The sequence below is a fragment of the Megalops cyprinoides genome, chromosome 10 (assembly GCF_013368585.1).
Source record: "Megalops cyprinoides isolate fMegCyp1 chromosome 10, fMegCyp1.pri, whole genome shotgun sequence".
NCBI lineage: Eukaryota > Metazoa > Chordata > Actinopteri > Elopiformes > Megalopidae > Megalops > Megalops cyprinoides.
This window is the reverse complement of record NC_050592.1, coordinates 18,095,746-18,222,962: the sequence shown is the minus strand read 5'-3', so window position 1 is coordinate 18,222,962 and position 127,217 is coordinate 18,095,746. Positions and strand designations below refer to the sequence as shown.

General features: G+C 40.9%; 7 protein-coding genes across 9 annotated transcripts in view; 6 read left to right on the top strand and 1 right to left on the bottom strand.

Moving 5' to 3' along the window:
* Window positions 1-17,776: 17,776 nt before the first annotated feature.
* zgc:158766 (uncharacterized protein LOC100009641 homolog) lies at window positions 17,777-50,359 on the top strand. 2 transcript variants are annotated; one of them, XM_036539313.1, is made up of 24 exons: window positions 17,777-17,866; window positions 26,139-26,336; window positions 28,711-29,974; window positions 34,603-34,788; window positions 35,262-35,385; window positions 35,629-35,722; window positions 36,894-36,980; window positions 38,020-38,136; window positions 38,245-38,343; window positions 38,874-39,016; window positions 39,721-39,859; window positions 40,093-40,215; window positions 40,739-40,900; window positions 41,178-42,061; window positions 42,625-42,874; window positions 43,337-43,426; window positions 43,716-43,940; window positions 44,960-45,130; window positions 45,616-45,793; window positions 46,528-46,644; window positions 47,432-47,692; window positions 48,407-48,639; window positions 48,965-49,027; window positions 49,934-50,359. In XM_036539313.1, the coding sequence occupies exons 1-23, from the start codon at window positions 17,798-17,800 to the stop codon at window positions 49,007-49,009; spliced, it is 5,259 nt and encodes a 1,752-aa protein (XP_036395206.1). In that variant the 5' UTR covers window positions 17,777-17,797; the 3' UTR covers window positions 49,010-49,027; window positions 49,934-50,359. The 2 variants fall into 2 exon arrangements, with proteins under 2 accessions (XP_036395206.1, XP_036395207.1); XM_036539314.1 differs by lacking the exon at window positions 48,965-49,027.
* A 2,052-nt stretch (window positions 50,360-52,411) lies between these two features.
* Window positions 52,412-56,137, bottom strand: si:ch211-269k10.4 (uncharacterized protein LOC100150242 homolog). Its single transcript, XM_036537853.1, has 5 exons — window positions 55,930-56,137; window positions 54,697-54,810; window positions 53,614-53,670; window positions 53,120-53,227; window positions 52,412-52,585 (listed from the first exon to the last, which is right to left on the bottom strand). Exons 1-5 carry the CDS (start codon window positions 56,080-56,082, stop codon window positions 52,481-52,483), a joined length of 537 nt encoding a protein of 178 aa, XP_036393746.1. The 5' UTR covers window positions 56,083-56,137; the 3' UTR covers window positions 52,412-52,480.
* A 2,411-nt stretch (window positions 56,138-58,548) lies between these two features.
* On the top strand, window positions 58,549-63,311 carry LOC118784005. Its single transcript, XM_036537970.1, has 7 exons — window positions 58,549-58,611; window positions 60,585-60,740; window positions 61,204-61,302; window positions 61,590-61,646; window positions 61,906-61,987; window positions 62,711-62,826; window positions 63,150-63,311. The coding sequence occupies exons 2-7, from the start codon at window positions 60,588-60,590 to the stop codon at window positions 63,177-63,179; spliced, it is 537 nt and encodes a 178-aa protein (XP_036393863.1). The 5' UTR covers window positions 58,549-58,611; window positions 60,585-60,587; the 3' UTR covers window positions 63,180-63,311.
* A 5,272-nt stretch (window positions 63,312-68,583) lies between these two features.
* On the top strand, window positions 68,584-84,222 carry ptdss1a (phosphatidylserine synthase 1a). Of its 2 annotated transcripts, none has more exons than XM_036539302.1 (13): window positions 68,584-68,825; window positions 70,229-70,320; window positions 70,803-70,847; window positions 71,105-71,229; window positions 72,627-72,785; window positions 74,722-74,873; window positions 76,558-76,699; window positions 78,688-78,800; window positions 79,910-79,975; window positions 81,793-81,892; window positions 82,262-82,330; window positions 82,658-82,724; window positions 83,430-84,222. In XM_036539302.1, the coding sequence occupies exons 1-13, from the start codon at window positions 68,647-68,649 to the stop codon at window positions 83,522-83,524; spliced, it is 1,404 nt and encodes a 467-aa protein (XP_036395195.1). In that variant the 5' UTR covers window positions 68,584-68,646; the 3' UTR covers window positions 83,525-84,222. The 2 variants fall into 2 exon arrangements, with proteins under 2 accessions (XP_036395195.1, XP_036395194.1); XM_036539301.1 differs by having other exon boundaries at window positions 83,427-84,222.
* A 4,270-nt stretch (window positions 84,223-88,492) lies between these two features.
* LOC118785246 (E3 ubiquitin-protein ligase NHLRC1-like) lies at window positions 88,493-90,049 on the top strand. Its single transcript, XM_036539851.1, has one exon. The coding sequence runs from the start codon at window positions 88,668-88,670 to the stop codon at window positions 89,910-89,912; it is 1,245 nt and encodes a 414-aa protein (XP_036395744.1). The 5' UTR covers window positions 88,493-88,667; the 3' UTR covers window positions 89,913-90,049.
* Window positions 90,050-91,477: 1,428 nt separating this feature from the next.
* Window positions 91,478-92,078, top strand: LOC118784493 (kinesin-like protein KIF13A). The gene is made up of 2 exons (XM_036538740.1): window positions 91,478-91,819; window positions 91,984-92,078. The coding sequence occupies exons 1-2, from the start codon at window positions 91,765-91,767 to the stop codon at window positions 92,076-92,078; spliced, it is 150 nt and encodes a 49-aa protein (XP_036394633.1). The 5' UTR covers window positions 91,478-91,764.
* A 27,833-nt stretch (window positions 92,079-119,911) lies between these two features.
* The window catches only part of kif13a (kinesin family member 13A), a 46,199-nt gene continuing 38,893 nt past the window's right edge, over window positions 119,912-127,217 (top strand). The window contains exon 1 of the mRNA XM_036538334.1: window positions 119,912-119,921. The gene's annotated coding sequence lies outside the window, so the exon portion shown is untranslated. The remainder of the gene's footprint in view (window positions 119,922-127,217) is intronic.

The window sequence follows — 127,217 nt, the reverse complement described above, 5'->3', positions numbered from 1 at the left end:
TCCTGGACCAGGAAGTCTCAATTAGGTTACTAACTCTTACTTTGAAAAAGGATCTGTTCCTGTGTTTGTTTTATTAACCCCAGAGATGGGGTGTGTAGCACTTTTAGGGGGACTGGGTAAGAGTGGATGGGTCCCCTGCTCCAAGGATGGGCTTTTTCCCTCCTGTTTTGCACGTGACCTGGGTCAGGTCAATGCTCTGGCCTTAGATGAGTGGCCATGGCCCTACGTAAATGTCAGGGTCTGAAGAGCAGTGGGGCCCCTTGTTAATTAGCAGGACTTTTGTTATAGTAGCATTCAGTGGAACAGTGGACCTGTTCTGGTCTGTGATAAAGTGTGATCTGATCAGAAAAGGTAATTTGACTCAAATTAACTAATTTGAGGTCTTTGTGGAGTGGAAGGGGGTCAGTGCATTGGTGAGAATAACTATGAAATTCCAAACAGTACTGAGTTTAGGATGGTTCATACGTGTTAGTAGGCTGCAGTAGTGCTCTGTTGATGATGAGCAAAGTTTGGGCTATATCTTTCAAAAGCCTATAATCCTTCTCCCCCCTCTGTCTAATGCATGTGTCCAATTCTGTCCTATCTGCGCTATTGGTGTATCCAAAAGGGAGTCTGGAATTGATTCAGGTTTTAGCCCGTCTTTTTAAGACGTGTGTTATTTGGGCAGTGTAGCATAGTGGTTAAGGAGCAGGACTTGTAACCGAAAGGTTGCCGGTTTAATTCCCTGCTGGGGCACTGCTGCTGTACCCTTGGGCAAGGTACTTAATCCACAATTGCCTCAGTAAACATCCAGCTGTATAAATGGATAAATGTATATGTATAAATGTAAAAAAAATGTAACTGATATAAGTCACTCTGGATAAGAGTGTCTGCTAAATGCCAGTAATGTAATGTTATTTATTAAATCATATAGTGTTCCCAGTTAGACAGGCATTAATCATCAGTTGAATTTTTTTTTTTTTTTTTGAGGCTGAAATATATCATGTCATGAGATATCACTCTGCCACTGGGGATTCTACTGGGTAGCCTAATACATAACAAACTAAATAATACTATAATGTATACAGTTTGACCGTATGATTTACAAATATTTGTGCTCCATGTACTGCATATAGATATTGGAAAGAGATTTTAAAAAAATATATGAATAATGGGGTAAAGCAAAAATATTTAGTTTGAATAATGTTTTTAATGAGTCTGCAAAATAACCAGTGCTCACATCCATATTAAAAAATATACTATTTCCTTAAAATTGTTCCTCAGAGCTAAGGGCTAAGCACCACAGCCGTCAGTGGTTACTTTAGTGGTTTTTTGGATAGCTGTGTGTACCAGCAGTGAGTAGATTGTGATGAGATTGTGATTGTGAAGGTATGTGCAAAATCAGTATTGTAACAGTACAGTGATTACAGGGGGTTTAAATTTGAATGGGTAACAATGAAAGATTGTAGCTGTTACACGCAGTTGTGACCTGACCTTTAAATAGAAAACTAACATTGAACTAGAAAATTTTAAATAAAAACTATTTGCACACATGAATTTTATTGACAAGGGATCAGTGCATTCAGAACACATCAGCTAAAATTAAAACTCTTAACTGTATTCTTAAAAATGGATAAAATACCAAAGTTTATTTTTTTTAATCCCAACAGATGGTAGCTTTTTGGTGTGAACAGTTTTTGAGACACAAAGTAAGGAAAAGACACAGGAAAAAAAAGACAAAAACAAAAATAGTCCCCTGAACACTGTACAAATTCTCTGCCTCTTGCTCTGGTTGCCTAGCAATGCGCAACTGGTGGGGATGAGGACGGGCCGGTCAGCGAGACGATGGGCTCTCTTTTTTCCCCCAAATCCCCACTCTCACACCCCCCCCCCCTTCCCCCCTTTAGTACCCCACATACTAAAGGGAAAAGACTTAAACTTGATTCAAACTATGGAGCGTCAAAGTGCTCTGTAACTTGCAGTTCCCTCGCTGCGTCTGCCTCTCTGCTTATGCAGGGGGCTGACAAGGGTCGCGACGAGTGTGCTACAGGGGCGATCTCTGCTCTTTCATAGGGGGCAGACAAAACGGCCAGATACAAAAGCAGCTCTTCACTATGAGCTTATTAATTAAGCGAGACAAATGGTTAGAAGGCATTTCTTAGTTCCGTTCTGAACAACATATCTTGAGCCCCACAATGTGACATCAGACGCAATTTGCATGAGAGAGAAGCGAAAGAAAACTTGTACTGTGCTCATTTTTTTTTTAATCCGAATCTGCCTAGTCTTCCTTGACCACTAGAGGTGGTCCTCAGTCTGGTTTGCTGAGCAGCTTGCGCTAACTCTGAGTGCTTGTCTGGCTGCTGTGCTGTGCATTTCCATAAGCTGCTGGGGTCTGTTTGTGTACCCACTATGGAATTGTCAGGGGACATCATGTATTTTGTGAGGAATGCATTTGGTCACAGAAAAGAGGTTTGTTCCAGACTCAACAGCTTTGATAATTCCAGGAATCTGCCTCAAAAGCATCTTTAAACAGGAAGGAATCATTATGCTGATAACAACTGCACTAGTTTATGTAAGACCAGTGTCTTCCTATCTGGAAAATGTAATCCTGATTTCCAAGGTAACTTAAAATATCCAGCTGTACAATAGCGTGCCTATGTAGAGTCTTCACCAAATCATGCATTTTATTGGAACAGTATGTTAACACTTGATTGAATGTAGTGATGAAATGTAGTGCAGCTGTTTCAGTTCATTATATGTCATATGTGTATGGTGATCCTAGTATGCGTACTTCAGGATAACCACGAGGTATTGTGTTTATATTTAATATGATTTTTGTAACAGAACCTTTCTGTTTGATGCCTAATTACTGAAATTTGGATTGGTGATCTTGTTGCTCATGTGAAATGCATTTGTGAGATTAGTTATTAAAAGGCAGTTTTGCTGCCCTTCTGAAGGCTGGTTTAAAACAATTCAATGTATGTGGGTTGTTGGAGGCAGCTGAGAGATGGCAGAAATCTTGACTAGATGCTGCATGTGTAATCCTGAAAACTTTACAGGCATCTCAGAGCGAATCGGAAATGCAACGGACACATCGGATAGAGCATTGAAATATATTTGGTGGAGGGGATATTCTCAGTAATGGGAAGTACATATATTAGAAACAGAGTGTACCACATAACTGCACTGAGTGATTCATTTCACCAAGTCCATATATTGACTCAGCTGTTTTGTTAATGTAACAGCTGGACAGATGATAGGAGAGAAAAGCAGGTGGAAATGACTGAATCCCTCATGTGAAACTGATTGTTGTGCAAAAGATTATCTCATACAGAATCATGGCAGAGACTGAACAACGAATTAGTGCTAACATCTTAGTATTAAAAGATTAGTCTTTGTCTACCATCAAAAAATGAAGTTAAGCAATTAATATTTAAAAGTCAGCCCTTCGGTTCTGTGTTCATTTTGTTCTTCTTGTGCAGACACAGAGGAGGGATCTCTTAGGACTGTGCAGGTAGATGTAAACTGTCTGCACTGAGAGCTTAAACATGCTAGTTTGTTCCAACCAGCTGGCAGACCATATAGACTTCATTACTTAGGAGTCATCGGCTCGATGTAAACTGGCTCCCGCTCTGTATGGCAGTGTCCTGTGGCTTCAGCTTTTAGAAGGGCCTATTCTGCTCTGCTCGCTGTGTCCATTATACCTGAAGCAGAACTATTAAAAGGTCAAACTGCAGAGACATTGAGTGCAGTGATGGCAAACATTGATAAAGTGCATTTTACACCAGCTGTAAATGTACAGAATTTTTTACATGAGGAATCCCGTTGATCAAGTGTAATTCAGCCAAGCGAGATTATGTGAAATGAATGTTGTGTGTTAATCATGTTTCCCCATCATCATGTGCAGTGCTGTTATTCTTTGCTTGACTCCCACAAAGAAATTAGACTAAAATACAGGGTATCTTTCTACTGGTGACTTATTTTTCTGTCTGTGGGGCTGGTGTTGTTGCACTGGTCTGTCACTGTCCTGTGTGGTTTCTCATGAGTGAGATATGGGCCGTCCTCTGGAGAGGTATGTAATTAACAGGATGGAAACAGGAAGAGCCTCGCCCACTCTCTCCCTGTACAGATGTGCGTTAAGGGGTCCAGTCAGTGCACGAGAGATATGTGACTTGGTTCAGAAGGGCGTGCGGTGTCCCATGATGCATCACTCAGACATCTGACGTCTGGAGCATGTTCTACAACCGTAATGGAACTGTTAAGATTTCCTGTGTTCTGCTCAATTACAATTTCACGTAAATGGGGGGAAAATGTGCTTTGTTAGTTTGTTTGCTCTGTAATTTTCTAAAATTAGAATGCCACTTGAAAAGGCACCTGGGGTAAATCTTTGGAAAAAAAAATACATTTATTATCTCACTGTTATCATTTACGGTGTATCTGTACCATTATTTACCAAGCCCTCTGTGAATAGATTCTGAGTCAGTTAAATTAAACCCAAAGGACATTTCTGGATTGATGTACCAAATGCATACCATGTACATGTACATGTAACAGAACATTTTATTAATGCTAACATGGTGATGGGGCATACATTTTTTAAAAAAAAAACATTCTAGCTGCTGTTTAAAAGATTCAGTGACTCATCAAAATTCATATGGTACAAATTGCTTACATGATTACATGAAGTGCCACAACTAATTGCAATTACACTGTAGTCTTGGATTTAATTAAAGAGCTACCACACCCTCCAGGAGCATGCCAAGTGGTATCAGAGCTATCAAGACTGATTTAGTCTTCAGTTGTGTCCGTGAATTAACTTTCTCTCAATAGATATTTAACTCATGGCAAGATACCAGGACAGACATATGTGATCAAGAGAGGCATAGCGGTCATCCAAGCTTGAGGAGATTGTGCTTGAATCATTTTTTTTTCTGCAGCGTTTAATTGGAGGTTTTAGATGTGTGTTTCAAAGGAGAGATTTGGGTCAATTATTACCCCAAGATAAGGGGTTAGAATGGAAAGTATTGAAATGGCACTTACTGTACATGCAAAGGCTGTGATTTCCTCAGACCCAGAGCTTTCCTCTTCCCTTTCCTACTCACAAATTTTATTCTGTGTCAACAGCTACTGTATGTTTCAGGCCTGACATGTTTTGCGACAAATATGCACTAAATTGAGGGAATGTATACACAGAGGTCAAGTAATCGAATGCAGCGGGTGCGTGTTTATTGTCACATAAGGAACAAGTGGGTGAGAAGCAGTGCTCTTCCCTGCAGTCTCTTCATACTTACTTCAGCCAAGTGTACAGGTTTCACTAGATGTATTTAAGACTGGCCAAAAGAGACAGGCCGGGCACATGGCCAGTACACAAGGGTAGCACAAATGACAGACTCTCTGCTGATGGTCCCTTGTTCACTACTCGCAGCACTTAGGCTGTCAATTGATTGACCAATTCTAGGAGATGATGCCCTTAGAAAGAATATCTAAACATTGTTTCCTAATTTTTCACAGCTGGATTAATTGTCGTCATATGTAAAAGTAAGAAACGATACAAAAAATAGCAAATACATACAAGAGAAGAATATAAAATTGTTTTTGTACGTTTTGTAGTTTTCTATATCATTATATGAGCACTTATATCTAGCCCAGATAAACACAAACAAATTGGATAACTTTGGAACAGTTTATCAGAATGATCTAGTATGCCCAAAGGTCATACAGCATATGAATATGTTGTATTTTCCAGTTGGTGATTTATTTGCAGCAAATGTTTATATGCCCCTGGCAATTTGTCAAACATGATTAATTGTGGTGAGGGCCTCTAATTTGCTTCCCTTCCTACACAAATGAAAGGACTTGGCAGGACCAGGTGTGTGGCAGAGGCCTGCGATTAGGCCCTCTTCCTGTTCTCCTCAGTCTTTACCATTTAAATTACACAAGCAGGACCCTTCTCCACAGCTTACCATATAAAGCAGCACTGAATCATGGGTAAAAACAGAGTAACCTGCCAGAAAAGTGAGGCTTTGGATCCTTATGAGGCAAATCAGAGAGGTGATCCCCTGGATTCAGTCGCAACCAGTGAGTTGTGTTAAGGCGAATTGCTATTAAATAAAAAAGGAAAAAAGGACTTTCCAAATTAAGCAAGTGCTGCATTACAACTATGTGACTCTTTCCCTTTACATGGTTTATTTGATAGATTGTTTTTGATTGAATGTCTCCCCTCCTCATTTTCCCCTCCTGCAGTCAGAGTATACGGGGAAGTAGTATTCGTCAAAGAGAAGCAGTGATCCCCAGCCTGGCTTGAGGTGAAGTGCACATCTGAAGGGTACCTGTGGTCTATGTGACTCTGCAGCCTGGCCTGACACCTGGCCCTGTCAAGGGGAGTGAAGGCTCTTTGTGTGAGAGTGTAGCATTTACAGTGTCAGTAGTGTTAGAACCAAAGGAAAGCAATAGCTGCTGTATTATTGTGGGAGAGGTGCTGGGTCCGGCTGTTCATTATTAATCAAATACGTTCCGGGAGATCAACATGTCTTGTTCAGTTTATGGTTTATGTACATACTTTTGTACTTCTTAACTCTAAATTGGTATTTTTCAAGAAGGTTGGCAGGTTTATCAACTTGTTTTTTGAATGGACAACACAACACTCTTGGAGTAAATTTGTTTTCCATTCATTCATGTGTTTATATTCCCCTGTGGAAAGCCAGTGTGATCACATTGTGAAGTTTTGTATATCTTTAAAAAGCGAGAGAGAAAAGGAATGCTGCATGACATGGAGCCAAAGAAAGAATTCCTTGAGAAACAAAACACAGTTATACTAATACAGCCTTGAAACCCATAAGACTTGAGATAAAGGCTGATATGAAGAATACAACATAAGATTATGCACCCATACACTGAACACTGTAAGGTCAGACACTTGGCTGTTGAATCATTCAGAACCTTTTGAGAAGAGTTTTGAACCTTGAAAGTATAATACTTCTGTAGTCTAACAGACTCCTGTAGCCTGTATATCAACTAAACAACAGTGAAATTAAGTATATTGTTTTGCTGTCACGTCCTCTGAAAATTTGAAGAAATGATTGAGCACTCATTACCATATGTCGGCCGTGTGGAGTTGCCACTGACTGTGGCTCTTGTTTTCTGTGATGAGATCCTCTCTCTAAGGCACAGAGAGTGTGTGTGTGTGGGGAGTAGTGAGAGGGAAGAGTCCCGCTGTGGAGAATTGTGCTGTTAACGGAAGTTGTTGCTGTGCATTACAGTGTCATACCCCCTTTCCAGTGTTTAGCTGGACCCAGGCTGTCTTGAACAGGAGCAAACGCTGACTGACCCAGTGCAGCGTGACTGCTCTTCCCTTACATCATCCACAACCAGAACTGCAGTGCACATCACTCTGAATGTTGACATGTGCTTGGATCAGGTCTACCCTCTTCACTTCAGATACAGTCTGTGACCTTTTCGAACATTTGTTGCATCTGCCTCTGTTCATTTGCTGTGATCAGCATCCACAGTTTCATTTTAGTAGGCCAGTATCAGGAATGGTCGTGGATTGAGCTGATACAGCACAACAAAATCGATGTGAAACCCATCTGAAACCTTCACTAACAGTGAGCGGGCCTTGTTGTGGCCTTGAAAAAAGTTTTTTTAGGGGTCCTATTTGGCAATGAGACAGAGAAGCCACCATTAGGGAGGGGGACTGAAGGGTCCGAGCCCAGATGACAGTGCCACCTAGGACAGGAGAAAGGAAGAGAGGGAGAAGAGCCACCCCCACTCCCAGCACCACAGGGAAGTTACCAGGCCTGGAGAGGGCTGGGGGATTTTTTTACTCTGTCTGGGCTTAATATTGCTCTCCTCTGAAAACAAAGCTGTTAGACTGATGAAACATGTTGAGATCCTGACTCCAGGGCTGGTCCTCTCTGGTTAGACAGCTGTCAGGAGAACAGAGGAAGCCAAATCACTCTTTCTCTCTGTGTTTATTCTCCAGAGGCATCAAAGGTGTGCAGAGACTACTTTCAGGTGGGTAACTCTTTACCAGGAAAGCTGCAGTTTTAAGGATTGATCTGTTCTGGACAGACAGATTAGTCTGGTCTGTGTGCTGTGTGTGGCTGAATACACTGCTGACATTATCGTTCCTCACAGTTTCATTTTTGTCTTAATCCATTGTCTCATTGTCTTTTCTGACATCATTTGAAGATAATGCTCAGCATTTAAAGTTCAAAGTGATTACACTGAGCATTTTAGTTCAATATGACCATAATAAAAATTGTGTATAGGTAAAATGTATGCATACATTTATAATTGGGGATCTTTTTTCATGTTGTAGTGAAGACACATAGGGATGTATAAGTTAATTAGGAAGTGAAACCTGGCAGAAATGCAGGTATCGATGTTTAGCAATGCATTAAAGTATATAGTGTACAAGGGGTTTTTCTGGTTGATTTAGCATTTGTTGTTAAAGTTAACTCCAGGAAGCAGTCAGATAAGCACATAATTAAAGCAAGGCGTAAATGTCATAGTATTGCTGTTAAAATATCACTCTTGGCCATGTCTGATTTATAAATTAAACCAGGGTCTTTACTGCTTGGAATGGTTGGTGCTACCAGTGGTGGTTTTCAATTCTATGTGCTGTGCTGTGCAGCTGACATTTTAGTAGAATTATGGACAGCAATTCCCAGATGAACAGCTACTTCCAAAAGATCTACAGCTTTTCCTTTCAAATTTAATTTTGTAAAATAACAGAGGACTAACACTTTTTGATATAGTGCCTTGACTAGTTTTTCTTTTTTAAAAGTTATAAGGCCGTAAATATTGATTGATCAATTGAAATGTTGATCACAATGAAAGCCTATGCTCATTTTCCAACAAACGTCAAACCTGAACAGATTGTACACAACATGTCATTATCCATTTCATTGTGTAAAATGTACTGCCCCCCCCCCCCACACCCAAAAAAAAACATAATACAACAACAAGCAAAGGCTTGCATGATTGATGTCATAATGTCTTCCTGGGGTTTCAGGAGTAACGTGTATCTTTCTAGCCTTCATTGTAAGGATTACCATCTATTTACACTGCCTGTAAACCATTTCCTCAGAAATGTAGAGTTTGACCCATCTTGACCTCAGGCGATGGGTTGGTATAATTTATTGCACATGCCATCATCCTATGTTTATGAAAAGCATCTGAGATACCTGCAGTTCTTCAAGCTGTCTGATGTGGGTTGTGTTTTGTGCTTCATGCGCTGTTGCCACAACACTCCATCAGCTGGCATTAATTAATTAAATCAGTGAGAATGAGAACTTGAAACTGTAAGATTACACCCTGTAATGGACTGGATTGTGGGACAGACATTTTTCAGGGGTTTCTCTCATTTGCTCTGTCATCTATGCACGTACAAAGCATTGAGGCATTGCCCGTTCATTCATAGGCTGCTTGTGGTGTCATTTCTGCACCCCCCACAGATGAACCGTTGTTGTGAGAGCTGCTGTAACAGAACCCTCCTGCTCACAGCCACCTGTGCTGGCATTCTTGGGGAGGACACTGTCCTTTGTGTTCCCAGGCCTGGGGTCTTAGACGTCCTCACATCAGGGGGTGGAGGTACGTCTTTCGGGGGGGAGGGGGGTGTAGGACAGGTGTCACATTTCCTTCCATTTCTGAGTTTCACACAGGGAAACCCCTTTCAGTATAAACCACAGTGAGGCTGGTCTGGAAAGCAGCTGTTGTTCTCCTTGAGGTTTTGCACGAGGGGGTTAATACAGAATGTGTGAGAATGGAAAAAATGTGTTATTTGCTTCAATTTGTAACTAAAAGTTGGGGAGATGCAGTTCAGCAGTTAAACTGAATAACTACTGCTGTTTTGGTGAGAATAATTCTGGCTGTCACAGCCTGTAGGCTTCCAGAAGTCCTCACTTATGTAAATGTAAGTAGTTATACGTGCAAAATAGATATTTATATCATTTTTTTAATAAAATAATGAATAGGTGTTATTCTGTATATTTACACAATATTGTACTTTCAAAGGTGGGTGTTTTGTGCTGTGTGGGCCACAACACAGCAGGTGAGGTAATCCAAATTTGGAACAACATGAAAAGCATGTCTGCTTGGGGCAACATGATGAGTAAGTTCCCCTTAGTGAAGATAGGTGATGAAGGACACTGTGTTAAACAGCGTAATGTGGCAGAGAGATTCACCAGAGAAATGGAGGGACAGTTGAACCTCTTCAGGGGAGTTTACTGTTTCTCTCATCCCGGGAATCTGTCCCATCACCAAACATTGAAAGTAGAGTTAAATAGAAACCAAGCTGGAGCACTCAGGGCCCGACTCATTATCAACATGTGTTTTTTTAGTGCTGTTTGTCTGACAGGTCTTGCTGTTCCTGAAGAGGGGGGAGGGTACGGATGTGTGTGTATGTGTCTGTGGGAAAGGGGTTCTCATCTCATTATCCCAGTGATGACCTGTCACGGGGGCTAAGACAGTTGCAGAGTACCTCCAAAAACACTGTACAGATACTGTATACAACCACTGACCACAGCCAGAGACACCATGAGGACTGTGCACTCGGCATTAATGCTGGTTTGGTTAAGGCTAACCAAACCAAAATTAGTTAAAATTGTTAAAATTGTTAACTACAGTAATTCAAGGGATGGATCTTTCAGTTTAGCAATGACGGGGACAGAAGTCCCGATGTATCAATCTGGAACATGAAAGTTTATAACTATTAAGGATTTTCGCCTGAGGTTCAACAGTTCGAAAAGCAACTGAAAGAAAGAGCAAGTGAAATCTCAGAAGTGATAAATAGTCTCTGGCAGTTTCTGTGAGTCTTCGAGTGAAACAGCATTTATTCTCTGGTCCCTTACCAGTGGCTATGTTGTGTGCACTGCCATCCGTTGTGTGTGTGTGTGTGTGATTATGTATGTGTGTCTGATGACTGGATTTCCAAGTGGGAGGGGTCAGTGCAGCAAGCCCTGGAAAGATTCTTCAGTCCTGCACTGTGTGTTGTCAGGGCTGTGTTAGGTGGACAGAGCAGCATGATGTGGAACTGTAACCCTCCAGATTCTGCAGGCTGTGGGACCATTAGAATCCAGTAGGAATCTGTAAGTAAATTCATCTGCATTTATACTGGCATGTTGCTTATGATACTGACATGGCTGAGTGTTATTCACATGAATTTAGTTTATATTTTTAGTTCTTGCTTTCTGGTAATTCTAGGTTATCTGGAGAGAATACTTTAAGACTTTAGGGGGAACATGGTTTACTTTTACTCATTTTTAGAAAGCGTATTTCTGGATTTGTTGTTAAATTTGCTGCCAATTTTTAGGAGGCATTGCTAGCATGCTTGAAACTGTTGTTACTTCTGTTGTTTGTGTGGTATATTTGTGTTTCTTTATTTGTCAGTACCTTCATAAACATCTGAATATTAGTCTAACTATTTATTTATGAAATGCAGCGCCAAGTTAGAAATTAATTATAGTTTAAAACATCATGTACTTCAACTCATGTTATCATGATCACCGCTCCTATAGGTTGAAGCTGTTTCAGTTAAGATGTTTAAATAATTTCCTGATTATTGAATCATATTGGACAAATAAGGATTAAGGCAATGTTCATGTAGCAGACCAATGCTTCTGTCACAGCTTTTGCTTCAGGAAGTCTGGACAGATGGAGTCAGAGACAGGACTTTTCCTTGGGAGATTATACCCACGGGGTGAATGTTAGAAATGAATTAGCACCCAATAATGACAAGACAAAGCAGGAAGGTCAGAGCACTTGTAGGGGAAGATCCATGATTTATAGTGTGTAATCCAATCAATATGTCCAAAAGAAAAAGGTTCAAGGGTCCTTTTGAACAAGACGGGGGGGAAAAAATAGATAAAAGAAAGCATAGATAATGACATGGTGAGTTGTTAGAGGTTAGAGCAGAGTTAGGGTGGCCTGCCTGCCATTCTGTGTCATTGTTAATTGCGATGGGACCAAGGTGTCACATTCCACAGCTGGGTGAAGATGTGTGAGGGGGAGACCCCACTGAGAGCTCTCTGTTATGTAAACACTAATGGTTCTCACCAGTGGCCAACCCCCGGGTAGCCACACAGCGCTGTGTCCATTCTCTTTCTCCATATATATGTACATATGTGTATTCCTATATGGGTGTATCTGTACATGTATTTACAAATGCCTCTATGTGCCATTCATATTTCCCATCCCTGAATCAGTCATACACCCCTAAAAAATCTTAATTGTTCAAATTTGCTTGCATTAAATAGCACTCTTGCAATATTAACTAGTTAGAAAATGTATCCTCGCCTAGTTCTAGTAGAGAGAAAGCATATGAATAACAGTTCACATTGGCACATTCAAATGCAGATAAAATATTAACTAACTACTCAACTGGTAAATTGGACTATGTGCTGGCAGGCTAACTGCTGTAATAATGTTCACAAATGACTTTTTGCAGAAATGTCTTCAAAACTTAAGCAATACATGCAAATAAAAAAAAATGTATGTATAGTTTACAAGTATTTTAAGCTTGCTTTAATCCTTGACCTTTCTTGTTGAGAATAATGTGTTGTACCAGGTTGTAATGTCCTCCAAGCTTATTTTTACCCAACACATTCTCAGCCCAACAGGCCATGTGTGCTTTGCTGAATCCACAGCCAGGTGTTGCCCAGGTCTGTGTGTGGCCAGCAGAAACGCCGTTGCAGGGGAGTGTTAGCGCAGGTGCAGGTACTGTAGACTCTGTTGAGTGGAAACTTATCTCTCATTCTCCATTACAGGGGGAATCCAACTCACAATGTGCTAAGCACAGAAAAGACTTTTGGCAGACAGATCGTTGACTCCTTTGCTCGAGACTGATTGTGCAGCTGACTCCTGTAGCTTGTCTCGAAAATCAGCATGCTGAATTTATTGAGAGCTGTCTGCAAATAGTTTTGTTTAACGTTCCCGTTTGTTGTGAATAAACCCTTAAAGGCCATTGTAAGTGAAACATAACCAGAATGGCTTCGGTGAATATTCACTGTAAAAGCTGGCGTGGATAAGGGTGCCCATCAAGCCAATCATTGTCACAGTGTCAGTTAGACTTCTCAGTGCTGTGAGGATGGAGGGAAATTGCCTTTTAATGACCCATAGAACTGAAGAACATCCACAAAGAGGGGACAGAACTACTATTGCAAGTGTCAGTGTTAATAATTCCCCAGCTTGGACTGCTATTGGCTTTGCAATGTCTGAAAGGCCTTTGAAGAGCAGCACAACTGACGAGGAGCCACTGTAACCAGATTATACTTTCATTTTACTCATGGGGGGAGATAGCGAGGTCAATTAAGAGCACTTACTGGAAAATGTGTAGGTCTTGGTTTGTAAAATCCCAGACTGCCTAAATCCTAGCTAGATAAATGCTGAAACCAGAATCTCCAGATCTCTGACCTATATGGCATGTTCTTCCATTACGTTAAACTAATATGGGAAACGATCAAGGACTGCAACTTTCAGCTTTCTTGTCATCTGACAAAATCTGCCTAATGGCCTTATCAGAGCCTGCACCTCTCAAGGGAGGGCACTATCTGTGATTTAGGGCCTCCTAAGTGGAATTTACCAGAAGGCTGCGTACAGTAAATTGTGTTATTGTAAGCAGCCCCTTTTGGAAAAACAACAGGCTCTGATTGACATTTGTAAATATTTTTTTTTCCTGTTGCAACAAAACCAGGGCAAATATTTAGATGTATTTCTCTGTCTCTCACACTCCGATTACAGTTGCACAATTACTGCCAATGATCTGCACAATGCTACCATTCGAGAGCAGATGGCAGTGGCCTTTGTTCTGAAATCATTTCTGTGTGCTAATACTGTCGTTGTGTGACTCACTGACATCTGAGTGCTCTGTTTTAAACTTGTAGTGATATCACCTGTAGTGATACCTTCAAAAAATCCCACCGGATTTGATTTATGAAATGTGCATTATAACAAAAACATTTTGTTGTTTCTAATGAATACATTAATTTGCCCTAGCTTCAGTTGGCTGTGGCCCTTTAAATTACTTGGTTTTTTTTTTTAGCGAAGACAAAACCATTTGTGTCTTTAAATGAGAAAATGCTTAAGTGGACATTCCAAACACACACCAATTCAATGGTTCTTACAACACAAATAGATAGATAAATGTATTGTAGATAGAATGTGGATGCAGCTATGCCTAACTTAACACTTTTGGTGTGTTTTCATTCACTGTAAGTCCACTGTAAATATTACATGACATGGGTATTTATGTCTGAGCTGGTGGGTTGATGTCTGCTAGCAGTGAGAACATTAACACTTACACTAACATTAACTCATTACTTAACAGTGAGATCTCACTGTGTGTTCAGTTGCTGATTAATCAACCACTGCTGTTTGGTGAATTGCAATGGAAACACCTGTTCAAGCCATGCTTTTGGCGCTAGTGAGTTCTTATCTTTGCTATAGAAGCTTAAAATTACTTCTCATCAACCACAAGATGAATCTTCTTTTCCTGTGTAGCCAGTGCACCATTTGCATGGAGGTTTTCAAGAAATTGGTAATTTGGTAATGTTATGAGCACATCAGAGAGAGGGAAGAGCCAACGAATTGATATGTTGTTCAGCAGTTCTTGACTAAGGGTAAGATTTTTGGAACATGATTTTTGCTAATGAATGAGCAAAAAATAAAAACAACAAAATAAAAAGGTAAAACAACTCCAGGTCAACAGAAAACCTAAAAATAAATACAAACAAAACAACCTGTTGGATATTTGGTGGTCAGTGAGTATCCTCAATTCCTCGACTCTATGGGTGGAGATTCTGAGGTCACGGTTTGTTGTTGTGAGTTCTAAACACTTTTATCTGATGAAAGAATAAGAACTATTTTGTTCCTGTCTGAGACCAGACATGTAGCCATGTTGTTGGTGCTGTTACATGTTGCAGCCATGGAATCATTCTACAACATGTCTGTGCATCTTAAGTTTACACTTGCATCGACTTATTTAAGGTTTAGCGCTAGACCAAATGTGATTGTTGTGATTGCTATAGTAATCTTTAAAAGTGAGGAGGGAATTTCCAGGGAGTTTTTCCCCATCTGTCTTACTCCCTTGAGAGAGCATGCATCCTGTTGCATACTTTTTCATTATTTTCAAATATAGTAAGGGCACATTTTAAATCAAACGTCTTGACATTAATGGAAAAGTTACAAATGATCAGCATGCATTTGAAATGAATGAAAATTAACCATCTAGTAGATGTCACAGTTTCAATTCAGTCAGGGTTTTTTTTTTTGTTTACTATATTTACAAAGTCTTTCACCAATGAAACCACTGCTATCAGTAGTGGGCGGTGGGCACAGTATTCAGCTGTCCAGTGAAAGGATCTGCTTTAGAATATTAACATGCAGAATGTCATGGAGGAGAGAGCTGTGAGTCATGAAGCATGCAGCTGTGGCAAAACATGCAGCTGCAGTAGTTCATACCATCAAGATAAGGGTAATTAAATCATATTTAGATTGCGTACAGATTCTGTTCTTTCCAGCCACACCTTATGGCATGAATATCCTAACATTTTTTATAAGGAGGACACATGGTGTTCTCCTTGAATGTAGCACTATTTAAATCTGTTACCGTCAGCTAACTGATACACTCCCAAACCAAAGTTAGCGGGTGGCAGTTCGTTTAAGATAATTGTGATTGTTGCATTGAGTGTCTGTACCAGCCTGATTTGGGTGTATGTCCATGATTTGGTCCATAGAGTACTGAATAGATTTCTACGCCTTGAGTGGTATAAATTGCTAGGAAATGTAACAGAAATTAAATAAAACAGTGGGCCTGCTGCTGAGCACACTATGCTCTATAATGACATGCAGCTTTATATTTTGTACCCATCAAATGTCACCCTTTGGCGTGGAAGGTGCAACAGCCAGCATTTCTTTTATCAGCTCAGTAAAAGCTATCTGTTCGTGCAGATAGCTCAAGAGCCACAAACGTAGCCTTAACATGTAAGAAGTCATTCAGCCCTGGAGACACAAATACATTTGTACTGTGAGGCTGCATGATTGGCTATTACATCAAAGGTGCAGGTGCAGTAAATCACTGTCTGATTATTACCTCTGATTGGTCCTTCTTTGGAAGAGGGGTGGGGGCAGGCTTTTAAGAGAGGCGTGTACTTGATTTTACTATTCTAAGGCCTGCATTCCAGAATTACCTCAAAAGTGAGATATTTGTGGATGTGGGGATGTGTTAGCTTAGTTTTTCAATCGAATTATTGTTATTACTGTAAGGAAATTTAAATGGGTAAGTCAACATATTTGAGATTAGTTTTGTGTCTTGATATGACACGTTATTCAGTTTTATACAAATGGAATTATATAGGTACTGTGATGTGCTTTACAGTAGCTTTGGCTTAACATAGGTGGTGTGAACACTGCCCCAGTGCTACCACAGATGACACACAGTAGACTGCTTCCTCAGGGTCACAGCAGTGTCTGTGACTAATGCTGTCTGAAAAGAATGTGGGGCTTTTTCTAAATTTAACCCAACCTAATTACCAGCCCTCACTAAGTTCACTGTTTACATATGATTGTTTAATATAATCGGGGGCGCTTTGCAAACAAAGTGCACATTCTCACCGTACCGGTTTTCCTCTGCAAGGATTTCCTATGTTTTCTATTCAGGATCAGGTTGGAGTGGATTCTGGCGTGTATCGAGCGTCTGTGTGACACAGTGGCAGTTACAGACTGAAACAGTGAAGCAAACAGTGAACATATTGACTCTGTTCCTCTGATTCCTGAGTTCCTTTCCCTGTAGAACTTAGTTGCAGGAGGGTATTTTAAGAACAAAAGAACAAACGCAAATGACAAAGCACAATTATCATGAAGGATTAGAAAGAATTAAGACTTTCTGTGTCTAATTTCTTGTCTAGACTTTAGACCAAATCAAAAAAAAACAAAAGCATGCACTGGAATTCAGTTACTTTGTATTCTTTTTCACAGGCCAAGTTTTAGGATTATTCAACAAAATCAGAAGATTTCAGTTTTGAAAAATGAACGTCTATGGCCTGGCTGTTTCAAGAGCACGAAATTCAACATGTCTGAGTGCTGTTTGAGTCCCCAGTGTGAAAATTAGATTCACTCCTGTGAAGATTTAAGGGGGACACCATTGTGACAGGGGGTGACCTGCACCACCGATGGTATGCTGATGTCTTCTTTTTCTTTTTTTCTTTTTTCCTTTTCAAAACCAGCAGAATAAGCTGAAACCCAAGTCCATTTGTTTTGTCAGGACAAAGAGCAGCCGTCGGGGGGCGGGGAGGCCGGGGGGGTCGGGGAGGGGGTCAGTCAGAGCAGTACCCCTGCAGGGCAGGGAAGGGGGTGGAAGGGAGGGGGGTATTGTTGTGTGTGTGGGTCAGGTAGTGTTTTTTCTGAATGGTGAAGGAAGTTGCATCTGTATGCATTATCCAGCTGGGAGAAGCTTCTGTAGCAACAGAGCGGGAGGAGGGAGAGGCAAGTGGAGAGGAGGGAGGGGGGCTGAGAGAGAGAGAGAGAGAGAGAGACAGAGAGGGAGAGAGCTTGAGTGCTGCCTCTCTCACGCTCTAGCAGGACTTCAGTCCAACATTTGCAGCTCAGCACAACTGCAGGAGTACAGGGAAGGATAGCCAGGAGAGACCCTCGTGGCTATGGACAGAGAGGGGGGGAACAGCACAGTTAAAGTGCTGAAGAAATGACAGAGCTACTGGACATGAAGGGACTGCCTGGCACTTGAATGTCGACGCTGCCAGCTTTTTCAGGGATTTTTTTTTTTTTTGGTTGATTGATTGATTTGGTCCCTCTACTCTTGTAAATGTTGTCACTTCACAACATGCATTCCAGAGCCAAGTCCCGGAGCTGTGACAACTACCTGAGTATAAAGGTAAGACCAGGAGAGCCAAGCGGCAAGCTGCAGTTTAAAGGGGAGTCAAAGTGCCTTTAGGGGGGTTTTATACTGTCAGGCTCACAGTGTAGTCAGAATACCTACTGAGCATCTTTCTTAAGTTAAGTTTAAGAGAAATCCTATGAACTGAGTACAGTTTGAGAGCTGAGGACATTGTTGGTGGTGGAATGTGTGTTTCTTTTTTTTTTTTAATGAAGCATACCAAATTTTTGTTACGAGTCTACATACGTTTCCAAAAGTGGTATAGCACAGTCAAATGCAAATGGTGTTTCTCAGAGACTTTGTGTACTCTGCCACTGTGAGGAAAAGCTTTTCTCCTCTATTTCACAGAGGATAAGCAGCTGGTATTTCTGTCTTTGTGTGGAAGGTTTTCTTGTTCGTGGCGTTTAGCCCTGGGTTGAAGTCGAAATCATGCCCACAGGAAAGGAACCTGGGGAATTGGCTCTTTTTTAAGTGCTAAACTCCAGCTGTCCTGGATTCTGTTAGGACAAGTCCAGTCTGAGGATGGTGGAAAACATTTGGAAACAGGAATTTTGTGTTCAAAGACACTCATCATTGGAAAGGCGAGCGCTGGAGTTTGAATTCCTCGCTTTGTTCCCCTGCGTGGAGGATTGTTTACCTGTCTGGAGTGCCCATCTCCACCTTCTCACATGTTATCTCAGAGTGCCCCATTCCTACTTCAGCTTCCTCCCTCTCTCATCTTCAGGAAAAGCAGTTGGTGACGCTAAGTTTTTACATTTTAGATATATAAAAATTTAACATTTTCTATTGTAATACAATTGTTTTTTATGTGCAGAATTTATTTAAAGAAATCATAACTAACAAGTTCATAAAAGGCATTTACAATGACATTTTTGGAAAAAATTAAGCCTGGGAAAGGTGCTTGATTTAACTTGCCAGACAGTTTTAACACTGTGGTAAAATTCAATATGCCTCATGTTTTCATTTTACCAGCAGTACAAACTTTCCCTGACTTTTCTTCAGATGCTTCTTGTCTTTGTATGGACAGTTTTTTAAAATCATGCCTGTTAGACAAATAAGTTCTTTGATATTAATAAATTCACATATTTGAAGTTTATTAGAGGATGACCATTGGGGCTTTTTAAAAAGCAGATGTTATACATTCATCCATCAGATTTGATTTTTTTAGTCTAGACAATGCAACTCTTGACTGGTGTAAATCCACAGCTGTATCAGTCTTGCTGGCCTTTTCCTCCTTAACCTGATTTGCATGCAATGCTGATTTAACCAGACTACACAGACACTATTTCCAATCACACTGCTCTCACAAAGCTCTTTCACGTTTCTGTCCCCATTCAATGGCTGCCATTTCTTTCCCTCCTGCCCTCACATTTTCTGTCCCACAAGCCACGCTGCTATAATGAACATATACGAAAACATTTAAGAGGATAGTTTTGTGTCGCCTGTTGTGGGAAGCGATCATGGAAAAAGATTTTTGTTTTTTCTAAAGAGAGGAGTTCCAGTTATATGAAGAATGGGGAAAGAAAATGCTAAAAATGTTGTGTGAATAAGTGCCCTGTGGGCAACAGGTCCGCCTATCTCACCACAACATCACTTCTCTCTGTCTTTAAAAGAAAGCTGGTGCCCAAATTATGTCCTCTCCCTTTTTGTTTCTATTGTGGGTTACAGGTCAAACTGGTGAAAAACCCTGTTGTTCACCACTTGTTGTGGGTGACTGTACTGCCATTCATCGTGTGTTTATTGTGTACTCAATGCAAGCGTCAGTAATGTAACTTCCTATAGGGTCAATGGGGGATGTCTCCAGTTGCTGGCTATATGTTTATTTCCTCCTGTCCCACGGTGTTTACATCCTGTAGAACAAAGGGTGGAGCTGCCTTATGATGGGAATCATATCTTTTGAAGGGGAAGGGCTGGGACATGGAGACCATGTACAGCTGATAACTCTGGATGTTTTGTGTCTGAATTCATAAATCATGGATGAGTCCTCAAACCTGTGTGAGACCTAGTGATACAAAATGAAATGCTGGGAATTTTTTTTTATGTGCTTAGTTTGCTAGTGCTATATATTCCAATACCCAGCAGATAAGGGCTACACACACTCCTAAGAATGTCAGGAGATGGGCTGTGGCTTGTAGCTGGCCATTTCAGATCACGTTCATTGTCCACGTTGTTTTGTCGCTGATACATTTTTTTGCTAAGGCCTTTATTATTCAATATAGCTGCGATTGACCATGAAATGGATTTGAGTGATTGCTAATTTTTTTTTGTCACTTATACAACGAGATATTACGAGTTTGGCAGTCATCTAAAAGAATGTGTAACATTGTGTAATGATGAAAAAATGTAAATGTTTTTAAAAAAAGTTTGTTCAGACTTAATGACAAAGGGCTTTGTGGTTAAAATGAATAGGAGCGTAGGTCTCTGAGGGTTAAGCGCATTAGGGAGGTGATTTTAAATCTGGCTTTCCCACCACCTTTGTGAAGTTGTCCCTTATTTATAGCTTGCAAAATTCTCATCCCTACAGAGATGGAAAACTCTTAGAATCTTAGACTTTTAGAACTGAGTTAATTGCGATTATAAGGTGACCATATGGAGATCTTGTCTTAGTGATATTTTCCTGTTATTCTTTTTGTTGCAGTACATTTCAGATTACATGAATTTAGTACCTGACTGACCCACTTATGAAACAGAAGTATCAAACCTGGGACTGTCTGTGTTTGTTTGTTTGTTTTTTTTTTCAGCACAGTGCCGTTGATCCCTAATGAAAGCTTTCCTGTTGATTTGGTCGCAAATGACTGCACATTGTACACAACTTGTTAAATTGCAAACTTGTTGCATTATTGGGTGTTTGTGAGTGTGTGTGAGTTGTAGAGTCGGTTGAATAGAGTGAATAGAGTGAATGGGAGTAGTCAGTGCTTCAGCAGAGTGAGAGTGCTGTGATTTTCAGTAAATGCTGTGATACAATGTCCCTGCTCCCTGATGTAGGTGAGGTGACTGGGAAAGGGTCAGCTTCCTCTCACATGTGCTCACAAACAGGCTGTTGCTGGCTCCTCACTGTCAGCGTGGTCATGTTCACTGTATTATATGTACTTAAGGTACTTATATGTACTTTATAGATCATGCTAGCAGCTAGATAGCTAACTAACACAACTAAAATGAGAAGATTAATGTTGTCAAAAGATCTCTGTATGAAATCACATTAGCATGTACAGAGTTGTGGGATTTTCTGTGTTATTGTGCATTGCGTGAAACATTTTGTTAGTCATCAAAGATTAGGATGTGTGACAGACGTCAGTGTCAATTTAAGCAACTGGTCTTCCCTGGATCCACTCCAAAGCCACAGCAACATGCCACATTCAGTAAGCCTCCAAACACTGTGTACCCTGAGACCTCACAGGCAGTGGGTCTGAGACAGTCCCTCTCCCCAGCACCATCGCTGCCCTTCTGCGCTTTCATTCTCTCTTTTCCTCGTCATTGGTAAGAGCACACTTACTCAGCTGGTCACACCTGTTTGCAGTGGCAGGTGTGTGCATACTGCGCTGTGGATTCGCCTGCGCGGTTGTGGAGATTTAGTAGTGCAGTGGTGTGTCTGTACGTGTGTCTCTGTGTGCGTATGTGCGTGTCCTCACAGCCGCGTGTATGTGTGTGTATGTGTGCGTGCTACAACTGTGTGTCTGTGTGTGTGCATGTCTGCACCCCTCTGTGTGTGTGTATGCTCTCACATTACTCTCTCCCCTGGTCACTTCATGCTCCACTGGAGACCTGGTGCGCAACTCCTTTGTGTTCCTGACCCACTAAATGTGTCTGGTGCTCTCCCTCTGTCTGTGTGTGTTTCTCTCTGTCTCTTCCTTTCTCGAACTATCTCTCTTCCTCTCTGACTCTTTCTCTCACTCTTTCTTTTGCTCTTTCTGTATTTCTCTTCCTCTCTATGTCTGCTCCTCCCCCTCTCTCTCTTTCTCACTGTGGCTCTCTTTCCAGAGTCACTGAGATTTGCAGTGTGTAGGACAGAGCTATTCCAGAATTGCAGGGGCTGTTTGGGACTGTACTGCAAAAAAAAGGTCCTCTTTTTGTGTGGGCTGACCACTGATACTGTGTGGCAATTAAACTTGCTGCAATTCACTTCCAACTTGTCCACTCTATAAAACAGACAGGCATTTCATGCATGGTTGGAAGCTGAGACAAGTCCTATGGTATGTACTGCCTCTGATGTGTAAGAGAAAACAGCTGAAAATCCCTAACACCATACAATTCTGCTCATAGCATTCAGCAACGCCAGATTCCTGCTACGCTGTGAAACGCAAGTGTTCTTTTGAGGCCCGTTGCTAATGAAAGCTCTCAAATTAAACCATTTGTTCCTGTTAGTAATGATTGTTTTTCAGTGCCGCAAGGCACAACATGCCACAATGGGTAGTCCTGCCATATTCTCTGCTGATTATCAGAGGAAAACTCTTGAATGAAACCTCTTGTAATGCTGTATTTGAAAATATTTTGACATTTTTAACTTAAACCTCAGAAAATAAGTTTCACCTTTAAGAATACCATCATTCATTAATTTAGCTTAGTGTAGTTTTTGTAATGCAGTCCCCATAGTACTTGGAAGTGCGTCTGATTCTTTTATAACATTTTCATCACATTGCGTGGTAAATCTGCTTGTGTGGTAGATGTCCTTGTACGTCTGTCAAGCTTGTAAGTGCAGTGCCCCACCTGGAATTCAAACCGTCAGCCCACTAATTATGAGTCTGGTGCCCTGCCACCGCTACTTCACTGCTGCTGCTGCTGCTGCTAAGACCTACCATCAAAAAGAGCGAGAGACTTCACTCACCGCAAGACTCCTGCTTATTATAGCACCGCAGACATTACAGTAACTTGGGTCCAGGCGATAACCTGTGCCTGCGGCTGGAAAAAGCAGTCTGAGGAACGCTGCCCTTACTCCCATTCAAACTCAAAACTACAAAATTCTACCTCTATAGGTGCCATAGGGCAAGATGGCCTGCAAAGCAGTCATAGCCAACATGAACAGGAACCTACCTGCTCTTATAATTTTTTTTTTTACCTTGTTTCACCAGTTCATGTTATGATTTAAAGTACTTTTTCAGGAACACACAAGCTGAAATAACTAATGTGAGGGTGTTGTTACTAAGGAGGGTATAGTTACAAAATCCAGAGTCACAGTTATGCCCCATGCCCTTCTGTTTCCCTTCAGATGATGTGTTTCAGTACCCTTCACCATGTATCCTGGAGCATTGCCCTGTAGTAGAGTAGAGGTGGAAGGGTTGACCTATTCAGATTTAATAGCCAGTTGTGTGGAAGGTGGGCCCCGTAGTTGGATTTATTGCCTAGCTCCCAGTATAACCGCTGTAATAAGTCACTGATTTACGGCCCGATCTAACAAAGTCTTTCCTCTTTTTGTCTACCTCGCTGACACCACCTTAGGATATCGTAATGCTTTTCTTTGTTGCGTGCAAAACATGCTGTGTGATGACATCGCTTCCATTGTTATCTTTTTTTTTTGAACAAAAACAATGTTATTCTTCTCCTCCTTGGTACAATAGTGACCACGGCCCTGTAACATACTTGTTGTGCCAGTGCAAGAGCTTGACTGTTAATGCAGGTGGGCGTGTTGTGTGGGACGGCACCAGCACACAGCTGCTGGAAAAAGGCGTCTAACAATGGCTGCCTTTCAGAGGCGCTGCTCAGCGTAGATGCCAGTGCACCCCTGTCAGTCTGGCGATAAGGGGGCCGAAAAACGATCAAAACACACAGGATGAAAAGTGAGACTCCGATGAGACGGGCGGACAGGAAGCCCCCCGCGCCCCTTTGTGTCAGACGTTTTTAGGCAGCTGATTTTAAAAGCCGTGCCCGGCGCTCAGACTGTGCCCTCCCTGCACTCCTGCTCACTCCCGTCACTGAAATCCTGCCAGTCCTTTGTGACTGCAGCACAACGGCCGGCTCCCGGGGTTGGCTTTCCACAGGAAATGACATCGGCCGGCTAAAAAAGCCCGACGCAGAAGGGGAAAGTGACTTCCTGTCCCTGCATCTTTGCCAGAGTTTCAGTTTTCACAGCGCATTTTCTTTTGTTGTGCTTACACGCTGTCTTAGTGTTAAGTGAGTAACGGGTGTACTGGCTCCATGTCTCCACAGACAGACCTCCATTTTTAAGAACAGTCATATTTGTCTCTAAATTGAGTACTATGGCTGGATGTTACCTATGAGAACAGTGTATGGATGGCAACCAAAATGTTACAATTGTTTGATGAATAGTTCAAGGGAGACTGATTCCACACAACGTTTTTCTTGTGAAATTGGAGTTATACTACATAGTAATCACAGTCACGCCCCTTCCTGCTGGTACTATGACACCATAATGTGTAACAAGTGTCATGTATCATTAGTATTGTCATTTTTGCTGGGGGGAGTCATGGTACAACATCCTCAATGGCGACAGAGCCAGATCTCCCTCACAGACACAATGAGGTGCTGGCCTAAAGACGCACACAGGATTTTCCAGCCTGTGTGTTTGTGTCCGCAGTCCGTGACGTCATTCTCACAGGTGTTTCCCCTCTCTCCAATGGAAAGGCAAGCGTTGAGCACATTTCCTGCGAGACCCTGACTTCCTGTTGTGTGGCGAAAGGCTGGGGCGAGTGTCTGACTGCATCCCCTTGCCAGTGCTGGCCCACGGTGCTGTCATGGTGGGCTGGGAAATGGGAGCCACAAGGTCCTCTCAGCCAAAACAAAAACACCACAGTGACACTGGGCCCGCAGGCCAGCTAATTAGACTCAACTGTGAACTTTGGGTTTGCTCTAAATGGCATCTCAGGGCTGAGGTGATATACTGATATGTTGCTGATAAAATAAAACAAAGGGAAAGACACACCAAACACAAATCTGCCTTCATGAGTGCAGTCGATTTGATGTGTTCTTGATGGGTCCAAAAGAGGAAACACCTTCCACTGGGTTCATTTCCAACTACTTATTTAAATTGCTTTCAAGCTCCAAGTAGATATACACGTAAAATGATGATTGTATTGTGATTGTGTGTTTTATATTTCTAAAAACAGCTGCAGGTGTGTACACTTCATAGATGAGCAAATGCGGATGGCATCATAGATGTGCAGTGCTGAAAAAGTGACTGTACGTGTTTATCACTGACGGCATTCATTATGAGTCATTAAAAATGCTGTCAGCACTATTTCTCCTGCACCATGGACATACCTGTTGTTTTATTTGAAGTAGGTTGCCAATTTAGAATGCACTGACACTGCTGTGATTTCACTAGAACAGTCCGGCGCGCAGACAGCCTGATTTACTGGGTCAAATGACCGCTGCTGCCTCGTGGATTTGAATATATCTAGAGTTTACAGCAGCCAGTGAAGTCTAGTGTGCGTAGGAGTAGCGCAGTGAGTAAAGGACTGTAAGCTTCATTGTTCAGGTCTGTTAGTACGTGCTTTTGCTCAGAGATTCTGTGAGTAGCCTCCCTTGTCTACTTGTTCATGTGAGTGTTGTGTGCGTGTGTGTGTGTGTGTGTGTGTGTGTGTGTGTGTGTGTGTGTGTGTGTGCGCACAGGCAGCAGGAAGGGAATAAGGTGAAAGAATGTAAACATGGTAATGAATGTGATTAAGCGTGTCTCTTTATAACCACACTACTGTGTAGGAAGCCTTGCAGTGGAATTTGGATGGCAGAAAAAGGCTTCTCTGTACCATGAACAATGAGTGGATCAATTTTCTTACTTCCTTGTTTTCTCTCCTTAAATCCAACATAAAGGGGAAGTACAACTGTCAGTAATTTAAACTGTCATAAACTGGAAGAATTAAAATCACTTAAAACATTCTTAATCAATGTAATGTATATATGTACTGTGTATATTCTTGAAATACACATAATAAAGGCTTTATCTGCACATTTTTGATCAGTGTTGAGAAATCTGAGGCTCATACACTAGCTTCTGGTTCAGTCTGACCACTCTAAAATCATAAATATGCTGTGGAGTTGGCTATGGTTTTTAATTTATTACACAAAATTTGAAAACGTTTTGCAATAAATTAACAAACGTAAAGTTTTTTTAAACCCAGCTCTTAATTTTAACGACAAAGTGCATTATGCTTAGCTGGAATAGAGTCCGCTGTCTTTCTAGTGTATGGTACCTTCCTCTCATCAATGGCCTGTTTGTACCTTATTACTTTACTTATGCTCGTACCCTGTGATAAGTCTTCAGAATAGTGTACTCCACCTGATCTATACTGTGCCTCCCCCTCCTCTCTCTCTGTCTCAGGATTCAGAGTCCTTGGACAGCTGCATTCAGAGCACCCTGTCGGCTCTGTACCCTCCCTTCAGCGCCACCGCGGCCACCGTCCTCTGGCAGCTGTTCAGCGTGGTGGAGCGGCAGTACCGGGGCGACGGCCTCCGCTGCCTCATCGACTTCCTGCTCCCGGCCAAGAGGATCCTACAGACCATCCAGCAGGAGACATGTGTGAGTGGAGAGAGATGGGATTTTTCACCCTGTTATACTCAATTGCTTCGATTACGTCCTTGCCCAAGGCAGCTCACTTGCATTACATTTTACTTGCCTTCAGTAACACCATTTAAGCAGTTCTGGTTAAGCGGAGTAATACAGCAGTACATCACCCAGGATTCAAACCTGTAGCCTACAGATTAAACGTCCAATCCCCTGGCTATTACATCATAGTACTGAAATGGACAGAAGCATGAAGGTGGGGGGTAGAGATGGAGAGCGCTATGAGAAAGAGAATAAAAACTGCAGTGGTGGTAGTTTGGTGAAGTGACCTGTGTCCCAAATATTTTAGGGTCAGACCTAGGCTGTTTGTACACAGAGATGGGCTGCTTCATATAAAATGCATCAGTGAATGTCTAGGTCTGTAAATGTGCAATGTTTAAAATGTACAGGCCCCAGTTAAGCAAAGAATAGCGTTCTCAATAATGTTATAGTGCAGACTATGACAGGGAAGGGCAAATAGAGAGGGCAGGAGTATGCAGGCTCAGAGAAGGAAAGAGCACAGGGGAAAGAGGAAAATACTTGAAAGAGACACAGATTCGGTGCAATCTCTATAGGAAACACAACACTGGAATGTGTTCCAATTCATTTCCTCCCAACAGGGAGAACAAATAATGTCCCCACCACATAAACAAGGTCAGCCTGTTTTCCTGTGCAAACAGACACATTTTTACACTCCAACTCAGATCATTCATAAGTGAATACAAGAATTCACTCTGTCCTTGCAGCCTGGGAGCACAGCAGTTAAGACAGGCAAAAGAGCGAAATGAGAGAGCAGGGACATCAGGTGAAAAATAATAATTTATTATTTTTAATATAATTTCATAATTTCACTTGTTTCATTAGATTTATTCTTGTATTAAATGATTGTCATTAATTGCAATTATGTATGAATTATTAATTAAATATTTTTTTTATCTAAAACGCTTTGGTTGTCCATGCAAAGAATGCATTTGATTTGGAGAAGGACAGAGAGAGAGAGAGAGAGAGAGAGAATGAATATCTATGCAGAGAAACAGAGGGAGAGACAGAGTTCATCATTGTTCAGAAACCAGCCTGAAAACTAATACCCCTGATCTACAAAGGACAAGGCAGGGGGGGTTCAGAAAATAGTAAGCAGGTTAGATTGAGTCAGTGGTCCAGAGGCTGAAATGGAACACAGATTCACAGGAGCTCTGGTTGCTGTGCTACAGAGCTCTGTTAGCAAAGTCCTTACCCTGACCTCCCCTCCCCTGTTGTGTAGAGTGGGGGGGTTCTTATGAAGAGGGCAATAGAGAGGATAGATTTGCCTGAGCCCCATGGCATCCGAGCAGTCTCGCTACCAGCCTTTGTGTTTCCACCAATCCTTTTCATATCACAACAAATCAAACCCAGTATCTGTAGCCTATTTGGTGCAGCACATTTTTGAAACAACTGAAAGGTATTTGGGTAACCTATACAGTGTTAATGAACATTCAGTTTGTTTTTAATAATGAAAATTGACATCATGAGTCCCAACATAATTAAGCATGAAAGGTATATCATTATTATTATAAGAAATTTTATAGTGTTGCTGACTCACTTGAAAGTGAAAATCATAGCTGTACACACGCTTTTAAGAACAAAGTAATGGCTTACAGATCAGATGTCAGATGTTATTGTCTGTGTCCCTTATGATGCTTAAAGGGAATTTAACAAATCACTGTCACAGAATGGAAAAAGTTGTGATTATTTTTTAGTTTCTTACAAATGGCCTTTCTTGTGTGAATGAAAGTGCTTTTGGTATGAGGTGTTCACAGTGCATGCTGGGAATGGCAACAGGATAAGGCAGGTTCGTTGTGTTTGTGAAAGCAGATGTTTCAGTCTACAGCTGGTCCTAAAACTCTGCCTTCAGAGCCAAGAGTCTGCAAGTCAGTCCCTATGATTCACCAGTTGTAACAACTACCTTCAGCAGTGAGGTGCCAATTTTTACTATCACCCATTGAGAGAGGGACTGTGTGGATGAGTCAGTCGAAAACAATAAAAGCAGGCTGCGTGTTTCATATGCATATATATATATATATATATATAAATATGACTGTAGGCAAGGTGTACATATATATATTTGAGACAATAAGATGCAGCTTTCATACAAAATCAGTCTAAATTTGACCATAACCTCTGTTGTTTCACATATTAAATATTAATAGGTCATATCAGCCACCAACATACTCATGATGCCGTGGAAGAAATTCAAAAGTAATCAGGACGTCAGTAAACAGGTCACAAAGCAAGTACAGTCCTCAGGTTAGAGAACGTGACCCTGCCAAGTGGGTGTTTGTGAGTAACTCACAGAATACTCTGTTTCTCTCAGGTGCGGTTCAAAGGGCTGCTGTTCTATCACGAGGGGTGGCCGCTGTGCATTCATGAGAAGGTGGTCCTGCAGCTCGCGCCCTTGCACAAAGTCCGACTGAAACAGGGAGACTTCTACCTACAGGTGGTTCCTCTGGGCCGGAAGTCGGCCAAGCTGGTGATAAAATGCCTGTCGGGCAGCGGGCAGGCCATCGCCGAGATCCCCGTGGAGGAGAGCATGTACGGCAGCGTCTTCACGGCTGACTTCCTGCAGAATGTGACGCGCGACCGCAACCTGCACCCTCTGCAAAACTGCCTGCTGACCACCGGAGCGGTGGTGTACCGCACGCCGTGGAAGAACATCGTCAACCCTCTGTTTGTCACCAGCACTGCCGACGCCATCATGCAGGCGCGCCGGGGCGGGGCCTTCCGCGCCCAGCTCACCACCTGCAGCACCAGCGGCTCCACGGGGACCCTGGACAGCCACCGCAGCTCCCGCGAGTCGCTCCACTCTCAGGGCGCCGACTCTGCTGTGTTTGAGCCCGCGACGCCCAGGGAGCAGGGAACGGTCCGTAAAGAGCCGGGTGCCACCGAGGACTCCCTGGTCCCCACCGTGGGCCACCAGGCCCCAGGCCCAGATTCTAAAGCGCTCAGCACTGAGGTGTCATCGCCCTCATCTGCTGTGACAGAGGAGGGAGGAGGGCTTAAAGAGAGGATGGGAGGCGGGCCCAGGGCCCTCTCCTTCAGCACTGACCTTAGCAATCCGGGCCTCCGCCGGCGCCACCCTCGCGACTCGGCGGCTTTCGAGGCCCGAAGACTTTTCCGGAAGTCCTATATGGAGGCCCTGCAGAACCCCATGAATCTGGGCTCCAGTTCAGAGTCTATCCTGGAGGAGGCAACAGAGCAGGGAGCCCCCGTCCCACCGCGGGAGGATGGCCCATTGCTGACGGGCAATAGCTCAGACACCCGCACCCCCCTGAGGGACCTCTTGCCCAGGAGGATAGGCACAAAGGCCTTGCTTGGGGGAGAGGAGACTCGATCCAATACGCCCCTCCTTCCACTGCAAAGGGGACTTAAAATCCCTGACCTGAGCAGATCAGAGAGGCGCTCCAAATCTCTAGAACGGACAAGTAAGACCTCACAGGTCAAAGGTCACAGGGCCCGCTCCTCTTCTGGGGGCTCTGCCAGTGGGTCCCCTAAGAAAAGCCTGAATGGATACTCTCTCAGGTTTGGGAGGCTGGAGGTGGAGGCAGAATTAACAAGCACAGAGAGGAAAGAAGACTCAGGTGAGTGTCATTCTGATGGTCTAAAAGAGTTTTCAATACTGTCTGTTGGTCTCATTCAGGTCAGGATCTGAATTATACACTTTTTCTTATGGAGAATTATCCAATGGATTTGTGTGCAAGTTAAGGCTGTCTGGTGTTAACAAAAGCATTGACCTCAATCATCAGAGGTTTATTTGGGCCAAAGGTCTTGTTGTGAAATAATACAGAAAAGCAAAAAATAAAAAAAATAAAAAACCCACAGTGAATTTATTCAATGATGGAACTGTGTAATTTCACTCTTTTATTTCAGATAGTGGAGTCCCACTTTACATGAGTCAGTCATGTTACCTATTAAATGTTACAGCCGCAGGGTTTCAAAACAAATTTTGTTTCAGGCAGGTTTTCTGTGTTGCTCTAGCTTGTAATTATAAGGAGGGGTGAGGGGAAGGCCAGCTGCAGGAGAGGATTTGTACTTGGGGCAGCTATTAGGACATGCCTCATAATTCTGGATTGGTGGATTTTACGGGCTCTTGCTGGGTGTCTCTGTGAGGATGCAGTGTTTGTTTTGGCCTGTTGTGGCGATACTCTGGGTACTTCCCTGCCCTGGAAACTGTACATCATTCTGATTTGTCAGACCAGGCGTGGTGTAGGAGGGAATCCCACCGCTTATCTTTCTAGAAAGTCTCAGCCAGAGCATACAGTATCACAGTGTGGGTTTGACAGAGTTAAGGATTCCCTGCTGTTTTATTCAGTTCACTTTTTCCGGCTATTCGAAATTTTTAAAGCAGCGAAGGAGTTTATTTAACAAATTATAAACTGACAAACTCAGCAGTTCCGCCCTGGGGCTTCAATGTATGAGTCACCAGGGACCTGCTAATTGAGAACTCTTCAGTTTTTTCATCATGAGTGTCAGTGAATGTATAAGTTGGCCATTTCTCTCTGCTGATCTCAGAACAGTAGACCTGTTATCTGTTAGTGCAGTGTAGTGGCAGACTAAACTCCTCAGACAGTTGTGAGCAAGTGGTAGTGAGTGAGAGGGAAAATAAAGCATGGCTTGACTACAGCTTTCAAGAACACTTTCAAGGACCAAATATATTGGTTAACTACATTCTCTTTACAGTGAGGTCACTCTGTGGAGGAGTGTCAAAAGATGTGGTTTAGCCCAACCACTACAAAGACAACAAACTTTGTGCTACAACCCTTTTTTCCACTCATAGACTTTGTATACACTTACAGCATCCAGGGCAAAAACCATTTAAGTAACCACACTTGCAATGGCTCTATGCTGGTACACACCTCCATGTGTTGACAGTATCAAACGCTCTGTCTATGAATTTGCTCACAACAGTTTCATAATCAGAACAGCTCAGGCAACCTCATTGCCAACACACTAATAACAGCTCTCATATTGTCAAAGACTTACTTTAAACTGCAGTCAGATGCAATTGTCAACCATGATCTCCTCTAATGGAGTTTAACAGAACACTGTACACTTATGCCCCTCTCTATCTCATTTGCATTTCCTGTAAGGTTGATTGATAGGAATTATTTCATTCGTGTTTAGATAGGTAATGTGCATCCTTAGCCATGTTGGGGATTACTGCATGTACAGTCACTGCTAACACTGGTTAAAAGAGTAAGCTATATTAACTATGGTTTTCTATATCTGAGTAGGATTAATTTAGTCCAAATCTGATGCAGCGGTGGCTGTAGATGAAGTCGTATGAAGGAGCAGAAAGGTTGCGAAAGGTCAACTCAGCCTCATAAACGTACGTCCACATAAAGCCTGAGAATAAGCTAAGAGCCGCATAAAGTTCCCCTGTCCAGCATGATGGACCCCTTAGGCCTGGTGCATTGTGGGCCAGGCTGGGTTTCTCTGGTCCCAGACAGATAGGTTGCCTCAAACACAATGAGGCTTATTGTACCCCGCTAGGCCACTGGGGACTCTGGAGGAAGGCTTAAAAAGTATACCTGTGCTTTATGTAACTGCTGTTGTCTTCCTGAGACTTGAGAGGGGGACTAAGGTGGACTCTGACTTATTTCTGAAAAGAAATATTCTCAGTTTGAGTGACGATAGTATTCCACTGCATCTCATACACGATGCCATCACCTGTACTGTCACTATGGATTGCTTTTGTTCAAAATGTTACAGTTTTGTTATAAAGCCAGGCAGCGTTGGCTCAGTAACCACAGTACTTTAAAAATGATATCAAACTATCTTTGCATCAAACTGTTCTTATTCAGCACAGTGCAATGCAGTAGAGACTGAGCCTCTCATTTCCCACTGCCTGTGAAAACTAGGCCATTTCAACAGTGCCTAGCACTAGTAGCATGGTCCTGTATTACCACAGGAAGTGGGTTGAGCAGCACAATGGAGCCGAGCCAGGGGGAGCATGACCTGAGCCAGGCTAGGCCAAAATAGGGCAGGACACAAATAGGGCTGCAGACATTTTAGAGACGGGTGGGTTTAAACCTCTGTTTCAGCACCAACGCAGTCTGTTGTGTTGGCTGTGTTTTGTTTCACTGCATGCTAGGACAACTTTGAAGAAGAGCTCTGATCTGTCAGAAATATTGTGATGTGTCAGTCAGGGTTTTACTAGTATGAAGCAGGGGTGCTTATTTTGAAATATAGCTCCTTTCCGCTGTGCTTCAGTTTGGAAGACGATGCAAACAACAGTTTATATACCTTCTGTACCCTTTAGTTTCTTCCGTGTATTGTTTTCAACACGGGGATGTCAACGCACTCACTCTCAGTAGTTGTGCTGTGTTCTTACTCACAAGAGAGCCATTTAGAATGTGAAGGGTATTTTTGTTCATTCCCGTTTGCAGTTTCAGCCATCTCCTCACCAGTGGCTCTGTTCTCTGCCACATGTATAGGGATGAACCTCATTTGTGTGTTAATAGTTAGATGTGATCTGTCAAAATTTCACATTTATGTCTGGGCATGTACGGTTTCTGTTGTGTCTTTGCATTACTGAACACGTCATGAATTTGCCACGACCACAGTTATTGCAGAATCTGGGCCCTGAGGGTGTTTATCCTGAGTCACGAGAGAGAGAGAGAGAGCGAGAGAGAGAGAAAGAGAAAGGTAGAAAGAAAGTTAGTTAATAGTGAAGGAGGGAGAGAAAGGTAGGATAGAGAGAGATACCACAAACAAGGTGGCATTCAGCTGGAGCGTGGTGGGCCCCAGGGGCCCAGGGGAAAGTCTGCCCTTGTCTCGGACAGCGTGGGGCGTGTCAGCGGCATTCCTTTAAACAGGCCCTGAGGTGCGAAACGACAAGCTGAAGGAGGTGATGATGAGCTGTAATAACATCTCTAGTCACCCTGTGTTGGGTAGTTGGAGGACACACCTGGTCCCTGCTGATGAGTCAGTCCCACAGGGGGAAGATGCTTATCCACCCCCTCATGTATGCCCTGGAGAGTCAATGTGTGACCTTTGGAAGTACACTTTGAATAAGTTGATATTAGATCATTCTATAGATCCAAACATGATGCATTCAAATGATCAACCCTACCCCCTTAGTTTCCCCTCCCCTAGAAATGTATGGAATTCCAGGTCTCTGGTAAATTATGACTCACTTCAAAGAGATATTTTGATATTCACTAGTATGTTTAGGCAGGAGAATGAATTATATCAGCAAATTGTCACGTTTTGCAGGATTCTTTGTTGATAAATGTTAATAGATTTTTTCAGTTAATGGAGTTTTGAATTCTGATAAAAGTAATCATGTAGGGATGGAGGGATGCTAAAAATTAGAGGAAGTGGCAAATGTATTTTGTGAGTTTATGCTATTTAATTTTTATTTAACAGGGGCAAGGTTACCCACTTAGTTATTGGCTGTCTTATAGTTGTTTTTTTTTACTTTCTGTTGAACTCATTATGAATCTGTAGCCAGTCCTTTGAAGTACTGTTAAAGCTTGTTTTGGGCAGAGGTCACTTGCTAGCCTGTTCCTGGGAAAGTGTTTGAATTTGATCTGCATATATTTGCGGGCCAAGTACAGAGGCTGTGGGCTTTGAAACTCTTTGGTTTGACATGGCGCCAGTGTGGCGCCAGCCAGTAACCTTGTAGCATTGGACACTCTAACTCATTGTCTCCCTACACCTGTCCTGGAGGTTCAGTTAATATGCTTTTCATTTCAATTGCTTTGAATCCTTTAGGTCTTATTAAACCATCGGTTGAAAACTGATCTGGGTTTGATATTATCTCATAGTTATCCACTTTAAATCCTTGAAGGTAGAAATATGTTGTAGAAGGTCTGTTTGTTCCATCAGGGGTGTACCATTAAATTTGTTATGATATACCATTAAATAATGTTGCTCAGTTAACATTAACATGAGGGTTTATGAGGGTTCATGAGGGGTAACAATCACCAGAAATATTTCCATCTTCCTTGAACACCTTCAGTCACACAACAGCTTTCTTTCACAACAGCTTCCTTTCACAAAAAGTCTGTCAAGTGATGTCAGACGGAGATCAATGTTAAATGAACAGTAAATCAAACCAAGCTAATTAAGAGCTCAGCTGGAATGAAAGCCAGCATGCACGGCATGCCCCGAGGCCCAGGGCTGGGAACCACTGCTCTACCCACAAGCACACTGAACCAGTGGATGGTTTAAAATGTTTCTGCGTTGACTCATTCCATGACAGGGCTACACGAGGCTGGGAATGTCACCGATCACAGGCGAAACAGCCACGGCGGAGACGAGACCCAGTCTCCAAAGCCCCCAAGGTCACCCTCTGCAGTGCCACCTACTGACTGTGCCCTGCAACTGCCCAGACTGGCGTCTGAGGTAAACCAGGACCTGCTGGGGTCTGGTGCCATTGTCCTGCCAGGTAGGTGACGGGCAGCTGGCCCTGTGTCTGTCATGAGCGCACCTTCCCTGCTAAGCACTGCCAGGTAGCTCAGTTTATGTATTTTGTTTCATTGAAATGTGATCCTGCACAGTCTTCAAAGCAGTGTGTAGTCATTCAAGAACTCTGTCTACAATAAAATATGCTTTGTCTTGTACCTTCTAAATTTTAATGTATATATACACCATATATATATATATACCGAATATATGTCTTAGTAACATATGTCTACCATATGTAATACATATGTCTCTCTATATATACACTAATATATATTTATGTTTCTAATATATGTCTTTACTGCTATGGGAGTGTCCTTACGGCACCACAGCTTGCAGTTAGAATACAGAGGTATTTTTCCTATACATTGAATCTGAGCAGGATATCGTATTCACAGTATCCATGACACCAGTGGGGTGTCTGGTCTCTGACCCTGCACTGACACTGTCTCGCAGGTAACAGAGACCGCAGCGGGCGAGCAGTGCTGCAGGTGTGCACTCGGAGTCAGGTGTGGGCAGGTGAGAGCTGCACAGCCAAAGAGCTCACCTGTCTGCTGGGCTACTACTACACCACGCTCCGGTAAGTGACGTGACCACAAGGCACATTTCTACAGGGGAGACTGCGTCACCACTGCAGTCTCTGTCTACCTCTCAATCACTGGCAGGATTATTGAAGGATTACTTTTCAAAGCACAGGCCTAACTGACCTTTAATAAATGTATATTATATCACATACTTTGGTTCTGTGTTTAATCTGTCCTGTGTACCTGTCCAGGAGTTTGTTAGTCCTTAAACCATCCTGTTATTCTGTGTCTGGTTCCAGAAAAGAGAAGCAGGATCAGGGTATAACAGTTCTGGTGGATACACGCAAGCAGCAGCCTAGCCCAGTACTTTTTGCATCCTTGTCAGAAGTCCAGGTGAGTCTTGAGCAGATAAATATCCACTTTTTAAGGATCACCATTTTCTGTGTGAGTGAGTCTTTAGTGCTTTCTCTTTGCCATGTCTCCCTCAAAAAAGTGGTTCCTCAAGAGACTTCCTGTTAGGTTAAATAAAGGTTAATAATAATATTACATACGTCTTGTGACACTATCATTATACATTTGCTTAGCAAATGCCCATGTCTAGGGAGATTTGCATAGCCTACATTTGACTTTTTAATATTAACCATTTACACTGCTGTAGATGTACTGAAGCAATTCAGGTGAAGATCTTTGCTCCTGGAGACAACAGCACATGGTATTACCTTACAGCATCTGAACCTACAACCCTCCGCTTACAGGCTTATGCTTCAATTATACTAGTGTGCTCTCCCCCCCTCTCCATGAATTCTTGGACAAAGCAGTCCCCAGCTTTTCTCAACCAGTTCTGTCACATTTTTGGAGCAAATACTGCCCCTGGGGGCTTAAGAGTAGGCCTGTTCTCACTTGTCTGTGACAGCACTTGCTGTGGTGAGATTGTCCACAGTTAACTAATAACCAGAGAGGGGAGGTAGTCTGTGATGATCAAGTCCTTTCTGTAAAAGTACACTGTTTTAGCACAGCATAATTTTAAGGGTGCTGTAATCTGCTGGAGACAGTCCTGAAGTTCACTTTTGTGGTTTTGAGGATCAAAGGAATTCTCAAAGGGGAATTTGGACCTCTCTCTCTTCCAACATCCATCAATTATGCCACACTTTAAAAGCCAGCTCTCTTTTCTCGAGGTCTGCTTTATGCCAAGTATCCCTGTTGTTGAATTACATGCATTTATGTACTTTCATGCTAAAGACCAACAGTTATGAAGTCATTTTGCTGTGGACCACCCATTAGCTCTGAGTTTAGTCACATCACATCTTTATAAGATGTTACAGTCGGGTTACGAATTTATTTTCACCAGCCTGTTAATGTTGAAAAAAAAAGTGTAACTACACATTTAAATCCTAGGAACATACTTGTTCAGCTTGTCAGCTTGCCCTTTGGTTTGTAGCTGGTCTGGCTTTCTTGACCTGTGTCCCTTGCGTAACATGTAAGCATGCTCTGGGGGTGTAAACAGCACATTTTTGGTGGGAAAATTCTGTCTGACTTGTTGTTTTCTTATTGTTTTCTTCCCTAGGCATTGCTACCAAATGCACTTTACTGTGTTCTAATGCTCGTAGACAAGGACACAGCTTCCAAGCCTGAGCGGGACTTCACTGTACAGGTCAGCCCATCAATTTTTGTAAATTAATCTACAGTGAAGGTGTTCATGGTTTATGTTATATCTTATCTAAGCAATTTTATGAAGTATATTATTAAAGCAAATCCAGTAATTCAACCTTGGTCTCCGGGGTCAGCAGTAGAATTTAAAATTTAATTGTGCTACTCAAGTTTCTCCTCTGCACATAATTTATGGAATTCCTTTCATTTCGTGTTACACTGAATGGCATAGCATTCAATGATATTTTAAAGATTTTCAAATATATAACAAAAATACCAGGGAAGTCATGACATTGTGCAGCACGTTCAGTATAACTCATATCCTTGACCTTGGTAGGAAAAAAAACACCTGAGAAATGCAGAAAATTGTGTCATGCCTGGGTGTTGGAAAAATGTCTGAGCTGCGTCTGCATGAAGCCACATGTCTGGTGGTGAATGTAATCCCGCTCATTTAGAGCCGCTCTCTGTCTTGGGGCAACATCAATCAGAGAGGTTGAGTAAAATTTAATGAGACTGGGGACATGGCCAACATAAAGTAAAATAATTATTTCTGTAATCATGTGACAGATTCTTTAGTGACATGTTGTTGATGTGCTGTTATGTTGCCTTTTAATTGCATTGTTTTGATAAAACTCGTTCAAGAGTGTGATTCAAAATTAGTTTGAACAGGACTAAATCTTGATTGAATCTCCATGCACTACACCTTTTACAGGGTGTTGCTTAGAAAAATGTGTCCTTATTTAACCTTGCAGTTATTTTAAACCTGCACCTAGTTTCAGCTTGAAATTAATTTCAGCTTCTGTGCAAGTCACGTTTAGAAAACTGAAGGGCAAAACATTTCTGACAATGAACCCTAACTAAAGCGATTATTTAGATGAGCCCAAGAGAGGTGAATACTTACTGTATCCCACCTCACGGTTTTCTCTGGGGCTTGTGTTTACAACAGTGCTGGCCTAGGTGCCTCTTAAGTGTGACAGTGACAGAATGCACAGTGCAGAGGTGAGAGAGGACATGTGTGACGAATGTGGTTTTCCTCTTTGCAGTGTGAGCTCCTGCCCTCGCTAAAGGCCCTGCTGAAGCACATTGACTCCTCTCAGCTCACGCGCGACTTGGAGGGCAGCTTCCACTATGACCACACGCACTGGGTCCAGTTCAGGCGGGTGAGCATCCCGTAGAGTGCAGTTCCTGCCTCACCTCCACAGGCTGAAATGCATCTGATACACACTGATTAACTGTCTTGTCTTTACACTTCTGTTTGACACCCACAGAAAATCGAACCCTTCGCCAACAGCTGTAGCATGGCAGTCGCCTCCCTCCAAAACTCCATCGCCACCCTCTCTACCAGGGGCAACCTGGACAGCTCCAAGGTAGGTCTCTCAACAAACTGTTCCCTTAGCTGTCACTCTGGCAAATGACAGTCATAGCAAGTCATCGTGGTATTGATGCTGATCATACCCAAGCAGTAGGAACATATTGTTGCATAGATTTTTTAAGCTACAATAGGTTAAATTGTGTTTAGCTGAATGCATCACCAGGGATGAGTCTGAAATATGCAACATAAATATATAGTGTGCAAAAGACCTTTGACAAAAACATGTATACAACAGAAACACAAGGATAATCAATTGAAAAGGCATGTGTTTATTACATTATCACAAGTGCATGTATCACGTGTTTTTCAAGTCAAGAGTTTAGTCTGTACTGTGCAAAATCACAGTGAAAGTAAAGGTTTGAGTTAACAGGTCTGGTCACAAACATGGTTAGCTCAGAATGCATATGCACCCATAATGGAACCTTCAAACGTGAATACCTTAACATAATAACATATAATAATACTGTGTCTGCATGCAGAGACCCTAGCAGGGTTATACTGAGTGTGTGAGTGTGTCTCCTGCAGGAGGTGTCAGAGGCGATCGAGCAGCAGAGGCGGCTGATGAAGGACGTGCTGGATGACACGCGGCTGATCAGACTCAGGCTAGAGGGCGGCACCGTGCTGGCGCGGATCAGGAAGGAGGAGCCCAGCGAGAACGACAGCTACAGGTACCGTAACCGGAGGGCAGTGAACAGGCTCTGTGATCTGTATCGAAACCTTAGGCCGAAAGGAAATGCGCGGATTTATAATGCGACATGCCACACCTCGCCATGGCATGATTTTGTAAACATGAAGTCGCATTCCATTATAATCTGTGTTGCTTTCCAAACTGTCCTGGTGTTGCTTTGTGACTTTCTCCTTGCTATAGGAACACCTTGCATAGATTGATTTCTATGGAGTTGCTTGCTAGTTTCTGCACTGTATCAGCTACTATATAGTATCAGTCAGAAGTTTGGATACACCTGATTATGATAATGGGAAACATGCATTCAAAGATGGTTTGACAAAGACTTATGCTTATACATGAATTTCTCTCCAAGAAGAAATTATTTAAAAAAAATATATTTTTGGCTACTTTGATGACTCTAAAATATAAGATAATTTTGCTCTGTTTAACACTTTTTTGGTCACTGCATAATTCCATGTTTTATTTCATAGTTTTAATGTATGTACTATTATTCTAAAATGTATAAAATAGTAAAAATAAAGAATAAAAGTTTTGTATGCAGTTTTCCCTGGACAGGAGCATCGCTGCATCTAGGAAAATAATAATTAAGAAAATGATTTACTATGATTCATGCTGTGCCAGTGATGTATGCTCATAAATTTAAGGGGATGCTGAACCTCCAATCCCGCCATCTTATGTCACCAGGGATGCAGTCGACATGGTGAGCTCACTGTACAACCAGGTTGATGAGGAGGTTCACAAGCTGGTCATCCTGTCCAACAAGTCCCTGAAGCAGCTCGAGAACCTTCTGGAGATCCGCAGGTTCGAAGAGGGGAGTGAGCGGGTGAGATAATCAATTAATCAATTATCCACTGGATAAGTAGCTGACCATAACTGTTAGTATCCCATCTGTCTCTCTGGAATGGTTGGGCAATTCAGTCTTCTTTACCAATTTTTTTCTTGTTCTTTCTCCCTGTCCTACCTCTCTCCTTTTGTGGCACTTCTTGTCTCTGTGTACCCATCTCTGTCCCTCCCTCTCTCTGTCCCTTCTTCATATATCCCTCTCTCTCTGTACAGATAAAGCTGTGGTTCAGCATGGAGGGGGAGAACCACCTCGCCCCCCTGGACTCCCTCAGTCTCTCTCTCAGTGTGCTGAGGCAGAGGAGGCAAAGTTTCACTCAGTTCCTGGAGGAGTCGTTGGTAAGTGTCCTCGTGGCCCTGGGACGCAAGGCTTGAAATGTCTGCAGAAAATGCTGAATGACAAGAGTTTCTGTCATGACTGTAGTTGTATTGAGAACTTCATAATCCATTATTGCATTATTGACGGTCCTTGCAATTGACCACAATCTATCACTGGCAACTCAGCCAGCACAATGTACATAAAAGTACTGGTGTCTTCTCTATTCAGCCACATAAAAGAAAAATGCACGATAAAATCATTCATCCTTTCAGACCACTTTAAAAATCTACCATAATAGCATGGTCTTAGAAAACCTCTGTTTCTAAGAAGCACACACTACAACAGTTAGCAGAAATGCCATATACAGAAATGTATGCTCAAAATATAATGTATATTTTATATTATATTATATTTATATTATATTTTTGGAATTGATTAATATAACCATATGGCTATCATCCAACACAAATCCATCTTTCAATTCAGTGAATTTTTCTTTCTGATAGATCAGAGTGTGAAATCATGTACTGTTTCCTCTCACAGCAACACCAGAAACAGGGCCTGCTCCTGATCCGGGAGTCAAAGGCCGTCCCAAACTCCTCTCTTCTGGACTTCAAACAGTACCTCAGCTCCATCCTGGGGAGAATCGAGAGGCGCAAGAGTGAGCTGGAGGTCCTGCTCAACCTGTATGAGTTCTATGATTCGGTAAATCTAAAATTCTTTTTTGCTGTTGAAACATAACCTCAAGTAGATTGTGGTTTTAATAAACAAGAGGTTTTGCTTTTGAAATAATTTTTAAGATGCTCATCGTTGCTGAGACCATAATTTAGTGAAGTTAAAATATTGGGAAAACAAGGGGAAAGTTAAACATACACCTAACTGATTCGTTATTTTGACAAGGTAATGTACCAGATAGGGTAATTATGATTGCTATAGATTGGTCCCAGTTGTTGGGTAACCGGATTGGCTGTGCCCTTCCTAGGCCGACCAGTGGGCAGAGCACTGTCAGGACTACCTACGGCAGCTGAATCTGGAGAGCGATGGGGGCATCGGCCTCCCCCCTGCGGTGCTGCAGGTCCTGCAGGACTACCAGGGAGAGGCCGCCAAGTTCTCCCCGGAGAACTTCCACACACTCAACGAGATGGTGCTGAACCTGGGCAGCTCCCGCGAGCTGGAGCAGTGGAACGCCCTGTGGCATCGGTGCCAGCAGGCCCGCGGGCAGCTGGAGGAGGCCCTTTGTAGGGCCAAGACAGCACCGCCGTCACCCACAGACTTCAAAACCCCAGAACCACCCGCGAACGAGCAAGGACAGACCGTGGTGCAACCAGCCAGAGAGGGCTTTGTGTCACCCGCTGGACTGGACACCAGGGCAGCACCTGCCTTTGAGTACGAGGACGTTAAACCACACTCGGCTGGTCCTTTCTCCAAGGGCCATCCGTCCTTCCCCTCCTCCTCTTCTCTCTTCCCCTTTCCCCCGGAGGGTGACAAACTGAGCCATTCCCCCTCTCTGTACGACGACACGGACAGCGACTGCACCATCGACTCCTCTGCCTCCTGCCAGTCGGAGCCGGTCTACTCCCCGGCCACGCGGCACCGCAAGCAGCCGCTGAAGAAGATCATGAAGAAGACCATGAGCTATGACCTGTCCACGCGCGACACCGCTCACACGCACGCCCACGAAGTCAGCCTCCACGGGTACACAGGGGTCTACATTAAGGGCCTGGAGGTGGCCAATAATGTCTCTGTAGAGAAGAAGCTTCAGCGGCCGGACGTGAAGAGCCCCGCCCTGGGCCGGAGCCGCAGCATGTCTTCGCCTCCCAGAATGCACTGCAGGCACTCAGAGGGCGACTCCAAAAAGCAGAGCAGGTAAGAGTGCAATGGGCTGGGAGCCATTTGTAGCGATGAAATGGATACATTATTATTTATTTTAGAGTTAATTTACAATGCAATGGACTTATTAGGGACTAATTAGGAAGTTCCTCAGACCTCAATAAAGGGTTAGTGTTTATGTATTAGATTACAGTTTTCTTGAAATGAACGTTGACTGATATTGGTACAAGTGAGTAATCAGAGATACACCGGGAAGGTACAGCAGGGATGTTGAGACACCATTCCCCAGTAATGACTCACTAAGCCTTTAGTTAGTGATAAAAAAGTTAAAACAAGAGACACATGTGAACATATGATAATAATATCCCAATAAGCTATAATGCTTGCGCACAACTAAATTAAAGACAAGCTGTTATGCATAACATTTCCTGAATTACTTTGATGTGGTGTAGTTGTTCACATAAATGCATATACAATACCTCTCAGTGTGATGCCATAAGAAAGGTTAACTCTCAGTTTTTGAGGGAAGCTTCTTGCCCCCCTTCCTCCTCATGTATTTTCTGGCGTCTGATATCGTATCCTTTCTGGCATCTTGGTAGTAAAGTTAAGCACATCATGGAGGAAATGATCGCCACCGAGAGGGAGTATGTGCGGTCGCTCGGCTACATCATTGAGAACTACTTCCCCGAGATGGAGCGTTTGGACCTGCCCCAGGACCTGCGTGGGAAACGCAGCATCATCTTCGGGAATGTGGAAAAGCTCTATGACTTCCACAGCCACTACTTCCTGAAGGAGCTTGAGAGCTCCGCCCACTCACCCCTGTCAATCAGCAGCTGTTTCCTGCGACACGTATGTCCCATGTTTATGTGTTTTGAACCAGCAGCTGTGAGCTGGCGCAGTTTCTTGTGCCACTTAGTGTCCCCAAATAACCCATTCTACGGCACCAGTGGTGTTTCTGTTGGAGAATAAAACTCAAGTGTTTGGTTGGAAGTACCAGGCCCAGGATATTTACTTTCTGAGGGCCATTTATATTTAATTTAAAGTCTGTGTCTTTGAGTTGTCCCACTAAACACTGGAGTCTGTTTTATGGAAATACTTTATGATAATTTCCGGAAAACAATAAATTAATTTCAAGCTCCAGTTATCTAAGATGGAACCACCAATAATTGGTCAAAGCTCTATATGTCCATTAATAGTTTTTTTCAGACATATATGACCTGTAAACCTCTCTCATTTGGTCACAGGTTATTGCCACAGTAACTGCTGTAAGTTGTTAGCAGCTAACTGAGTGTTTGTTGTTCTTGCATGCAGGAGGACCAGTTTGGGATGTACGCTCTTTACAGCAAAAATAAGCCACAATCTGATGCCCTGTTGGCCAGCCATGGTAACGGCTTCTTTAAGGTCAGTCCAGTGTGAACCTTTGTTCAAAGTAGTGACAACTAGTTCCATCACCAGTGTCCAATTTCACCGAACTGTTTCTATCTATTCACACATTGTTGTTTGTGTGCTGGGTAGTTGCCCACAACGTACATGCTCTTTCGTTATACAAGTATGCAGTCTCATTATTACTATAAAGGTAATGGCAAGACTCTAGTTAGGAGTCAAACTCACAACCCTCAGATCGAGAGTTCAGCTCTCTATTCCATATGTTGAAAATTTGACCTATCTCCTCCTGCTCCTCCACCTCCAGAACAAGCAGGTGGAGCTGGGAGACAAGATGGACTTGGCCTCTTACCTGCTGAAGCCCATCCAGCGCATGAGCAAGTACGCCCTGCTGCTGAAGGACCTCATCAAAGAGTGCGGCCATTCGCACGAGCAGGAGCTCAGCGACCTCCGCACCGCAGAGGAGATGGTCAAGTTCCAGCTGCGCCATGGCAACGACCTGCTGGCCATGGACGCCATCCGAGGCTGTGATGTGAGCAAGGGGGTGGTGCTGAGGGGGTGGGCCAGTGGGCAGGGAGCAGGGCTGTGGAGGCTGGGCAGTGAACACTGTATGAGACCTGTGTGAGGTTCAAGCTCAGTAAGGGCACTTAGGGCTGTTCTTTGTAAAAAAAATATGCTTAACTTTTACCTAATAACATTTGCAGTTGTAGCTTGAAAATATATGTTCTGGAATGAGACAAAATGTCTCAGAGTGAACCCAAGGCAATTTTTTTGTTTGATGCGTCAACTGTGTGGAGCATAGAACGGTCCTCATAAGGCAGGTTTGTTAGTGCTTGGTATGTCCTTTCTCCTAGGTGCCTTTAGAGGTTCAGTGCAATGTTTAACAATAGAAACAGGACTATAGAAGAGTTACCTAAACATTGGTAAAGATGTGACATGACACTTTTTTAACAAACAGCTAAGTAATAGACTATCATTTCTGTCTTTTGTTTCAAACCATGGCTACTCAACCCTGGTCCTGGTCACTTGCAGTTTGAACAGCCAGGCAATTAAACTACTTACCAAACTGGATTGATTATTCTGTCCCTGGACTCATTATTTGTGCTCGTAATATGATCGATGATGTCTGTATCAGTTAACCGCTGCTATGGTATGAGTGTGCCATATCACATACGCACCTACGTTTAAATGGACAGAGACTACTTGCCAGTCTTCAGATTCTGTAGCATATGTCAACATTTACATGCAGGTTGGTATGGATGGAAAAGCAGAAGGAAAGTTGGATTCAAAAGGTGTTTTTCCATTCTGGGCTCTGCATACTGTGCAGGAAGTGCCTCTCATGTTTGTGTTTGACTCCTTCACTGATATTTTCCCTGAGTGAGCCATTTATCTTTTTGATCATGGGCTGGGCCTTAGAGCTGGGGGTGTGCAGATACATAAGCTTTTATGTGAAATGGAAGTGTTATTACGTTACATTTTTTAGTAGATTAGAACTGACAGCTGTACGTGTTTATATGTGCCTGAAACCAAAGGTTTCCTCTCTGTCTGCAGGTGAACCTGAAGGAGCAGGGCCAACTCAGGTGTCAGGACGAGTTCATTGTCTGGTGTGGCCGCAGGAAGTACCTCCGCCATGTCTTTCTGTTTGAGGACCTCATTCTCTTCAGCAAGACTAAAAAGATTGACGGAGGATATGACATCTACATCTACAAGCAGTCCTACAAGGTAAAGAGTGCTTGCAGGAAACGGGCAAAGGGGCAAAGTCAGTGTAATGCCCCCACGTGTTGACGTGATCATTCTGACTGGACACTCCCTAAGGTTATCGTCAGCCTTGGCTCTCTGCTGCAATATACTTTCCTGTGTTACACACTGTTTTACGCTTTATTTGTACACCTTCCTCCCAGCCTCCACCTGCTTAACACTAGTGTCTGTCAGAGAGATTGTAACCTCTCTGTGCCATGCTTTCACTTAGATGGGTGGATATCTTTCATTTCCAATTTTCCAATCAAAAGACATTTTTCTGCCTGTTGTAAAAATGACTGGACAGCTCAGTGGTCACATATTACAGCTGAAGCCCTTTTACTGTATCTTTCACATACTGTTCATTCTGACACACACTCTTGTTTCTGACACATGCTCTTGATTCTGAAACAAACCCTTGATTCATTAAAAATCATAACTCGCATTTACGTTTTTTCCTTCCACCCCAGACGGCTGAGATTGGGATGACGGAGAACGTTGGTGACAGTGGGCTGCGGTTTGAGATCTGGTTCCGCCGCAGGAAGTCCCAGGACACTTTCATTCTGCAGGCCAGCTCAGGGGAGGTGAAGGCAGCCTGGACCACCATTATCGGCAAGATTCTATGGAGACAGGCCCTGAGGAACCGAGGTGAGAAACCACTGACCACAGCTGTTCCAGACCCCACAATTCATTTATCAGATTCATTTCCTATCAGGCCATGTATGTGTTGGTTTCCTTCCATTCTGTAGACTTACATAGCTAAACATTCATTTTATTTGAGCATTAAACTAAAGAATCACTTAATGTAATGCACATATAATAGTGAATAGGTCTAAATATGTATAGCCAATTAAATCTAGCTCACCAACACCCCTTCCAGCAGCAAGTAGTCTCCCCAGGTTTGGAGGTTTAGATACTTGAAACATGTTCTCAGACCTGAGGTTGAGTCTGGATAGTTCTAAAGCCTGAAGAGTTTCAAATTCAACTTGTTGTGGGCCATGCCTAAACCTAGAGAATTAGTGATACAGAAAACTATCATAGACATGTCTCTGGGCTTCAGAACCCTCCAAATTCCACCGCCCCAGTACAGTGATAGGGAATTATGCTATTAGATGAGAAGATGAGATAAACCAAGGTTCTGCCTAAATGGTCATTTAAGGTTCCAAGGCATTGCCAAGAGTTGGGGTTCCCTGGTGTCCTGGCCAAATTCACAGTCTGTCAATCTGGCCACTTTGATATTTAAATATATTTAAATCCCTCCCTCTCGATGAGGGTGTCTGGCTGTTGTGGTGGAGATGAATGGCTTCCCATCTCTGTGATCAATAAAATCACTATATAAATTTAATACATTGTTATTGTTATTTATTCTTGCTCATCTGCAGAGCTTCGCATGCAGGAGATGGTTTCCATGGGGATCGGCAACAAACCCTTCATGGACATTAAGCCCAGCGAGGCGGCCATCAGCGACCGCGCCATTGATTACATCATGAAGGGGTCAGGTAAGCTGTCCCTGTCAGCAAGGGTGTGGCTCCTTTTCAGTCTTCTCCCGCTGCCTGTTTTCACTTTGCCTTGATTGTGCTGGGTGTTTCGCCGTTTGCAGTTTACAAAGGGAGTGGTAATCCTGATTGAAGCCCCCGTTGAGTGTAGCCCTCATACCCACACATGTCTGTCCTCACTCTCGGGATGGAGGCACATTGTCAAGGTTGAAGCAGCTCTGGGGAATGCTTTGTATTTCAGGACAGTTTTTCTTTGTTCCTTCCTATTAAACACTTACTGAAGTGTGTTTTTTTTCTTCAGAAATATGTGGGCACTTCCTGAGTCACATAAAACCAGACTGTCTGGAGACTTTTTCTGCCCTCATATTATATGGGGGTTGCAGGGGAGGATGTGGATACATTTGCTTGTATATAGGAGTTGGGGGGGGAGGGGTGTCTGGGCTTGTCCTGATGTTGTCACAGGTGTTCCATGCAGATGCAAAATATCTGAAGTTTTTGATGTTTAGGCCTTAAAAGTAAACAGTGGCACACAGATTTGGGCACACACTGCCAAGTGTTGGTGGTTAGCTAGATGGCACACCTGACTGAAGTTCCTTTTTACAAGGAAAAAAACCTTTAGATCTGCTCCATGGAAACCCCCAGATCATATCAGAGCAGCACCTGCATACCCCTAATGGTTACCTGCGGGAATCGCCGCAGAATTGCTTTGGGGATTCTCGCATTGTTTTCACTCCTTGCCTTGTTCCTTCAGGATGTTAACAACATGTCTTGTCCCCTTGCCCAATGATAGAGTCCAGAACCCGGGCGTCCATCGCGGTGTCTTCCTTCGATCACTCCACCCCCTTCAAGAGACCCCACTCCACCATCTCCAACAGCAGCACCTCCTCATCCAGCAGCCAGTCGTCCTCCTCCCTCCTGGGTTCCCTCAACCTGCACCTGTACCCCTCCCCTGCCCACCCTCTCCCTGGCTGCCCCCCCTTCGGCCACTGGCCCTACGACTGCATCGAGGAGGACGAGCTGGAGCAGGACACCAGCAGCCAGCCATCCATGAGTGAGTAAGCGCCCCTGAGCAGCCGCGCTCCTGTACCCGTCCGGCCCGGTTTGGCCGGTGCATGTGCTCACCTGAAATATGCCTGTCTGGGATCCCCCAGGGAAGCATCATCATAGCCAGGGTTTGATACAGAACTGGCAACAGAATGTTAAAACGAACCAGAAAACACACTTTGTTTGGAAACAAAACAAATTTAATTAGCATTCACGATTATATCAGCCCTTTGTATCTGGGTCGATTTCTTCCTGTTCTCACTGTCTCACTTGAAGATAATTTAATTAGGTGAAAAGCAGTCCTATGTCTAAAGAAGGTATTTTTCTTTGTAGGACTATAATCACTGATACATGAGAACTGTGTTTAGTCAAAGCAGCAGCTAATTCAGATCTTTTTGAATGAGCTACTGTCTCTCTGCTTCTATCCCTTTAACTAACAGTTTTTAAATGAGCTATTTTAGATTGTGTGATTCAAAGAGAAGGGATAGCACATGGTATGAAAATACATAAAAATTCCCCCTCAATATTGAATTTTCACATTATTTGCCAGGAGTATACTAAGGAAGAGCATTTAACAATAACACACCAGCTTGAGTTATGCTTCTAGTTGAGTGAAACTTTTCCTGTCTGTATGGAACTAAATTGGGAAAAGAATTCAGAATTCCTGACTCATTCAGGTCACATTCCCTGTGGGTTTATTATCTCTTGTGTTGCTTTGCAGTTACTGAGAGCTCAGAGACATCCTCACAGTGCACCTCAAGCGACAGTGTGACAGGCCTGAACGGCCTCACCCTTCCAGGCCAAGGCAACATCGCCATGGAGACCTACTCCAGTGATGCCACCTCCTTCCTGTGTGCATCTTCCTCCTCCTCCTCCCCACCGCAGGTCTCCTCATCGGCCCATTTCCAAAAGGAGCAGGACCTCCAGCAGCAGAGCAATAAGTTCATCACGGCAGTAAGTGTCTGAGCGTTGCTGCTCACATGCTGTCACAGCGCCACCTAGGGGTGACCCTGTAGCTTCTGCACTATATAAGGAAAAGTTGTGTCCTCAGGTATGGAAGAACGAAGGATTGCAGATCCTCATTGGACAGGTCAACAAGGCTGTCTTCGGTTGTTGGTTATCATTTATGAAAGTTACCCACATTCAGCAGGGGGTCACAATCCTCAAGCTCAGGCTTGACTCAGCCCCTCCATCCCAGTCTCTGTTAACCCAACAGCGCAATGAAGAATGACACTGGCTGTCTTTCTCTTATCACATTTTGTTGTTTTGTTTTTGCCAGAGCAAGACATCTCATATAACATTAGGCCTCTCAACAGTGGTCTGACTGAAAGGGTTTAGCTCAGTAAGTAATTTGGTCTCATTGGAGTTCATTTCTGCTTTGTTCTGTTCAGAGCCTCATTCATTAACACATTATTATAATGTACTTATAAAGATGGTTACTCCATTTATCCATACTAATACATGTGATTTTTTTTTTTGCATTGGTGATTTTTGTTTGTCTGGGTTGCATGGGAGTGCTCTCTTGGGGTTAAAGGGTTGAAAAGGTGTGACCAGTGACTTGCTTTGTCCTCGTGTTTCCCTTGTTACTCCCACATTTTCACTAAATGGTAACACGTTCATCTGTGGTGAGCTGTGGAACCTTGGCCAAAAAAATCTTTCTGTCTACTGATGTAAGTGCTTTCTTCTGTGGGATGGTGTAAATGTATATATTTATGTGAAGCATGTATGAATTAAATTATTGCATGCAGTTTATAGTGACTTAAAACTTAATTCTTACATGCAATTACATGTGAGTTTGCTCACAACTATAATATGTATTTCATATACCAAAGAGTGTGAGTATCAATCATCAGTTTACCTTTTGTAATGTAAAACCCATACATACATTTTTCTGGAAACTGGCATGTTTGAGGAATTGTGCTGTAATGTATTTAATGTACACAGCTGCCATTATTATGATCATTTCTAAATCATTGTTTTTGGCACTTGACAATCAGTTAAATTTTATGAATACTAACATTTCCCTAGTAAATGGTTCTATATTTGATGAACTGGAAGTGAAAATGGCAATGGATCCACTGGATTATGGTTGCTATTTTAGAAAGAACCCGCCATCAGCACTGGCCCAATTGTTTGTAGTTAAGAGCAACTTTAATGTTATGTTAGTGGAGAAAAGCAGGTCTGCCTCTGTGTTAGAACTCCTGTGTGTGTGTGTGTAAATCAGTTTGAATCCTTCTTTTTTCCCTAGCTGTGATTCTACTTGGACAAGACCACACTCAGAGCAATATTGGACTCTCAGAACCACCAGAGCCCCTAAACTGGACTTCTGAATTTAGCAGAGGAGATGTCACATGGGTCTGATTGGTTTACACCAAACTGCTGAAGAGCACTAAAAAGTGACACTATCATATCTGGGACTGATAACCCGTCATCAGAAATACATTTTTGGAATTTTATAATTATGTATTGTAAATTAAAATGATAACTTCTATGCAGTACTAAAAAAGCGACATGCTGGTACGTAATGAAATGTATATGGGTTTAGTTAATTAGATCTGCATCACTGTTTATATTGTAGATGAGTTTTTTATTGCTGTTTTTTCTTTTAAAAGGAAAACCCAAACAACAAATTACAATTAGTACAGAGCAATGACACCTTTGTATTATGTTTAGCCGACAGCCTTACAGTTTTATTATAAAATGCAAGCATCTTTCTTTGTCTGTAATTTTTTTTATTGTTAACATTAGTAAGTGAATTGCTTGTCTGTACAGATTGTAAAACATAATTAAAAGAAAACATTAACACTGCTTCTGTTTGTGACAAATTCATTGACAAAAATGAACATCTGTAAGTATGTATGCAAGTAACATGGTATTCATATGATGATTTAACCTGAGAAATGGCTTATATTATCTTATTTACTCAGTTATGGACCCATCCTGGTTAAGGCAGTTTACATTTAATTTATTAGCCATGTATACAACTGGATATTTAAGATATTCACGATAAGTACTTCTTCAAAGACTTGTAACTTTTTTTTTCAAATGAAGTCTCTATCTATGCTACACTGCCCTGTACATGCACGACAAAAATTTATTACTAAAATGTTTCTTCGTGCGGGCTGTCATGGGTCGTAGCAGCAGTTGATTTGATTTGATGCTGATTTTATGGTCACTGTGACTTGTTCCACTTGAGTTAAGTTCAACTGTGTTTTTCTGAAAGTATCCCTTTAATTAACTGAAAGATTTTAGTCATCCTCTATTACCAGATGAGGCAGCATCAGTGTGGGCAGAGGGGGAAATGTATTCAATAAATTGCAGGTAGAAGTGGTGGCCATTGTCAAAATTCTCACAATATTTCTTGAGGAGTAGCAGTAATAGGTTACCCTACCAGGTTGCTTGAATGTCACATCAATGATATGTGAATGTAAGTATGTTATCTGAGGGGCAATATCATGAACCATGTCATTGCTCTATACAGAGGTACAGAGGCCTCTGACCTACAACCCAGTAGAGAAGGAAAGAGTGAAGTCAAGGCTCTGCTGAGCAGCTGCAGCCACAGCTGCACGTACATGTCACCAAAGCGGGTGGTTGTCCTTAAACTGCAGTCACAAAAACCTCAATCACATTCTTAGCAAGTGGTTTCTATATGAGATGGTTCTCCCTCGTTCGACAGCGTGAAAACTGTAGGCCATGACTGCAGAGCATTAAGGCCTATCCAGATATAGACAGAATATATAAAGTCACTATCATTTTAATTATGATTATTATTGTAACAATGCTCATCCTGATGAAACCTGTAAAAATATGTTTGCAATAAAGTGATATTTAATAAATGGAATAATGACAGATGTAAGGCCAGAAAGATTCAGAAGAAAATATTCAATAAGTTTGTTGTGAGGGTCACACTCAGATTTTGAATATATTTTTACTATATTAAGAAATAAACTGAAGCCTTCATTTTTCCATTATTACTAACAACTTGCATCAGGAGCATTCTGCTTAGACGTTAAACACCTGTAATACACCTGTGCAACTGGCTAGTTTGCCTTGGATTGTGTTGTAAGACTGGGCCAAATCATCGTCTTGTATGACGATATTGCCAGTTTCAGTAGGCAAAGTTGTCATGGTGTTAAGATAATCTAGCTGTCAAGTTCAATGACATTCCCTTTGATTGGCTGCATGTGGGACATGTACTCATGTATATGTTGGCATCTGAATTTATTTGGTAAATATCTAGTTGTATTAATGGATAATTTGTAAAATTGCCAAATACAACAACTCAGTTGTGAGCTCCTACTGCTGTGCACCCACACAATTAAACAAAGTAAAGTTTTTCTGTGGATTCCCAGGATGTATTATTAAATTTTAAATGATGTCAAATTTAATTAACCAGGCAAGAAAACATGATCTTATTTCCAGTTTTCATGTCACCTGCAAACTGTCAAAAGCCTCAAAAGCAGATATTGAGTAAGCATAAAATATACTATAAAAGATATGCTTTGTTAACTAAATTCTACATTTTATATATTAGCTTTACATTTTAAGAGCGTAACGTGAGAGACATTGCTCTCTCTTTTATATCTGTATGCATCTGTAGACTCAAACATTGATGAGAAGCACAGCTCAAGTCTCAAACTCATTCCAAGTTAAAAAAAAAGCAAAAATATCTGACATTTATAAGACATTTGCACTGAAGTGGATAAAGAATAAAGAAATTGTGCCGTTAAAATTTAACAGGATTTCCTGTTCTTCTGGGATGAAGTCGTCACAGCTTTGTGCCAGGGCAATGCAGTCAGGCTGTTTTATTTGTACTGCGCAATTCTCTGCGCATCCAGAACAGAAGAACTGCAGTGATGCACATCTCCAGCACTGTTACACACATGACGAGCACCTTTACCTGTCCAACACAAGCATTCATAGAGGTCATCTAATGGTTTTACACCATATTACTTAAAACTTAATTAATGTGTGAGCAATTTAATTTACTGGAACTGTAAAGAGTTTGTGAAAATGTTTTTTTACAGCAAAACTGTTAAGCAGATTATTCTTCAAATAAAAGGTCAAATTTTTAGCACTGTTAGCTACAGAGTACTGAATATATGCATTATTACTGTATATATATATATGTATGCCTGCCCATGGTTTTCCTTCATTCTTTCAGACTGGCACATGCTGGAAATTGAGGACACCTATTCAAGCAGGTGAGTATAAACACTGAAAATCTGTAAATCCATTTAGGTTATTTATTGGGCAACACTAAGAATATTGTAGTGTTTGTGAGGGGCTAAACGTGTGCAGTCGCAGTGTTTAGCCAATAGATGACACTGTTCGCTAAATCTGATGAGTACTTAAAAAAAGACAATAGCGATCTTATTTGCTGCAACAAAACATTTTCTGAGATGCAGGCGAATAATTTTTCTTAAAATCTCACCTTAATGTGGGGACTCGCATTAGGAGTCGCTAAAGCTAAGTCGATGGTCAAGAGCACCACTCCAACCCCTGCAACGCACAAACATCCGATGTTTACTGCGACGCAGATCTGCAAGTGAACAGTTCATAGGAGATGTTAAGAACACAAAGGCAACCGATATTTACACTGAAAATGGCCTATTTAGACTTTTCAGTCTGTTTCAATCTATTCAGACTGAAGAGGATTTTGGCCCCAGAACTCCAAACGTTTTTTACTCAAGGCGCTCATTAGCAGCAGTCAAAACCTTTCTACGGAAACTTCATTGTGTCCCAAGTAACACCATTATTAAGAAGAATAGGCTAATATTACAGTGACAACAAGATGGAATTTCAACCAATTCAACAACAAGATGATATTGTGTGTATCAATAGTATTTTTAAGTGCACACATGATGTAACTGTACATCAATAACTAATACATAACTAAATAATAATTTGATATTTAGATTTACTCACAGGCAAGAGTCTGGTAAATTTATGCAGCATGGCAGACAACATTCCAGAGATGAAAAACTGGGGGAAGAACATAGAACATAGACTTTTGTCTTATCAAAACATTTCCTTTCCTACATTCACGCTGTAGGGTGTGTACCCATGTCTGAGACTGACCTATCAATCACTTCATTTAGGCTTGAGTGGAATTTGAAGAATTATGGTAATTATGTTCAGTGAAGTAGGGTATTAAGCTATAGGTTTATTGGATTCACATAAGAAGAGTCTTAAGAGAATCACTTTTCTTCTTTTCTTTTTATTTTCTGTCAAAATTAATATTTCCTGTGATCAACAAATCAGTTCTCAATCATTTATAAATTGAGAACCTGATTAGAATCTTGATTTTTCCCCTGACCTACAACAACAGTTGATCAATACTTAAACAGGGAAAGCTGAATATATAAAATAGCAATATCACAACACAATATCAATATTAAGATGAAATGTCCAGTATTTCATACTGCCCAAAACTGTCTGTCATTAGGGTTTCAAAACAATATAAAATTGAAATAATAACAGAACTCAAGCAAACCATCCACCACACAGATAAAGAGGAATACTGTACATACAGGAATCAACTCTTTGTGTCTTCTTGCAGGGGCACACACTGGTGTGTTAATATAATACTACACAACAGGAAATGTCACAAAATTAAGTTCCTCACAAAATAAAATACCTATGTAAGGACTTTAGAACAATTATAATAGAGTGAAAACCACATTCATAACATTGTATAAATAATCATATATTTCAAATACACATTTGCTTGAAGCCAGAATTCAGGCCAAATACAATGGATAGAATCTACACCTTAGGTCATTTTGTTTAGGCAATCGTTGGACACAAGGAGAAAAGCAGCCAGCCTGCTAGCCTCACTTGTCAGCTGCATGCCAGATCCTCCTCATTCACCCAGTCTGACATGCAGCTCATTAGCAAAGCTATCTTCCTGCTGGGTTATGAACACCATGTAATGTTCGCAAATGATGTAGGAATTTATAGGGCTACAAAGTGGGCTTTGGGGGTGAAATTCAGGTGGACGCAGCCTACCAGGAGCCCTGTGAGGATCGGTACTCTGAATATGATGGCCAGAGTCAGGGGCGATGTTGTTGCCAGGACCACTCCAAGCCCGAAAATTGTGATCCCAGACACCATCTGTACAACCTGAGGTGAAACAAATGACACTGTTAAAATGATTAGTTTGAGGTTAAAAAGATAAATGGTACATTAAATTAGGAGCACATTTTTTGTGCATGTTTTTTTCCATGATATTTATTGAATCGTATTAAATATATACTGCTATGTCATAATCTTGCTGGTTGTCGCCACAGTAACAGCTACTCTCTGCACCAGATTTGTGCAGAATTTGAGTTGTTTATTGAAAACTGTAAACTAATGGAAAACAAAAAAGCTATAATGCTGGTCAAACGTTACAATAATGTTTTTGTAATTCCCTAACTGAATGCTTAGTATGTAATTTTTCTTTTTTTTTCTACTTTTTTTGTTCAATTTTATTTTATTAATTTTCTTTTTTTCCCTTTTTTCCTTTCTCCTTATTGTACCTTTTTTACTTTGCTATCTGTACTGTAAAATCTTATGTTTGTATATTGGATCAAAATGTTATTGTTGAAGATAAAGCATTAAAAAAGTAACAGCTACTCTCTGTTATTTGATATGTGTACTTTTATATATATGAGGTTTTATATTTTTGCCTTTTTATGATGAGAATTTTATTCAAGGTTTTTAGGTAACAGTAAAGAAATGAAGGACAAGAGTTAACAATTAAAAAGGAAATAAAAAGAAAATGCATCACCTTAAAACAGTGTGAAATAAAAGAGTAAAAAAAAACCTAAACCCATGTCTGACAAAATTACCCAGTCATATGTCAATATATTACATTAGTATCTGCCTCATATATAACATGTGAATTTGAAATATCTATTTATTTTTTAACGTAACACCTATGTAAAGCACTTTGAGATATTCCCTTTAAATTAAAAAGGTGCTATATAAATAAAATGTGTAATTGTTATTATTGCTACCTACAATATATGACAGAAAATGCATTTAGGTGAAAATGCATTTAGGTGAAAAATGGAGAAAAATAAGCAGAATGTATTATACTGTACATTGAACTAAGTGTACCGTACCAAATTTACAAAGACAATGTCAGCTGATTGCTTCAGTACCTGGGTCAATGAGGGCCATTTTAATCTTTAAGTCCTGCACAGCTGAATATAAAATACCTAATAATAAAGGTAAGGGATGTTCTGCAGGCCTCACCCCGATAGCTGCAGGCTGTTTCTGCAGCAGATCATGCAGGGGCTGCATCTTGGCAGGGACCACATCGGTGGCACAGTACTGCTTAATCAAAGGTTTTCTCATCTCGTCCCGATCATCCTCTTGTTCTATGAGCTCTCTCATTACACAGGCCATCGTGACTGAAGTCCTCTCACTACGGTGGAGGCAGTGGGAGTGGAAGCTCCTTAGGTGTTATTTAATGAAGATTTTCACTCTAAAATACAATCAAATAAAGAGGTGAAAGGCCAAATTACTGGCTAAATCAAAGAGAGAGAAAATCAGACATGTGCAACAAATTAAACACAGTGATGATGATGATGAGCAGAAGAAGAACCATGTTGTGGATTTTTAAAAAAAAGTTTCACAGTCACAGTTTTCAAAGTAGGGAAAGGGAAAGGGAAAACCCCTCCTAGCAGCAAACATTAGGGTCATGTATTAGACAGTAGAAAGAAGGAGTTTTTTTAAAATCCATGTTATTGCTTCAAGATTGTTTCATTTAAATCTTAATGAAACAGTGTATGATTTTAAATTTTGCAGGCCATGTTCTTTGAATTATTCATTAGGAATGTTTGTGTTGCATGTCTACAGAGGGTTGTTGGGCATTTTTCAGGTTTAGGAAATAAGGTAACTCCCAATGAAAATTTATTCAACACCGAAACACTGCCTAATAAACAAATGCACATAAAATGCCCCTTCTGTTTTTGCTCTTTCTTCACCTTACCCTGCCCTGAATTTTATTTCCCTTTTTTGATGTCATGATCACACACACATTAGCATGCTTATTCTGTTATGGTTTTATTCTGTGGCAACTGGAAAAAAAAACCCTTAATAACAAAACTAATAAAATTCATGCATCATAAAATTGTTACATTGTATCTGCTTACTGCGGAGTCCATTAACCAGCGCAGCTTGCATGTTTGATATTTAACAGTTTATACATTTATGGAGCAGCATCAATCATTTACTGATGTGATTATATTAAGCACTTCATGGAAATTTAAGATATGGTTATTTGCTTTCTTAATTGTATGCAGGGTTTAGAAGGTTTGCACTGTATATGTTGTATGCAGGCTTGTGAAAAAAAAAATTAAATGTTGGTTCAAAAAGTAGACAACAATTTAAAACTCCATTTTGATCTCTTGGGCTTTAGCTTTCAATTCCAAATAAGCAATTGCACAAAACAAATATAAATGCAAACCGGAATAGTAGAATTTTGCTCATGATATTGTTTCCTTGGTCATTATCATAGAAATGTGTAACAGAACTCACCCAGTGTTCGGTCCTCCTAATAACCCAGTACCATTTCTCCCTTTACAGCACACATCACACATTAACAGTGATCTCTGTAAATCCCCCCTCTGCCTCCCCCTCCCCCTCCCCCTCCCTTCCCAGCACATAGCTGTCTTTTTAACCACATCCTCTATCAAAGAGGAGCATGGGGCTGTTCGTTATCTGTATACATGCGGCCCAGAGGGTGTGATAATGTCTCATAATTATGCAGCAATAATGATTTTGTTTTCATACAAGAAGCTTGACATCTTAAAATTATAGTCTTACTTTAGAGTGATAGCCTTTGATTACAGATTTATGGACTCTACTCTTTCATGCTGAGAAAAATCCATTCAGCTCATTTTTAAGTTTTACACTCCATCTGCATGGCTCTTCTTTCAAAACAAAGGTAAATGGAATCTTAATACTGATCATGTTTTTTTCACTCTGGGCCACATTCATGCTCTAACACTGTTGCAAGGATGGGTTTTGGTTGCAGCAGTGTGCTTGTGGCCCCTCGTTGTTGACTTCTTCAAAGCCGTATTTTCACCATTGTGTGATACTATTTTTTTTTTTTGGGTGAGGCATGAGGTGTGTGTGCTTTAAAAGCCACAGGGACATCTCACACCAATTTTTAAACCGTTATTGTGATTGCAGTCATTGGTTTTTCTGCATAACCCCCTTCACATACCATTGTAGCAGAGAGAGAAAAAAACACTTCTGTTCCAGGGGTTCAGTTCTCTCTTTGAGAAACTACAGCTTGATTACAACACATGTTCTTATATGTGAAACAGTAAACCTGTATTTACCATCCAAAATGACAACAGGAATTGATGCATTGATCAAGCATATCTTAATAGGAGCTTTGCAAATGCTCATAAGAGCACACATTTTATTAAATCAAGTAGGAATCAGAAATATATTGATCAAAATAAGTTGGTGGTGATGGTCACGATGACAAATAATATTAGTAGCAGTAGTAACCATATTCACCATTATCATAATTAAGATTATGGATATCACTGAAGAAGCTGGGCAGGTTAGCCTTGGCACTCATCAGGGCGTGCACTGGGTGAAGCACAGAAGCTTTGTGTCAGAGTGTTCGTCAGGCATCAGATGAATTAGAGAAGCATTAATTTTTAACTAGCGTATAATGAGAGGGAACAAGACAGCCATATTAAGCCAGAATATTTATGTTAACTTTCCATTATTTATTACAAGCAAGCAGACAGGATGAGCTTGGTTTCACACCCATGCAAAAGCGGAACTATGCATTTTATTCACACGCAGAAATTTCTCTGCATGAAGAACCTTCTATTTGGAGCCTGATATGCATGTGACTTCATTATCTGCAAGAGCCTGCTGTCTCCAAACACTCAATTCACCAATAACAAGGTCGGGATCTATATCTGCTCCACTCTGTAGGCCTGTTGTTACAGCAGTAAAATTAGTCTGATCATCCATATTTGTGTGACATTCAGTTTTGAACTTTAGTGGTGTAGCAACAAAACCCCAGAGAAAGTTTAGTTTTGCTGCCTCATGACAAGGGAAGAGTCAGAAATGTGTCAGAATTTTTGGCTTTATTTCTTTATTCTTTATTTTGGTGAACTATTATCATTCGCATTTTAACAAAGGCAAATCTTAAGATATCTGTGTTATCATAGGAGTTATGCATAAATAATTTAATTGATTTTTAACACATACATTTACATTCAGCATGAAAATGTCAATAGCTTGCTATTAATACATTAAAACCAGTTGCTTTTTGATTATTGATGTGCGTGTTTCTTTACAACCCAAGAAAACTTCTTGTGCAACCTTTAGTGTCTTTGTCAATAATTTCATTTACTTTGATAAATTCAGCATTTTTACACATATGGCTAATTGTTTTAAATAGTTACACTTTTCAAATCACCTGCAACCAGGTCTCTGTGTGTTTTTTTAAACCATGATTTTTTTTTCTGTTAAAGAAAGTGGACATTCTTGGCTCTTGAATGACAGATTTGGGTGGAGGCACTTGGGCACTCCAAGAAGTACCACAGTAATTTAAAATGAGTTTAAAAGTCCAAACTTTGTTCATTATCTATTGATTTAATTATTAGTGAAAGTGTGAGAGCTGAGGGCCAGGGTGAAAACAGGTCATTCAAGAATACTGTTGACACTTGTTGGTGCGGCATGAAGGTCTGTATGAGCTGCACATCTTTTGTAGCACGCTTGGGTACAGTGGCAGTGCAGTGCTTCATGTGGGTGTGGGCATGTGTGTGTTTGTGTGTGTGTGTGTGTGTGTGTGTGTGTGTGTGTGTGTGTGTGTGTGTTTGTGTGTGTGTGTGTGTGTGTGTGAGAGAGAGAGAGAGAGAGAGAGAGAGAGGGTGATGCAAACAATGCTGCAGTTGCAATCCCTGTAGGGTCCAGAAACTGCTGCAGGTAAGATGAGTTAGGCTAACGTTTTATTCACACCGGGATATAAAAGTATAATTACAATTAATCATTAATCTATAGGGAGAGAGATTTTACTATTATTACTTTATCATTTTTGTTCCTGTGCTCTGTCACTTGTGCATGAAAAGAGACTATGTTTGATGATGTTTGATTAGTTGTCATATTTAGGGCAAATATCCACCAAAAGCTAAAGACCTCCTAAAATATAAATCAATATGTAAGCTTCCTGACCTGACTGTCACAAAAAGTCAGACAAAATATTTTCATTGCATAATTTTCTATGGAAATATACAATTCCATTTTTGTGATCAAATTAAAATGATTCACTGTCATTAAAATGATTTCCTTTGGTAATGTAAATAATTTGATAGGCTGTATCAGTAGGTTACTAAGTTATAATGATTGAATTTTCTCTATTATTACAAAATATGCCATTTTACTGTTTACATTTTGAGTTATGATCTGTCAGTATCATCACACCTGAATAACGCTTATTTGATGTTTAATCTAATAGGAACAATTTTCAAAACTGAAATTCTTTGAAACTAATGAGATTAATTTTACAGCATGTAAGGTATTGCTATAAAATATTTTTCACAGATTTTCTCTTTGAAAGGATATTTTTTCAAATGGCACATTTTCAATACCTTACATATTTGCCCTATTAGCAGAATATTGGGAACTATACGTTTCTTAAATAAAAACAAGCTTCCTTGCCATTATTGAAACTTATTTATATGAGATTTTCTTAACTCATTAAAGCTATCACACATCAGGGTGAAAATGTTTCATATTAGGTAGATGGTGCAGATGTTTGCAGATTATTTCTGCTACTTGCTGAATATGCTGGGAACTTGAGTGTTATTATAGTAAACATTAATTGCATGAACTCAACTTTTTACCGGTGCTAACTGCTTATATTTTGGCAGATAATGGCCTACACATTCAAGTCAGATGATCATATGGTCATCACAATACCTCTTTCCAGCATTGGAAAAGAAGAGGAACTCCTGCCAGAGAACTTTAGCTGTGTATTCAAAGATGTGTACAAGGTTTTTCTCCAAGGACAACCGAAAGCCTTAGGGGTAGGTCTTAAATGTTTGTTCTACACATTGTAGTTTTCCAACATTACAGTGTTGGAAAAATCCACCGAAATCAACCTTCTGGATTTGCTGGGAGATGGGCTGGACTCTTTAGTTATATTCATGCCATTTATTATGAGGAATGAAAAATGTAATAGGCTGCTCTGTGAACAGACATATGATGAATCATTTCCATTAATTAGCATCATCATCATCATCATCATTCATCACTATATACTTATACTATACTCATTTATATACTTATAAATAATGTGTATTTTCACATGGAATGGCCTGGTTTTCTCATCTCATCTTTAAAGCAATCTATACATTGTTTGGTGATGAAAAGTTTAATAATGCATTACATGAACAAGATAATAATGACTCAGATCAGCTTGTAGACAAAATGCAGTAATTGTAGGTTTTACAAATGTACTTGATGTTATCCACCGTCTTTTATGTGTAGACCTCACAGCTAATCACTGGAGTGATGGTCATCTGTCTGGGGTTGCTGGTGACCCAGGAAGATATGTTTCATTTGGCATACACCTTGCCCAGTGTTCTGGTGAGACACCTCCTTGCATCTCAAAACAATATTAAACATGTCCATGTGTATTTTCACATGACATTCAGGTCACTGTATTTTGCAGGACTGTACAAGGCTTCTGCCTCCTTTTTCACAAGTACTTTGTGAATACACAGTGTATTTAAGTAGAGAACCATTCACAACACTTTCACATTAAAGTTTTTATACAGCAGACCTAAAAACTGACTAATCTGTGATCTAATCTGTGATGCACTTGAATTTATTTGGGACTTTGAATGTAATCTGATTATTATTTTTTTTTTAAGTTCATTGTTTCAGGGATGCTGTCATATGCTGCAGGACATTCTCCAGATATGTGTGTGGTATGATCACAGCTGGTCTCTTAAACTCTATAAGTGAAATATTTTTTGTTGCATAGTTATATTTGAGGTATATACTACTATTTACCTATGATGGTACAATACATTCTGTGGATACTGAATAATTATATTGAATGAAATTCATAATTCATAATGACCGTAGTGTTATACAGTATATAGAATAATGAAATAATGCAGAAATAAGACATGCCATATAGTCCGTGTTGCTTATTTCTCTTTCTCTGTCCCTTTCTCTTTCCAGACAAAACTGTCATTTTCGCTCAACATCATAAGTTTCTTCTGGGCCATTGTTGCTCTGGTGATGTGTTGCCTTCATATATTCGGTTCATACAATGTAAGTGACCCAAACCCCATCTGATTGAGTTGAGTACAATGTATAAATGCATATTATCTACATATATGTTTTTTTTTCTTGTTTTATATGAAATGTTAATATAGTATGTATTTACATGAAGGTAAAAAAAAATATTTTTTTATGAAATACAGACTTTTTGCCAAAGTGATTTACCTTCTTTCTGTCCATTAAAATGAAGAATGACACTCTGGAGCATAATTTTAAAAAGCAACATTAGAAACAAAATAAGTAAAAAATGTGTCCTGTAAAAAAAAGAACGTTCTGTAATCAAAGAGATTTCAGATTTTTTCTTGATCTTGTCCTTTTAATGTGACACACCATGGTTTAATATTACTTTTCTCTCTTTTTGAGCATTTAAAATTTTTAAATATATTTTATGTATCAGATTTGTGTATGTATTTTCATAAACATTGGTTTAAATGTTTGCGCTTTTTTAATGGCTGTCAGTATCTGAAAGACTTATATTACAATGGCTTGTTGCCAAAGGGTCATTTGTTGGAGAAACATACTGCATCTATTGATTTATGTATTGAGTATATTAATGAAATAAACAATAACCTTTAAATGATACACAATGGTGGAAAAATGATAATGACATCCCTGTTGATGAAGAAGTGCAATAAAGTCAGTCTGATGCTGCATTTATGATTGAGTATCTTTGATATTTGTTTTCAGATGGATTTGGGATCAGCACTGGTAGGGGTACAAGGGCTGACTGCCAGTCTTCTTGTCCTGGAGATGGGGGTTGCAGTGGTGTTAATTTACTGGGAGAGCAAAGCAGTGTGCAGGGAACACTTCAACATTCTGGTATGACAAGATACACTTCTTACTCAGGTCTCCCTTTGTATTAACTGCAATGTGCTATCCATAAACCTGAAAAACCAAGCTGAACACATGTGTAACTGAAACAGTGCAGCAATTGCAGAAATGGTTAAAATAAACACTCAACTGCAGCATACAAAAAAGCAAAAAAACTCACTCAAAGGTTTCTCAAAGTTCAGCACAAACCGCATCATGGTGAGACAGATTAAAGGCCTTGATTCTCTGAGATGCAGACAGGAGTCATACAATCATACATAAATCTCTTCCAGTTTTTCTGCTGTCCAAACATGTCTTTTCCTTTATTGCAGCCTGTGATCAACCTGAAGCTTGACATGTGAATGGGACCAGCTCAGAGGCTGCTAAAAACAACCATTCTCTTCTCGCCAGCGTGACAGAATTTTGATCACCCATTTTTTTTCTAAAGCAACTCCACTGATCCCTTTACATTGTGGATAAAACTTTTTTTGAACATGGACATAAATAACCTGCAAGCATCAGAGCATGTGCACATACTAGATTGCTTTTCTACACAAAATAGGGTTAGTGATAATAGTAACATTAAGAGTAATAGTAATAGTATCATTTTCTTTTTTTGTTGTGCACAGTGTTGTATCAAGTGCTGTAGAAATTGTAGTCATACTGCATGTGTATATATTATGCGATTATATTTTCATTGTTTAACGTCTACTTTTCTGATCACTGTAGAGTTTCATCATGCCCTACTGCCTTTAAGAAGTTAGTTTATCTTTTTAAACTGTAATCTGTACTACTATGTCTCCATGCTTGAAAGCAGTGCTCATCAGCTAAGACAAACAGAGCATATTCTTGATTTCATTGAATGTTTATAGAACAAGCAAACCTTTTAATAATAAAATTGGCATATATCAATGCTCAGTGTTCATGAATAGTAGAATTAGGAAAACGTGTACACCTGTGATACCAAAATGTTGGCAGGTATAAGCATTCTTAATATAATCATCATTTATGAATGAGCTCAAATACTGAAACAGCAGCAACTGGAAAGACAAGGATCCTTATACGAACACATTTTAGAAAATGAACTAAAATTATCTGTTTTGGGGACAGGTGAATGCTCTTTTTTCACAATCATGATGATGGTGGTGTTGATGATGATGATGATGAGACTTCTGCTTCTTCTATTTATTTTTTCTTCTTCTTCTTCTTCTCCTCCTCCCTCTTCTTCTTCTTCTTATTATTATTATTATCATAAAATGTCCTCATGCATTTTCCCTTATACTGTTGATTAACCGACCAAATGCAGAATCTTACAAAATTCAAAAATGTGTAACCTGTGACCACATTATAGAACAGTTTGATTTCTGAAAGAAATATTATGGTTGCTATACAGGTGGTGGAATGAGAAGATACAATAGGTAAGGTTTTAAAATAAGATCATTTCAATATTTGAATATACTTGTAGCTGTTTCTTCAAGATAATCAATATGAGTTCATTCACACTAACAAGTGTCAGGTGAAACACAAATTTAAATATAAACATACATAGACTTTTCACAAGCCATGCCTACATCTTACTACAATGTTCAGAGCCCAATTTAATATATCACAGAGGAAATTTAAAAAGATTAAAAAGATTAACCAAATTTAAGATAGATTACATTTTGTCATGACATTTTTGGTCTACAAACAAAAACTATAAGGAAGAATTTTAGCTGTCTTTGTGGCTAAACGTACTTCCCCCTGAAAGAAAAAAAAAGCTGTTCAGAATTTGGAACTGGTGATCATAGAGGGGGTGGTGCAACTTCCTGAATGCTGAGGTGCTTTCATACACTGACCACATGGTTATCTGCAAATGCTGTGAGAAAATAAATTTTAAAAAACTAGCCTTCAGTGCTGGGGTTGTGGTCTCTGGTTCTATAGCTCTGAAACTACAGTAAAAGATGAATGTTTTGTCTACTCGATGAGGTCCCACGCACTACCACTGAGGGGAAGTGTGATATTTTTGAAAATCATATTTGACTTCCTTTCTCTCACTCTACCTCTGTCCTAGAGAACTGCAACTTGTCATATTCAGTCCAGTGGTCTTTAGCCAGTATCTTTTGCCTCACTGAGAGTTGAGAAAGAAAATCATTATCTTTGTATACATGCTCAGGTAATCCTTCTAAATGGTGTCATCACTCTGCTGAACTGAACTGTAGTCACCATTCCACTACATAACTGCTATTGCTCATCCATTTTCCTTTCTTAAATCAGAAATTGTCCCCACATAGACATTAAATCTATATACAAGTCCACATACAACCATTAAGATATGGCTAAGACTGTGCCTGGTATTGAAAAAGAGAATCTCCTGTCTCATATTGTACACAATTTCCAATTCATGTTTTACAAAAGATGTACTTGAGCAGTTAGATATAAATAACATATAAACACATTCAGGTGTCATGTCCAACCATTTTATCACTGCAGCATCAGGGTAAAGAAGTACTTTTAGGTAATGTGGCCACCTGTGCAAATCTGAGATTTGGAAGTTCAAAATTTAAAATTTAATACTTGAAATTCATGAGTCATATATGAGGTACACTACAGTGAATGATTAATTCACACAATTTAGAACGTGACGAAAAATATTCAATTACGTATTTGGATTAATACTGTCATGAAATAAATAGATAAAGTCATGAGTTATGGCGATTTGACATAATCGTAGATCACTCACATTACTTTCACATCGCTGGTCGCAAAACTACAAGCTTGCATCTTCTGTCGTTGTCATTTGGGAAACCTCAGACTTAATCGACAAGAGACCCCAGTTTAATAGTTTGACAAGAGATCACAGTTAAAATAGTTATTGTAAACTCTTCACTCAAAATTTTTGAGCATTAATGCATAGGCTGAGACTCATAATAGCTATAAGTATAAAGTATAAGAAAATATTATTTAATCATTATGATCTGTATAAATGACAAACGAGCCTTCTCATTTTACCGACTGCAGCACAACTACGTTACCGATAACAACATGTGCAACATAATATTTCTCTAGTATTGCACGTGTACATCTTTTGCAGTGCAATTAATTTATGTAAACACTACATCTGTTTTTACAGTGTTAAAATATAGTGACATTATTTCTCTTTGTTATGTACAATATTTCACTGCACAGAAATCCCCTGTGGCAAAAAAAGAGTAGCGGTGTTCAGATGATTACCAAGAAACCAATTACAATAATAGGCTGGATGTATTGTTGCAATACTTCGTAGAACCGTCTAAATGGTGAGTCAGAGGCAAGTTTTGCAAAATGAACTAGTGTCTCCTGTAACAACTTTCCATGGTTGTTAAAGCACGCCCTCTGCTGGGAAGTCTCTATTCAAATTCTTGGGGAAATCTGTGCAAAGGTTGTTAATGTCTCAGGAGTAAAATACAAAGCTTCCTTGTGTTATGTTATGAAATGTTATGAAATGTGTTATGTTTTTATACTTACTCTCTTTTGCTTTATTTTTATTTTTCCCTCTCTTTTTTAATATGAAACCATTCCACTAAAACTAACTTGTCAGACTGTCTGTATGTACCATCCCACCGTGAATAAAAGATTTGTTAACAGATGAGATGAGTACTAATGACAACCATTCTTGTGTTTTCTCCAAATCATGACAGGAAAACCGTGATCAAATAAAACAGAAGATGGAGAGACATAAATAAAATAATCCTAAATACACATGCACTGCACAGGGTCTGGCTCACATTGGTAGTGACACTAAGAATTAACTAACACATACACTTTGGGGGTGGGAGAAAACCACCCGACTCATGTAACCTGGTTAAGGTGTTTCACAGTACTGGGAACACTTTTACTCTCTCAGCCATGAAGATCGATGGGGTATTTTCATGATCACCATGCCTGTCTGTCTGTATGTGTGTGCGTACTCCTGTACTCTTGTCAACATGATGACAGCATGAAGAAATTAGTCATGAGTTATCCGTCCAATGCCCTAGATGCACGAGAGATAAGTTCTCCCATGGATGACCTTGATGCAATTTTCAAGCTAAGGGGGTTCTGCATGTCCTCTAGTTTTATCATTGCCTTGTTTAACAGACACCCTTGTTTAGGGTACTACATACAGTTGACATATTAGCTAATTTACAGATGGAGCAAATAGTACCTTGCTCAAAGCTAAAACAGAATTGTTCCACCCAGGTTTTTGATCAGCAGACCATTGGTAAAAACCATTTACTTGATGGCTGCACCACAATGATCTCTCTATGATGGGTGGCATGTTCAGTCAACAAGTTATATCAGTGCAAGCATAGCTACACACAATCAGTAGCTACACTACAAAACTCTGTGCAGTTGCTAAAGGTCAAAGGGAATTTCTTGAGAGGACTACAGCAAAGTGCATCATAGTTAACCTAGAATTGTAGCCACAGATCCTGACATTTTATGTCCCCTTCTAAATTTTATCCCAAGGAAAGAACCTCTGGTAAAAAGAAGCACCTCCTTATCAGTATTCTATCTTGCAGTGACTGTTATTTGAAGTAGCTGTGCATAAATGTCTTTACTGGCAGTGACATCACTTCCTATTTGATGGGGGATAAACTGTTTGACTGTTCTGCAGGCATTAATGTCATTAATGTTGTTGCTCATGTGATATGTATATATCATGCTACATTAACCTTTTAACTTGGTCGGGGTAAGAATGTCTGCCAAATACATAAATAAATACACAATATCTCTCCTCCTGGGATGGAAACCAGGGCCCTTATCGTGCCCATATTCTATTTTCCTGTGCTGCATGTCTATATTTCACGTCAGAGAACTGTTTAGACCTTGCCATCGGGCTACTGTCACGCATGAATACTGGAACTAACTTGGAAAAAAACTTAGAAGACCTCAGCAGACAGTTGCTTTTCTCTTCGCACACAATGCAAACTATCCTCTGATTGCCTGAGATGCCTCATGTGATAGCTAAGGGCCAATTATAGATGAGGGCGTGTGGTGCTACGGGAAAAAAAAAAATGCTCACGCGAAATCCGTTTTGGCGTCTTGGTCAACTCTGACAACATCACTTCCTGTTTAACTGCTGGAAGTGTGGCCTTAAACGGCCAGTCCTGTAGCAGCAAGAGTCTTCGTATTTGCACAGGGAGTTTACCATAAGAATGCTACCATATTTAGCTATCAGTAAAGATGAAGCTGACTTACTACGTTAACTGAATTTGCTGAAATATTCTAGGCTATATTGTAACAAATGATCTAGCTGGACACTATAATAGATGCCGCCCTAGTTATCTTAACTGTACACATGCATTTCCTGTCTTGGCTGATACAGTAACGTGCTACTGTTTCTTCGATTGTTTGCTAAGCAACCTGACACACCTGACTCAAAGGTCACACACGTGGCCCGACTGAGGAACAGTAATAACTCATGTCAGTTCTTGTTGTGCACAAAAATAGCCTCATTGGGTGGAAACTGACCTTGCTTCGAAAAAAAAAACCACAACAAACAAGGACGAGGGAGCGGGCAACATCTACATGTCAGTTTTCACATGGGGGCATTTCTTTGCGTAAAACTAGCAGCACAGCACTACTATTTTGCGTGTTTCAAATCCGGGACATAGGGGTTTGATGCCCGCCTCTTTTGCAATCTCCTTCCCATCCCCCTCTTTCTGGACCCAGGAGCTGCCTCGCTTATTCACGCTCTCAACCATCTTTGTTCACCGTTAGCTTAGCCATACAGTCGACTCGGGAGAAGACATCTAACTAAAGGGTTTTGCGTTAACCGTGAAGAGGGGCAGTCCAAGTGACTCCCTTTTTCGCTCTCCAGCAATTATGGCGTCCGCGTTGGGGTCCCGGACTCTAAGCAAAGATGATGTCAATTACAGGCTACATTTCCGTATGATCAACGAACAGCAAGTGGAAGATATCACCATAGAGTTTTTCTATAAACCCCATACCATCACGCTGTTGACTTTCACAGTGGTCAGTTTGATGTACTTTGCGTTTACCAGGTAAGTGATGATGCTCTCTGGGTAACATGAGCCTCGACTAAGCTAAGCATGTTAGCAAACGGACATCCATTCTGAAGACAGGGACTTAGCTGTAGGAGATACTCATGGAACAATCGTGATGTCTGGTTAAATGCTTTTTGAAATGGATGGCCAGCTAACGCTGATGAAGTGTGTCGTAGTTTGGTAGTTCTGCATTGGTCCAGTGTAGAACACGGAAACCATGAAAATGTATAGCCACGCTGTGGTGCGAAACAGCTACTTTGAAATATTTGTGGCCAATTTAACTATCTGTATAACTGAGGGCAGTGCTAAAGCAGTTAATGTGTTGTCAGTCACCAGGGGCTGTCCTCGGTTTGTGTTTGTGTAGCAAGCTTCTCGACACGGGCACTCTAAGGGCGAAAGGATAAGCAGGATAAGTTCCGCATTTTGCTGGGAACAGACAAAACCATATTTTTTGCATGAATAGGTCCGAGACCAGACATTGACACATGAATAGCTAGTCCGGTGTAGTCATACCGACACCCTATTTTAGCTTGTTTATGTGTTGTTGAAACCTGAGCTGTAGGTATTTTGAATTATATTTTGCTGTTTGACAACAGCAGAACGTCAAAAAGTAGAAGTGTGACTGGAATTCTGATGAACACCTCTTCCTGTTCAGTTCACATCCCAGAAAGTCTGATGCAGATATCATTTGTCAGTTTACCTCTGCCTTCTCAGCAGTAAACACACCCTTGTGTTATTCTCAGCTCAGCTGTCTGACCATGATAGGAGGTCAAGGTGACCACGCTGACAGTATGCAGTGAGAAACCAAAACATTTGCCCTAAACTTTAAGGCACTGTCCAGGTCGTCATACTGATGCCATAGCACAAACCAGTGTGCTGTTCTGCAGCCTCCAGCTCTAAGTTATGTCCTAGGGTATGCCACATTAAGATGGCCAACTTTGGAGCCAAAATGCAGGACCAAATGAATTACATTGACTCCAGTCGATCAGTCGCAGAATGGTCCTCTAATTCATACTGAACCATGTGCTCAACCAAGTGACGTGGCTGAACTGCAGATGTCACATGGTAGAGAAGCCAAGGCACCGTAAAGATATGCAGTAAAACTATATTAGCATGCTTCTAGCTAAGGGAACATGGTGTTGTGTAAGTACATAAGGAAATCCCCTGAATCCTATTGAGACCAACATTAAATAGGAAAGTCAACCTTATGCCAATGTAAATTAGTTATGTATCTAGTGGTTATAAAAAATAATTGTTAGGCAATGGACTGTGGCTTCTGTCTGAATTGACTGAATGGAGATGACAGCTAGTTGAAATATTAGTCTGTGCATTACTGGCAGGGCTCTCTAATGACTGTGAGCTACTGCTGCAAGCCCCTGGATTTTTGTTTCTCTTGTCAGGAATGATGGAGATCCTGACAACAACCTCAGGGTGGGCCTCATCTTGGTGATATCCTTCTTCCTGGTCATCAGTGTCCTTGCATTTCCAAATGGTAATTGCCACAGCAATCCTGGATGAAGAAGGGTTGTGACCCCTGATTACAATGTCACAGGTTTTAATCCCCAGGGTGACACTGGTATCAACTGCATGTCCTAGAATGCACAGAACTGCAAGAAAGAGAAGGGGAGATGTGACCTGTTTGGCATTAACTTTGAATAACAATTATGTGCAGCTGTTATATGTTTTTGAGCTCTGACATGTTGGAATTCATGTGAATGACTGAATTTGGAAAACGTCTTTGACTACTGACTTAAATTTGTTTTTCAAACTTGAGTGTATGGTGTGCCCTTGCACCCCCCCCCCCCCCCAAATAGAATAAAATTTAAAAAATCACCTAGCTAATATGGAGGTGGACTTTCTGTAACCAAACTAACATTGCACATGGAAGTTGCAATTGCAATCGAGAACATGTGAGAAATGATGAATGATAATGTAGTTGGTTAACCATGTGTATTTTATGTATCTTTATCTAAGGTCCATTCACCAGACCACATCCAGCAATATGGCGCATGGTTTTTGGTGAGTGCCCAGGACTTAATATATTTCTATTTCTATTTTCTTTTTTTTTGTTAGTCTGTCATCACATGTTTTCCGATGTTTTCAGTCATTTTCCCTGAGAGAATACTGAAGTTCATAATCACGTGTGAGAGTTGAGTGATAAAAGCCTTGAGTAAAGCAATTTGCTGAACTGCTCCCTAACAGACAAAAGTGCAATGCTGTTTTTTTATGTGACAACCCAGTCAAGTGCCATCCTGATTGGTTGCTTTTCTCCTCAGGTCTCAGTGTTCTGTACTTCCTGTTCCTGGTTTTCATCATTTTTCTGAACTGGGAGCAGGTGAAAACACTCATGTACTGGTTGGATCCCAACCTGCGCTATGCTACACGGGAGGCAGACATCATGGTGAGGATGTTATAGTGGACACAGTTAGCATTGTTTTATTCAGGCCTTGTGTACGTAATATCCGTTCTGACGGCTGCACGTTTGCTGTCACCGTTCAGGTGAGGTATCTTGCCCCAGGTAACAATGGCAGGTCCCCTTTTGGAATGTGAAGCTGCTAACTTTTGATGACAGCTCCAGTTCCTCAGCCGTTATAATGCATTCCTCTCTCTCTTCCTCACATTTTTCTCCTCTTCTCGCCCTTCCTTTTCTGGTTACTTCCTCATTATGTTCGATAAGCACTATGGAGACACCTTTGACGACTGACTGTTAATACTAAAGAGGTGACAGTGAATGAAAATCAGCCCTGTGTTTGAATCCCCTGTCATTTGCTGGCCCTCTCTATACTGTTTGTAATCCAATGAAATATGATTAATGTCCGTAAACAGATAATACCAGCTTGTGGAAAGAGCTTTCCAGAAGACTCTGAGGACAGAGCAGCTTAAGCAATGTATCCAATAGGATTATTGACTGTTTGGAAATTAACTTCAGGCCGTCATCCTGCCCAGCCTAGTTACTGTTGTTAGTTGCTAGAACTGGAGCTCCATGGCAGTTCTGACTTCTACTGTTGTCCATATCCCTTGTATGTATGTGTATGGTAAGTTGTAAGATAAGCATGGTATGCTGAGGGTCGGTGGGGCCTCTTGTTTTGTGGTCACACCTTTTGGTTCACATTTTGTTGAATATTGGTTGTATGTTGATTGCACTATGATGGAATATTCTAAACCATAGAGACCTAAAAATGTTTATCAGTTTATGATCAGTGAATGATGAAGTTATTATGATTTTTTTGCAATTCCATGGGGCTGTAGCTCAAAGTGTATTTATATCAGCTGATTATTATTATCTATTTTCTGAAGAGACACCATTTTCCAAGGCAGTGTACCTATCTTAAGATGCACCATTTTCACATCTTTAGATGCAAAATGAACAGGGTTGGTGCAGTTAAGTGGGAAGCATAATTATAAAAACTTAATGTTTCTGATACAACTCAAGGAAGGATTGTGGTAAAGAACAGTAATTTTGATGTTTTCAGGCACAAACTGATAAAATAGCAACAAAAGTGTTTGAAATCCCATCAACATGTGTATTCAACACATGAAAATGTATTCACACACATCAAGCCATAAAGCCATTAGCCTGGTCTCCACAGCGTTGAATGTAACTATGAACAATGCTGTGTTTTGAATTTGTGCCTTCTGAAACATTTTGATGTGAATAATTTATGCTGTGTTTGTTAGCATAACTCACTTTCTTTGAGTCAAAAGCAAGCTGAGATCAGATATGCTTACCTTTTGAATTTGTACCTTTTCTTCCTGACAGTTCTGTGCATTAATGCAGCCCCCCTCTGCTCTGTGCAGGAATATGCGGTGAATTGCCATGTCATCACCTGGGAGCGGATCCTCAGCCACTTCGACATCTTCGCCTTTGGACACTTCTGGGGCTGGGCCATGAAGGCCCTGCTCATCCGCAGCTACGGCCTCTGCTGGACCATCAGCATCACCTGGGAGCTCACAGAGGTAAGGGCGGGGTCTTTACACAGAGCACCACTTTGCCAGGAAACAGGACTGGGACCGTTATAGTGATGTGTTGATTACTAATCTGTACTTATGCCAATCGTGCTGCTCTCATGACATCCACTATATGTATGCTGCCGTGATGGCTTTGTGAGTCGCTCTGGATAAGAGTGTCTAGCATATCAATAAGAAGAATGCAGGGTGTGGGTTGGCAAAGGCACATGGTGTGGTCAGCTACAGTAGCCCATGCAGGTCCATGGGTGGGGCTAATTTTGGAACAGTGCTGCAGAGATCCACTCAGCTGTATACTGTGTGGATCAGTGTGTAGCAAATGGGAAGTGTCGTCTGAATTATTTAAAGATCAGTGAATCCAAATCTGTGCAGTATTGATACAAAAGCCCAGGATCTCCTGGAATGCTGTCTGAACTGCATGCTGGGATAGTGAAGGGTGTAGCCAACAGGAGTCTTGGGAATTGGTGATGATGCTAATGATGGTGTAATGAAATGTATGTTGGCATTTTCCTATGATAGATGTTTTGGAAAAATTTAACTTTCCACTTTTATGTATGTAGTATCTGCACAGAAGTTCTGCTGCATACAGTAGGGCTGCATTCTTAAAATTGGTATGTATATCAAAAGATTGCATAATGAAAATAAGTTTTGTTTTTTGATCATTAAAGGTTTGTATTGGAGCATATTTTATGAGAGTAAGAATTGGTTGCACACATGTTATTGTAGTAACAGTTTGTCGAAATTAAAATCATTTCCTTCACAGGCAAGGTACAGAGTGCTACATGTACTGTGCTTGGTGTAGCATATTATAGAAGGGACTGTTCCACAGCTTTTAGTCACACTTACCCCAGATAGGATTAACGCCGTGAGCTAAAGCCAGATTTACAGCCTGAATGACTGAACAGATTTAGACCCTGAGTCTGTGGGTCACCACGATAACCAGAATTTCCACTCATTTGGCACTGTAGGTATCATCCTATTGGTCTTATGTATTCTTTTAAAATATTGTATTTATTACTAATTTCTGGGAGACTGTCATAAATGGCTGAAAAACTGCAAGCTGTTCAACTTTGTGATTTGCTATGCCCATGTAGTAGTTTGGGGACACCATAATAAAAAAAATTAAATTGGAAAAGGAATTATTTGAAGAATGAATGTCAGCATTTAAACATTTCTAAAGTAATATTTTAATAAATAATAAATAATATACCTAAATGCTCAACAAACTTCAAAGTCCACTACACAAAACCTCCAGTGTGACATACCAAATGAAGGATCCACAACTGACTTGGTGTATCTAACTGCCATGCGATATTTTCTTATCTCTGCTTAACACACTCATAAAAGGATCCTGTTTCTTACAATTTTCTTCTTTTTTTATTGAAAACTAATGTTGCTTGTCAGAATTTCTTACAGTTAGTAAGGAGCAAAGTGCATGATGGATAGACTGACTGGTTATTTGTCTCAGTTGAGAAACATCCACTCTGTGTGCCAATTTTAAAGAACCGTGAATGTCATAAGGATCATTTTGAAGTTCTACTTAGTGTCACAGGGATGCCTTGCAGAGATATTGTAGCTGGTGCAAGCTTAAGCAGAAACCTAGCTTGTTTGCTCTGCAGTGAGAGGGCACTTTTTGGCATGTAAATTTGATGCTATAAAGTTTATAGGAATCGAATAGATCAGGTGCTGTGTAATGTTGATGGCCATTTATGATGACAATGACAATTTTTCTTATTATTATGATTTGTAAACGCGATAATTCAGGGTGATGTATAGTGCATGATGTAACTGCGAAACAAAAATTGAATCAATAATGAATTGTGGGAGGAAACAAGATCTGTGGAAAAATAAATCAGAGGATGATTCTCTGTGTGTACATTTTTCTACTGAAATCTCTCTCCCCTGTCTTTCTCTGACCGACCTACAGCTGTTCTTCATGCACCTTCTGCCAAACTTTGCTGAATGCTGGTGGGATCAGGTGATCCTGGACATCCTGCTCTGTAATGGAGGGGGCATCTGGCTGGGCATGACAGTCTGTCGCTTTCTGGAGATACGCACCTACCACTGGGCCAGTATCAAGTAGGTTCCCTGTCATGCCAGTGGGGACTCAGTGGGTAATCTCATGTATATCCCTGTGGAGAGCAATTAGTGAGAGCTCCAGAGTCCTCACCTTGGATGGTGCCAATTTCTCACAGTTGTGGGGAGCGCTCTAGATGTAGCCCATGACATTCAGCTGAAGTTGTGCCCACAGATCTAAACTGTATTTCTTCTGAGTGGTATGAGAAACACTGCATTGTGTTCTGAGGCATCAAGTGAGAGTCAATAGGAAGGATGGCCAGGGCCACCAGACTGTTCATTATTCTCCTTTTTCAACCAGAGTGCCATACACTACTATGGGGCAGTTGCTAAGAGGTTTCTGGCTCTGGAACTTATCTAGTGCTATTTCACTAGGACTGAGACTGGGCGGAAATGACAAAGGGAAAAGGCCATAGTTGATATGACACAATGACACCACATATTCCATTTCAAATTTGTATTTCTCTCACAATTAAAGAGATGTTTAACTCAAAACAAAACAAACCCTGCATTCACACTTTTGAATCAGACTTTTCAGCTTGATTTTAACCTCACATTCATAACCTCTTGACATTGATTATTGTAATTTTTCTGCACTGCATTGGCATAAAATTGGAAAAATTGTATTTTTGGAATTTCTAAAGCTGTATGTTCAGAACAGAGTTCATATAACATGCAACAAGGTGTCATTGTGTTTCCCATTTTTCTATATGAGCCATTTCAATATATTGGAAGGATCATTTTAGCTAGCTAGCTAGTACTTATCTAGCTTGCTGGCTGCATCCTGACACAAACACTCCTTGATTGCCTATACTGCAAAGCAAATGATTTACTGTCTGTTTACACCAAATACATGACTTATTGTTATTGTCCGGTTTGATGTCTGTATATTATGTATTTAATTCTGTGGTTCATGTAAGGAGTCAAATGGAGTGATAGCATGCATATAAGTGATTCTGTTGTGTGTGTCATACTTTAGCTTTAATTTTGCGTCATGATCTGACTCATGAAATGTAACGCGGTCTATTTTCATCCTAGATTTGCTTTATTAAGAGACAAGCTTTGGGAAGTACAAAGTGTGGATGTATTTGAACCTGCTTTAAATTTGAATCAAACCAATTCTGAAATCAGGGCATTGTTACATATTGTAGTTTCTGCCCAATGATTTAATGTTTTTCTTTATTTAGTTAAATTATGTTCAGTCAGAGCTTACTTTAAAAAAATGTACATTGCATTTATACCCAAAAAGACCTGGCCACCTAAATCAGTAGCCTAGTGGCCCAAATGGCCAGTGCTTCAGATTGTAGTGTCTGCTACTGAGCTGGTGAGATAAAGAGCATGCAGGGTTGCTCTCTAAAACTGGTGTACCTGAATCATCAGTAATTTACCATATATTTATGTGAAAAATTGCAGGTAATTAATTAATTTATTGCAGGTACCATTTTATTTTGTAATAAGTATTTCAAAATGAACCCCCAGTAAGAGGCATGCATTCCAAACACCAATAGTCAATACCAAAGTCAGTACAAGTTACATTTTAAATTCTTGCTCTTTAAGATATCTGACAATAGTTAACAGCTTATTAATTGGTATAAAATAAGTAAACAATCAAATAAGTAAGTTCAAACATTTTTTCTCTTTCCTTTGTGTATTTGCATGTGTTTCTGATGACAGTCTGTTTGTCCAGGGATATCCACACTACCACCGGCAAGATCAAGCGTGCCGTGCTGCAGTTCACTCCTGCCAGCTGGACATACGTGCGCTGGTTCGACCCCAAGTCCTCCTTCCAGAGGGTGGCGGGCATCTACCTCTTCATGATCATCTGGCAGGTACGTTCCGCCTGTCCCCATTGGAGCCTTACTTACGAGCTGCATGTGAGTCCTCCCTATTTCAACCGGTATCACCCAGTTCTGGACACAGCAGTGAATATAACTGAGATAAGACCATGTGCAACTCCCCTATTTACAACATGGAGCCTTGCTTGTTTCATGCGTGTCCATTGTACAATGATAGTTACTTTCTGCTGGTCAAGCGAGTGAAACCCCTGCTTTCTTTGACTTTATTTTTGTGATTCTGGCATATCTTAGCCCTGAGCAAGGTTGTTATGCCTGACACACAGCAGGTAAACTGAGCTATCCCTGATTTGTTCCCGCCTCAGAATTGGGAAAAATGGAGACCTTGGCACACAGTGTATGTAGCACAATGGACACAGTCTACCTGATACTCCACAAGGCTACACTGACATAATATAATACCTTTATAAAGTCAGAGTCAGAATTTTTACACACAGAATTGAGGCAAAATATGTATGTTAGACAAATTTAATCTTCTCAAACTGTTATTTTGTATGTCTTGGCTGTGTCTTTTCCACCCAAAAGCACAGTGAGAGAAGGAGAGTTACGAGACAGTGACCATTTGTTTTGTCCTGGTCGGGAGGGGTTTGTCTAGTGACTGAGGGCCAGACAAGGCCGAGCTGGGCTGCAGGTCTGCTTTGACCAGACATTTGCTGAGTCACTGTATTCTAACTGAGACAGATGCTCAACTGATGAAGTCATCACCTCAGAATACAGTTTTTAGGATATCTTTCTCCATATACGAGCCTGGTGTCTGAGGTCCAAGTTTACTGAACTTGAGCAGTATAGCGTGGCATGGCAGCCCTACGTTCTGGGAGTGAAGTGGATGCTGGGAGAAAAATGTGCCGTCTGTATGCAGGGCACCACTGTGGCTGGTAGGAGGCAGAAAGTTCCAGAGCTGCTGTGCACTGCTCATGCCAGAGAGCTGTCTGAGGCTGCCAGACCCCCTCCCTTCCTGCACGCTGGCTGCCATGGCAATGAATGCACCTCACTCCCTTTTGTGTCCCAGAACAGAGAACAGGAGGAAAAAAACAGTCTACTCCCTCACTTTTCCATCTCCCACACTCCACTGGCTTTAAAAGGCACCTCCAGTAGCTCTATGAGAAAATAAGCCCCAAGGGAAGAGCTTGGTTGGACCTAAGTAATTGTAAATCTGCCTTGAAAAGAGCCGTTTGTTGTTCACTTGGGATGTCCAACAATACTTGTATATGTTTTTTTCATACATATACAGTAGTACAAGTATTTTGTAAAGTATTTTTGAAGTATACTATTTTCTGGTATTTGCAATATTTTCAATAAAAAATGTGCAATTTTCCTTTTGCTGCCAAGCTTTTGACACACCCCAGTGAAGCATATTCTGTCCTGTGATTATTTATATGATATATGATATATATATTTATATGTGTGATATTTATGTATGTAAATGTTTATTATGTCAATCCCTGAAACATTTATGTTAAAATAGACCTTATGTGCCAAATTCCGTGAAGTAAATGTATATATTTAATACATACTATTTGATTAATTGTGATTAATTGAGAACATAATATGTTGGAGACTAATGTAAGCATACCAATAGAATCAATAATTATAGCTGCAGCATTTTATTTGAACAAAAAAAAATCTGCATTGAAACAGTTATCCCATAAGTGAATAGTTACATTTCTGTTTTTATATTTTGGAGGAGCCAGATTTGATACTTTTTATGATTTGAAATTTTTGATGTGCACTTAGAACATTTCTTTATCTTACATGTTGGATACTTAAGGGAGATTTGGCAAACAGTATCAATTTTCTTGAAAGTTGAATTTCTTTTTTGTCTCTAAACATTTTGAGTTTGCTGGTTGGGGGGAAAAAAACGCAAGTGTGTTTAAATGCATTACCTCAGATTCAGGAAAAATGTATCAGATTGGACAGAGGCCGTAGTTCCATTTCAGGACTAATGAGTCTATCCCTTCTTCCAGCTGACAGAGTTGAACACCTTCTTCCTGAAGCACATCTTTGTCTTCCAAGCTTGTCACGCCCTCAGCTGGTGCCGTATCCTTTTCATCGGAGTCATCACCGCCCCTACTGTCCGGTAAGGGTCCTCTTCACCGTGATCGGGCACAGGGGAGGTCACCCTCTCTCATTCAGCCAATCCCTCCCCCTCGAGGCTAATCCCAGGGAATCTCCCACTCCGCACACCCAGGCGTGTTCTGGCAGAGGCTGTTTTTACAGGGAGTTGTGAAATGGTCCAGCCTAATGCCTGCAGTGGAGCTCTTTGCCTGCAGACATGCAGGCTGTAGTGAGGAGTGGCACTTGTATATTATGTCATATATATATATGTATACATATTTTTTGAATTGGCTGGCTTTCATCAGGTTGTTCATTCAGAAAATTAGAAGTTAAACCTTACCTGATGTTTTGTCTGTGCTCCAAACACATGCAGTCATCAGGCAAAGTCTCCCACGATGAGGCTGGCAGTGTTGCGATAGTGGTGGCGTAGAGGAGCCATGGAGCCTCAGCAGTGACTGCACACCGAGCTGTAGTGTTGTTGGTTGGCTGCTGGGAAAAGGCAGGAGGAAGTGCAGCTGAAAAACAGATGCATCCACACGCATTGATTTTTAATTCCATTTAACTGCCGACAGGCCTTGATTACACTGAAATGCAGTATATAAGAATCACAACAATAAATGGGAGTTTTCTTTTTGCATAGGGTAAGAATACTTTTCATGGTGATTTATTTTATTTGTATTTATCCTCATTATGTATGCTGAGGGAATGTACAAACCGAGCTATTCTCAGTACTAACACAGTTTAGATTTTTACATCATTTAAGAATTTCAGACCTTCATGCCACCTCCTTTTTGTATTTCTGGAGGACTGTTATCTTCTCCAGTGACTTTTCCTTTTTGCCTGTGGATTAAGATCTTTTGTAGTTTTGTGGATAACATTGTATTATCTATTTTGGGTCTCCAAGCAACCATTGAGTTGAGTGCAGCCTGTGATAGTACTTACAGTACTCAGTAACACAGAGAGACATGAACATGTGGTTGTTATAGAAGGTCACTTTATCTAGCTAAAACCTCTCTTTCTGTCAGGTATGTGAAGAGTTAAAAGCACACTACCATCAACAGTTTATTAAAATGATTCAATGTGATTATTTCTGACCACGTGGTTAAATGACATTGCTTGTTTTTATTTTAGGCAATATTACGCATACCTTACAGACACACAGTGCAAACGAGTTGGGACACAGTGCTGGGTCTTTGGGTAAGTGTTTGAAAAACATTCACTTAAATTTGAACAAGACTGGTGTTTGATCAGTAGCTAAAATGCACCCTCTGCCATTAGTGCCTACAAAGGTTTCACACAATTGTGACAGTAGACAAACTGCAGGGCTCACTTAGCATGCTTGGACTCCTCAGGCTCTGGACTACACAACCCATAACCCCCCATTCTGTACTCTAGGCTCTCAGTCAAGGCTCAGTAGATAAAAGCTGCCTTGTTAAATATGGACTCTTTCTGATCACCAATGTGGGGTCAGTCTGGGGTGAGAGTCAGAGACGGCTGCTGACCACGGTTCAGTTCTCTTCCGCTAGGGTAACTCAATCTCCTGATTCAGTACAAAACAATGGGGTTCTTTCTCCTCTGCTCCTGACCCACCAAATAAGATTTTAAGCCCTTGGAAAGGATTTCAGTTCTAACATTGATGTGGGAATGGTTGCAGTCATTCTTTATTTTATTAAGTCTCTGGATTTCCCTGCTTTTCTGAAGCATGTATTGTTTCCATATGCATACCTGTGTGTGTGTGTGTGTGTGTGTGTGTGTGTGTGTGTGTGTGTGTGTGTGTGTGTGCGTGCGCGTGTGCGTGTGCGTGTGCTGTGTGTTGTGTGTTGTGTGTTGTGTGTTTAATTGGGTAAGATATGAAGGAATCACTGGAACATTTTTCATTTGTTGCACAACATATGCCAAATAATGGGCTATTGTTCAAAAGACAAACCTTCACAGTTTCATGAAATGCTACAGATAGTTATTTATTGTTGAGTGTATGTGCAATCATGTTCACATGCTAAGGATGTGAGTGCTACTGCCTCATTTTCATCTGTGTGTATGCAGGTGAACTTGTGGCATCGCTAAAAATGCCATTTTCACATAAGCAAGTCGTAGGTAGGGTGTGGCTGAATGCAGGTCACTCCAGGTACAGTTGGTTACTTAGTGGTTACACGAAGTTTGACAATGGTAGGTTTGTTTAGGGCGCAGACAAAGGATGAGGTAGCCTGGTACAGTGGCAAATGAATAATTCTACAAATAATTGTACAGGTAGAACTTTTTTTTTTTTTTTTAATAAATATTCAACCTGTCCAACCAGCTAGGTTGCTATATTAGGAAATTGGTAGTTCTCTTTTTCATTCAGTCCCTGACCAAACAAGGCAGTGGGAGGGTGTTATCATCTCAGATAGGACAGTTTTTCCACCAAGTTGTGTAGCTCCTAGTGAGTGACCAGGTGCTAGCTTTATAACTAGCTACCTGGCAGTTGCTAGCTGTTTACCGTTGTGAGAAGGGCAGGATGGAAAAAGATGAGAATTCTCATGTCATTCCATAGCTAATTACACCTCAAAGTAATGTGAGGAAATACTTCATTTTGTAAAAGGACCACCTGTTTACTGTGGTCATTGACCTACATGTCACTGTTGCAAAAGGAAATGACCTGTATTTGTGGTCTCAGTAATGCCTTCCCTGAATCTAGGTCAGCAGTGATTGGATTTTAAACCTCAATGGATAAGATCTCTTTCTCGCTCGCAAAACAGCAGAAGTGTGCTACCCCTGTCTCTCGTCAACTGTAGCCAGGGGAGTGTAGTCAGTGTTATTATGTAAAACTCTGTGATATATACTGAAAGTCCTATTCCTTCCATTCCTGTACCAAAAATTCCATCACGGAACTCTGTGTTCAAACAAGGAAGTAATGCAGTGTGCGGAGAATTGATGTGCTTCATGCTGTTTTTTGTTGTAACCTTTGACGGTTGTGTGAGTTGCTGTAGCTGAAGCCTCACGTTATGCTTTCATCTTGGTCACCTTCATTCTGACAGGGCCATTGCCTTCCTGGAAGCCCTAGCCTGTATTAAATTTGGACAGGACCTGTTTTCCAAAACCCAGGTCCTTTATGTCATCCTGTGGCTCCTTTGTGTGGTAAGACCCTTTTTTCCTCGATCTTTGAACCTGTCCACTCCCAACGGTGCTCTCCTTAGCCTGACCTTTTGCTCCAGACCAGAATAATTTACTCTGTTGACATATGTATACTGTGTGGCCACTGTGCTCTTGAGGTCCAAGCTAAATGTGGAATTGAGGCAGTGTTTCCTTATTTACATATGTTGTGAGCACAGAGCCTTGGATGTGCCACATGAACTGAACTCCTCTTTATGCATTGTGGCTGTGGTTCTTGTTCTCCCAGTTGCACTGTTAAGCACCACTAGGGATGAAGTGTGCAATAAGGAAAGGGTGATTTGGGGGGAAGGGCATCTGTTTTGTGACCTCCCTGACATTAGCTGTCTTCTCCAGGCCTTCATCACATTCCTGTGCCTGTATGGGATGGTGTGGTACGCTGAGAAGTATGGCTCCAGGCAGAAGGTCAGTCTCTGCTCTCTCTCAAGCACTTGGCAATTTGTGTCAACGGTCTGCTGTGTTTCCGCTGTGCACTCGCCATTGTCTCACATGCCAAACACTGTTCCTCTTAGCCGGTCATGCACTGCAGTTGTGAGAATTTATATTTTCATGTTTCCTGTCAGACCACTTAATCAGCAACAGGGGCATTTCACTTAGGTTTCCTGGTTTTCAGGATTTGAAGAATCTGGGTGAAGTAATATCTCCTAAGTTATTGAAGAGACCCTAACCCTAACCCTTGGAGAGTGAGATTTATGTGAATGTGATATTTAATGTTCTTATCTCTTGTCCCAGAGCTTTTCAGAATGTGAGGACAACAACTACATAGATTCATGTGGATATGTTCCTGAAAGCTTTAAAGGTATGGTGCTGAATCTCCTGAAATTACTGAGCTACACAACACCTCTAAAATAGGCACATTGTGTATGAAATGGTGGGGTTAAATCACATTCTTTCTGTTGCAACGTCCTCTCTGGTGAGGCATATTCTAATGGCCTTCTGGATTTGAATGGATGTCCCCTAGTGGTCAATTGATCAACAGCATTTTGCTCCTTTTTCATTTTTGGGCACTACAATGGCACTGCCAGTTCTTGCCTCGGAAAGCCACAGCTGGTTTTCACTCCAGCAGGCCTCAAGTTATTACATTTTATTGAGCTGTTAATTGAATACTGATCTGTATTTGACATTTTTGACAGATTTCTAGTAGAAGGTCTTTGTAAATGAAATTAACACAGGGTTTAAAATAAGTCTTTTTAAGGCTAATATTACCAAAAACAAGTGGGGAAAGTTCCTTCATGCCTTAATCTTTTTCGTAATGCAAAGATATCTCCTAACACATCAAATAGTCAGTGGATGTGATGTCAAGATTTGCTCAATAAAGTGCTTAACCAAACTAGTTTAGTAGTTCTGCCAGAACGAAAACAAAGTTTGCTCAGTACTACAGCTGAGCAATAAAACAACGTGCTAAAATATAAAAATATGGCTGAAGGGTAGATAACTTGTTATTTTTTGATAAATGACACATCTGTAAAAAACTGAAGAAGGGATTTTTCCTTTGTAACAGCAGGAGAGAAGGAGTCTGGGATCAGTGCTCCCCCTTCAAGGCGGAAGAAAGGCTCTGGGAGAAACAAAGCATCTAATGGGCTGGGGAGCAAGAAGTAAGAGGAGCTAGAGAGCGGATATGTTCCCACCACACCCAGACTGACTGGGGGAGAGAGAGAGAGAGAGAGAAAGCGAGAGAAAAAGAGAGGTGTACACTTTCACATGCACATTTTTGTTAGAAGAACCAATGAGAGGTGGAGGAGGAAAGGAAAAAAAACTGATCGCCTCATCAGGATGGCTAGCAGGAAGGGGCCAGTACTTCTACACTTCTACAGTGTGATGTCTTTCGAGCTGAGAATGACGGGGATTTTTTTCTCTCTAAAAACACACTTCCCTGTGTCACAGTGTTCAGTCTCCACCCCAAAACACCCCCATGTCCTACTTGTGCACAGTCCACAGGCAGTTAACCTTTGTGTTTGTGTATCTGAGTGTGTGTGTCTGTTATACTTACATATATTGAATGCATCTTTATTTATTTAAAAGGCTGTGGTTGCCACAGCACCATTATCTAATTTTTGCACAGCTAAAACCATAGACATTCACACACCAGCCAATGAGGCACTCTACCCAGCATGCATGGCATGTACTTCCAGGAAGTGAACGAGCATTTGCTGATTCGTCAAGTGTGGCTAACTTATCCTCTGCAGTTGGCATTGTCAGCTCCCTCGCATCTGATTGGTCCAGGTATCCCCATGTAACAAATTTGAGCCAGTCAAAGGAGAGAACATCTTACGTGTGAACCAAAATGCTACATATACAATATTAGTGTGAAATAAAATTGTGTTCAAAATATCAATTTAGGCTTGAAAGAAAAAACATAATAGCTGTACTGAATCAGAATATCATTACAGCCATAGTTACAGTGACCTGAGTTTAGGGAGCTAACTGTACTGTTGAGCTAGCTAGCTATGATAAAATGCCTTGCTTGTCGGTTGAATTACGTGATGTTTGGCTTGATCATTTGGCTTGCTTTCCCAACTATTTGATCCCCTGCACCAGAGGTGTCAGGTCTTATAGTTTAAAAGAATACAGTGAAAGCACAGCTGTGTGAAGAAAATCTCTCCTTGTTAATAATCCATTCCTTAAACTGGAGGCAGATTCCCCATTGTTTAAAGTCCATTCCATAAATTGCCTCTTAAACTGAATTTCATAACACCATGGTGGCCTTATCCTTCTTAGGAGTCTTCTGCTGATGAGGAAGTTTTCTACACCATGGCCACACCCTTTTATGATGATTGGTTAGGTGAGAATGTCTGTGTCTTTAGCCGGTTCAAATTGGAGGATTAGGATCAGGCCATAGAGATCACGCCTCTTTTATGTTGTATTAGACCAATTTAAAGTATATTTAGTCTCATCCTATAGGACATTTTTTGTAAGGGTCTCTGAAAGTTGTTTTATGACATTAATATGGAGCAGATTGTAAACAGAAGGCGAAAGTCCTAACCGTCAGTGGCTTTGACAGTGATAGTCATGATGCTGGTTTGGCTACATCAGACCGGAATCACAGTGAAGCACACAGTTAAAGCACTTTTTAGTAGCCGCTAACTGCTCCGTACACATATCTTTTGTACTGTTCCGTTTGTAATATTACAGTGTTATAGTGTTTGTTTGGTTTTGTATAACAATGGTTTGCACCAAGACTATGTGTAAGCACTCGCACACTCAGCAGTTTTCCCCATTCGATTCTTTTTTTTTTTTTTTTATTCAGAAAAGAAATATGATCATGTTTTTGGCATGTTTTTAAATATTCACTTCAACCATGATACCAAAACCATCACCAACAACAATAAAGCTTCAGATTATAGTAAAAGTGCAAGAGGCAAGGCTCTTTTCACATAAGATGGCCTACCACTGTGTGTTTTTGAAATATTAACTTTTGTGTGCTCATCCTTGTGTGTGCATGTGTGTGTGTATCTGTGTGTGTGCATGGATCACATTTTTTATGGCTGCTTGTCTGATTTAAGATTCTCTTTGGAGTGTTTTGTTTCAGCAAAGGGGGGTCTGTGTCAGCCTTAGCAGGGATCCAGTGTCAGTGTGTCTTTAACATGGTTAGAAACTGCACTGCTGACACACAACAGTGTTCAACACCAACTTCATTTCTGCAGGGCGTGTTGCAGACAATTTGATTTATAACACTTTCTGTTATTGCACGTTTGTTGCACTTATGTGTGATGTGTGTACCGCTTTCTCTAAAAAACTGGAGGAATCTTTTTTTCCAACTATGCTTTCAGTTAATATGTTGTGTTACTGTTACCTGGAGACCTCACAGTATTGTGTGAAAAATAACTACATTCTTTGAGTCAACCTCACAGCCAAGAATAATGCCTGTCCAAATGGAGGACAATCTAAGTCCTTTGTCACCTATTTTGATGAGCAGATTCTTTCTTGTGCTGGTAATGGTACACTATATCGCAATATTGTGTTTTAGCTGTGTGTTAATTGCATCTCTGGATTTAGGTTGCATTGAAAAATAACAATCCTCTTTGAAAAGATTTTGTATGTTTTTTTAATGTGAGGTAAACTCAAATAACAACTTGCATTGCCTTTTGTATTTTTTCTGAATGATGGTACTTTCACAATAATCATAGCATTCAGTGCATATTATATCTGATAGAGAACGTTTCACATGTAGTCTGTATGAAGAGCACAGACTTGTTAACATTTCTGAGGTGGAGAGACTGACAGTTTTTGGCTGTTTCAAACCTGTGCTTTGCCCCCTGTCCTCCCTAAAATGTTCACTTTGTGTGACACAACAGAAATCATAAGGATGATTAGGAAAGAGGAGGGAGTTACAGGTAAGTAATAGCTCTGAAATACTTCTGTTGAACGCCATCTGTTGGCTCTCTTACTGTAATAATGCTTCAGCTAGCCAACATGCATTCCTTTTCACACACACACACACACATATATATATATATATAAGCAAAATGTAATCTAAGTATTCCACTGGATATGGAATGGTTGTATGTCAGGTGATATTAATAAAAGTGTTTTTGCTGAAATGGGTTTGATTATTTTGTAATTATGTATGATCTAATGTAGGACAAAATTCAAAACCACTGCAGTTAAGAACGAGAGGTCTAAAATACATTTGTGTTTGATCTCATGCTAATATTGTTTTACATATCAAAAAGGGAAACTTGAAAAGTACAACTATGTGCAGGACTAGAGTGCATGTGTTATACTGGTTGTCATTTGATCCCTTATTTTGAGGGGAGACAAGGGGCAAGGAAGCAGTTTGGAAATAGTCATTTATGTCAGAGAGGAGCTGGCAAGGTGGTCTGGGTTATTTCAAATATGGAATGTTTGTGATGTAGAAGGAAAGACTGCTCCACTGACTGCACTTCTCTGTGTGTCTAATTCCCATCTGCTATAATATGCATTCGCTGGATTCTTGCACTATAGAAAAATGCCAAGACGCACACTGGCTAGCCTACCAAGATTCTCAACCATTTAGTGTTTCTTTGGGGGAAAGAAGAACTGACAGTTGTTAACATGATTTGGTTTTGGATATGCAACCACGGTAAACCACAATGTTTTCAGTTTTTCTTTTTTGATTGAATGACTGTCATCATGGAGGATCGCACAATAGTCTACATTTTTTAAAATTAATTTTCCATTTGCCAGCACAAATGGGCACCTGTACTCATGTAAACCGCTTTGGTATTCATTTCAAAATTGTGATTGCAAGTTGCACTAAAATGATTGCTGGAAAAGAAAAGTCCTTGGAATGGTTTTAATATCAGTTCATAATGCTATACGGCATTGATGCAGACCCATAGGAGAGTTTTATACATTTCTGGGGCACTTTTTTGATGAGATCTGTTTTTACACCTACAGATATTTCTTTACTTGCTCAGTTGATATACTGTGCTGTGTTTGCATCAATAATTTTTGTTTTGAGTGAGACATATTGGTCAATTGATGCCTTTATACTAAAATATTTCTTTAGAGTCTTTATGGATTGAATACTTCCTGTCTCAAGTTTTAAAAAATAAAGTCTATGGTATGGTAATCCTGACTCTGCATGAATTTGTCTATGTGTGTGTGTTGATTTCAAAAGTTAAGTATCTAGGCATAACCTGTCTGATTCAGTGGCTTCTGCAGTATTCTCTGTTAACTGATGGAAGAAACAGTGGGAGGGTCAGAAATAAATTCTCTAAGGGATAATTTTTCATTCTTTCATAATTATTAGTGGTGAATCCCTTAACAAGTAAGTTCAACATTTCTGTTCTGCTGTAGACTTATTTACAGAGTGCACAGGGTATAAGTATATGCTAAGAAGAAAAGTGTAGAAAATGCACCCTGTCACACGCACAGCTGAAAAAGATTCTTCTTATTTGATAAAATTGACAAAACATTGGCAGTTACATTTAATACAGCTTTTAGGAAAAAAATAAAATAAACAATCAGGCACAGTGGAAGCTGTAGTTTTCTCAAAAAACAAACCCCAGCATATGTGTCCCTCTTTATGCCCAGTAAACTCCTGAGCCCTGGAAAAACATTGGTCAAGTACATCTTTATTTTTTTAAATGAAGTGTTTCCTAATTTCAAAATATTTTCAGTCATGGCACCTTCATGATCCCCGGCTATAAATTACGGAAGCAATGTATGCTTGACCATGGCAGTGCTATGACGATAGACTTTCCAAGAAAAAAAAAAACTACCAATAGAGATGATTGGTCACTAGGAGTCACTGTGCTATATTGCATATACCAGGCTGACATTTCCAAATTTGTATGCCAAAGCAGAACACTACAGCAATAAATAGATTTAGCAAGAGAACATTACTCGCCTTGTAACAAAATTTAATGAAAATAAGCTTGTAAGTGGCCAGTATTCTGTATTTCACAGCACAACATTTTACCCTAGTTGCATTTTACGATGAAACTTAAAGTTTTACATAACTGCAAAATTATGCTTCATCAGCAATTCTAGTTTATACCAGCTGGGAGCAGCAGAGAGCTTTTGAGTCCCTTTTAAGCTTGAGTCAAAGTCACATGATACTGAGGCCTGCTGGAGGTGAGCTGTAAATATCCTCCCAAAGCTGCCGTTCTCCCCCTTCTTCTCTCTGTCTCTCTTTCTCTCTCTCTCTCTCTCTCTCTCTCTCTCCTCCTTTGTTTTTATTTTCCCCTTCCATTTTCTCCAGCAAACAGGAGGGCAGCTGTTGAAGAAGGGTAAGTCAGGAAGAACCGTAGCTGACATGTCTGCAGCCCCCTCTCCCCTCAGCTGTGGCCGTTTGGGACCAGAGGGGGTCCTGAGGGAGATCCAAACCAACCTCCTGGAGTGTAAAGTGTGTTTTGAGAAGTTCAGCGGGCAGCAGAGGGAGCGCAGGCCTCGGAATCTCCCCTGCGGCCATGTGCTCTGTCTGGAGTGCCTAACCTCGCTCTCGCACCCCCTCCTCCGCAAGCTGGAGTGCCCCTTCTGCAGGCAGCTGTGCAGCCTGTCTGACACCTCCGACTGCCTACCCCTGTCTGACCTCTCCGAGCTGCTGCTGTGCGGGAGCCCTAGGCCCGCCATCCCTCGCCGGGTGAGTGGAGGAGCTAGCTGGGTTGGAGGTTTGGACTCGGGGGCACTGCACCTACACTCTGCCTTTGGGGGCTGGGGAAGCCTGATCAATCCCACGGGGGTGACGGTGTTTGGGTCGTCGGGGGCGGTGGCGGTGGTGCACGACGGCGACAAGAGGGTTGTGGTCTTCAGCCCCCAGGGGAGGTGGTTGCACGAGTTTGGGAGAAGAGGTCACGCCGCTGCAGATATCTGCCACTCTCTGGATGTGGCAGTGGCACCCAGCGGGCACATAGTAGTGACTGACACGGGTGACAGCGCAGTCAAGGTGTTCACTTCCAGGGGGCGCAGTGTGGTGACTGTGCGGGACTCCTTCGAGCTGCCCTGGGGCGTGGACATAGACAGTCGCGGGCACATCTTGGTGACGGATGCCCAGGCGGGCACGCTGTCAGAAGTGGTGGTGGACTTCGTCCGCGGCCTGACGGTGCTGAACCGAGTAGCCTATGCTGGACTGCAGTGCCCCAGATCAGTGGCCTGCTGCAGGGTTACTGGGAACATTGCTGTGGTGGAGCACCTTGGGGGCTTGGCAGACAGAGAAACAGGCTGTGGGTCTACACAGCTTAAGATATTCAACAGTGAGCTCACTCTCCTCTCACAGATAGACAGCTTCGGCCTAAGGCTTGTGTCTCCTGTGAGGCTTTGCATCTCTGCTGTGGCTTTTGATAGAGGTGGAGATGTGATCGTGGCAGACGTGGGGCTAGGGATGATATGGAGTTTGGGAAACCCAAGGAATCTCCCTATCCTAACCCCGCTGGTCAGTCATGGATTGGTGCGCCCTATGGGCCTCATAGCCACAGCTCAGAACATACTGATTGTGCTGGACAGTGGAGACCATGTAATAAAAGTGTATGCAGCCAGTTCAGACAGTACCATAACCCAGTAATGACAATGGCTAAATACATGCTTGAATTCCTTACTGAAAGTTCAAAGTACCACAGTTGATGGATTACAAATTCACTTAGGGATGCTTTAGGGGGAAAAAAAACTAAGGGGTCATCACAACTTCTTTCATCATACTAATTTAAATCCCCAGTGTTAAAAAATACAATAATTCTGTAAATCTGAAAATTTCAACAAAATAAAAGGATACTGAATCAATAAAAGGGAGTGTGGTCTCTGCAAGTTACTGAAATGAATCATTTCTGAAAGCAAATTGCTAAAACACATGGCCCTTAAATATAATATATAATGAAATTGCTGTAGATATTTACTGTTCTTAATACTTTACCTTCAATACCATTATAAACTCATTTTCTTGTTTCCTGTAATTTCATTCATTTGACATTGCAGTTTTGCAATGTGGTTAGGTGGTTGTGTGGGATCGTGGTTAAGAAGATGGGTTTGTAACCCTACGGTCTCATATTTATTTCTTAGATAACATGCTGCCATTGTACCACTGAGCATTTGTTTTACATTTGCTTATGTCATATATTTTACACATTATCTATTTGTACAGCTTGATATTAATTGAGGTGAACTCCTTGTCCAAGGGTACAACAGCAGTGGCCCCCATCTGAATTGGACTAGCAACCTTTGGGTTTATGACATTTATACATAAATTTACCTTGAATGAACACACAAAGTAATATGCAAGTACATCAGAACATCTGCAGTTATACCCCTAAACTGCCACTTGCTCTTCTTCAGAAACATGTTGTCAGACACTGTTTGACAAACTTTCATTTTAAGCAATATATAAAATCTATTACAAATAAATTACTAATTATAAATGATTATACACTTGTTGCAATTACATGAATATGTGTGTAGCATTTGTGATGTTTGAAAAAAAAAAACAGTTATAACAATAGTTATAACACCAAGTTTGTTGGGGGTAGTGGGACAGTCTAAATCTGTAGACGTGAGAATTAAAAGTCAAAGAGCATTAAAGAGGATTAGACAATAACTATTTTAGCAATACAAATTCTTTGCATTTTGATTTGGAAGTGCACTGATAGAGAAAGCCACAAAGTCGCAACATCTTCGTAGCATGACAATACAATATGCACCTTTAGACCAGTGTTCCTGGAGAGGGGGTGGTGGAAATGATTTAGAAATTAGATCAATTCAGCCCAGTCGAACCCACAATGCAAGCTGCACATTATCTCAGAGTTTTTTTTCCCCTCTCTCTGCTCAGGGAGAAGCTCACTGGATTTAGCCTCGATTAGATGCCCGGCGTCTGTGTGTAGTCGATTTTGAAATGGCCTCTGGACCCACTGTAATAAATCAGTTTTACCAGAGCATACTACAGGTGCAGTTCACACTACATCAATCTAATCAAGACAGAAGTACGTTTGCTCCCATCTCCTTATAGCTCATTTCTGCCGGGTTGTTTTCGATCACTCGGTATCTTCCCAAGTTCGGTTCGTGTTTTCCAGAAATCCATTTTTCCTTTTCCATCGACCGGAGGTTCCCTGGCTAGGAGTTCAAATTGCTGGAAGATGGCGGTTGGGATGCTGTCGGAAACTAGAGCGCAGCAGTGGATCTAGTTAGCTAGCTAGTGCTAACTGCATACAGTACATAACGGAATTATGTTTTGTTTTGATTTTCACCTTTCCTGGAGATGGACGTTGAGATTGCAGTAAGGAATTTGCACCCATGATATAGCCGGAATCAGGAGCGCTCTTTCCGGGGGACTTATAATCCTTATCATTTTCTGAACCAATCCCATACTGCTAGCTGGTAAGCTGGCTAACATTATCCACACAGCCTTGTAGTGGGCAAAGTGGATAAAAATGTCGGATACTAAGGTAAAAGTTGCAGTTAGAGTCCGACCAATGAATCGGAGAGGTAAGTGAAGACTAAAGATGTATGATGGCTTGTTGATTTTTAGTTTGCTCACAAGTAAGGTACCTTGCTTCTCGCTGAATAGATTGCTAGATAAGTTTGTACTTTTTACCCTCGAGATTTTTAAACTTTGTTGGCTGACTCTTTCTTATGAACTGTTACTGCAGAATTGGAACTGAATACAAAATGTGTTGTGGAAATGGAGGAAAACCAAACTGTCCTGCACCCCCCACCCTCAAACACAAAAGGAGAAAACAGGTAACGTAAAAGAATCATATTCTTGGTTGCTTGTTGGCTAACTTGCAAACCATTACGGTAGCTAATGTTAGCTAGCTAGCTGTAGCTAGTCAGCTAGCGATCTAATGAAGTTGCCTTAGCTATGTTTAGCTGAACTGTTAACATTGTATAGACCGAACATTTAGACAGCAAGCTAAATAGCTAACTGAAAGGGTGTGTATCATTGATTGCCAATTGTGTCATTTCCTTTTCATTTTAAGCTTTGGAAGTACTGTTAAGTACCGAAAATTACTTGCTCAAAGTCGAGCAAGCCAGGTCCGTCTAAGTATTAGAGCTGAACTGAGGAATGTCAAAGCGCTCGGAAGTTTGACATCTGGTTACTGTGATGTGCTTGTTTATTTCGATGCCCAAAGTGAAACCGGTCATTAAAACGCAAGCCGAAGGCTTGGCGGTGCGAAAGAATTGCCAATCCAGAGCGCTTGATGTGCAGCCCCTTGTATTTCGCATGCTTATTGGTTTAGAAACTTTAAATTGATTTATCCCAAGATGTCTGCAGTGCAAATGGCATTAGCTCTCTAGGTAGCGGTACGTAACAAGTCCAATCGATAGACATTACCAGCTAGATTGATATTTTACACCTGTTTAACAAAAGAAATTAGCTCCATAATAACTTAGCAAATGCTCGTTTGAAGTAAATATTTGCTCTTTTCATGGCCGCGAGAAGTGCATCTTGAGACTGACTGTACGTATAAGTCCTTCAAGAGACCACCATCGCTAGTCTGAAAACTGACTACCCCGTCAAATCATAGCTAACACGAAGTCATCATCACAGCAAAGAGAACAAATTACTGGATCGCGGCCAAAATTCCGATGCAACAGACTGTAAAAATAGACGCTGAGACTACAGACAACCAGCGCTGGGTGCATGGCAGCTATTAAGATAGCAGTACCTATGTTATGGATCTGTCCATTAATGGTTACATCCCCAGAATTGCAAACCGTTAATCGTGTATTACGGTACGAATGCATTTATTTGGCGATGCTCCTTCTATACATATTGTCGTTTCCATCCTGAATCTTCCATCACAGCTATAGGGTTATGTGTTTGTTAATCGTTCAACGGAGTTGCCAGATACAAACCTAAATAATATCGATTGTTGAAAAAGTCGTATAATACTATTAAACTGTTGCAGAGGGGTGGTCATTCCCATTGCCGCTAATGGTGTTGCTTAGCTGAACACGAGGCTCTCTCTGACTCCCAGCTACTGCAGTGCATTGTGGTCACGGGCGGAGGATGGCACTTCGATGGCATCGATTTATCAGAGATCAGTCTCTCGTTAGGTTGAGACGCAAGTTTGAGAAGTACCAAGGAGGATTGGTGGAATACGCAGACATGCGGTATAGTGTCAAGCGATGATTTCGTTTTATTTTTCTACTCGTAGGAGTTAAAATACGGCATCAGAGGCACAGTCTTGCCTTTAATAAAAATGAGTTTTTCCCAAAAATGTGTATTTTAGAAGGTGTTTTGTTGTTAATTACTACAATGTTGTTTCTTTATGGGCAGTTGATGATGGTAGGTTATTCCATCAGAAGTCAGTTGCTAGTTGATCATTTTATTTTTTAATATCCAAATATGTTGAATATATTGATACAGTTTCATTGTGAATTTGGTGGACCTCAGCAGTCTCCTAAAAAGGGGGTACAGGTGGTCAAACTCCAACTTTTTGCTAATTTTGCATCTGGAATCTTGTTTGACATTGTATTCATAGCCACTGCTTCTTCATTGTGGTCCCCTTGGTTTTGTAATCATGTCCTCCATCTGATAACATTAGAAGGTATTCAAATAACTTAATTGTTCAAAACTTCCAAAGTGACTGCTTCAGTTATAAATGCATCACAGTCATACATAATAATAAATCAGTAATCAATTACCTTCCCTTGGGTCAAAAATGTGAAGCAGGTCGGGTCAGGTGTTTGTTGTTTGTTGCTAGCGGACTGCTATGTCAGCAGGGTCTCTCGTACATGTGGTAACTGTACACCAGGGCCAGACAGTCTCCAGGCATGCAGCAGCACAGTCTTGTGTAATACCACCTCTCATTTTAATTACTTCAGCATAATACAAGGTCAAATGACTCTTTCTTTCTAAGGATTAGGTGGTGTCTGATTGTGTGCTCTCACATTTGCTGTCTGTGCACTGATTTCGTATTGCAAGCAGGTTGGTTAACAGCAAAATGCGATGACTTGTTATTGGAGGAAAAAATAGTATGATAATAGGGTCATGTTGAATTGTTTTTTTCTCCGTTCAGTGGTAAGCGGTCCTTTGTTTTGCATAGTCAGTGTTTGAAATCTCTAATGCTGAGCCCTAATATAGAGCTATAGAAGCCCTGTCTAGTATTGTGACATCTATGCACAGAGTCCATATAGTACAGGAAGGAACTACTTGGTGTTTCCACGGGGATATTGTTCAAGGACCTTATGCTGTAGATATTCCCACTCCAAAACCATCAATAAGAGTTGGTGGCTTTTTAGTGCCTTCAGTTGGGCCTGGCAATTTCATTCAATCCAGTAGTTACATTAGGTATATTATTTTGCAATGAGTAAAAAATAATGGATTTGCAGTTGAAATTTACATTTCCCACAGACATTAAAAAACTGGAAATGTTTTGATTGTAGAGAATTTTTATTATCCCACTGTCATCAAAAAGTCTTGGTGAATTTTCTAGGTCTAAAAAAAAGTATATTTTGACTTTCGTATTCAGTTTGTCCAGGATGTCTAGCAGTGTCAGTGTGCTGAGATTCCTAGCAGATTGGCTTGCATTTGGTCTTGTACAGTATGTCCACTACCAAAAAGACAGGCATTCGCAGTCAAGGGCGCGAACAACAGTGTGTCCATACTTGCAAGAAATACTTTTAAAGTACTACATATCAAAATGTATTTCCCTCTGCTGTTCCATTTTAAGCTGTTTGCTTGCTTGTTAGGACCAGACCATTGATATGGCAGAACCTTGCTACATCCACTGTCCTCTGTACAGTCTGAGAATGTGGAGCTGTGAAAGGACCTTATTGTCTGGTCTTCTGAGTCAGAGTTGTCACCACCATCAAATACTTTGGTTACCAGGGGAAGTAAGGGCAAGTCATTGCTATTTAATGCATATCTCTGCCAGTTTATGAATTAATGTCTGCATCATGAATACTTTCTTCATTAAATTGTCTGGACTGTGTTGTTTCCAGATGACTTCACCTCGATGTGCTTTGTGTGTGTGTGTGTTTTTCATTTTAAAATGGAAAGAAAGTATATAAGTGTTAGAGAGTCAGCCCTCTGTGCACGCCAGGTGCCTATTGTGATTTTAATACTAACAAACTAGCATCAGACATGCATACCATTTTGTTGTCATTTATCTTATAGTTGGAAAAATATGTGGAATAAGGGAGAAGCTGCCACTTGTTGCTGAAAAATTTTCGGGGTCAGATAAAACATTAGGAAAAAGACAAAAAGCAAACTGTTGTTTTTGAAGGGTACACATGCTCGCACAGCAGGCTCAGATACAGCTGATTAAAGCCAATGGAAACAAAAAAAGTCAAGATTCAAATGTGAAATAGATTTAAGCACAGTAGATCACTTAAACACATGAAATGTTAATCCTTCTGCAATGGGTGTTACATAGAATAATACCATACTTACAGAAAAATATAAATGGCCAAACTGCACAAGACAGTCAGGAAATGTAGTGTTACCTGTCATACAGTTGATGTGTGGAATTGGCCCTGTGCATGGTGAAAGAGGGGGAGACCTATGTCTGTCTCCCATTGCAGTGATTAGGCAGGTTTCCATCACAAAGAAGGGTAGCCATGTTTCTTGGCAGTACATTGGAAGAGGGGTGGTCTAGGCTTTGTTGTCTTCAGTTTTGTTGGCTCCAGCTCAAACTTTCACTTGTTTCAAATCAAGGTTTAATTAGCTTCAACTCTGTTTTTTATTTGCTTCAGCTGAACTAAGTTTTGTTTGCAGTTTACATCCATAGGTTATAGGCTACCTCTTCAGATGTTGAATTTTTCAAATTTTTTTATGTGTGGCATGACAGTGAAAGTTACGATTTTACAAGAGGATCTACTTATTTGAACTGTGTAGATGCCACTGAGTACGATGAGCAAGGAGTTTAGAGACAGCATGACAGACAGGAATATATGTTGCAGACCAAAATGTGTGAGATCAGAATGGAAGGTTATGGATTTTTTTTTTAAGGAGTTGCCTCAAGGGACTGTGAACTGTAGATTTAAGTCATGTTTTATGTTTCCCATATACCAGTATATACAGGCTCAGTAGGATGATGACTGAACATCTTGGTATTAAGTTTCATCCCCAGAAAAATGAATGACTGGCTTTCACTTTAGTGAAATTTCACCTTATTCCTGGACAAGTGGATTGTTTATAGGTAAAGACTTTTTGCAGTCAGTCCACCCTAGCAGCAATGTAAAGCTAAACTTTGGTAGTTACACTCTATGTGTTAAAACCCCTTGGTAATGTCATTGTATCTGGTTAAATTCTTGTTCACGTGTAGCAATGACAGTGTGTCAGGGCTGAATATGATTTCAGTGTCACTACTGTATGAAATATGTGTAGAATTTGACCAGTAAATTTGTTTACATAGAGGAAACATTTGGTTCAACTGGCATTTTATGTTTAGGAATTTCTCTCTGGCATTTTATAATAATGATTCAGAAACAAATCTCTCGAACAAGCAAGCCTTTGCGACACATTTGGAAATACTAAGTGCGCGGACTGATCTGTGTTCCTCTGGTTGTCTGCTTATCAAGGTCCAGTGCTGAGTAAATGGAATCCGCATGCTGGACCATGTGACGCATTGCGAGTAGAAAAAAGGAAGGGGAAAAAAAAAACCCTAAACCAAAAAAGGAAGGAAAAAGACATTTCTCCTGCATAAAGTAAGAATGAAAGAAGCTGCAGCACCAGTGAAGGAAAGGGAAAAGCTGACAGGCACACACCATTGTACATTGAGATTCTGCGATTTGTCTCAGGAGCTGATCGGCATCCAACCGAACAAAGTGGACAGTGTTCCAACAAGCCAGCTGGCTGAGTTGGGTGGCCACATCAGGAAAATGAGCTTATGGATGCTGCATCTGACCCCTGCACTTGCACATGTGCTGACACTCACCTGACAGTCGAGTTTGGAGAGGGGCCAGGAAGGCAGAGCCTGGACTATCAGGCTCCTCATCCTTGTTGAGAGTACTTACTCTTTCTTGCTTTATAAAGCATTGACACTGATTGTATGCATTATAGTGTTGCCATTGTAGAATTTTGTGGGAACATGTATCCATGTCAGGTGTAGCTAGCCACTATAGAGGTGATTAGTTGCAGATTTTCATGGTGCTATGGTTGGTTTTCTTAACATATTTCCTCCTATCAAGGGTGTTGCTCAAATCATATTTGCTTCTTGAATGTTTTTTTTAGATAAGGTTTATTCATTTATTTATTTGTTTAGTTTGTTAGTGTGCTCTAACTATAAGTTGTCCTATAATTGTGAACTATCAAAACCACCTCTGACATAAAAAATGGGAAGGTTGTTCCTTCATCATTGTAAAGTTGAGAGAAAACATTGCAATATGCATTTGCTTGGTAGTTTGGTGAAGCAGGCAACATTTAAAACTGCTAAACTTAGTCTTCAAGAAAGGATATTTTTAATTATTAAATGTTGTAATTGATGAAATATTGAATTGGAGTTGAAATATTAAGTAGGTTCATCTGTCCTTCAGAAAGCGTCTGCTATTTCCACAAGTATCTTTTTGGAGCTTTTTGTATCTCCCAGCTCACTGCATTTACTGACTGAACTATGACCTGTCCCTGACTCTGCCACAGATGCAAATTAGCTCTGAAGGAGAGAGCCAAATAGGCAAAACATTGTAGTTATCACATTTTCCTCATTGAACCAATTGAAACTATGCAAAAGGGTTTAGCTATTTAAACTCACCCACATGGTGGGTGGACTGATCATGGCTCAAGTCTTTGCCTTATTTATGGAAGTCACGCTGGACAAGAGCATCTGCTAAACACATGTAATGTAATTTGTGTGTTCTTTGTATCATTGTAGGGTATGTTGTCTCGCACTTGTTAATTATAGCACTGAAGAATTTACAATAGCAGGAGTTACAGCACTGTGTGGATGGATTTACTCACATTCACATGAGATCTGTTGTGTTCTATATATACTCCTGTGCTTGTGACTTTAGATGCACTTTTGTGCCTTTGATTTGTAAGTCATTCTGAATAGTAGTGTCTTCTAAGTGACAAAATGTAAATGTACCCTGATCCAGAGCAGTTCTCAGTGCCAGTCTGTGTCAGCGTTTATGTCAGCCTTTGGTGTCAGTGCCATTCCCACCTCCAGACTTCAAGTCTAAGTCCCTGTGCCATTCCTGTCCCCAGACTGTAAGTCTCAGTGCCATTGCCATTCTCTGCCAGTCAGTTTCATTGATAGCTTCAGTCCCAGTGCCAGTGCCAGCTGCTTGGCTATCTTGATAGTGCTCTGAGTTATCCAAGGCTGAGGTGGAAGGACTGACGCCAGAAACTCAAACGAAGAAAAATCATTCCTTAAGAGTGAAATCCACACGTGCTGCTTGAACTGTGCCTGTTTTCTCTTTCAGTGCAGAGTGCTTGCATGTCAGACTGTATTTCAGACAGTTATTGGAATCAAAGTTGTGTACTGTGAACAATTCAGAATGCACCAGTTCCAACTAATTAAGCAAAACATGCATTAAAGTAATTTGCATTTATCAGTATGTTTTAACTTCATATTACTGTATCCAACAAAGGAAGTGGGTTTGCATGTGTGATTATTTAAAATGTATTTTCCAAGGCAGAAAGCCCATGTACTTAACATTCTACTGTTCATCTGCTTCACATGTGCCCTTGGCTCACATTTTACACAACATGCATGTGGCTCAGTATTTAGCGTAGCGCGTTTTGTTTTGGTATTTGCACAAGGGTACAACAGCAGCGCACACCCAAATTCTTACTCACAACCTGGAACTGTCTGGACAGATTTGCTTATCTTGAGCCACCCTGGCATCTCTGATAGCACTCTAACACTGGGATAAAGTGATAAACAGGGGCTTGCCATGCTGCCATATCCCAGACTTTATGTTTGCATCTTGTGCTGATGCTCACTAGCAAACACTATCACTGCCTGCAGCACCTGTGCTGTTGTGTGTGGAATCATCAAGTCATGATGCTTTGCTAGTGAGGTGGTGTGGCACAATGGTGATGAAACTGAATCTGCACCTGTGAGCTTGCAGGATTGTTTGCTGAGAGTGGGCATTAGCCTACTGTTGGAGTCCTGTGTAAGGCACTAAACCTGACTTGCTTTTGTAAATATCCAGCTGTGTCTATGAGTATGTGTGTATAACTGTCACACCAGATGAGAACATGTGGCATAAATGGAGCTGTATGGTACGTTGGTGATGTTGTTTATGTATATTTGTATTTTGTTAGTTCACCATTTTTATATGTGGTCATGTTTTCCCTCATGGGTTTTCATTGTACATCTCATTAACAGTTGTGACTATCGTGAAATGGCAAAAGCGACCATACTTGTGTTGAAACAAGGGGATGTTGGGGAGCACGTTTTCTGCAATGTCAGTGTGCTGAAGTATTTGACTGTGTAACAAATTTCGACTGGCACTTCAGAGTGGGATTTCGTGTTTTTGCCCCCCCCCCCCCCCCCCCCCCGCTTCCAAATCTGGTTTGTTTTATTATTGTGAGTCACCCCGGGCTGTGGGGCTGTGAGTCTGAGAAATAGGTTGAGGGGGCAGATATATTTGGGTGTGTTTCATGTGAGCAAGGGAAAATATCTGATTCTAGAAAGGGCTTCAGGGTGGCACCAAGATACTGTAGTGATCTCCGTTTGATAAGATTTCCCAGGAATTTTATAGAGGCGGATTTTTTTGTCTGTTCGTAATTGTAATAATCACTGTGCTTATCCCTGCTGTTCATAAAATGTTTCACTGCTGATTCTGTGTTCCAGCTTTATCCAAGTGACCTTCTTAGTTAGCTTTTTTGTGCACCAGATCCTTTGTTTTTTTGTCCCTTTTACATGTCATGTGATACATTTTTGTGGGAGTTTTTGATGTGAAAAAAAAAAAAACCTCACCAAGCTTCTGAAGGAGCATTGTCATATTGCCTTGTCTGGTCTTTTCACAACCACTACCATGTTTTAATTTCACTGCAAGGCAATCGAGTGTCATTTTGCTTTCTGTGGGTTATTTCTTTATGTTTTGGACCTGTGGTTTATTATTGATGAGCCATAATTTGATAGTTCTCCAGTAATGCAGCTGTAGGGGAGCATATTATCTGTATTAACTTCCACTGTCTCTTCTGCTGGCTGGGCTGGGAGATTATGCCCAAGGCCAGAGAGAATGTGTCTGTGGGAGCTCAGCATTTTTTTCTCTTTCAAGAGGTGGAGTTGGGGCAGTAAAATGTAAGCTCATACTATCAAATAATGACAAATGATTACATTAGTGTATTATTTGTTTAGCCTTTACCATACTTGCAATTTAATGCCATAACCATTAAGCAGCAGATGGTATAAAGGTATAATTTTCCTGGATCTGTTTAAGTTGAGTATCTTACATAAGTGATCCATTTCTCATTGAAACTAGCAAACTTCAGGTCCACATTTCTATGGCCTGGCCATTACATCACAGAGAGACTTCTTTCATTGTTTAAAAATAATACCAGGGTGCTCAGGAAACATGTGCTTTTATTTATTTTTTGTTGTTTTCTGTAAATGAAAGTATTACAGTATATTAAAGTGATCATGGAGTGGATGGAAAATTTCTGTTTTCTTTGCCCATGGCCTCTAAAGTGCTTAGTTCAGATCTTCATGTCTTTTTTTTCTTCATCCAGATTTTTGTGACATAATGTTGGAAAAATACTTTCAGTGGTCTGGGTTTATTAGTAGAATTAAATTTCTGGTTTGATTAGATTGACAAGTGAACCATGACCTGGACCTTTGGGATTCAAAATTCTCACTGTGATGGAATTCAGTAATCTGGCGTTGAACCAGACTGCAAAAAATTGACATGCTTAACCCCCCTCAGGGATTGAAGTAACGCTTGCCTGAGGCAAGTATTTTTTGGCTCATGTGAGTACTAACTTTGGTTTACTTGCCTGGCAGGTGAGTGGGATTTGTCAGGGCACATGTGTAACAGGAAGACAAATCTTGTACGGCAGTAAATTTTAAAGGAGATGCTTACAGGTTTGTGGAGTCTTGGTAACGGTTGTTCACAGTTTTCAACTAAGCTGTCCAAAAATGGGTACATGGGCATCTTAGTTGTGTGCACAGGCAGTGAAATTTGATATTTTAACCCCAGTTTAGCTTTGATTATTGTTGAAACTCGTCACACACTTGCTGAGTTCATACATGACGTAGTATGAGCGACATAGATCTTTTACTGTGTCGGGTGCTTATAAGCTGTGATGTCTGCTGTTTTATTTGATCTGCTCCAATTCAGTTTCAGGCAAGTTGGAGCATTTTTTTAAAAGAATCGCATTTAGTGTCAGGTTTCATGAACCAAGCTTTTGAGAAGGTTGACGTCTGACAGCAAATGAAAAAATGAGTATTCAACAACATAATGTCCCAGCAACTGTTTCCAGTGAGATGCTTCCATTAGAATGTAAAAGTAGCACCGAGAGAGGCATGGAAGAAGGTGCAATGCCAGTGAGATGTGAAAGTGACAGAACCTCTCACTTTGGATAAAAGTGGAAGATCAGGATGTGAGGAAAAATTACATTAATAACATACATTACTAAATATCGGTGCAACCAACAACCATTCTTATTCGTAACCCATCGTGACATCACTTGTCGGGTTCTAAACGGTGCTTAAAACTAGTGAATCAAATCTGCTTTTTCAGTGACTGCAGAAAGATGTTCAGGTATTAATGAGTTAAAGTTTTGTCAACAGTCCCTGGGAGCAGCCCTTCTTTACTGGAGGAATTCCAGCTCTAATTGTCTGAGGGAGCTGTAAACAGACATATTGGGCAAAAAATGCCATTGAACCACAGAGAACACTAAACACGGACATGCACATGCTCCCTAACACACACATACGCACACACTTACACGCACAACACACATTATCTGTCTAACACATAGATACTTAAAACATACACAACATAAATTTTATAACATATATTTATATACTATTAACAGAGTAAGGTTTTAGGGCTCCTGAGTGGCTCAGGCAGTTAAGGCTCTTGATGTTCAAGTGCAAGACTGAGCCCTACAGCCCGGGTTCAGTCCCAGCTGACAGTGACCAGTGGCCCACAGCGGTGGAGCATAATTTGCTTCTTTCAGCGTGGGATATAGGGGAGGGTAGGTCAGGGGCTTGTTTGTTCCATAACTCATCAGCGACCATCAGCGGGTACCAGCAGTGTACCTGCAATAAAGCTGAGTTTGAAGTGTCCTCCGACTTATGTCTGTGCAAACTTGTCATGGGAACTGCTCTATGGGTAGAAGTTGTGGCTGACATCACATGTATCGGAGGAAGGCACGTGTTTGTTTCAACAGTTATAGTGTGATTTACTTAATAGACACTTATTCAGGCCTTGGAGGCATTGTATTAGTATTATGGGAGTAAAGAGCTGAGGCAGGTTTTACATAATTTCATTCACTTTCAATATATTTGTGATTTCTGTGGCTTCTAAGATGGAGATGATGTATAAGAATTGAAAAATGTAGCATTTGCTTCAGTTAGTTGCTTGAGATTAAGGACAAAGCATTTTGGCTTGATTGATACCCAATTGTGCAAGGATAGCGCAAGATTGTACACCATAGAAATGATTTATTTTTACCCCCTCATTGCTACGCACCATAGCCATGAATGTCTTATTTATTCAAATTTTTAAGTTAAATAAACTGAAGATAAATTTGCCTGGCTAAGATGGTCGCAAAAGATGATAACAGTCATTAGACATTCTTAGGGAGAGTTCAGACCACAACTTGATGAATAAAACGGTGAAACAAAATACAAGCAATTAAGCAACAATAGAGCACAACAGTGTCACATAACCAAACGCGTAATAAAATGAAGTTGCTTGAAGGCTGAGTAAGAGTAGAGATACAGCAGTGTCATTTAGAGTCATAATTCTTCTGTACATTTTTTGTACATTTTCATTGCTTCAAAAGCTGTCCTGTGCTTTGGAGTGCTGTGAAAATGATATCAGATTCCCCAGAGCTGCAAGGAGCACTTGGAAGTGTGAAGATGATTGATCAAAGATTGATTTCTTGCAGGACTGTGTGACAGCAGGTGAAGCACGGCTGCAGGCAAAGGATCATGGGAACCTGTCTGACTTTTATTGTTTGGCGATCCGATTGAAGTCTGCTTCATAATTTAGGACAAGGGGCATGTTTTTCCTCTTAAGTGATGCTGTTGAGATGGTATGTGTAATTTAGTTGAAACTGATCCGCACTGGAATGTACACCTACCTAGATTTCTCCTGCTCTCTCTCCCTTAACCCACGGCTAGCTTGCTGTCTGGCTAGGGCTTCCTGGCTCAGGGAGAATATGAGCGATGGGCTGTATGACACAGAGAGAGATAGTAAATACTTTCTCTTGAGCATGTTCAGATAAAACATAATTTATCATATGCCTGGTTCCCTCTGTTATGTGTATGTACAAGAATGAGCATTGTTACTCCACTAATAATGAGCTCAATGCTGAATTAATTTACATTAGTGTCGCATATTGATTTACACAGAAATGCACTGATGTGTATGAAAATCGTAGAATAGCCAACTGAAATTATCTGTCTGTATAGACAGTGGCACATTTTATCACTAACAAATTAGATTGTCTGTAATGTAGGTGTTGCATTTTTATATAGCAATTTTCCTCTTTTTCACCCAGCTTCAGGAATTGCTGATTAGGCCTATACATTTTAAGCTTCTCACCACCGCGACAACGTTTACTGAACCCACACAGGAGTGCAGGCTGAAGCACATGCAGTCCTCTGATACATGTACACACCTACCATCACCATTTACCACACTGAAGGTCCCATTGCACCAGGAGGCAAATGTGATCAGAGTATAGGTGCATCTCCCTGATGCTGTCTAAGTTAGTTGTTGGTGCCCAGTCGAATCCCAGGGTGCTGAGAGTGGATTGACAAGGGGACCCAGGCTGACCTACCCACCCCTGTGGGATGGAATGATGTGGAATGAAGCTAGTTTACTTTGTAGATGTGGGCTCCCGATCATTATTGACAAGTGATACTGTTGATTTTGAACCTGAGCCTTGAAATAAGCACTTCTACTGACTGAGCCACTTGGAAGCCCTCAGGTGTTTCCTTTTTGTATTTGTTAACAGACAAGCTTAAGTAGTACTACAGGCCTAAAATGAACTTGTCAAGCCCCATACAAGAATGTTTGGCGTATATTCAATAAAAACTTGGTAACAGTATGAGGAACAAAATGTTAAGTTGGATTTCCCTATAGGATTTGCTGGCAACACATGCTGCATTAGGTTGTGGAACAGGTCAAGATACAAGGTCTGTTGGAAGCATATAACCACAAATTTCTCATTGTCCTCTTTCAACTCTTCCTAGGATTTGAATGGATTTGATACCCCCCCAAATTCTGCAGAGGGTTCACTGAATACCCTCAGACAGGGCATTTTGAAGCCCTATGGAACCCTTGTCTTTCCTTACTGTCTTCCTTGGCTGCATGCAGTATAGCTCAGCTGCCTTTGCAGTAAGGAGCACCAGCAAATCATAATAAGTCGAGAATGCTACATGATAATGCTAAGCGTTCAAGCCTGAGACAGTCAGACCTATCCTGTTTTTCCACTGACTTACTACTGCCTTACCGAGGTCACATTTAAATAAAGCCAATCACTTAAATGTTACGCTGTCACAGTATGAAACGAATCCCTTTGATGTTATTGTGGGAGAATAAAGGTGACCTGAGAGGATAAGGGGGTGGAGGTGGGGGTAGGCAGGGATAAAATTACCTCCAGCAGAGTGTTGGTAATCTTCACACTAACGTTTTATGGTTTCATTTTACCTTGCTGTCTTGGAGTGGCATAAGTGGCCAAGCTTGAAATGAAACTCTGAGAAAACAATTTTGCTTTCAAACCTAGTCCTTTTAGTCTCTCTCTAGCCCTGAGAGAATGAGAAAATAACAGAGAAAGAGTTGGAGATTGAGGCTGCTGTGTTGGTGTGGAGAATAGCGGATGGGGTGGAAATGGTGTTTTTTTGAGGGCCCAGTTCTGACCCCAATTACAAGTTCACAGCCTAACCCTCTACACTCTACTCCTTCACAGCTGTATAGTAACATTTCCTTGTACACTGTGTAAACGTCCTTGGAAGCCAGAGTGAAATTTTATCTGTCCATTTTTTCGTCACCATCAGTGCTTAAAGGAAAACCATCTGTCTTTCTGTTCCAAGCTCTAATGTTAATTTGCTTAATTTCTCCTGAGTTTGAAGATGAGATTATATGAGGTAGAGTTTTCTGTTATTAGTTTGACATTTTAAAAAGAATTGTTCTGTCTGATTGTTTTTATGTGTGGACTGGAAATGCATTTCCTATGCACTTGGAGCTATGAAAGGAAGTGAATCATCAGTACCATCAGAGTTTATGTAACTGAATGTGTACTGTAGGTCACCCGGTGACAAATCTATTATAAGGAAACAACAAACATATGCAAACTTTTGAATTTTGGCATGAGTAAGGTTTCTGGTGGGGTATGTGTAGCAGCTGGGAGTGGCAAGTGGGCCCAGGCCGTGAGCCTGACCTTGAAAAATATGTCATGTATGTGCTGCATTCTGCTGAGTTTTGAGTGGGGAAATATTTTACAGCGATGTAAGACATTGTGGCACCTTTTTATGTAATAGTACCCAGTGTTAGTCCATGAATGTGTTTGTGCAAGAAGTTCTGGGTAGAAAAATGTGGTTTACATTTCACAAAGACTCGAGATCAAGCAATGAGCTTAAAGTGTCTCTTGCAGGAAGAACTGAGCCAGTACTGGTTTGATGAAATCTTGTGCTCTTCTTACTGGTTTCTGGTAACTGGTAGCCTAGATGCTAGTTACTCATTTTCAGTTACTTGTACACACACACACACACACACACACACACACACACACACACACACACACACACTTACTTTCCATAATCATCTTTTTATAGCCTGTGGCATGAATTACCTTTCATGTAGTCTGGATGCTTGTTTCTTTATTGTCAATATCTTTGGGCATACTACTGAAATTACTGGATTTTTAGGCCATGTGTTTTTTTGCATTTCTTATGAGCAGTGAGAAAACTGCCTCACCTAGTAACATTGTTTAGTGAAGTGCAGCAAGGAGGCATATGGTCTACCATCTGGGCTTGTCTAAAATGGTGCATGTTTTTTTGTTTCTGAGATAGGAGTGCAAATGTAACATTGTGTAAGTATTGTCTTTCAGGTTGGAGTTAAAAATGCACCATGCATACAATTAAATGATGAAAGGTCCATAGTCACCTTCTGCCAGCCGGCTGGAGATGGTCTTAGGTTTCCACCTGGTGCTACACATTCTCCAGCTGTCCTGTTTAAAATGTCTGCTAAGAAATCTGTCATTGAAAACATTGCATATCAACACACTAGTTTGAGACTGTAGACAGTATTCAGTGGTGCACATCAATGTAAGGATGCTTTATTAGTTACCCGTATGTTGCAGCTAGTGAAGAGAGGAGACACCATTCAAAAAAAAATACGGCATGTCTTTCTTGCCCTGCTCCCAGCATCAGGCTTTTAGAGTCAGAGTGGGCAGCTCTGTTGGGAGGAGGAAATTGGGTCGTTTAAGGCGGCTGCTGTTAAGCTTGTAATTACCTCACTTTTCACTTTATCTCTTCAGCTCTATCTTCTCATCCCTGATCTTGTAGACCCTGAGGAGTTCACTCTTTATAGCTACAATAACAATCTGTGACTATCCCAGCATATCACTGTCCACAGAGGCTTTGTGGAAGTTGCTAAATCAGGGAAAAGATAAAAGAATGTCAGTGTTGCAAAACTGCCGTTTTTAAAAATAGATATCTTGGCTTTATTGGCTTGCTTGCGGTTTTGAGCAATTACCTGACTATCTGTTACATGCTGTTTATTTTCATAGATGCCTTTCAGAGCATTAAAGTGCACTTAACAGTTGCAAAAACAGACTAGTCTGATCTACCTTTGCTACCTTTGTCCAGGGTCAGTTTGCAGTTGAAGCCTGCCCTGGAGTTTAAACTGCTCTTATCTGCTCTAAATCCATGCCACTGTTAGAGTGGTGTGGGGGTCTGCAAACCAGTTTGCTGCCGCAAAAGATATGATCCTACAGTTTTTCTTTCTCTCATCTCTGCTGTGCTCCACTCTCTGTTAATGCCAAATCAGTGAGCTGAGGAACCCAGGCCGATAAATTTTGATCACTACCGGATCAGCACCAGTGCAGTCATTGGCCTCAGTGAGACAGGTCTTTGAAAGGGTCCTCTTTACCTAAAGTTAGTTTGACTGGGAACAGGGGCCTCAGACTCTTTAATGCAATCCTCACTGGCTTGTTTTAATACATAGGTGTCAGAAACTGTGGGGCTTTGCCATCCATGCGAAGAATTGGGCACATGTGAACATTGGTGCCTTTGTGTGAGTGGAGGATGGTGGGGTTATGCTGTTAAGGGGAGAGACTTATCTGCCCTTTTCACCACATGCCTTCACATGTGACTGAGTGCCATCAGACTTTCAAATGCAACCTCACTGCTTGTGACAATTGGAATCCCCTGCTGAAGCCTCAGCCTTTCTTGTTTTTCTCTCTTTCATTTTTTTTGCTGCTCTCTGAGCTAAATGGCAATAATCACCCTTTCCATTCAGTAAGATATTGTTCTCTCTAGCTGGACACCAATCACAGTTCAGAAAAAGAAAAAAAAAAAGCTCCTTGTGTGTCTGAGATTGTTCATTTGTTCCAGTGGCGGAAAGTGTTGTATGTCGCTGATAAAAACCACTGAACTCCCAGGAGGTCTGTTCCCCTCTATTTGTTTAGGAGGTGGGGCTGTGTTTATGGAGACTTTAACCACAAATCTTGACCTGGAAGTGAGAGGGAGGGGTCCTCGAGCAGTTATTCCCAAGCAGGTCTTCCTCAGAAACCTCACTGGTTCCGATACCGAGGCTGTCAAGACGTTTAAAATGTATTAATGCATTTGTTTTTTCTTTTTTTCTTGAATGGGTTTAAATGGTTTCTGGGTGAAATCATCTTAATCTGTATTTTCCTGGCAACATGCTATATTTCCTCACCTTAACTTGCCATTTCCTTTTTAATTAAAAGACCACCAGGAAAATTCACCCTCCTTTTAAGAATTTTGCAACTCCAGAGCCTCAGTCATTTCCCTCAGCACTATTTTTCCCCGCTGGCATGTTGTTCCATGAAATCCAAAGAAGAATCTCAGTTTGCACATGTTTCAGTACAATGGCTCTGCTGAGAAGGAACCAGTTCTGACACTTCTGATCCAGTAACTTATCTGGTGCTATTTTGCTTGGATCGAGACCACAGTTGGAGTAGGCAAAGCGTTTATTCCATAGTAGATACAGCTTAATGATATAATCACCAGATGCATGTCATTGTAGTCATTTTAAGCCCCCTAATATAAAGAAATATAACTATGCATAAGGAAACAAGCCCTCAATTCTCACTTCAGTGTAACAAAACAGTTGCTTCCACACCTCAGTGTGTACATTGAGTGAAATGGGAGGCTTCATGTTCCCACTTACCACTGACCAAATTCACCATCTCTGAGGTAGCTAGCTACATCGCCTCTGCCACCATGTAGGCTGACATTACATGAAGCAACATGCACACAACTTTTATCGCTTTCAGCAAAGCTGTGCCTTGATTGTGTCATATAAAACAGTTTACAACTAACTAGCAACTCAGTTGGAATGAAGTTGCACAAAGTTATCAACAAACCAACTTCATACAACTCGTTTCATGCAACAGACCATCGACATGTAAGATATTGTTCATGTTTCACCTAAGAATCTCTGGTATTCCACTCATAACTCAGTGTTGAATGCACATCATGGATAGACTCGCATCATCTGTGAGTTATTAAGATGCCAGGAGAGAAGCTCTTATCCTCTAATTGGTGCCCACTTCACTATGGTGCACTGTGGAACTTGCATTGTGGAAAATAGTTTGTGTGTCTGCGAGTGTGTTGGAGGAATACATTAATCTCATTTCAGGTCTCCTGCATGACTGCAGATGTTGTTGCACTTCAGCTGAGCATGTGACAGTTCTGAAGTAGAGTTGCAAAATGGAGACAGGCAAAAAAAAGCCTGAAGTTACAATCACTGCATGTTCCAATAAACCCTGATTGTTTTTTTTTTTTTTTTTTTGGTCGAAAGTTATACTGTATTTTACTAGCCCTCAGACATGGAACAAATCAATAAATGCAGAAATGAGAAAGTACAGACTTTTATTTAGCTTGATTATTTATCTTTTAGTCATCAGTTCTCATGTTTCCTAACACAGCTGTAAACAACTGGAAGCCATCTAATTGGTTACAAACCAATGTCAAATATGTCTCAAGAGCCAGAAAAGCATGACAGATAACTAGCAGAAGGTAATTAGCTAGGTAGCTGCAGTAGCTAAAGGACATCCTCTGTTTTCTCCTCCATTAATAAAGAGCATCGATGGCAGAACTAATCTAAAACAGTGATATGCAAAGCTGAAAATGACCCACTGTGTTTATCCTCTAAAATTCCAGTTGTCTTTTTTGTTGGAGATATTCAATTTCCTGCAGTCTGTTTGCCTACTTCTAGCCAGAAAGGGCAACTCCACTTCTTGCATTAGTGTTCCTGAAAGCTGTTCTCTTCAAAGCAAAAGTAGCTCTTGTCAGTCGTCCATAACTCAGAGAAATTTCCTACATATGAATGGTTGTTTGAAGAGTGGTTGGGTCAGGAAGGGTGTCCATGTTTCTACAACGTACAAAAGCCAGACAAAACCCTTGTGATGAGAGCTACATGACAGATTGTACTGTAACGCATGAAAAACCAGATTAGTTTTGCTTGAATATGCTTCCCGTGTGTGTGTGTGTGTGTTCAGCACTGTCATTCACAATCCAGCGGGGTTTTACTCATTGAATTTATTTTCCATGGATCACTGCTTTGTAAACGGTTGTCAGTAGCTCATGTCGGCCACGGATGAATTCCACAGAGAACAGGCTCTGCTCTCTGTAATCTAGTCCCCCAGGACAGAGGCTGTGTGAGGGTCTGCCCTCCACGTTTTCCTTAAGTAAATGACTCCAGAGAGGTTCATGCCACACTGGAATGCACTGCCACTCACAGTCTCTACCTCCCCATACTCAGAGGAACATTAAGAGATAGAGCAGGAAAGTCTTACATTGTGCACTTGATTTAATGTGAATGATTTTTCCCCTGGTTCCCACACTATGTTTTAAGGTTGAGGTATCCCAGCAGCATGCCTGAACTGCTTGAACAAAAAAATGTCAGTGCTGGAAATGGAAGGTATTGCATTGTAATTCACAAGTCATCGTGACACAGACAGCACAATTAAAATTTTGTCTTGCTGTGAGTGTGAAAGGATGGAATTTCCATTCCAGCATTTCCGCGAACAAATCAAGCTGGCATGTCAGAAGCACTTATTAAACAGAGTGCGTGAGCTCACCTCAGCAGCCAAAAAGTGTGCCTTCTGCTCCGCATATCGGCTGGCAGTGGTTTGATTCCTGGAAGCACAGCAAAATGCAGCATTTGTATGAATAATAATTTGTATGAATTGTTTCAGGTGAGTTTGTCACCCAAAGTTCCCAAGTTATCTAGCCAGGTCTAAGCACAGTCAATTAAATTTTGCTAGTTGGTTTATTAGCTAGTTCTCACATATTCACTTGTTAAAATAACAAAAGCAAAAATGTAAAATTTCAGTTATATGTCATATGTCTGTTAATTAATTGCATTGTAAAGTAATTAAGTTTAATTACGAATTACTGTCAGCAAACTACTTTAAACATTATTTTGACAGTGTCTTAATAGCAACATTAATTTAGAATAAATTAGAAAAATTTAGAATATATCCATCTCTGTGTGGCTCGTAGAGCTAAGATTGAGGCTCTAGTGGTAAGGAGCCGGGCTAATAACCCAAAGGTTGCTGGTTTGGTTCCCAGGTGGGGCATTGCTGTTGTAGCCTTTGGCAAGGTACTTAACTCATGCCTCATATCCAGCTATATAATTTGGAAGTTTGAGATGTGTAAGTCCCTCTGGATCCCTATTCTGGCTCCCCCACATTAAATCCCAGAATCTTCTCTCTGGAGACCATTAGAGTGAACAGGGTCAAAGAGGGTTGTGGCTCGGCTGTAAATATATTGGTACTTCTGGTGCTGAGGAGGAAACGCATGCCTGTTTGAACTGATTGATGGACTCAGTTCCTAACCCCCATTGGCTTCACACATATCACAGGTACCTGTAGTCCCCTGTAATGTATGGTATCAGAGCTATCAGGCACACACGCCACACACATAGCTGTAGTGTTCAGACATAGTGGGACTCTAAAAAAAAGTCTGAACAAGGGCTTTGAAAATGTGCAAGTGAAGCAGAGAGTTAACTGATGGTGAGTGATCTGAGACTCTTCCTGGCACCAGAAAAGTCAGACAGGCCCATTGTTTAGAACCGGGAGGGTAGTCCTATGCTGGGGGCCCAGGCCTCTGCTGTGTGTAATCCTTGCTCTGGGTTACCCTGCCTGGCTTTATACTGGGGCCCTGACTCATGGGGTTGGTAGCCACTCTGACGTTGCCTTGTTTATCTGTTGCCAGGCGACAACCGCTGCCGGGATACTGCAAAGTTCTGGAATTATGATGACCCTCAAGTTTGAACGACAGACCCCACCCTGTCCGTTTCTGAGCTATTTTTTCTTTTCTTGGAGATCAGAAGAGTATTTCTGCCCCCTCCTCTGTATTTTCTTACTCTTGTCTTTCTCTTTATTTCTCTCTCTCTCTCTCTCTCTCTCTCTCTCTCTCTCTCTCTCTCTCTCTCTCTCTCTCTCTCTCTCTCTCTCTCTTTCACACTCTTGTTCTGTCTTTTTCTGTCTCATTGTGGGAACATGACTAACAGCAGAAACATCTTCAGTCTGTTGTGGAAAATTGTGCCTATGTTGAGTGTGTACAGTATGATAGTGGCTAAAGGCAAGAATATACCAAAACAATAAAGTTAACTTACGTTAACTGGTAAGTTATGACTGGCTTGTATAAGGCGTCTTTTACTAGGAATCTCAAAGCAAGGGAACCTGAACTCATAGCCCTCATTGGAGGATTGGCAGATTGCAATACAATGTTTTAACGCTAGAATTCTCAGCACATACCAATGGCAGGGAAATCAGAAATATAATAAGCCAGTTAAACTGGGGATGATTAAATGACTTTATTGAGAAGAGTTGTTATTTGGCCAAGTCAGTGGGACCTCTGTGCGATGAGTGCTGTAGTGCTTAATTGACCGCTCTAAGTTTTGCATAATTTTATATTCAAATATGGCTCCCAAGATCAGATATTCAAATAAACATGCAACCCAAAGGTTGCTTGTTTAATTCGCAAGTGGTTCAGCGCTGTTGTACACTTGAGGAAGATGGTTGACCTAAATTGCTTTAGTAAATATCCAGCTGTTTAAATGGATGATATACTGTATAAACAATCTAAGTCACTCTGGCTAGGAGCATTTGCTAAGCAAATAATGTAGTGTAATGTAATGTCATGAGATTTTAACAGTAGTAAGTGTATATTTTTAGATTTAGAATTAAAGCATGCTGTAGCAGTTTTTTGGGAAAAAAATGTTGCCATTTGGAAAATTTGGAAAATGTTTCTGGTGACAGACTTGCAGAATTGGAAACAGAGATAATGAACCTTTTCTCTGTCATTGACTGTTGTCTCCTATTTCTGTGTCTGTCCATGTGAGAGGAAGCCTATCACAGCAGCAGCATATTAACCTTGGGGGAGGAGTCCTGTGGAAAGGTCAATGGACATTATGATGAGAAATATTGTGTCTCCTCTGTTTATTTAGGCTTGGTTATTCCGGAAAAGGGCTAATGGGAGTATTAAGGCCTTTGCTTGCAAGTATAATCCTTTTCGCTTGACCTGTGACTGCAGAGGGCGCGTAAAAGCAGTTCTGCCCATTCACACCCCCATCATTGTTGTAATGGTATTTCCCAGTGCTGGCATTTCCACAGTCGTTGAAACTAGTGTAACTCAGCTGGTGTGACTGGGACTGGGGGAGGGTGGGAAGTCTGAGAGACCATCTGAGATTTAACCCCAGCTGGAAGCTTAACAAGAAGGCAATTTATGCAGTCCGATACTTGCAAGAAAACAAGATTGTGATGAGAGTTTTTACAAGCCTATGGCATGGGACTGTATTTTGACAGTCATGGTTTTTGCATGGAGAAGGTGGAGGCCAGGAAGAGTTAGGATGAAAAAGAGGCTGGGGGTTGGGCTGGGGAGAGTAAGTGTATTTTTGGATGGCAGTCAGAAAGACTGGGTAAAGGGTGTGTTAGACCTGCCTCTCCTCGCTATTCTCTCTGCCCAAGCTACAACTGCTGTTTTCCAAATTCCATTTATGCATATCTGTTTACTTTATGCAGTACTTTATGCATACACCCAACTTTTTGTAATTGGCATTTGTACATTAGGTTTGTCCCAGTGCAACAATTTCTTTTATTTGTCAGAGTGCAGAGCCTCTGGTCATTGTGGCTCGAACTCTGTAGGGCTCAGCCTGTACTTGGAACAGCACCTTACCTGAGTCCCTGAGGAGTCATGTTTTATTTTTACTGTCAATTTATCATTGTATCAATATTGATACAATTACATGCTGTAATCTGGGAGTCTGTGAAAGGCTGTGGGTTGTGGTATACCTGGCATGGATGTACAGATAGAAAAACACAGGTAGGATTCTACAGGGCTGTGTGTCCATCCAGTCCCTACATATCTATCCATCATCATCCTGAAACAGGTGGGCATGGTCACTTTTTGGCACATGTAGCTCCTTTGGTTAACACTCCTAGCCCAGCCCACCTGTAACATCATTGGACAGGTTTTTCACTTCCACCTTTTGTAGCTAGATGCCACTGCCACATTCTAAATTGCTTTCACTTGAGTGAAGGTGAGGTTGCAACAAGTAGTATTTGTTTTGAATTTCCACATTCATCTACACTCTGTTGGAAATGTATAGCCTAAATTCAGGAAAGATGGAGCAATATGGTGCAGTGGTAAGGAGCAGGGCTCATAACTGAGAGGTTGCTGGTTCGGTTCCCTACTTTTTTGCATTTCAATGTTGGTTATTAATTATTATCTGGACAGTAATCCAGAAATACGCCAGCTGTCCCTTTATACAAGGGCCTTGGAGAGATGTAAAAATGATTCAGAAAGTTAAAGGATGTGCTTAATTTGTGTGTGACAATGTCTTGTGTGACATGAAAGTATATAAACTAACAGTTTTAAAATGAAGGGACAGCATGTCAACGATGGCATTTTACAGTGAACTACCTAATTAAATTGTCATATTTTCCAGTTTGCTGTTTTTTTTTTTTAGGTTTCCTTTCCATTAGTAACTTATGAGGTCTGTGGCCACATGAGATCAGGGAAACTATTTAAGAATGCCACTCTCCCTTTTCCCTTTCTGACAAAGGGTGTGGCAGAAACCGGCTGAGAGTTTTCTGTGCAGCTACATGTGGGATAGATGTTTGTTACCCCCATGTGGGATAAAATGTGAACCAGCAGGTGCCCCCTCTCCCCTGAGCTGTGTGGCCGAGCCAACTCCTGAAACCTGCTGCAGAAATCCACAAGCAGCATGACCTTAAAATGGCCCTGTCTATTCGGATAAAGGGGCAAAGAGTTGAAGGCATAACTTTGAAATTATCTATTTAAGGTGAGGTCTTAAAACACAACAGCCTATTGTAGAGGGACCTTCATTTTCACAGCGGGTGTATTGTCACTGATAATTGTAATTTCCTTGTCCTTCTTCCAAGTTAGAGTTCTGCACAGGCCGGTTATTTTTTTTAGCTCCTGCTCCCACCTCTGTCACAATGCTACATTCTGGACTCCCGTCATCTCACCCTGCCAGCCTGCCTGCACAGCGTAGTGCTTTATAATAATAATAACATGCCTCACCTGGCTGCGGCAATACATACCCATCCTGCAGGGATACAAATACCAAGGGCTTATATTACCGTCCTTCCTGACAGGAACAAGTCAGCATAGTCAGTGGAGCTGGTACTGCAGTTCCGGTTAAAGCTTACAGAAAACGGCATATGTCATGTAACGTTTTTTGGAGACATTCAGATAGGTCATTAATGCTGATATATACCTTACCAATGGTTTGCCACTTTTCCCCCAGTGGAGTTAAAATGAGAGGTGAAGATGTGTTTCTGAAAGTGTCAAAATGCATGCATGTTTTGCTGATGTTCTGTTCTAACACCACAAATAGGACCTGCGCAACCAAGCGAAGGCTGGTCCTCAGTCTGCTAAATGGTGCAGGGATGAGCAATACAGTAGCCACACTGCATTCGTTTAGAGATGCGTTATAGTGTTGTACATACTGTGTTATTCAACCACTGCATGCTAACTGAGTTGTCTGTATAACTTTATAGTAATAATATCATGTAGTGATAATGTCATGCATTCAGTTAGATTTTCCTGCTTCATAATAAATATCCCTTTGACATTTCATAGCTGACAGGTCCACACTTTGTTTACCGATCCATCTACCCAAATGTATTCCACATGAACATTCCGGCTCCCCTCCCCCCACCCCCCAGCAGATTCTCTCCTGGGAGCTGGGCTGTAGAGGAGCCACAGGCTGGTACTCATTGCCCTTTTGATCCACCCACCCTAGGTCAAGGTGGAACCAATCCCAGGTGAGGAGATTTTTAAGGTGTGACACCGGAGGAATGCATAGCACTGTAAACAGACACAAACTCATATAAACACGTTGTCTCTTACAGACAGGCAAGCAGAAACACACCAGGAACGTTCTTGCTCCTTCTGTCCTGGGATAGTATGAACCGTTTGAGATGGGGGGGGTATATAGTGTCTCCCTTCTCGAAAGGCAGAACTAACCAATCAGTGTAATGCAAAAGGCTATATTACACACATTAGTTACCACACGCACTTGTATTGCTGTAAAACGACTTTGTTAGAATCGAAGCTACTCAACATAAAAGCCTTAAACAGAGGGGATGTTTAATATGAGTAATGCAGTGGCACTTTGTCTTTTTAATTAAGGGTGATGAATGTATATCAGTTAGATTGAATGTCCCCCAATGTGACTGTTATGCCAAGAATTTAGAAGGTTTGTCTGATGTTTCCCTTCCCTCCACTTATAACAAAAACACCCCTGACTTTTTTGAGCATTGGTTATCAGCAAGTAGGTCAGAGTTTTCAAAATATTTTTTCTCTTGGTGCAAGACTAAGAGCCCGCACCCAAATGCCTATTTAACCCTGTTCTGCTTGCAGTCTTAAAGTTTGTTTGTGTGCAATGGAATGTGATAGAGTTGGCTACATGGGCATATTTAATCTTGTCTGTTTTTGCAGCCTTTGCTCAAGAAATTTACAGGTTCAGATCTCAGGTGAGGCATTGCTGTTGCATCCCTGAGCAACCTAAACCTAAGAAAATAAATAACTTTTCATACTGTGTGGAACTTGCAGTCTCAGATGTTGAGATTTTTGCAGACTGACCAAAACCATGTTGCCAATTGTGCTGCATTTTTCCACCATCGACAGACTGTATTCAAGCTGAGACCATGAACAGTCTGTCTTTTGTGGCGACTGTACTGCTGGCTAAGTTGTCATTTTCCAATGCTGCCTATTGTACTCAAGAACCTTAAGGGACAGTCCTAGTTCTTTTAGAGGTGTGTGCGGTACTAGTATAAATCTCCATCTTCCTCCTGGAGTCTGAATGTTTTTAAACATAAAGTCTGTGATGTGTGCTCTCCTACTTTTAATGTTGCTCAAAGGTAATGGAGCCACTGGCCCTCTGACTTTTAGATGGGAGAGAGGGCCACTTCTGCTACCTGTGTGACCCCAGCGTTCCTGTCCTTTCCAAGCGGCCATGCTGTTGTGTGCCGTTCACGACCCCCCCTCCCTGCTTGCGAGGCAGCCTCCGGGTTGAATGAATAGAAGGGAGGGAGGGGGGGACGGGGCAGCCGGAGTGCCCCGTGTCACATCCGATTAACCACCCAGCGCTTCGGTCATTAGGGGCTCACATTCCGTCACCGTGAGCACCGATCGCACCGTGTGGTCTGCCCCCCTCCCCTCTGTGTCTCCCCCTTTCTCTCTCGCATTGTCTCCACCTTTGTCTCTCCCCCTCACCCTTTCTGTCCCTGTTCTGTCTCCCCCTCTTCCCCTCTCCTGCAACCTACCCAGCCTTGCTTGCGCTAATTAAAGGTGAAAGACTTGAGGGTCTTTGTCTTGAAGTCTGTGTGATAGCTTTTGTGTTCTGTATGTTCCATTATAAATGATCTAGAGATGGGGTTTATGTTGTTGCTGTGGTTTATTTTTTGAGTATTTCACCTCCTTTTGCCATCTCGTATAAACATGACCGGGTACCAAACATTTTTATACTCAAGCAAATCACAGAAAAATATGCATTTGGAAGAGTGATTGTAAATGGTGTGCATGTTTTAGCTGTAATAGGATGCTGCACTGTCATAACTCATTTGTCGTAACAACTTCTGTTGTGAAGTGCAGTATTCCACCATCAGGCCTGACCAATGCAGGCCAATAAATAAGTGTTGTGGTGTGAGGGATTGGGTGTCTGGTATCCTTTGTTCTCGCACCTTCCTCCTAGGCTGTGCTTTTGGTTGAGGTTTGAGCGCAGATGTGGACAGCAGTGCAGTGTATCAGTGAGATTTCAGGTATTGCAGAATAGGCCCAGGCAATTCCTGGAAACCTAGCTTTGAAATATAACACTATGCTGCTAGAAAGGGACATGGTAGTGCAGTTTTCAGTTATATATTGAGTAGCAACTCTTCAAGCCTGCAGGACTCCAAATGGCCTGTCTTTAGCTGTGCAAATACTTTGGGTATCTACAAATTATGAGAAGAGGTAGAGAAAAAAGAAAACCTGCAGACACTGCAGGTCTCCTGGCCTGGAGTAGCCCATCCCTGTAATGGGTATACACCCAGTCTGTGCAGTTAGCTCCATTTTGTCCTCTCAGCCTGCATGCAGTGAGTCCTGAAGGTGATGCACACCCCAATGCTGGTGCCAGGAAAGGGGCTGCAGAGTGAGTGAGGTTGCAGACCTTGTGAGTGTGCAGAATGCTGACTCACCGAAGGTCGAGGACTGCAGGTGAAACGCAGCAGAGATGTGCCTTCCAAGCGTGACCGCTGGCCGACTGAGAGATTCTGTTTTACAGAGTGTAAGAGGGACAGTATGATAAAGATGGTAACTTGTTATTCCCCAAACTTTCCAGTGTGTTTGGATCATGTTACACTGAAATAAGCCTAAGTGGTATCAGAACTGTAATGGACGACGGCTTTTGACATCCGGCCTTTCAGCCCAATATGACCTTGAAAAACAAGTAAATGATGGATGATTGAGAACAAGCAGAGAAAAAGTAGAAGTATGATTTATACACCATACTGTAGTATGATCCTCAGTGTAGAAAAGTCCCTGTTTAATAAGCTCGTTCTCACCTAAATGTTGAATATTCATTTTGATAACTGGCATGCCTGTCTTCAGGGACCTATAAAGTGTTTTTTTTTTTTTGTAAAATGGAAGCTTATGTCATTTCTTAACACACCAGAACATATTCGTAACACAGTCTCCAACTGAGTGAATGAATAGCTGAAATGTGGAACTGTCAGCTTTGAGTAGTTTTACCACACATTCTGTGCGAAGTTCACAAGCAGGGCAGGTGTTGACACAACAGAGTCACTAGGCCATTGAGCCCTAAATCACTTCCCCTCCTCATGCCCCATTTCCCCTGGTCATGTGACCGGTCACAGTCCACACCACCAGGAAATGCCATGCAGCTCTGTGCAAATGACGGAGCTAATGAAGCTATGAACTTGTAATTATATGGAACTCTTTAATGGGAATGCAAGTACAAAAATAACTGAGGCAGCTTTCAGAAGGCAACTGTGAAGGCTCTAATTTTTGTCTGCACTGACAATAAATTAGGTCCCTCTACATGGCCTATTAGTCATAAACAGTTTACTTCTTGTTCATTGTCAAACTAGATGTAGATGTCCCCAAAACAGCATTCTTCTTTAAATGGATTTAGGAGCCTTTAGCAGCCAATGTGTTGTAAAAATTTACTGCAAATTTACTGTGCCTTCCGTATCCACAATATGGGTTTGAATTAAAGTGAACCTCATGTTTTCTGTATTAAAATACATTATTTGTAAGCAGTCTGAATTTTCGCCATAATTTTATTAAGATATAAGTATAATGTTTTTTATAAAGTGTCCTCTAAAATATATTTATCCAGTACATAGTCAGTGGTATGAATGCATATGGAGGGCACTATATATGAATTGTGCAGGGTTGCAAAGAGTTAGTTAAGGAACACTTTAATGCCAATTAGGGGCAGTTCAAGTTTTCATGGTTTCTTTTTGAAATCAAGTTATTGGTACCAGTGCACAAGTCTGCCAAGTTGACACCCCATTAATCTAACAAAGCAGTGAGAAGTTTGCATAACTGTTGAATTGTGATCTTGTGAAACTGCCCAATGAAATGCCCCTGGGTCTCATTTGTGATTAATGTCATTTTTTCCCCTTTCTTCCTCTCTCCCCATATCTTCTGTAAATGGATGTGTGGATCATCTGTCATCTTCCCTGTCTGGGTTCCCTCTCATTTCCAGGAAACAGCCTAAGGTGAGTGTTGAGTCTGACCACAGCCCTGTAATGTTTTTGTGTTTGTGTCCCTGGCCCATATACATCAGCAGCAGTGTGGAGTAGGGCATTTTGAAACAATGGCAGGTGTCCAATCCCGGTTCTAGAAGTTGGTATTCCATCAGGTCTGCAGCTTATTTAAACCACAGCCCAAAAATCCACAGTGATGGCCACACCTGCTTGTGTCCTGCTGTGGAAGGGTGGGTTTATTTTAGCAAGGGTTTCTTGTCACTTTGCCTGTCATTACCCTCTAGTAAGTCTTCAGGCTCCTATACATTGCCAAGTTGTCATTAGCGAGATATGCACTTCTCCTCCAGTCGCTGTTTGCTCACCTGTCGTGCATTGTGGGACTTGAAGTGTGAAAAACAGTTTGCTGCAGCCATGTGTATTGGAGGATTGTACTTGCCACACTTCAGCTGTCCTGAGGGTACCACAGCGAAACAAACTTAATTGACAATTCTAAAGTCTGGGTGAAAAAAGGTGGGGAAAAAATGGGTCAGCATTCTGATACAGCTTTTTCAGGTTTATCTATCTAGGTAACATTTGTTAGAATAAGCTCAACTATTCCATAAATTTGTATGGCTATCCATAATATTAGTAAGTGATACTTTTTCAGTTGTCATAATGTGGCACACTTTAGTTTACAACAACAATCATTGATTTGTTCATTTGAAGCTCAGCAACGGGTTAAAATGTTGTTGAAAATTACAGAAATGATTGGTGGTGAGCAATGGTTAGTATATACTTTATGACTTATGAAACAGTCTCTCTTATCTGTGCCTGTAATGGAAACAGAATGATGTTTTTGGTGTTTTTCTTTGGTAATAATGCAGCAGTGCAGACACAGTACACAATCAATGTAAAATAATAAAGAAGCTATCCTTATTGTTATACTTTGATCTCAGTTATAACCGTATGTTGTATTTTATTTCTCACAGTGGATTAAACCTGATCTCTCATCTTGATCTCAGAGTTTTATTGTGGTACTGCTATAGGCGAAAGCACAGAATTGAAGCAGCGTCAGGTTAATCTTGCAAGTAATGTGATTACTTGATATTTGACCGAGCTTGTGAGGGCGTTAAAAAAAAAAAAAAAAATCAGGCTTGGAACATCAATAGCCCCATGGGTATTTCTGTAAAGATATCCTCTAAAGAATGCATACCTAACATTAACCACAAGCAGCTCCTTTATGTGTTGATGGGGGCATTAAGATCTTAAAAATGGTGAACTGCTTAATCCATGAGATATTTTCAAATGCATTTTCTGTAGATGCTGGTAATTTCTGAATTCCAGTTGTGTTTTTTGTCTTGTTTTGTTTTTTGTTCTTTATTATCACAAAAAGGAAGTCCATTTGAAATACAAGCTAAATTTGCTTTTCTATCTGTTTGAAGACTAGAGCTAATTAATTTTTTGATACAGTGGCTGATTTTCATGAGTCAGATTTTTTGTATGTATTTAGAAAAATCTGTGAGACTTGTATGAAAGCAAACATACTTGTCAAATCAAACTTGTAAAATGGTTTTTAATTTATATATATATATATATATATATATATATATATATATATATATGGAGAGAGAGAGAGAGAGATATAAAGTAATAAACAGTACAGCCTTTGCGATCCTGGATGAAATGACAGGGCACAGAAAAATTCTGCAGATCAGAAATATGGACTTACTCAGCAGAAATGGAGAGAAAAAACAAAAGACTGTTACATTCCAGAATATATTTATAATGATTGGAATGGACTCCCTCCAGTTTTAAAAAGTAGATCGCATTGTTTCACTAGGAACAAGTGTATCCCCATGATTCTGTTCACCTCATGTCCATTTCTATGATTTTTATCAGTCTTCTGGAAAGCTCTAAACTTTTTTGTGTAAAGGTCAAGGTCTTGGCTGTGAGATGTGTAAAACCTCCAGAGAGAGGGGGAGGCAGGGCAGCTATGGCAGTGTATCTGCGTTCAGAGCTGAATTATTAGGATCTTCTGCCAAACGCCTCCCTTTTCTTGATCATGTGGCTATAATCGGGGTGGAAGCCTTTCCAAGGTTGACTTGTTAACCATGTGAGATATATTCATAAAGAATATAATTCAGGATAACTCTGGAAGGACGCCCCAAACTCACACTAAAGAGATGGACTTTGTAAATATGGTTTATGGTCACATGGTTCATACACTCAGACACAACATTTCCCTGGGGTAATTTCTCTACAAGACTTCAAGACTATGTGTTTCATAAGCTTGCTTGTGTGGAATACGGAACATGGAATACTTTGGCATAGCCTCTTGTTTTGAACTCCCACTCTAGAAACAAAGTGTGGGTTACAATAAACTTCAAAATCACAGGACAAGTGAAAGTGCTGTCAATGCAAATTGCTAGTAATCTATAAGCAATAGCATGATGTTGTTCCACCTCTTATTATTAATTAAAGTTTTGCTGATGTTCTTATCCAGGGCATCTCCAGTTCCATTTAAATAAGTTGTATTTACTTGACATTAATTATGTAAGTAAATATTAAATATAGTATTCTCTGTCTATAAGAATCACATCTGCCCAAGTGGTTGATTCTTAAAAGTGCGCTCAAAGTGGAGTCCGGGCTGTAGGGCTCAGCCTGCACTTGAAAAAAGCATCCTGTCACCAGCTGAGCCACTTGGGAGCCTGTCTTTATGCAACCATGAAGGCCAGCATGCATGGACATATCTAAACTTATTCCCAGTATATTTTAGTTACAGATGTAAACTCATTTAATGCCAGGTACAAGGTTCTCATACAGATTTAAAAAAAAAAAAACTTTTTTCAAGCTTTCAGTTATTTTCAAAAATGCATTCTTGATTAAAAAAACAGTAATTATTTAAGCAGCATTACAATAGGAGTGGTTCTATCCCAGTGTTTTTGATCAGTTAATATGTGGTGGAGTAAACTACAACCTTCTAGTTATAAGCTCAGTTCCCCAATCACTTTGCCACGCTGCACCCTGTAGGCATGTGTATGTTTACTTTTATGTTTATGGTGTAAACTGTCATTTCCTGTTACACAGACTTGTCTGAACTTGACCAGGACACTGCAGTAGGTTAGACAGTGGGCAAGGAGTCCCTGTGCTATTCTTGTGGAGGAAATTTGTTCTGTTTCACATACCTTTCTGTTATTATCTATGAAGACTGCAGACAGGCTCTCTTGGAGGAGATCAGAGACAGACCAAGACCAGTCCACACAGCTCTGGTTGCAAAACCAACTGAAGAAACAGTGAAAGTACCAACAGCATATGAATAGGAATGCACTGTGTGCCCCCAGATCATGTTGAGCCATCTGTTCTGTCTGATCGAATGTGCTTTGTCTTAAAGTTGAGTAAAGAAAACATTGGGCCTATTTCATTAATTTGTTAAAAGTTTTTGGATTAACAAAAATTCTGATGTAAGGAACTTTTCTCATCATTATGTCTCTATTGTTTGGTGCCACAACCATTTTTACAAATGGAAGATTCCAGATTCCTTTTTTAAATGTTCAATTCTATTTTCTCACTTTTCTCATATTGTTCAGTTTCTGTTTTTACTTTCTACAAATACCAGTTCCTTATTCTATGGAATCTGTGTTATGTGGCTAAATTTCAGTCTGCATGCACACTACAGTCAGTTCTGTATGTAATTTAACTAATTAGTTTAAATAGAGACTTAGACCTTTGTACTGGAAGGATGACACGTTCATAAAATGGTCACCTTTACTTTCAGCATTCATGCCTTTATTTTTGACAGAAGCATAAATAGGTTCTGGACATGGTGGCCTGGAATGTGGAGTCACGCTGTAATTTTATTGAATATCTGACTTTCCTATTTTCCCTTTTGACCTAAAATATCCTGTCATATTTTTTCCCTTTGTAGTAAATCAAATGTATTTGAGCTGGTGGTGACTCATGTGTAAAGATCTCACTGTAGCTGTTTCTTCCAAAGGCGGGTATTTGGGACACAGTTGGCATAATAATCAGAAGGAGTTCAACTTGAACAGTTGTGGACTTCACTGGTGGGTTGTCATGTAACCCCAGTCACATTATAAGCAGTGATTAAACAAAAAATATTGGACCATACTTACTGACACTGTTTGACCCTTTGATTGACGTCTGGATCTTGCCTGCAGAGTTACTGCATGAGAACCTGTCATTGAAACTTTGAGACAACAGTCCCTTTCAGTGCCGCTGACCCCGACGGGAACATGTGTGATTAAGCATGCCCTTCGCTCTTGATTAAAGGGGATTAAAATTGTTTTGGGTCAAACATATGGAGCAGAAAAATGGTTTTGGCAGCACGGTAATCCTCACTGCCAGAGTAAGGGGTCTAATCCTCCGACATGTTTGTGCATGCATTCCTTCGAGCTCATGTTTGAGCTCGCGTGTTCATGTGTCCGATGGCCAGACTGGTTAACTGATTAAACTGATTGATAAGGGCCGGCTTCTGAGCGTTCTCCTAAAGCCATTTCAGTTGTGATTGACATAATGTGATTCAGTGTTTTGTCAGGGTTTACAGCTGTAACTTGCAAGCTAGCTAGCTATTGTAATTTTTTTTGAAGGGGGGTGGGGAAGTTACAGCAGTGAAGAAATGGCTACGGACAGCTATTATTTGTCTCAATGTAGCTACTTTGGTTGCTTCTCTTGGAATTGGCGCAATTATTTGCTTGTAAATTAAGTATCTAAAGAATTATCAATAATATGTATTGATCTATTCATCAAGCACAACTGTAACTTTTTTTTTAAAAATTATTTCAGTGTATATTCACGAATATAGAAATTTAAAGTCAACATTCAGGTCTGGATCAATTCTGTTTGCATTTGTTTGTAGAATGTAGAAGTTTTTTGCAAGCAACACAGGAATCGATAAACTTTTCAAAGCTGAATGATTTTGAAGCATATGCCGCCATTCCATTTTGAAAGCTTTGGTAATGATTTAGAGCCGCTATCAATTAACCGGTAAATTCATTTTTCATTTCTGAGTTTGAAGCTGAATATGCTCCAGACAGCTTGTTAAATAGCCTGCCCGCTCTCCTTCTAAGACCAATGATTTTAGGTTGTCCTCCAGTTGAGTTTAGGTATTCATGTGTGCAGTGCACAGTAGCCAAAATGGGTGTTGAATCTCTCACGGTCCAACAAGCAAATGGGTTTGTCGAAGGGCTCACCGGGTTTTATTCAGCAAATGATGCCTTTATGTTACAACACAAGTACACCAACTGTGGCTGCTTATGTGTCGCTGCATATTCTGAGTAGCCTTCTATTATGGTTATCTTTGTTTCATTAACAGTAGCTCACCAAATCTGCTGCCATATCAGTGGTTCTTCTAAATATTAGGGGTCAGATCTTTATTTCATCCTTCATTTAATGCTTTTGTGCATTAATGCTTTGTGCAGCACAGCGTCTATCTTTATATGAAGTTAAATCAACATCAAAGCACTCAAATCCCCTTCATTTAAGTATTGCTGGTGGGGAACAGGGAGAAACAAACTCCCTCCCAGTGCTTGCTGGGAACTGGAGGCAAAGAGGAGGAAAAATGAAGAGATCACTGTTTCTTGCACATGAAAATTTTAGACATTATAACATCCCTGTAAAAATATAAATGTTTTTTCCAGGCCACATGTTTTGAGGGCTCATGTGTGTAAAAACAGACATGTTACACTCTAAATAAAGTATCTTTTCACTTCTAATTCATTGGAGACAGATAATTTAATATCTGTATGTTAATATAAGTAAGAACTGAAAGGGTAAAGGGATAATTCTTTGCCCCTGTGAAAGTTTGGTACACTTCATTTTGGTCCCTGCTAAACTGTAATGTAAAGAACAAGAGTTTGTTTTGTGGTTTGGTGCTGTTTTAAGGCTGGTATTTTTAAAATGAAATTGAGGATTTGATCCGGAGGTCAGTAAAGGAGCTGAAGTCTAGAGAAGGTACAATATCTCAGAGTCAAGACACTCTTTAAGTATAAAAGAGGAGAAAAAACTTTGGGCAGAACTTTCATGAGGTACTGAGAGCTGCAAGTAATCAATCCAAAATTTAAAAAGCCGACTGAACTGACTGTCACACACTGTCTGGACAGAAAAGATGATAGATCTTATTGGATCAGTATATCTTTATTTTATCTGAAAAGAGCCTTCTAAAAGTATTAACTATTCTCACTTTGTGAGATTATGGGTTAGGATGAGTAAGTTGCATGAAGATGGCTATGAACAATCTTCTTGGCGTTAATGATGGCATGGAATCTAGTCTACCAGGACTGATGAGGACTGATTCTGTGCATGTTGTCATGGAGAAAGCAGGGACAGGAGGCTGGAATGAAGTGCAGCTTGTCTCTGATTTACGCATTAATTAACCAACCCACCCCACGCTACACCACACACACATACACACACACTCTTCTGGCAGATCTGCGCAACAAGTACTGGTACTTAGTGATGGGAGAGTGAGACTAGACTTCATGTACCAAAGATTTAATGCAGACTCACTGTCTTAAACCAATCATAATGTTTTACTGTGCAAAGCAGTCTTTTAATTGTATAGTCAGTGATTGACAGCACATAGTAAGTCAGCCTTCTCTGAGGTTGATGAGGTCTTGTTCTGTCATCACTTGTCCCAGTGTCCCAGTGCTGCCGCCGCTTCCAGCTGGCGTCCGTTCCACTGCACCGCTTTAAGTTTTCCAGAGACACACTTACTTGGGCTATAGTTAGGATGGCAGTTTAGTCAATGACTGGTTTTGTGTGTGATCAAATCCATGCCCTGTGCCCATATGCAAATGGCTATAAATTCATTAAACTCAGAAATTGTGGCAGGCTTGTGATTACATTTCAAATCTTCTTAATCATAAAATCACTCAACAGTTGCTGTACATATAGTATTCATTTTGTGTGATTTTTGTTATACTCAAGACGTGAAGTATGGTCACATTTGGAATACTTTTTTTTGCGTTTTAAACATTCCCAAATTATAAAGTGTGTTAGGATCAATTCCGATGTCTTTGAAAAGGCAGAACATTGTTCCTTCACCCTCTTGGCAACTTCAAAAGCCATTGCCCACCTCTTCCTAACCTCTGCATTTCAGTCATGGGATTGTTTCTGCCCTTAACCCCTGCTACTGTCTGTCTCTGTTTATTTGTAATGACCCAAAACTGTCTTTGTGATTCTCTTTGTCGTGACTGTTGAAAATACACAACCTGGGCCCATCAATAGGGACTAAACCACCACTACACCCCTCTATGGTATCCTCTATACCTGGAAAAGGGTGCGAGTTAATAAAATAAATAACAATGAATA

What these genes read in the sequence shown, in the direction of transcription:
- LOC118784005 (XM_036537970.1), top strand. Translation starts at nt 60,588, where the DNA reads ATGGCCTACACATTCAAGTCAGATGATCATATGGTCATCACAATACCT. An exon ending in ACACCTTGCCCAGTGTTCTG is followed by an intron (nt 61,303 to 61,589) that starts GTGAGACACCTC and finishes TTTTTTTTTAAG; the next exon opens with TTCATTGTTTCAGGGATGCT. An exon ending in GGGAACACTTCAACATTCTG is followed by an intron (nt 62,827 to 63,149) that starts GTATGACAAGAT and finishes CCTTTATTGCAG; the next exon opens with CCTGTGATCAACCTGAAGCT.
- LOC118784493 (XM_036538740.1), top strand. Translation starts at nt 91,765, where the DNA reads ATGTCGGATACTAAGGTAAAAGTTGCAGTTAGAGTCCGACCAATGAAT. An exon ending in CCGACCAATGAATCGGAGAG is followed by an intron (nt 91,820 to 91,983) that starts GTAAGTGAAGAC and finishes CTGTTACTGCAG; the next exon opens with AATTGGAACTGAATACAAAA.
- zgc:158766 (XM_036539313.1), top strand. Translation starts at nt 17,798, where the DNA reads ATGTTGTCACTTCACAACATGCATTCCAGAGCCAAGTCCCGGAGCTGT. An exon ending in AGCGGGACTTCACTGTACAG is followed by an intron (nt 36,981 to 38,019) that starts GTCAGCCCATCA and finishes TCCTCTTTGCAG; the next exon opens with TGTGAGCTCCTGCCCTCGCT. An exon ending in AGCGAGAACGACAGCTACAG is followed by an intron (nt 39,017 to 39,720) that starts GTACCGTAACCG and finishes TTATGTCACCAG; the next exon opens with GGATGCAGTCGACATGGTGA.
- LOC118785246 (XM_036539851.1), top strand. Translation starts at nt 88,668, where the DNA reads ATGTCTGCAGCCCCCTCTCCCCTCAGCTGTGGCCGTTTGGGACCAGAG.
- si:ch211-269k10.4 (XM_036537853.1), bottom strand. Translation starts at nt 56,082, where the DNA reads ATGGCCTGTGTAATGAGAGAGCTCATAGAACAAGAGGATGATCGGGAC. An exon ending in AACAGCCTGCAGCTATCGGG is followed by an intron (nt 54,811 to 55,929) that starts GTGAGGCCTGCA and finishes GTTTCACCTCAG; the next exon opens with GTTGTACAGATGGTGTCTGG. An exon ending in AATTTACCAGACTCTTGCCT is followed by an intron (nt 53,228 to 53,613) that starts GTGAGTAAATCT and finishes GTTCACTTGCAG; the next exon opens with ATCTGCGTCGCAGTAAACAT.
- ptdss1a (XM_036539301.1), top strand. Translation starts at nt 68,647, where the DNA reads ATGGCGTCCGCGTTGGGGTCCCGGACTCTAAGCAAAGATGATGTCAAT. An exon ending in TGTCCTTGCATTTCCAAATG is followed by an intron (nt 70,321 to 70,802) that starts GTAATTGCCACA and finishes TCTTTATCTAAG; the next exon opens with GTCCATTCACCAGACCACAT. An exon ending in TCCTGTGGCTCCTTTGTGTG is followed by an intron (nt 81,893 to 82,261) that starts GTAAGACCCTTT and finishes TGTCTTCTCCAG; the next exon opens with GCCTTCATCACATTCCTGTG.